Consider the following 144,179-nt stretch of genomic DNA (forward strand, 5'->3'; position numbering starts at 1 on the left):
GATAGCCTGGAGACTGGAGGCAGCCTGGTTAAGCTCTGGTCTGCTAACCGACAGATCCACAATTCGAGTACACTGGATGCTTTGCAGGGGGAAGGGGTGAGGGTGGGGGAAGAGAAAGATCTATTTACTGGCTCCCCAAAAATTTTACAGCAGAAAAAAGTTTTTGGGTCAGTTCAACTCTGTCCTGTAAAGCCTCTGTGGGTCTTTATCAACTCCAGGGCACCTAACAAACGCAACTGAAGTAAGGGAAGATTAGAGAAGACAAGGGTTCCGGAGTAGAGTTTGAAGAGAGGGTTTGTGGTATGCTCAGAGCCAGAATGTAGTTCTCCTTGTCTTTCTTCTTCCTTTTTATGTTTGGGTTTTGAGTGTAGTTTCAGTATCAAACATTTATCTTAGATTTGTTTGACATGTTTTTAAAATCAAAGTTTAGATCTCTGGAATATCATAACCTTATCTAATGCTTTTGCTGAAATGTGTTTGCGACTGCGCCAGAATGAGTTTGTTAAAAATTGTAAGCACAGATACAACTGAATTCTAAGGACTAGGCTTTTAGGATTTAAATGCAACCCAGAGAATTTGGCCAGTGCCAGCCGTCTCGTTATTTGCTATGCTGGCCAGCCCAATAGTAATCTATCTTATGGGTATAGGTAGTCCCCAACCTACAACATGTTTGAGTGATGAGGAACTATACTTATGGCCATCTGCTTTTGTGGGGTTTTTTGCTGGTTTCCCCCATCTTATTGTTTGTGGTAAATGTATGGATAATGTTAAAATATATCTGTAAATGTACTGTTTCCGATCCCCATGGACAAATAGCAAGCAGATTTATAAAGATGCTGATAATAAAATGGGAACACCAAAAATAAAAAATAGTATCCAACTTACAACTTATGATGGAGTTCATTGAATCATTGAATAATGTAAATAATAATTCATAGCTAACCTTTCTATCCAAATATAAATCATTATGCCTCCCTGTCTCAAAACAAAATTAGGAAAAGTTTTAACTAACAATACTATTTCCTAAAACTAAATTCTCTCTCTCACTGTGCTGCCATCAAAGCAATGCTGACTCTTGTGGGTTTCTGAGACTGTAACTGTTTAGGGAAGTAGAAAATCCAGCCATTTTCCCTTGGAGCTGCTGATGGTTTAAATTGCCAACCATACGTATCTCAGCCCAACACAGAACCCCAACACCACCAGTGCTCTATAAAACTAAGTTATGGTGACATGATGGGTTTTGATCGGATAGGTAGGGAACTGCACATGGAAGATGTGATCCAAGAACTTTCCTCCTGGCACCAATAGAGCTCAATAGGAGAGCAAACTGGGCAGGGGAGCAATTGATGGGCTGTGGTCCACGGTGAATCTGTGCTCAAATGCATTCTTCGTGCTGAGAGTGTCCAGAGTGCTGGGTCCTTGGGAAAATTGATGTCATCCATGCAATCACCGTATAGCCCTAGGGGATGATTGACAAGGTTGTAATTTTTAGCGTATGTGGGGGTTTGTTTCCCTGCCTTTTGTTTGTTTTGTTTTTTCTCTCATTCTGTTTGGTTGTTTATTTCCTGGTTGGTTGCCGGTGCTATGTCTTGTCATAAGACAACCACAAAGGAAGCCTCAGTTGTGCATATTCCAAGGACAAGCAGATGGATTCGGGGGGGTCCTACTTATCTCTAGGTCCAATCCAGAGGAGTTCGTTCTGACAAAAAGGCCCTGCTTGATACTTGCATTCACGAAATGGTCACGGAAGATGCGGGTGCTGGAGTCAACTAAATCCACATGGAAGAAGCACACCAGCCTGGGTGATGCAAAAACGACAACAACAAATGCAAATATGATGACGGGGAAAGTATCAGAGCTGAAACTATGAACACACAATTTGTGGAAGACTATGGAGGAGAACCCATCTGCAGAGTGTCTAGTCCCATTAAGTCGCTAGCAGATCCCTTCTAGGCACAGGCAAAGGTCTAGAACAGGCTTATTATCAAACACAGATCATTGTAACCCTGGTTAAGCTAGAACAAACTTGATACTTGGTCGGTTGACCACCCTCTAGACGCGACCTGAATTTGTTCTCGGTACAAGGATCTTTTGCTTGTTCCATGGCAAAAATTCCATGCCGGCCTAATATTGATGGAGGTCTTGTCTTCCTTGCCTATTGTTAGTATTTTTATCTTTATGTTAATATTGCTTTATCCTTACCACCTCAAAAAAAGAAGAAAAAACTAAGTTTAATTACCATAAATGAGCCAAAGCAAACTCATTGCCATTAAGTTGAGGCCAATTCATGGCCACCCTAGGACAGGAAAGTCTCTGTGAGACCTATACCTATTTAGTGGCTAAATAATGTTCACCTTTTATCTATGATGAAAGCTCTTTAAAGCCTGTTTAGTACAGTTTGAAAGCATACACACAGCAAATAACTCACCATGTTTAAGACAAAGGAAAGGTGTCTGAGTGGTGTAGTGAGTGAGCACTTCTCGGCCAACCAAAAGAACAATGGTTAAAGTCGACCAACTGCTCTGCGGGAGAGCGAGGCCAAGTCTGCTTCAGGGAGCCTTAAAGCCTTGGAAACACCATGGGCCAGTTCTGCAACCTTGCCTGATAGGATGGCTGAGTGGGAATCCACCTGAGGGCAGTCAATGCAGGGTCTTTGGGAAAGGAAGTCAATCATAGTGGGAATCCTGTGGGTGAAAAAAAAGAAAAAGAAGAAGTGGGACCAGGGTTAGGAGTTAAACGGCACAGCAGGGCTTTAAAAAGTTCCTAGGAAGATGGAATCGAACAACATCGTCATTTTTCCTTGAACTTTTTGAAGTCCCTCATATAATAGGGGGAATAGACACATTTAATAAGGCAGAATTGCCTTTTCTGTTGTTAAAGCAAAAAAGCATAATAAGCAAAACCAGAAATTGACTGAAGTTTATTTAATATACAGTTTTCAAATTAGGATAGCATTTCAATGAGGGATTGGAAATTATTCCAAAGATTAAAGAACTTGAAAACATTGTTATTCCACATGCTATGGACCAAACCCACACTCACTGCCATTTAGTTGATGCCGACTCCTAGCAAACCTACAGGGCAGAGTACGCAGCCCGCGCTTCAGGCCTCTGACACTGTCACTCGTTCCAGGAAGAGAAGGCCATGTTTTCCCCGTGACATGATAAGGACAGTGCTACACAAGCCGGACCAGAAGAGAACACCATTTAAGTAATAACAATGTGCCCTGAAACACAGCTTCTAGTTGGACCTTGGAGATTCTGTTTCTGCAGACTGACTGTGCAACCCAATACTCAGAGAACATGGCTTAACTAAGCCACTCCTCAGGCACTTCTTTGACTTTGACTGACGTTAAGCAGATCGTTTTCTCAAGGCTCAAGGCTCAAGGGTCAAAGGCAGATCTCAGGGCAGCAGCCTGGGTGGGTCACCCTAACTTCATAGACCCCAAAAATGTGGATTCTAGGAGTATTAAAGGCCATTCCTCACAGTGAAGAAAAGCGAGTGACAAAACAAAAACGATGCAGGATATCATCCGAATTCCAGTCTGATTAATCTGCATCGCAGACGATTAGAATCTAGGAAAGATTCTTTCATAGGCCCCCCCAAAAAAAATCCCAAAGGAAATTGTTACTAAGCCAGCACTGAAGGTATAACTACTTGTATTGTTTCTATCCAGGGTCTGGGTGTTAGCAGCACATGGGACGAAGCCAAAGAGTTGAGGTGTTAGTTTCTCGGCAGTGTAATTTCACCACTGGCTAAATGAAGAGGAAATGATAGATGAGGCTGCCATCTGTGTTATGTCTATTCAGAACCTCTGTGACATAGTGGGCTATGCATAGACTTGCTAATCACAAGGTCAGCTGTTAGACTCCACCAGTAATTTGGCAGATGAAAAATGAGGCTTAAAATTTTATAGCGTGGGACTCCTGCAGAGGCGCTTACTTCTATTCTGCCCAAAGGGCCACTATGAGTCAAAACTGACTGGCAGTGAGTTTGGTTTGGGGTTCTGAATGACGTTAAAAAGTCCCTTCAGGGAGCTTCTCCCTCCACTGTAATTTGGGGAAAGAGCTGTATAATGTCGTCTCTAGCTCAGTGTCTTGATGTAGTTCTTATTTCATGTCAGCCTAAATATCTGCTTCATTTGCTGGTTGCTATCCTGATGTCCCACAAACCAGTCATTCAAATATGTGTTTGTATTAGAACTAAATGATGGTTTGGATATAAATCAAGGGTCCATGTTTCAAGACAACCTAGTAGTCTATTGACACAGAAAGGGTTCTGAGAACTTAGATGAAGCAGTTCGATTCTTTCCTTTTTAATCTGTGATTTGTGTAACATGCAATTAGACTTAATACTCACCAAAGTCCAATCATCCCCCAAATTTTATGACTATAAGGAATTTTTTTAAAGTTCATGGAAAATGGAATTAAAAATAACAGAATTATTGCACAAGTTGTTAAAAACTTCTTTGTATGTCCACTTCCACTTAACAGACACATAAAGAAAAATTACAATAGAAACCCTAACTTGGTCCCAGGCTGGGAAGAGATGCAATGTTTAAAGGAACCGTGCCTAAAAATGTGATTTAAAAAATATATATGCTAGTTTCAGCCTGACATTTCTAAGTTTAGTCTGAGTAATCAAAGAATTCGCAGATTTGAAGAGAGAACCATCAAACAATGAAGCTATGTACAAATAGTCCCCAACTTCAGACAGTTTCATTCCAAGTTAGTTCTGTTGTAGGTCAAATTTTTTTTTTAGCTTTTAATGTTATTGCCTTTAATGATCAGTATCTTTATGAATCTGATCTTCCTATTTGTCTTTGGGCATTGGACACACTACAGATATAAACTTACAGGTGTGACTTAATGTGTATATATATTGAAAATATGAAGATCATAAAATACACTCCATCAAAGAAGAGTTGGACCATGTCAACATTTTATCAGCTATAGTAATAATCACGTGTGGAAGGTTCTGGAACATCTTTAACCTTATTACCCCTGGTAATATGGATAGGATTTTTAGTAAGAATTAGTAAGAACTGACTGTATGGTCCTTTTATTTATTTATTTTTCATATATTTCGAGGTAACATTTCACTGCTTCTAGGACCCGACTCTCAACCCTTTGAGTGGAATTTTGAGTGGAACAATAGTACGTTCAAACAACAGTAACCCCTAATTAAGTTTAGAAAAACCTCCTATTCCCGCCCACCCTAGGCGGTGGCTATAAGACACAATTGAATTAACAGCACACAACAGCAACTCAATCACTGTAAACATTATTGACCACTTTTCTCATTTCTCTTCCTCATTCTTTTTCTTCTTCATCATTTTCTTTCTTTTCCAAACCCACTAAGTCCTTGTCATTGTGGTCTATGAACTGTTTTGTGTCAGCAATAGCAGGCTCTAAATCCACGTGCTCTTGCCACGTGGACGCTCTCCCCACCGACCTCTTCCATCGCATGCTACTCAAATGCGTGGAGTGCATTCAGGTAACTCAGCAGTTTTTCCCATAAGCTTTGCATATATTGTCTCATAACTTTCTCCCAGAAGATGCAATGTTTCACATTTACTGATGGCCGTAAGATTCATCATAACTGAAAGCATTGTAAGCTATGGATTAACTGTCCTTAATCTTTCTCCATTGTCTAAAATCGCAGTACATAAATCAGAGATATTCTACTATGAGGCAAACAAACTAACTGCCATTGTGTCAGTTTTGACTCACAGTGACTCTATAGGACGGGGTAGAACTGCCCCTGTGAATTTCCAGAACAGTAGTTCTTTACCAGAGTAGAAAGCCTTATCTTTCTCTCTTGCAGTGACTGGTGGCTTTGAACTGCTGACCTTGTGGTTTGCAGCCCAATGTGTAATCACTAAGCCACCAGGGCTCCTTGAGATAAGCATTAGTACTATGAAAATATCACACATAATTAATTTCTTTTAGAAGAATTGCAAAAGCAGTTCTTTCTCTTTTTTTCCCCGATAATTTTATTAGGGGCTCATACAACTCTGATCACAATCCATACATACATCAATTGTGTAAAGCACATTTGTATATTCATTGCCCTCATCATTCTCAAAACATTTGCTCTCCACCTAAGCCCCTGGCATCAGGTCCTCATTTTCCCCTCCCTCCCTGCTCCCCTCTCCCTCATGAACACTTGATAATTTAGAAATTATTATTTTGTCATATCTTACACTGTCCAATGTCTCCCTTCACCCACTCTTCCGTTGTCCTTCCCCCAGGGAGGAGGTTATATGTGGATCCTTATAGTCGGTTCCCTTTTTCCACCCTACCCTCCTGGTATCCCCTCTCTCACCACTGGTCCTGAAGGGATAGTCTGCCCTGTTTTCCTGTGTTTCCAGTTCCTATCTGTACCAGTGTATATCCTCTGGTCTAGCCGGATTTATAAGGTAGAACTGGGATCGTGATAGTGGATGTGGAGGAAGCATTTAGGATCTAGAAGAAAGTTGTATGTTTCATCGTTGCTATACTGCATCCTGACTGGCTTGTCTTCTCCCCATGACCCTTCTTTAAGAGCATGTCCAGTTTCCTACAGATGGTCTTTGAGTCTCCACTCCGCACTCCCCCTCATTCACAATGATATTATGTTTTGTTCTTCGATGCCTGATAACTGACCCCTTCGGCACCTCATGATCACACAGGCTACTGTGCTTCTACCATGTGGGATTTGTTGCTTCTGAGCTAGATGGCCGCTTGCTTACTTTCAAGGCTTTAAGACCCCAGATGCTATATCTTTTGATAGCAGGGCACCATCATCTGTTTTCACCACATTTGAAAAGCAGCTCTTAAAGTTATAAAATACCGAGATTGAAAGACCAGATGATAATTTCTCTTTGTACATTTTCATGTGACGCATTGTGCTTTTCATGAACCACAATAACAACAAAAGAATAGAATGTATTTTAAACATACTGTGTTAGGCCAGGGTGACTAGAGAAACAAATTCAAAGACGCGCCTACGTGTGTGAGAGAGAACTTTATATCAAAGAGCAATTGCATATTGATAAACATCCCAGCCCAGTCCAGATCAAGTCCATAAGTTCGATGTTCACCATATGTCCAATACTAGTCCATAAATTCCTCTTTAGACTCACACAGCACATGCAATGGTGCCAAATGCAGGGATATCACAGGCCGGTGGGTGCAAAGTCTTGTGGATCCAGTGACGGTGGAGGTATCTCAATGCTGACGTGGGTTTCATATGGCTCCTCCAGCACTCTGGATGTGGTTCTTCACAAGAAAGTGAACCACAGCAAGAGAGGCTCTCTCGAGGTTCTTGGAGGGCTCAGCAAGCCTCTGTGTAGCTTGTCAACAGAAAGAAGACAGAGAGATAGAGGAAGTTCTCAGAATCCTCATGAGAAGGCCTTACCTACAAGGAGGCTTCATTGCGCTATGACCTAGTTGACAGGGAAGATTCCACCCCTACACTTATTTATCAAGTCGACATAATATTATATCATCACCACATATATGGTCTACTTCATCCCCCTTTTCTTTTCCAAAAGTGAATTCTTTAATAATTCCAGATATTTATTTTTCCACGTTCTCTCCTGAGGACTGCATACTCAGATGCCTACAATGGCTCGGCAAGCAACCTCAATGAGGTCATTGGGTTCAGTGCAGACTGTGAGGAGAGAAAGAATGGGCACATGCCTTGGTAAACGGAGTAGAGACTGCTCACTTCCAGCCAGTTGTCTGTCTGGCAAACATTTATTGTTCATAAGCTGTCTTCCTTTATTCCTGACCAAGTGGCCAGCATATATTGCTCAGGCTTACTGTCACTAGGAGAGAGATGTGACTAACCTATTGGTTCAGGAATCCTGAGTGGAACTGACAATCACCATGTTAGGCCTAGGTCATAAAACCCATCATCGTGTGCTAGTGATGATCTTTCCTCGAACCTCGGTCAGTTATAGAGGACTCCAAGAAGCTGGAGAGGGTGACGTCCTAACATGATGTCCTTACGTACGTTATCATTTGGAGAATCTGAAAGGGCTCAAATCAGGAACACCCTTGCTAAACTACTGTTTGGGGGAAGAACTAAATACGTATTGTGGTAAACTCCAGAATTTTTGCGGGTGTTAATTACACTATTTGGCCTAGCCTGGGTAATTTATATTGCCATGCTGAAAGATATGCTCAGAGTTTCCATATCAGTCTTTCAAGACAAGCCAGGAGTTTAAAATGTAATGTAAACCCTTCCAGTTATTAAATATTAACCAATAACACAAACATTTTTTTAAAAACTGTCTCGGGCTAAGTAAAACCTGTTACAAGCTAGATACAATCTTTAAACTGTTAGTTTAGACTTGCTGTACTCATTCATGGCCGCTCACCATACTCTGAACATCCATTCTCTCCTGACTCAGACCTGCACTCATGTGTTTCCCTTAGCTTGAAATATCTGTCCTCACCTCGCTCTTTCGTGAAGTCACCTTTGAGTTTTTAGCTTGTATACAAAGTTAAAACTTTACAACACTTGATACAGAAATGACATCTATTTGATATATATGTACATATAAATAATGTCTTTGACATATAAATTAAAGAAGTACAGATGCATAGTAAGCATGAGATGGTTTACCACGCTTATAAATTCTCCATAGGGTAGTATTTTGACAACTCTTGAAATAGGTGAACAGTAGAAAGAGACAGAGGTGTGGTGAAATGAAATTTCTTAATATAATTTCTCTACCCACATCTTTAACTCCCACAAAATGATGAGATGGGACTATGCTCATAAGGCACGTGTCCCACAAATAGAAGGGATTGGTTTCTATCCCACAACCCTCCACCTTCCTGACCCTAGTGCCATGAACAAAAGCAGAGAGAAAAACCTAAGCAGGACCATGGAAAGAGCATGTTCCAAAATCTGTGTCTGAAGTGGTGGAGGCCAAGTTCAGAAGCACCAGAGACTAAGGCACAGTAAATGTAGGCAATTCAACTCTCAATTTGAAAAGAATATGCATATTGTGGCATTTTAAAATTATTTTTTATTGTGGTAAAAATATACATAGTAAAAACCCAAACCTGTCAATTTTGACTCATATTGACACTACTGAACATAGAATCGTCCCACGGAGTTTCCAAGGCTATAAATATACACAGAAGCAGCTCGCTGCTTTCTCCTCTGAACAGCTGGTGGATCCAAATGGTCAACCTCTCAGTTAGGCCAAGTGCTTTTACCAGTGTGCACCAGGACCCCTTGTAAACAAAAATCATCCACTAAATCAACCATGCCTACATGTTCAGGGGCTTTGGTTATATTCTTAGGGTTGGACACCCACACACACTATCTTTTTCCCAATTAGTCCACCATTAACATCAACTCACTGCTCCCTAAGCCCAAATTACCCGTCCTACCTCCCTCCGACTTCTAGTAACCACTCTTCATTTTTAGTGTCTATACACCCGATAGTTTATGTTTTAAAGAATAAGTATCCAACCAGTTTGCATATGGACATGGTTAATATATTAGCCTCAGTCCACATGCTATAAAATTACCTAGGCTAGAGTAACTCAAAATAAAAAACACCAAACAAACAAGCTCACTGCTACTCAGTTGATTCCAACTCAGAGCAACTCTCGTGTATTTCCAAGACTGTACATTTTTAAGGAAGAAGCCTCATCTATCTCCCACAAAGGCACTAAGGCTAAAATAAAGCAGGCTCTAATAAAAATCTTATTTTTTACTAAAAGTTCCATCAGTGCTGCAGTAAAAGAGAATTAGTAGTTCAGAACAAAAGAGAACCACTCTATTTGCTTTGTCTTGTTTTTGTGCATGTTATTATCTCTGCAGGTCTGTCTAAGTAACATAGGCTGGATGAACAATCTAGAGGAGAAAACAACGGGACTGACAGTTCCAGGGGAACATGGCAGAGGGGGAAGTGGAGGAAAGGAAGTGGTGTTAACAAACCCAGGGACAAGGGAACAACAAGTGATCAAAATTGGTGGTTTGGAGGGTGTAGGAGGCCTGGTAGGGCGTGATCAAGGGTAATGTAACCAAGAGGAATTACTGAAACCCAAATGAAGGCTGAGCATGATAGTGGGACAAAAGGAAAGTAAAAGGAATTAGAGGAAAGAGCTAGGAGGCAAAGGGTATTTATAGAGGTCTAAATACAAGCATGTACATATGTAAATATATTTATATATGATGATGGGGAAATAGATATTTATAGGTTTAGTATTAAGGTAGCAGATGGACATAGGGCCTCCACACAAGTACTCCCTCAATGCAAGAATACGTTGTTCTATTAAACTGGCATTCCATGATGCTCACCTTCCTGACACGATCTCTGAAGACAAAGCGGGTGCATTAAAAATGTGGGGAAGGAAGCTGATGGTGCCCGGCTATCATAAGATATAGCATCTAGGGTCTTAAAGGCTTGAAGGTAAACAAGTGTCCATCTAGCTAAGAAGCACTAAAAAGCAATAAAGCCCACGTGGAAGAAGCACACCAGCCTGTGTGATCACGAGGTGCTGAAGCGATCAGGTATCAGGCAACAAAGAACAAAAAATCATATCATTGTGTGCTCAGCTCCCTGATACAACCACTGAAGACAAATGGGTGCATAAGTAAATTTGGGGAAGACAGCTGATGGTGCCCAGCTATCAAAAGATATAGCCTCGGGGGTCTAAAAGGCTTGAAGGTAAACAAGTGACCATCTAGCTCAGAAGCAACAAAGCCTACATGGAAGAAGCACACTAGCCTGTGTGATCACGAGGTGTCGAAGGGACGAGATATCAGGCATTATCAGAACAAAAAATCATATCATTGTGAGTGAAGGGGTGTGCAGAGTGGGGACCCAAAGCCCATCTGTAGGCAACTGAACATCCCCTTATGGAAGGGTCTTGGAGAGGAGATGGGCCAGTCAGGGTACAGAGTAGCAATGATGAAACATACAACTTTCCTCTAGTTCCTAAATGCTTCTTCCCCCAACTATCATGATCCGATTTCTAGACCAGAGTATGTACACTGGTGCAGATAGGAACTGGAAACACAGGGAATCCAGGACCGATGATCCCTGCAGGACCAGTGGTGAGAGTGCCGATACCAGGAGGGTGGAGTAGAGAGGGGGAACCGATTACAAGCATCTACATATAACCTCCTCCCTGGGGGATGGACAACAGAAAAGTGGGTGAAGGGAGACATCGGACAGTGAAAGATATGAAAAATATTAATTTCTAAATTATCAAGGGTTCATGAGGGAGGGGGAGGTCTTATAAAGGGGGAAAACGAGGAGCTGATGCCAGGGTTTACATGGAGAGCAAATGTTTTGAGAATGATGAGGGTAACAGATGTACAAATGTGCTTTGTACAATTGATGTATGTATAGATTGTGATAAGAGTTGTATGAACCCCCAATAAAGTGATAAAAATAGAACCACTCTCATTTACATAAATACAAATCAATTCATAGAAGTAATTGTATGAAAATGGTCCATAATTATTCTTTTTTCTAAGTGCACATGATACTTCTTTCTTCAAGACCCAAATCCTGTATTCCATCCAGCTCTTGATCGATCACTTTATGACTTACTTTAACTGAACGTAGGAGAAGTGTTTAACCACATCTAATTATGACACTTAAAAGACCTAGCAAAGACTTTGTAGAAGTAGAGCTTTTGCTTTCATGTGCCTAGAAGCAAGCTATGGTGTCAATAACTATGGACTATTTATATTGAAAGAAAAAGACCCCGTAAAAGAAAACCAAAATTCCATGCAGACAGAGAGTCTTGACAACAGACCCATAAAAGAAAGGCCCGTCCATCTTAGCTTGTCTCTAATCATTCCAGCAACTCTGTTGAGGTGTTAAGTGTAGTCATTGTCACCTATGATGGGTTTAATGTACCCATGTGGTCAATAGAGACATGTGGGATTAACGAGGTCACAATTTTATTGGAGAACAAAGAGATAAAGGGTCTGCAAGGTCTGCCCCCATCTCTCTTGCTCTCTGGTGATTGGACCAGAGTGCTGCTGCTTAGCTCGTTCTCTGCCTCAACCTGTGTGCTCCACTACCTGTGGGCCAAACCAACCCATGGATGGTGTTGCTAGAGCTTGAGGTTCCTTCGAAACCAGCTTCACCATGCTGCTGTAGATTGCTTGAACTTGAGGTTAGTGAATCCTGCTGCCTTGCATTACTTGAGTTCAATATCCTATCTTGGCCTGCCTCACTAAGCTCCCAAGGTACTGACAGTTGCTGACCCATCCTGCTGTTTGCTGCCTGTGGCCAGACTCTGCCTGCCTTACCCAAGGGAGGATTCCACTGTCTGCTTCCTTCACCTAGGACCTGGTAGCCCACCTGAGCTGAAGGACTTCCAGTATATTAACTGTTCCACGTAAGTGAGTTGAACTGAGCCCTCTGTAATGCTGTGTGGACTAATTAGCTATTATATTCTTTCTCACTGTATAAACCTATCCTCAGAAAGAATGAAACAATATATATGATCATATATATACATATATATGATCATATGATGATACTTATGATCATATATACATATATATGTATATGTCTATGTATATATGATCATAAGTATCATGGTTTTGTAGCTCTAGAGAACCCTGCCGAACACATCAATTGAGAACACTCAAGCCTGTTCAATTTTTCTTTGCTATCACACATAAAGCATAGAAGAGTTAAACCTGACCAATGTCCATTGCCATGAGAAAATGATGGTAATTATTTTAAATACTAAGTTTAGAGAGTCTGTTATGCAGTAACAGATAAATATTACAAAGGGCTATGGAATCAGTATTTATTCAAAATAAAACGTAACAAATCTTACTATGCTCTCGTTTACAGGATGTTTTAGAAGCATTCATCTAGATGTGACAATTGCTGAACAACACTCCTTGTGCATGACCTTTCCCAAATGTATTACTTTAGTGATAAAACTTGCAGAGTGACACGCTAGAAATGTTTAAGATTTAGATTCAAAAAACAACCTAAATCCCTTCAACTGTATCTTTCTGCTGAGGTCAGAATGGGTTCAGAGAGTTAAGAAGGAGCATAAACTCAGACTGGTGCTGAGGTTAAGAGGGACATGACAGAACCTACCAGGAGAGTTGAAATGGTCATGTATTTAGCTCAAGAATTATTTTCATAGCCTCAGGCTGAAAATGAATAGGAATTACAGTTCAGAGGTACTTTGAAACGGGTACTTCAAGAGTGATACCGTTTTCAGAAAATTACTTTATATTTGAATAAATAGGCAAAGAATAAATTTACGTTTTATACATCTTAATCTAGTGTTTTTTTAAAATGGAGCCCTGGTAGCTCAGTGGTTAAGCTCTTAGCTGCTACCCTAAAGGTCGGCAGTTCAAACCCACAAACAGCTCTGAGGGAAAATGGCCCGGCGATGTGCTTCTATAAAGATTACTGCCTGGTAATCCCTCTTGGGCAGTCCCTCTCTGTCACACGGTGTCATGATGTGCTGGATGGAATTAACTCCATGCAAATGAGTTGCTTGGTTTTTTAATTGTAAGATACAGATACAAAATTTAATTTTATACAGATATAAAATTTAATTGTAAGATACAGATATAAAAGACTGTGTTTAATCACAATTTTCTCAAAGTACTAAAATCTATCTGTTCTGCATGACAAAGATATTTGCAGACTTCAGAGCATCTCTGTGAGGAAATCCTCAAATGTCCATATGTGTGCTATTAAGATTTTTCCCCTAGATTTTTCTACAATTAGCTCTCCAAATGCTATGCTGACTGGTTGTGGAAACCATGTGGTTGGCATATGTCCTTAAAGTTCTCCCATGTGCTTTGTTTGATAGCACAAACACTATGTTGAAGGGGGAAAAGATTACTAAACATTTTAAATCAACATCCAAGTAAGTCACCGACTGTAATGGCAATAGCAATTTGTTGGTTATGGTGATTGAGCATCCATGGTACGCTTAACAGCGAATTCCAGCATCCTGGTCCAAGCATTATCATGATGTTGGAAAGGAACTTAGCTCACTAGTTCATTAGGAAGAAAAATAAAGGTCAAAATTTTCATTATGTCTAGAATTTTATTTTTTACCCAGGAGTCTTTAAGCTTCCTGCATCCTGTTGTTATAATAGAGGAGGGTAAGGTATAAAAGGAGTAGTGGTTTCTTGGTAGAGAAATCAGAAAGGAGATTTGGTCTGGGCAGTTTCCACAAAATCAAAAGAACTCACCACCAAAAAGGCTCTCGTGACCTAGGGAGCTGGTAACAAACAACGTCGTCTGCCTCTGCTGCCCGCCTTAGGCTTTCTTTCCCTTTCCCTTCGGTCATTTCGCAACCTTTGGCAAAGCAAGTAGAACGAGGCTGGGCCGAGGGCTCCCTCCGTGGTCCGAGGCATCAGAAAGAATGGCAATTCTTAATCTGCACAGTGCAGTCTGGACGACGTCTGACTGCTGCCCGTCTCTTTAAATACGATGGTAAAGGAGATCGCCCGGAAACTGCGCCATCCTTGATATTTGCAGCTACTTACTGTCAGCCTCTACGACAAAAAGCTCAGATAGTCTTCGAAATCTCCCTTTCAATTCTGTGAATAAGAAATGTGAGCTTAGCAGAGAGACTGTGGTACTTATATAATTGTCAATTTCAGGATTTAGCATGTAGGGGTGGAGTCTTAGCCTGCCAATCAGGTCATAGCCACTGAGGCTTCTGTGTGGGCATAGCCTTCCCCTAAGGATTCTGGGAATTCCAGTATTTCCTCCTTGGAGGTGGGAGACTCTCTGCTGATACCCCGGGAGACATAGCAGCTGACAAGACACATGGACCCACCCTAATGCAGCTCTGGGTGCTGGAGAAGCCATGCAGAGACCCCTGCCAGCGCTGAGACATTTCCAATGCCACTGGATCCAAAGACTTTCTACTCACTGACCTGTGATCTTCTATATTTGGCGTCATTGCATGTGTTTCATGAGTCTGAAGAGGACTTTATAGGTTTGTATCAGACACATGGGCTAATCTCAGACTTATGGACTTGATCTGGGCTAGGCTGGGATGTTTTCTCAATGTTCAATTGCTCTTGTATATAAATCTCTTTCTTATATACATATGTGTGTCCATGGATTTGTTTCTCTAGTCTACCCAGACTAACACATAGACTATTAAGAATACTACCCAAGTCTGAAAGCTAGATTATAATTTTACTTGACTCAGAGCTGGCAGGTGGTCCATCGCAGCATAGCGCCAGCATGAAAGAGAACCCTTCTCCACAATCTTAGCCTGTTAGCACCTTAAAAAGATTCTATGAAAAAAAGTGTTAAAAGAAGAAAGACTCTGAGAGCAGAATTTCTTGCGTCTTCAGCTTCTTCTACCTGTGAGCACACATGTTTCTGAATATTGGCCTTCCATTCTTCAGGCTACAGGTTTAGGGATCATCAACAATTGTGTGTCAGAGAGATGTTTTTGTTTATTCATTCTTCATTTAGACAAAAATATTTTTGAGGTATGGCTCAATGGTCAAGACAAGCATAGTACCTACCCTCAGGATGCTTAAAGTCCAGAAGTAAAGCCAGTAAACCTAAAGAAAAAATATGAAAATTGGCATTTAATAAGAATTCTATGATCTGTTCTGAATATAAAGCCCTGGGAGGTGTCATCAGAGTAGAGAACTGGAGGGTCGATGTTAGTTCCAAGATTAGAGCAGGTCTCTACAGAAATGGCTGTTAGTCCCCCTGAGGTCAGAAAGAGGACTAAAAGTCAACCAGACATGGACAGGTCAGGATAGGAAGTGAATGCTTCTAGTCCCAAGTATTGACTTTAGTCAGATGCGGTCATTTTCTTTTATTGTCATATCTAAACAAGAACTCTCAAAAGCTACAATGTTACTTATAAACAAGGCCTTTCAGGAAGCCTTACTGTTTGTAGTAGCAGAGATATGTACAAAGAGAATAAACTATGGAAGAGCTAAAGAATGTTGAAATTGGAACAAGAAAAATACATTAAATGTTTTGAAAGATTGTAATAGCAACATGTGTTTAATTTTAGTTAAATACAGAACCAAGGTAAACGTTTGTATTGTCTTATCAACAGGAAGTGGTGTAGACTAATGGGAATTGGTATTAATATAGAAATGCTATCGTTGAATCAATGTGAACCAATCCTGTAAACTTTTCTAACCTGCAACAGTGAAAATATCTCCATCATGATCCTTTGCCTGCTTCTGTAGGCCCACCTGCTAAGCTTTGCTGCTAATTAGAGTTTTGTCGCAATTTTATTTCCCCCCCATCAACTATAGAAGTAGCCACGTGTCCTTGAATCATGTGAACTCCGTTAGGGCTCCATGCTGATGGTCTCCCTCATGCCGATCACTTGCTTTTATCTCTATCATTGTCCTTGTTCTATTTGAGACTCAATTAAAGAGTCCCTAAAAACTAAATTTGAATTGGGGATCTCTTTTCCAGGAGAATGTTAACATAATAATAAATTCATATGATGTAAACAACTGAGAAAGAGGCCCAATGTGTTCCATTTCATAATATAAAACCTCTTGATTAATTAGGAAATCCCTAAGAAATAGAGTGACTGAGCCAAACTTCAGCCTGCCAAACTTCAGCCTGCCACACAAAGCCATGTGGGACTCAGCATGTTTCTGCTATCGTCCAGGCTGCGTTTCTGAATGGTGGGTGAGTACTGGACTTTAATTCCAACCTGTCTGAGAAAGTTACTTATAGCTGATCAGATATCTGAGGGTATATCAAGAAAGTTCTAAAGACTCCCAAAATGGTCACTGTGACCTAGGGCACATGAGTCATCCCCCTTTAAACATCCTAAGAGGTCTACCCATAAGTTTCCTTTATCCTGGTGTCTCCAAACCCAATAAATGGAACAAATGATTTGAGACACTCAAAAGCATCCACTGGGAGAAGGATTCGGCTGTGTTTGCCTTTTGGAAACCTCAAAGCTTTGGCAGACGCAAACAAAGAAGGGTGGGGAACCCTGCTACAGCCTGCAGAGGGAGAGCCTGGAAGAGTAGTGCTCAGTAGCAATGAGAGCCAAATTGTAAGGTCATGGGGAGAAAGAGCTGGATGTGACTTAGAAGAAACTGTACGAGGGCCAGTGGTGTATTCAGCAAATGGCCTTGGGTGCCCCTTGTAGCCATTTGCAAGGGAGAGCCTCTCCCCTTTAATCTAGTATATTTAAATACATTGAAATCACCTAGAATCAAGATTTTGTAAGAGATGCCCTTCTTTTCAGAGATGCCTTTATTTTTTTTCTCTCTTTAATTTTGCAACAACCTAAAGCAGGGTTCTACAAACCCTTTCACCCTAAAAGAAAGATGCGCCCCTCAGGTTTTAAAGTTTTAAATATTTCTTATTTATCAACCTAGATAAATTCTAGAAGTTTCTAGGTTCAACAGCAAACAAATTCAATGTACATCAAGTGGCTGAGTCGGTCAGGTACAGAGATATCATTTTAGAAATCTAGTCTCCATAAATGTGTAATATATTAATCTTAATAATATCCAATATTTATATGATAGATTTTTACAACACTTTTTTCATTTATGCCATTTATTCATAGCAACCAGTGAGGCAAGTGGAACAGGAATTATTGGTCCACATTTTACAAATGAGGAAACTGAAATGAAGAAAGAGTGATGTGGCCAAAGCAATGCCAAAACTAGAAGCCCAGATTCGAAGTTTATTCTTTTTCCATTACCCAATACTGACTCTTTCTCCATTTTGCAGGGGTCATCCAGACTGATTTATTTTGAAAAAAGAAAAATAAGATAGATATTCAAGAAATGACTTTAAAATGTGAAGAAGGAAAAAAAGACAGACACTAGCGTTTATCATTATACAGAGAGGGAGTGTTTGGCTCGAAAATATGCATATAATCTAATGCTTGGGACTGCTTAAATGAAGGGAACCTGGCAAAGACAAATACTTCACGCTCTTTTATATACTGTGTGCCACCCACGAGATTTCAATAATTCCCTTTTTGTTGAAAACAACTTTTTTGATATCAAAGGAACTATATTCTATCCCATTTCCAATGAGACTATTCTAACTCATAGTTACCATCTACTGTGTTCCCAGGCTGTACATTTTTATCAGAGCAGAGCCTTTTTCTCCTGAAGAGTAGTTTGCAGGTTTGAGCTACCAACATTGTAGTTAACCGTCCGATGCTTAACTGTCTGCCACCTGTCAAAATTATACCCATATGAGAAAATTCAAATAGCCTGCCATATAATTGCCTCATCATATAATACAGTTCCCACCTCTCACTTTCAAAATTTAATAAAAATGCCTGGTTGTTTTTAATAACTTATTTTTTATTAACAGATTTCCCCCCCTTAAAGATAGAGTTGACAGTGATTAGCAAACTAAAGTGGAAAAAAATTGAACAAAGAGGCAATAAAATTTTGATCATCTTGTTCCAAAGATGATGATAAACTTTTTAAAAAACAATGTTATTGGCATAAAATTCACATATTTTATAATTCAATAGTTCAGTCATACTTAAAAGGTCATTTATTATTGAACAAGGAACTTCCCTCTATCAGACAAGTAATTACATAACTCTTTGGACCGTAAATAAGGCTTTCAAAATGAACACCTTTACTGGTGTACATCCATCATCACAATCAATCAATTTTGGAATACTTTCTTCTCTTTTGTACACGCTGTTGCTCGCTCCCCACTCTCCCCCAACTTCCTTTGCCATGTCCCTAGGAAACTGTTCATCTATTTACTGTCTCTATAGATTTACCTACTTTGACTTCCACATATAGAAAAATATACAAAACATAAAACAAGACATGACATCAACAACAAAACAACCAAGAGCAGTGATTAAATAAGACAGACACTTCCATTGAAAAGTCAGCAGAAAATATTAAAAACTGGAACAAATATACAGTGGGTCAACAGAGAGATCAAACGACAAGGTGTCACATTTTAACCTAACTCCATCTGCAGTCTTCCACCCCACAATGCCTTCTGTCTGATAATAAGGCCATCCACACCCCTGGTCCCTACTGAGTGGGGATTCCTAGGAACTTAATCCATGTGGGGACTCTTGTAAGTGGATTGAGGGCTTTCACTGTCATCCAAAGCTTACTGTGAAAATGTGTGTTTGGAAATAAGGTCTGATACTATTCCCTCCTCTGGATTTTGATTTTATCATTAACAATCCTTGGCTCACATAAACTGGTGTGCTTCACCTATGTGGAATTAGTTGATGCCTCACTTAGATGGTTGCTTGCTTTAAAAGCAATAAAAACTGTCCTTGTTACAGTTCACAATTTGTTAGGTGAGTATGCAGTGACAAAAATGCAAATTACTGTGTATTTGTTTAGAGAAAATCCACTAATTAAAATAAATTCATGAGCTTGACTCTTTAGTAGTCTAAATACCAAAGATCAAATACATCTATCAGATTGCAATTTGATTCAAGATTCTAAGCTTTCTTATTTTCTTTATGAACAGAAAAATGACTTTGTCCTAGTAATGAATAAAAATCAACTCTATAATCCATTAAGGTTAATGAGCTACATCTGAAGATAGCCCTATTAACTGTGTAAATAAGCAGCTCCCTAGGAAGTTCAATCAAATATGGAATTGCAGAATTGGAATTTTTACTCACTTCCTTGACTTTGACTGTAACACCAAATAGCCTGAAAAGAAACTGAAAATCTCAAGAGTTTTATAGAAGGATGCTTTTCTAATACGGCAGAGGACAACAGCGAGGTAATTTATGATTGAAACCAGGAACTTCCTCTGTCAGACGAAAAATTACATAACTCTTTGGAATGTAAATCAGACTTTCAAAATGAACAACTTTTTTTCCTCCTAAAAAGTAAAGTTTGCTAAAATATTAAGCTAGTTTAAGACCATATTAATGTCTTAGATGCAGAGAATAAGTACACTTGTGGAGCTATTAGCACTTGACCAAGGACCGTAGGTTTAAAAAATTTATGCGTTAAAAAAACCAAAAAAAACTTTATATTAATTTGAGTGAAGATTTGAAGGACAGACCAGTCAGTTTTCCATCCAACAATTCATGTACACTTCGTTTTATCTCATTGATCCCAATCCCCACAATGTAATATCATTTATTCCCCCTCCTTCCTGTGTTTACTGTCTCTCTTCCACTTGGTTTCCTCATCCTGCTTAACTATGTCTCCAAAAATGGGGCCTTTTGGAATCACGAATGTTTGATCATTCTAAAAGGTGCACACCTCCCTGGGATTATCGCTCCCCCTTATAGATGCCTATTGTTGGCTGACAATTGAGCCATAGAAGTCTTTTTAGGAATTTGAGGTAGGTTCACTGACCTACACACCCAGGTTGAGGCTTACAGGGGAGTGGTATGTCCTTTATACTTTTATTAGCAGCCCTGAAAGACTTTGTAACTTGTGCAATTGAACAATTCTATCCTGAGCATTTCTTACCTGCAGTGCAACTTGTTCACTTCCCTCATCATGAATATTGCCTGTGGAGTTCTATGGTGGCCTTGCAACGAATGGATCGTAGAATGGAATAGCTGGAAAGAAAGGAGCATTGTGGGAGACAAAAATAGTAGATAGTGGTGTGTGTATTTAACTCTAGCACTCCTTCCAGTGTCTTCCCTGCGTTGATCTTTTTTTTTTTTTTGCCAATGTCCCTCTTGCTGCCTTCCCCTTCACGCACGTTAACACAGTTTATCTTCAGTGTCTTGCAATATTTTTTATTGAAATGACAAATGGAAAAGTTCACAGGGGTAGAGCATGGAAACTGATGAATTGTACAAGGTAGCCACTGTCTTCCAGTTGCTTATGCCTCATAATGACCCCCTAGGACAGAGTGGATCTGCCCCAGAGGGTTTCCTAGGCCATAAACCTTCACAGTAGCAGACTACCAGAACTTTCTCCCCTGTAGTCAGGGGTGGGTTCAAACTACAGACCTTGCAAGTTAACAGCCTCAAGCTATTCACCCACCAGGAGTCCTTAAAGACATTCTCAGTGCTTCCTCTTTTGTCCCCAGCAATTTTCTTTTTTCCTCCTTGAAAATAACCACTATTCTGCCTCTTTACAACACCAAGGATTACTTTTGCTTCTTTTATATTTTGTATAAAATGATTCAGCCTGTATTATTTTGGGTCCATTTTCATAATTCGATTTTTAATTGTGAGATTAATTCATACAGTTGCTTATTCATATTGTTGCATGTAACAGTCGTTTGTTCATTATCTATGCTAATTTTATTATTATAGTATGTATTTATGCCCAATTCAATTATACGTTCTATACCTTCTATTTTTGGTAGGCATTTAAATTATGCCTGGCTTGGCTATTATGAATAATGCTGCAAACATTGCTGTATATGGTATTGTGCTTTACTTTTTGGCATATCCCTAAGAGAATGTCTTAAGTCACAGCAAATGCACAAAGTGATACCAGTTCATTCTATCATCCGCAGTGTCTATAGTTCCAATTGTTTCACATCTTTTCACCACTAGGAATTGTCACTTTGAAATTTTTGTGGTTTCCATTTGCATTTTCCCTAACAAGTTGAGACCTTTCCCACACTTTTGTCAGCTATTTGGGATTTTTTTAAGCATGCTTCTATTTTCCACTTCATTAAATTGGATTTGTCTTTGTTTGGGTGCTTTGCAGGGATTTTTTACTTTCCCTTAGGATTTATTCTTTAACCTCTGGTCAAGAACAGCAGTTAGTATATGATTATTAGCGTTTTTCCAACTAGCTCTCTTTTAGCATTTCTAATTTAATTCCATTGTGGTTGGAGAACATACTGTGAATGATTTCTAACGTGTTAAGTTATTCTAAGGTGTGTTTTATGGTTGATCAGGCAAATGTCCCCTGAGACATTGGGAAGAATATGTACTGTATTCTTGTCCAATGAAATATTCTTTAAACACCAGTTCCATCAATTTGACTGTTGGAGCTGCTTAGTTTACTATGTGCTTATTGATTTTCATTCCACTTGGTTTCTCAATTATTGATAGAGGGTGTTGAAGTCTGCACTATAATTATGAATCTGACTATTTTGGATTTCAGTTCTGTTTTGGCCTTGCATACGTTCATACTCATTCCTTATGTATAGATATAGGATTAATAACCTTTCTGAGAAAAATGACCCCTTGATCATTATGTAATGGTCTTTAGCACCATCTTTTTGCCTGAGGTTGGCTTTGTTTAAAATCAACATAACCACTCCAGTGTTCTTCTGATTCCTATTGCGGTTGTTAACTGCCATGGCGTCAGCCTTACTCCCTTCTCTGGAGACAAGTCTCCGTCTATTTCCTTAATTTTTTTTTTTTTTACTTTTACCATTCCTTTGGTGAATCAGGAAGTCTAGTGCGAGCTGGAGTAGGAAATGTCCTAACGCAACGCAATTAAGGATCCAGGTGTCTCAGTGCTAAGCCCTCAGTTGCTAGCCCCAAAGTCAGTAATAGGAACCCTCCTGCGTGTCCATAGGAGAGGTCCGAACCTGTGAAGATGTGAAGCCTTAGAAACGCTGTGCAGTTCAGTAGGGTCAGAACAGACTTGAAGCAAACAATGATGGGATTGCTAACTGAAAGGTCCGTGTTCTAACTCACCAGCTGCTCCGCTGGAGAAAAGACCTGGCCATCTTCTCTCATAGAGACCACAGATCACAAATGGCCCTGGCAGTCTCTGGTCTCTGGGCTTGATGGGAGTCTGAAAGGTCTGACTCCCTGGGGCACAGCAAGCCTTGAACTAGGCTCTGACAGTGCGCTCTTCTCAGCACAGTTTGCATTTCTTAGGAACAAAGCCCTGAGTGAATTTTGAATACTTATTCGTATTCTCTTTCCAGGCCACAAGGGATAGATCATTGTCAGATGTGTAAAGTGAGAACTTGGTGAGGTTCCTGGGGGGTAAACCCCACAAAATGGTGTCCATTTCCCCCCAAGATTGAAGTCCACAAAACGCTGCCATTCTTTTCCATACTCCCTCGCCAACGGTTCATTGAGGTGTTTCTGCCGGTTTTTGACTCCCACGATTCTGCGCCAAGTAACTACGTCTCAGTCCTGACTGTGAATTGCTTTTGTTTACAGGTTTTTGAACCGTCATTTTACCTCGTTTCCCTTGTGGCCTCTGTTTTATGATGGGTAAAAAAAATGTTATCCGGTTTTCCAGTTTTCACTTACAAAGAAATGAGTGGCAATTGCTAAGCGTTTTACACATCAGAGCTGAAACTAGAAGTTCAATGTATTTTTAGGTGTTCGTTTTATCTTCTCTAAATATGTTCCTTGCTGATAGTTTATACTAAAAATATGTCTTTCCATTCCCATTTATGATATATTAATGATGTTTTGGGTAAAGGGAGGTTATTTTATTATGTTGTTTTCATGCAGTATAATAAATCAATACTTTGTTTTTGTTGTTAATATTTTTGTGTCCTGTTTAATGTGGCATTTTGTGTCCTGTTTAATGTAATGGCATTCCTTTGTAATTCCATCTCATGCTCACTGATTTCCTTTTCATGTTTAGATTTATGTCTAATATGAGATAAGAATCAAGATTATTTTTCCCATATGGATATCTAGCCAACTGAGCATTGTTGTTGAAAACATGGCTCTGTCCCCACTGGCCTCATCTTATGCCAATTGTCCACTTACATGTGGATCTCTTTTGGAATACTATGACTTGATTGGTGGGTTTACTTTTCTATCTGTGTTTGTCTCTGCCATAGTTCTAGCTACTTTAACTTTAAAACAAGTCTTGATATTGAGTATTGTAAGTGTCCCATGCCAACAGTCACCAAAGTTATTCTGTAGAGGCAGAGAGTAAATAGCTTTCATTGTGTGGGTACTATGATATCTGTTGCAAGTATTCAATTTGGCTGTTGTATCTCAAATGTAGTCATCGACAATGTGGGAAATGATGGCTGTGACTGTAGTCTGTAAAACTCATTTATAATAAAAGGCAACAGACTCAAATTTGGCTAGAGGCATAATTACAGAGCTCTGGGGTAGGGGTGGTGTTGGACAATGAAAAATGTCTAGGCTGAAACAATTTAGGCAGAAAGGCCTGGCAAAGCACTCCTGAAAAAAACAGGCAATGTGAAACTGATCATGCAGACGGTGCAGTACCAGGAAGCATTTCATTCTCTTGTGAACAATATAGTTATGAGTCAACATGCCAACTCAACAGCCAACCCCATTTTGCAGTTGATATACCTGTTTATATATTCATGGCATGGATATATTATATAATATAGTCTTATTTTAAATTATTACTGGAATCAGATTTTTTTTAACATAACCATTGAAAACGCCAGAAACTTACACTCAACATTTCATAAAAAATAATACATCATGTTACCTTTAAAAATTATTTATGGAGCTGGGGTTTATGCTTTCTACTGAGACAACATTATTGCTTATTCCAAGACAAACTGAAATCTGAATTATAACAAAATTTTCCCAAGTTTGATTTCAATCTCCCATAGTTTTAACAACAACAAAAAAATCTCCTAATATCTCCACTCGATGCTTGGCCAGGCTGTAACCAGGGTTGCTGAGAAATATGGCTGCATAGATCCTCATCTGCTTCCCCAACTCCTTACAACTTTGCAACGTTTGGAGTTGAAATTAGCCACTTACTGCTTAATTTAGTACTTTTCTAAGACTTTTTGTTGAAAGATTTGTACATATGGGATTGAGATCACAACCTGACTTTATTGATTTCTCAGGGAAGCAATTCAGTCTACTAACTCAAGACACATGAAAATGTGGCTAAGGTATAAATACAGCAGCAGTTGATTTCATAACTGTTACATGGAGAAGGAAATACACCTCAGCTTTCAGAAAACACACAGAGTAGACACAGCCAATGTCTCTCTAGATCCTCTTAGAATCTATTATTTCAATCAAGAAGGAAAAAACACAGCAATAATATTTTAGCACTAAAAAGTCACCTTTCATTATCTGGCCCATCTAGATATAAGAACAAAAAATCTATTTTTCCCTTTTATACTTTTAACAACCAAATAAACTTTAGAGGTAAAATATGAAATGCAGTTAGTTTTTTTGTAATGATTCATATAGCAAAAACTCCTAAGTAAAGCAGAATGTACTTCAGTTTATAGTAAAACTAAAATATGCATTATGGTAGCTACAGCATGTTTTCTACAAGTTGAATTGGGTCAACACGCCATTAAATTATGAAAATGGAAAACAAAAATCAAATCATTCCTAGCTAGTAACATGCTGTACTTTCACTTCACTAGAAATCTATTATATAAACTAAGACTGAGTTATGTCCATTTACACATTGGGTAGATCTAAACATGCAACCAATATCTTTCACTGGAGTGAAAATAAGAATACATGTGTACTTCTTCCTTATGAACACTGTGATTGTTATGGAAAATACATTTGGAAAAAGATACTATGTGTGACTTTCATATAAGGAAATTTAATATAAAAATTCTACTAAATATTTTCATGCTAATTTTGTATCCAGATCATTATTCCTGTACTCCTTGAAATTTGAGACACAGTCAACTTACAATGATCACAATTTTCCTTTTGTTGTGTCTACCATTTTATGAGCACCTGAATCCTGATCTTTAATAATGGTTTTGATACTGAACTCAACTTCCTTTCTTTTCCATCATCTTGATTGACTTAAACATCCAAACATCTCATCTTTTCATTTTTGTACCTTCCTTTTTCTATTTTAATAACTCTGTTTCATAGCTATATATTAGATTTTATCTTTCTTTGGAACCAATTTCCTCTGAAATAGTAAAATTAGCTCACATTGTGTGAGCATTCATTACAATTTCACAAGTTCTATCTGCTCTGCACTGTCAGTCCAATTACCCTGGATCATCAATTTCACAGGGAAGTTTTTCAGTAAACTCTGTTTTCCATGTCATCAATTCCTCTCTTATATTTACATTCTCTGGTTTAATTTCATTACCTTCTAATTGCTTTACCTTCTTAGAATATTATAGCTTGCTTGTTCCCTCACATATTTTGAAGTGTCCTGTGGGACAATTTTGAATGTATCCCTCTTAATACCAACATTTGAGCATGCAACCCCTTTTTTTTTAAATACAATTTTTTTTAAGTTGAAAAATCCTTTGTTTTAAATCAATATTTAGTGAGTATAATGCATAGCAGAGTCCTATGAGGTGGCATCACTGACTCAATGGCAGGGCGTTTGGTTTGGGGAAGATCTAGTAAATACTTCAAATAATGTGCTCTTCTTTATAATAACAGTTTAAAAACAAAACAAAAAAGTGTCTTGCTTATTAGTATGTTCTAAGCAATATTACTTAATTGTCTAATTAGCAGTGTTGGCAATCACTAAGTAACTTAGGTCAACACTAACGATAAATCTTTTCAGCAAGTGCAAACAAAAGAAATTTCTCACCTTTGTCTTCCCTAGAATCAAGAAACAAAAAAAATGATTTGGATTCTCGTTAAACATAACTGAATTGCTGTCACACTGTGTATGTGTCAACACTTTAAATAGCCTGGTCTGAAGAAGGCTGGACAAACAGGGGCATACATTTATACCTCCCTTATTTAAAAGGATGTTGGTAACATTATTGGCATGCTATTAGCACCATAGTCTTGAGACTTTTCTATTAGATGGTGAGGAAGGATTCCTAGTTGTAGAGATGAGCCAATCATAGAACCACGACGCCTCAGATTTGAATAAAGGAAACCAACCTTCCTTTTGTATTTTTTCTAATTTCTCCTGAAACATCCAGGAAGAAAAATTACATTAAGAGTGAGTATTATTAGAAATATACTCAACAATCTTTTCACTCTGTGCATTCTGATGGTATTTTCAATCACCACATATGAATAAGAAGACTGGAGGAAGCATTTAGGAACTAGAGGAAAGCTGTATTCTTCATCGGTGCTACATCGCGCGCTGACTGACTTATCTCCTCCATCTGTTTTAGGTATCGCCAGATTGATTTCCATAGTGGCTGTACATACTTACAGGTCCACCAGCAGTGGATGAGAGTTTCTGTCTCCCCACAGCCCCTCCAACACTTGTTACTTTCTGATTTTTTGAATGGGCTACTTTTGAGGGTATTAGGTGGTACCTCATTGTTGTTTTAATTTGCATTTCTCTTATGGCTAAAGATCGGGAACATTTTCTCATGTGTTTGTTAGCCATTCGGATTTCTGCCCCTGTGAAACTTCTGTTCAAGTCCTTTGCCCATCTCTTAAGTGGGCAATTCATTTTTTTTTTTCCTTTTGGAAGCTAGCAGAGACCAGAGAATGTACACTGGTGCAGATAGGAGGTAGAGGCACAGGGAATCCAGGGCAGATGATACCTTCAACACCAGGGGTGTGAGTGGCGATACTGGGAGGGGAGAGGGAGAGTAGGTTGGAAAGAGAGACCTGATTTCAAGGATCTACATGTGACCTCCTCCCTGGGGGATGGACAACAGAAAAGGGGGTGAAGGGAGATGTTGGACAGGGCAAGATATGACAAAATAATAATTTATCAAGGGCTCATGAGGGAGTGGGGAGTGGGGAAGGAGGAGAAAAAAAGAGGACCTGATGCCAAGGGCTTAAGTGAAGAGCAAATGCTTTGAAAATGATGAGGGCAATGAATGTACAGATGTGCTTTACACAATTGACATATGTATGAATTATGATGAGTTGTATGAGCCCCTGATAAAACATTTAAAAATTAATAAATAAATTTTTTTTAAAAAGAAGACTGGAGAAGAATTGATGTGCTTGCATCACTGAGAGAAGAATATTGATAGTACTGTGGTCTGCCAAGAAGAACAAACAAATCAGTCTGCAGAGAAGTACAGCCAGAATGCTCCACAGGAATGAGGATGGGGAGACTTCCTGTTCATGTGCTTCGGAAATGTTATCAGGAGAGACTCGTTTCTGGGAAAGGATATCATGCTTGATCAAGTGGAAGGTGGGCAATGAAGAGGAAGCTCCTTGGTGAAATGGATGGGCATCCTGACCATCAGGAGGGGCTCAAGCACAGTGGTGAATGTGAGGATGACACAGGACGACACGTGTTTTCTACACTGAGTCTCTGAGACTTATGACCAACTTGACAGTACCTAACAACAGGGATGGCATGCATTCTCAGGTGTCACGCTACCAGTAATTGTTAAGGCGATAAATCACAGATAATAGGCTTACATTCAAACTAAGATATCCATATTTTTATGGAAGATTCAATTTAGTTAGCATTTTAATATGTTATTTATACCATCTAGTTTCCACACCATCTTAGCATTTTTCATAATCAGGTGTTAATACTAGAATATAAGAAAGTTTGTGGAACCGATGAGGTATTATTCTTAATATCTCGATGCTAGTCAAGTGCTTGAATTATAGTAGAGGGACTCCTAAATGCTAATTTTAAAAATAGATCCTGTTATAATTCAGTTGCTGTTATTTTTCTTGATTCTGAAAGTAAATGGGTTCATGTCTTGAACCCATATATGCTATATAGAACTTACTTATTTTTAATCCAAATGTTGGAAAAAAAGCCTATAATCATGGGAATAGAATTTGGTTTCCTGATTGAGATGATTAGTCTATGTCTATATCTCATTAGGCACCCTTATTGGAAGTGGTTAAACTCGTGACTGCTTACCAAAAGATCAGCAGTTCCACCCCATCAGCTGCTCTTGAGAAGGTGTTGGAGTCTGCTACTCTAAAGATCGACGGGCTCCCACACCAGGAGGGGAAGGAGAAGGTGGGAGAGATAAGGGGAAACGATCACAGTGATTTACCTATAACCCCCTCCATAGGGGATGGACAACAGAAAAGAGGTTGAGATGAGACATCGGTCAGTGTAAGGCATGAAAAAATAATAATTTATAAATTATTGAGGGCTCATGACGGAGGGAGGGAGGAAGGGTGGAAGAGGAGGGGGAAAATGAGGAGCTGATATCAAGGGCTCAAGTAGAAAGAAAATGTTTTGAAAATGATGATGGCAACAAATGTACAAATGTCCTTTACACAATGGCTGGATGTATGGATTGTGATAAGAGTTGTGCACTCCCCCAATAAAATGTTTTAAAAATGTATATTTTCAGGCTTGGAAACTCTGTGGGGCAGGTCTATTCTATTCTATGGACTTGTAAAGAGTCAGAATCAACTTGACAACAGTGAGCTTGTTTATATATCTCAAGTTTTACTTCAAATGCAGAATTGACTACAGTCAAAACAAGATAAAAAGTCACTCTATATGAAATGATTCTTCATCCATTATTTAATAAATTTAATATTTCATTACTAATATCTATGTCCTATGAAAACTACAAGGTAAGTACATGTCCAATCATCTCAATACATTTTTTTAGACTTTTGAAGACAACTGGATAGTGTCAAATGGGACACATTTAGAGTTTCGGCTTTATTTTCCCCCTTCCCTATTGTGTACACTCCATGGTACACACTGTGCTTTGATCCACCAGCTGCTGTGAAGGAGAAAGGTGTGGCGATCTGTTTTTGTAAGCTGACAGCCAAGGAAACCCTGTGGGACAGTTCTGCCCTGTCCCACGGCATCCCGATGCTTCGGTCCCAACATGACAGTACAACAATATCATGCACACGTCATCATAGTTAGGAAGTGAGGGAAAACAGGGATTTTGTGGCCACAGAAATCAGTCCTCTTGAACTGAACAAAGAAACCCATGTATTCGAAATCATTCATGTCCCATCACAGCATGTGGAATGTGTTTTGAGTCCCTGTAGGTCACTTCTGTGGTCATCATGGCACAGTGCTCAAGAGGTGTTGGCTGCAATACATGACTGACTGATTGGCTATTTTTGTGGCTATCCACAAAAATAAGATGCCTCTAGTCATTTCGCTTTCTGAATAATCATGATATTATTGTGGTAGATCATCTACGGACAAAGAGAAATTTTACAATAATTGCTAGCGGTAAATTGTTAAGCTGTCAAATGTATAAAACATTAATAAATAAATATAATGCATTGTAATATTTAAATCTATGTTATACATGGATCTCTTCATTTCTGACACTAATGAATCAAAATTTAACAATTCCAGATTATCATATATACATTCAGAATTAAAGTATGGAAATGATTTGTTTTTACAGTGACTCACACAAGACAAAATAATCTAAAATATTTTGAGAAAGTATTTGTAATTTTATTTTAATATAAAGCTAATGCAATTCTTATAAGAATGTTGTCTTATAATTTGGCCATAATTATGACTTTTGATATAATATGTGAAAATGGAGAATCAATAGGTATCATTTTATCTGCTTGCTCTTCCCATTAAATCAATGAATCAGAATTTGTGGAGATGGAGATTTTTCAAAGGATGCCTGACCTAGCTATTATCCTCTTAATTCTAATTTATAAAGTTTGAGATTAATTTATGCATGAATATTTGTTATGTGCCCAAGTCTACATTCATGAATTAGGCAGTGTTTTGTTTACAGTCGGAGTGCTAGAGAGATGAAATAATATGACAAAGCTATAGATATGAATTTGTAAAGTACTTAATCACCTTACTTAATCACATTTTTAAAATGGAAAAATATGTCAGTGATGTAAACCTCATATCCTAAAGACTATTTGTAATCTTATTAAATGTGTGAGAAGAGCCGCAGGTTCATAAGAATTATAGTAAATGCTCTATATAGTAAAAAACAAGTGCTTTTCCTTTAGGTCAATTCGGACTCATAGCAACTATATGTGGCTGAGTACAGCTACCCTATAGTGTTTCCACACTATACTGTTTACAAAAGTAAGCTGCCACATCATTCTCCGGGGGACCTGCTAGTGACGTCAAGCCATGGACTTTTACTTAGCACTGAACACTGAACTGCTAAGCCATCGATGCTCCTGCAAGTGTTCTATAGTTTCCCCACATTTCATTTGAAGAATGGTTCCTACTTTGGTAGTGTTTATTTGACTTCTAAGTAGAATATTCTGCTTCTTACTAAGTTAGAAAGACTCCTTTTAACGTGATGTATGAACTCATGAATGAGTATGGTCAGATCTAAAATGAAAAACAAAGGATTGAAAGAAAGAATTGAGCAGCATCACACGGGAGAGCTGTCAATGACTAAAGACAGTGATGTTCGTTGCCTTTTACATTTGCATTCTTTGATGTTTGGATTGCTCTCATCCCCACGTCCTGCTGCCCTCTGACATAGACCTTCACCTTTGCACGCAGCTTTACTTGAGGAAGTGCAGAAGCGCACAGGAGCAAGTGCCCTCATTTGTCTGTGTGACTTTAAATTCCGTTGAGGGTTTCAAAGTCTTTACAATCCCCTTGGGCTCTATATAGTCTATGATTTTACTTATTTAAACTAAATTATTCACTATCATTATTCATTATCTCCAAATGCTAAAGAAACAAATAAGTAGGTGAATCAATCGTAAAATGTAGTAAATATTGCAATTTGGTGCCGCTCTGTAGCAGAATAGCTAGATTTCATCTGAATGAAGCATAGATATATAAAACAATCAATCTGTTTTCTTTACTGAAATAAACTCACTGCCATTGGATTGATGTTGACTCATAGCAACCCTCCAGAACAGGGTAGACTTGCCCCTGTGGGTTTCTGAGACAGTAACTCTTTATGACAGCAGAAAGCCTCATCTTTCTCCCACAGAGCCACTGGTGGTTTTGAACTGCTGACCTTCTATAGATAATGTCATTGAGCTGTGACATCCTTTGAAATTGCTGAACCAATTTTGTCAAATCTGATTATCAATCAGAATTATAGCAGTCTTTTGAATAATTTTAAATATGCTTAGAGGTTAGTAATAGTTTAAATTTTGGGGGATCTGAACATGAAAGGAAACCAGATATTAGCTTTTAAAAAGCAAAGCTGAATGGAAAACAACAAAATCTCCGTATTGTACTACACTAATCAGTTGTACTAGATAAATTTAATTATTAATTCTTAGATCTAAGTTTTCAGTTTATGCCATTCCCTTGATATAGAACCATAGGTTCTGTTAACTTCTAAAGCTTTCAATAATTACAGGACAAACAAAAATTGCTTTGAAAACTCACGCTTATTCTGGTCTTTTATTAATAAAATATAGTATTCTTTTTTTAGTTAAACATGTGTTCATGTAAATGAGTAAATTTTCCTATTCCAATTATTCCTTTTTCAATCATTTCTTAGACTATAAGGAGGGAGATCAGACTTCCATGTCTTCTATCAAGTTTTCTTTTGGTAAAAGGATATAAACTTGTTGTAAAACATATATTCAGCTTGTATCAGTATTACTGCCTCTACATAATTTATTTGATGTTTTTACTTTTCAAACCTAATAGTCACTAAGAACTAAACGGGAGAAGCTGACTTTAACAAAGGTATCTCTGTGATACAGTGAATTACTCGATATGGCTCTTCTGGCCATAGTCTTTCTAACTCTCACTGAATGACTGGGTAGAAGCATGTAAATATGGTGTATAGTACTCTAACCTGGGGATTGGTCAATTTAACACCCTCCTGGTATCAAATCAGCCATCTCAGAAGCAGGAACAGGAAGTGACACACATATTTTGGACCCTGAAATCCCTGCCCTGAACCTTTTAGATCCAGGAAATAGAGCACTATAACATTAAGGAGTGGAGACGTAGTGGAGAAATGGAAGCAATAGAGGCAGCAGAACCAAGAGTACACAACAGGGCAGGGTGCTGGGCTCCCTAACCTGTGGAGCAAAAAAAGCAGAGTGTCTTAAGGCAGGAGGATGGCTTATACTGTGAGGTGCCTCCGGGCTCTTAAATGGTAGTTTAGTTTGCTGAGGCACAGAGGTGTAACCGAGAGCCTTCAGACTGAGGTTTATGGTCAGGGGTGGTTAGACCATCTGGGCACTTAACAGCAGCACAAAAGGAGTGTTGTAACACCTGCCCAAGCAGCGCAGAGTCCCAGGGGCCAGATAAGCGAGAGGTCAGGGACCAGAAAGCAGTCTGCCTGCCAACATGGCTGAGGAGAGGTACTCCTGATCAGAAGAGCTGTATCCTGAGCATTACTGATGCTGAACTTTACAAAGTTAATCCCCATAATAAGCCCCATAATCATGAGCTTTGTCTATGAGTTCTGTATGGCTATTTAATGAGTTATCAAACACAGCAGAGAAGTAGAAAGTCCTGTGGGAGGTATGGTTAGTATCAGAATTGCTAAAAAGAAAAACAAAAAAAGATCAGAGGATAGAGGCATGTCTGACCTAACCTCACAGGAATCAGTCAAGGGTTACTACCCTTGATCTTAGCAAAAAGGCTGAGAAGCGATAGGAATCAGTCAAGGCTTGATGCTGATTGTGAGTCTCTTGTGAAGTCAGAAGAGATCAGACATGGTCCCAAGTCCATTATTAAAATCTCAAATGGTAAGTGGAATGTAAAACATGGAATAAGTATTCGTTAAATTTAAAGCAAATGCATCTTATTTGTTTTATTCACCTTTATTGTTGCTTCTGATTCATAGTGGCTCGATGTGACAGAGCAGGGCTGCTCCATAGAGTTTCCACGTCGGTAAGTCTTCACAGGAGCATGTGCCCTCATCTTTGCCCGACAGAGTAGCTGGGGGATTTGAACATTACCCGTCCAGTTCTTAATCCAATGTGCCACCAGGAATACTTGTTGTATTCATTATATATTACGAACCACACACACACACATGTCTTATCTACCTGGGTGTACATGCTTAAAACTCACTGCCATCGAGTCAATGCTGACCCATCTCGCCCTGACAGTGCAGAGGAGAACTGGCCCTGTGGGCTTCTGAGACTCTCCCTCTACAGCAGCAGAAAGTCTCCTCTTGATCCCCTGGAGCAGCTGCTGGTTTCAAACTGCTGGCCTTGTGGTTAGCAGCTCAATGACATAGCCCACTAGGTCATCAGCCCTCATGTGCATACCTACAATGGGGCTATCTAAAAGAACCTGGGTGTGATATGAGGGGACTGGTGAATTGAGAGTCCATTCCACCAGGTCAGACTGTGAATCAAGCTTTCTATTTGGAGGTTCTGAAAAGATTGCATAACAGTGAGCGACCAAAAAGGCCTGATTTGTGGCAGAAGGAGGACTGATTTTGCCACCACAAAAATGCACCTGCTCACGCAGCCATCTCAGTGAGCCAGTTTTTGGCAAAACACAGCATGCCCCTCTTGCCCCATGCACCTTACTCACCCGACCTCGCTCCATGCGACTTCTTTTTGTTTCCACGAAGGAAGAGGGACATGAAAGGACAACAATTTGAAGACATAAAAGAGGTGAAGAAAAAAGAAAAGAGGGAGGAGCTGTCAACTATCCAAAGAAATGAGCATGCAAAAGGTCTCCACGAATGGAATTGCAGATTTGACAAATGGATTAAGTGGAATGGAGAGTGCTTTGAAGATGATAAGGTCATTTTGTAAAAAACATTAAATACATAACTTTGGGGGGAAGAGTCTATGTTTTTTTCGGGGGAGTACCCCATTGTATAGCTTGCTAAAAAAATAATCTCATGCATGTGTGAACATTAAAAATTTGCATTAGGGTGAGGTAAAAGTATTGGTACTTGAGTTACAGTTCATATATGCATGGGTTTATTAGAATGTTCAAATATGTCTCTGCAATCAGCCTATGGCAGTGGACAATTTCTCTCAGTAATATACTTCATCTCTTTAGCGTAACTACAGACAGTTAAAATCACAGTGGCTTCAAGGGGCTCGACTTGGTCAGTAAGTTCAAGGCAGAGAAGTCAACTCAAGAGGTTATGGGGACAGTTTTTCAGGATTCCAATAGGATAATTTTAATATATTTTCTTAAATGACACAAGATCATAGAGAGCTATTAGGGGAAAGTTTGAGGAACATTTAAAACTTCATTAATGAGGAAAAGTATGGGAAAAATGTCAAGAGGAATTTTTCTAATCACAACAGTGTACCTGCTCATTATTCAAGTGTAGCAAAGGTTACCATGAAAATCTGGTTGGGAAATCTTGCCCCATCCACCCTACAGGCCTGCTCCTGCTCTGTCAGGCTTCTTTTTCTTCCCTAAACTCAAAAAATATTTAAAAGGAACTTGATTCGAGCTCCGTTAGGATGTCTAAACTTCCATTCTGGTGGTGTAAGTTGTAGCATCTAGAATTCTTTGTGGAAGAGTATAGAACTAGACGGAGGACATGTCCAGAAGCAATAGCCTTATATTTTGATAATGTTCTTTAATGACCCTATAATTTTTAATCTATGGAAATTCTATAATTTATAAATACTTTTAACTTACCTTTGTGCTATAAAACTAAAAACCCTAACCCACTGCTCTTAAGGTGATTCTGACTTACAGTGACCTCAAGTACAAAGTAGAATCGGTCCATAGGACTTCAAGGGCTGTAAACCTTTATGAAATCCCATGGTCTCATCATTCTCCTGCTGGGCAGCTGAGGGCTTTTCAACCATTTGGTTACCAACCGGTGCTTCACCCACTATGCCAGCAGGGTTCCTAAGGTATGCATATACGTTTATAAATCAAATATATTTCTACTTCAATACACTTGCAGTCTTACATAGAGCAAGCAGTGTGTGGCAGTTAGGTTTTATGTCCACTTGGCTGGGCCAGGAGTCTTAGTGGTTTGGCAGTTGAGACCCCATCATGTGACCTAAGACAATATAATCTACTCCATGATGGGATCTGCTGTGAGCCAAGTGGTTACATAGCCCTGATGATCCCTCCCTGGAAGCCTGGCCTGTTCGAGACTTCACTAAGGAGCTGTGGACTGCTCCCATCTTCTTACTTGCCTGGATCTCCCCCATCCGTGGCAACAATCTTCGGTTCTTGAGCTGGCAGCCCAACTTACTGCCTGCTGACCCTCGGAACCAGCCAAGCCTGCCAATCTTGGATTCATTGGACTCTTCCAGCGACAGGCCTGGCCTGCTGACCTCCGTCGACGTTGTGTTTTCCTGCTTTGTCTTCCTGTGTCCTGGAACACCGGCCCCAGAGCTGCGTGCTTTAACAAGATCCTCCAGCTAACATCTGACCCAGAGCCCCGAACTGGGTGGGACGCAGGCAGTCCTACAATGGCGGGAGCCATTTCTCTCCATACGTACTTCCCCCTTTATTTACCTGTGTGAGTCACTGCTGTCGCTTCTCTCGAGAACCCAGACTAACACACCGGGTCCCTCAGTATGCCATATACTTATATCAAATTTTAAAATCCCCATTTAAATATGTTTAGTGCCTTAAAATACAGTCCGTAGGGTAGTTTTTTTTTCTTTCTTTCAGTGTTTTCCCCCTTCAGCACTTCAATTTCTGTCTGGATTTTATTATACATAACAACCAATCCCTGCTTTGTCTAGCCTATCCAACATGATGAACGGTGCTCCCTCTAGTAATGATGTCATTGCAGGCTCAAATTCAGAGACATGTTGTCGACTTCGGCTTTTTAAATCACTAAAACAAAAATATACTAGGTCGTATTTAAACACAGCCGTGGTGAAAAATCCTATTAGGTCAGAAAGCAGGAAAAGGTGGCTTAATGCTAAATGTACCAGTTGGCCCTACAAAGCCCCAAGAATGTTTCGTGACTTCTGCACATCCCAGGTTCAACAAAGTCTAACTGAGAGCCATTGGAGCATACGCTTCCTGTCTCACTTGAGTCAGTGTTGGATCAGACCACAGAGCTCTTTCCAGACTGGCCAGAAATAGGCCTCATTTCACCAACACATTCCTTGCCTGATGCCCTGAGTTAGGAGAACTGAAGGCGTCTGGGTTGTTTAGTCAATCTCAAGTCTGCTGGAGTCAGAAATAAGCCCTTTTCTGCACCTGGGTCTGAACCGCATGTCCATGATGCCTGAATGTGAGCAACATTCTGTTTCAGGCCACTTTTGTTTTACCGAGTTCTGCAGAAACATTAATTACATATGAAATGTTTCTCTGGGAAAAATTGGTTTTCCAAAATCTTGCTGTAAAAATTCAAGCCAAATTGGAGCTTAGTCACTGGGAATGAGGGAGGGCATTTCAACAGTTAGGAAAATTCTCCTCAGAAAATTATGATTCCCCACAGAGATTTTGAAAAACACATGTTAGCCACTTACTTGCCATGGTAAAATGGATCTGAAACTTAATCTAATTTCTGTAAAGAGACGAGCTAGAAAAATGATTAAATAAGGAGATGCTTCATCAAGATCACCAAGTTAGTCATCAAAATATTTTCCTGTCTATGCTAAAACAATGTGGTTTAAAATTGTCTAGTAACAGTTATATGGCTTTCAGGGGATGTCTTTGTTCATCAAACCCAACACAAAAAGCTTCTTAAAGCCTATTTCATTCACATGGACATATAGTCTAAAATTAGAGAAATTCACCATGGCATGAGTGAGAACTTAGCATTCTTTTAGGGAAAAAAAGAACCTTGAAAAAGAAAAAAGCATATTATACATTCTTCTACTTAGCAGCTACTTAAAGTCTTATTAACGGAGCTCTTTAATTGTGGATAAAAAAAGAGCTACATCATCTTCTGCTTTACTTTTCCTTTGTTTGTTTCCGCCAAGACCCAGGAGGAGAAAAACAATTAGACAGGTAAAGGACACTTGTCTTTGCCAATAAGGTTGGCAAAGGCTCTTGATGGTCAAGTTATCGGGCAATGAACGTGCTGCTGCTGCTGCTCAGGTTGTTGTCAGGGAATCTGTGGTGACTCCTGAGGGCCCTAGGAACGCAGAGTAGACTGCTTAGACAGTTCAAAGCCGGGGCTATTCAGAACCAGATCCCCAGGCTTGGATTCTTAGGTGCCCGTAGGAATTTGAATTCAATGCCCTTTTTGTCCATAGGCCTTCACAGTAGATTCCAGGAGGGCATGAGCTTCGTATTGCTCCTTTCCTATGGAAGATTCTTCACAACTTCCATCTAAGATCTGCTAAGGGATTCATTAAGAATTTATGGGCGAACCTTGGCCATCTTGACAAGGACTACATTACTATCCCTCTCGATAATATGGATTTTAGTCATTTAGAAAGCAAATAGTATCACAATAGTTCGAGTAAACTCCAAGGAGGCAAAGCTTTAAGAGCTTGTTTTGTAGGATTGTGTTTTATTTAATGAAGTCACCAAGGTCATAAGATAATCATAACTAGACCTGTGTTACCCATCTCAAAGAGATCCTCCCTTGCTTCTGTTGGCGTTGAGGCCATCCGGTGCGCTGCCCTTTTGCTTTGGGATGTTACACGTGAGGGTAAGTGCATGGAGACTGGGGCAATTGTGAAGAAGGCCCGGTGTGGGTCTTCCGGGTCTGTACTGTTTCCTTCCTCGGGAAGAGGCCCTCCACCCCATCAAAGTGCCGACTCTTTCCCCGTTGTGACCTTGATTTAAATACGAGTGAGTCTAAGAGCAGTTTTTTCACAATAATCACCGGTTAGCTGCTGGATTGTATTTTAATATGGGTGGGAAACATAAAGTTAGAAGAGAGAGGGCATTATGTCTTTTTGGAGATTAAAATCATTCTAATGTATATTTAAAGGTCTTTTCATTTAACAGATATTACTTTCTACCTTATGAAATTCTAGAATTAATCGTATCTGTTATAGGTTTCTGTTCATGTCTCTAGTAACGTGTTAGGCTTCTTTTTCTTCTGTAAGGTTCCAGGTCATGCTTTCTGTAACATTTCATGGAACATTATACTTAACGGAATATTTTATTCAAACAAACTTTATATGTTTCTAAACTTTTGCTTCTAAATTTAATTATTTTTAAATTCCTTAGAGTAGTTGAAATAAATAAAGATAGATTAGAAGAAATGACTCTACTAGGTTATTTTTCTATTATTTTATTTTTATATCTTGATTTCAATGTTAGATTCCCCTTTCGAGACTTAAGGAAATTCAGAGCCTGAAATTGGACTGGATTGAAGACTTTAGAGTTACTGGCTAACAAAAAGCAAACAAAAGAAATTAACTCAGTTGATAAAAAAGGCAATTGAGCCTGACTCAGGTCCTAGACCAAGGCTGGCATTCCTTCCAACCTGATCCCTAAAGTATCAAAGTCAGAGAAACCAAGGATAAAGTAACAGGGACAAACACGGGGACCAGAATAGGGTTTTACTTCTAGGAAATGTAATCACACTGATTATGCATGTGACATCCTTAACTTAGTAGCACAAGTGAGCTTGAAACCTTCCTCTTTTGCTCCATTTCATTCTTTCTTTGTCTTCAAACAGCACTTCAGCTAGTTCCCAGACTTCATGTAGGTGTAGTCTTATCTTCATGGGCTCTCTCGAGTTTTCCAATAACTCCTATCATGGCCTGTGACAGTTCCAGGTGCCCGCTGTTCCACGGGTTAAGCATTTTGCTGCCAACTGCAAGATCAGTGATAAAGAGGAGGCGGTCTACTCCTGGTGGATTTACAGTCTCCAAACCCCTGGGGAGTGTTCTACTCTGTCATGGGGTTTGCTATGAGTTAGAATGGACGCAATGCTAAGGGGCTTTCTTTTTTCATTTTGGTATGGCAGTTCAACAGGTGTTCCAGGAAACACCCGAAATGCTACTCTCCAAATTATCATGATTAAGCACCTTGACAAAATTCTATTCTCCTACATCCCCCACCTCCCCGCCTCGCTCTCAAGCCAAAGAGGAGACAGAAATAGTCAGACTTTACTCTCAGTTTCCAATTAATTGTAATAGCCCTATTCTTAATATCTGTTAACCAATAGAACATACAACGATAAAAAGTGAAAGCAAAAGATCATGTGAGTAATTATAGTATTTTGAAGTATAATTCCTATTTTCATCCTAGACCTATGAATCCTGACTTAAGGAGAAATATATATATATATATATATATATATATATATATATATATATATATATATATCATACCAGACCTCTCAATTTTTGTCTCCCTGGTAGAGAATAACTGAATCCTTTCTTTTTGTAACTTCCCTTAAGACCACTTGGGGATAGAGTGCATGGTCGTTAAATGCAGTTATCACTCAGACATGTTCTGTGCAATATCACAAAGCTGACTACAACCATCAGGACACATATCGATGGACATCCTAGAAGAAACCTGAAAAGAGAGACGGGAGAAGGAAACAAACTCGCAGAGGGCTGTAGATGATATACAATCTACTGTGGTGAAGGCACAGTCTCTCTCAGTGACAGATCTGTGATGAGCTATTTGGCTGTGCATTGGCTGGAATTGAACCCATCTCTTGCATGGGCGATGAAAATTCGATAATTGAACTATCACTTCCCCTACCACCCAATGCTATAATCAAGGCTAAGAATGATTCATTGCACACAAAAAGCTGATAGTCAATTCCACCTTGCTCAGAGAAAGCCGTGTGGTTGAAGCCATGCATAAATTCTACCCTTGCCATCACGAGCCATAGTGACAGGGCTTAAGGGGGGGAGTACAAAGGCTGTTCAGGGTGAAGGGAGACATTGGACAGGACAAGATATGACAAAATAATAATTTATAAATTATCAAGGGCTCATGAGGGAGGGGCAATGGGGAGGGGGAAAATGAGGACATAATACCAGGGGCTTAAATGGAGAGCAAACGTTTTGAGAATGATGAGGGCACTGAATGTACAAATGTGCTTTACACAATTGATATATGCATGGATTGTGATAAGAGTTGTATGAATCCTAATAAAGTGATTTAAAAAAACTGTTCCGCATTAAGATGACCTTTCTATTCTTCTATTTGAATATTAAGACCCTTATCCACAATGAAAGTGCTTTCATATTCTAAGTCCTTGTAAGATTCATAAATTATAGATCATCCTTTCTTTGTTGTCAGTGAGCTCATGCAAATTGTGGAGCATCTCAGTCAAATGAAATAGGCATCCCACTCAAATTTTGGCTGAAGGGAAAATTTCTGGTTTCATTGTTCTCTAGAACTCCACAAAATAGAGTAGGTTTTTTTGTTGTTGTTTTTACCACCAAATTGAACTTCTAGCTGCTATATGCCTGTGGCAGAGAGCCATAAAACAAACCAAAATATTTTTCTCTTTAATCAGCTGGTCATAAGACATTCCCTGGGAGGCCATTTGTGGCATTGATGTAGGATGAGAAAGTGGTGGAACTGGAATCAGAAGAGGCCCTTGGGAATGTGAACCACCAGCTCGTGGAAATTATTTGTGCTTCCAGCACTTCACTGGCCTCTTCCATGCATTCAACTTATGCGGGTGCATACCAGACTGGGTGGCTGCATCAGAGACTGCATACTTCACCAGATCCAGAACTACGATCTCTTGATGGTCTCATCGGCAGTCACCTCGTTGTTTGGTTTTAACTTTTAATCATTATAACTTTCAAATATATACAAAAGTAAGATAACAGGGTAATAAATTTCCCAGTTCCCAGGACTCCAAGCTATTCAACCATAAATAAGCAAACTTATTTATGTCTCCTAGCCTCACCTCTGACTAGATTGTTTTAAACAAACTGGTGTCTATTTCTTTGACATGACCCACTAGTCTTTGTTCATGTTCTTGGATTCTGCAATAAGATATCCTAGGCTCAGCTTGTATTGGGTCCAACTCCCACCTTTCCTGCATCAGACCTGGATCCAACCTTTTCTCCAAAGAACTGCAGTTTGGTTTAGGTAAAAAAAAAAAAAAAAAAAAAGTGTATTTTGAGAGCACAAACTCTTAGTTAATGTGCCTTACCAGTTCATTTTTATATTAGCTTTTAGTATTTAAGTTGGGAATAATTCGATTGAGTATAACCAAATAATACAAATAAGGAAAAATGTGTTGAGTATATAAATTTAGGAAATCGCATGCATTGATTTATCATCATACAAGTATTATAATACCATCAAGTTTAAAACATAGGAAAACAAGCTTAAGTGTTCATTGAGAAGAAAGACATTTCATTTATTCTCCTCAGTTAATACACAGAAGCCTCAAGTTCCCACTTTTCTAAGACACACGAGTTGTTCCAGCTGCTGCTCATGTTACACAGCTGTGTTCAGAATTTTCCATTTTCTATAGTCGACCACTAAACAAACATCCCCGACAGTTCCATTGTTCATGACTCCCCAGTGAATACACAAACATCCAACAAATGGCGTGATCGAGCACATTGCAAACACATGGATGAAATCACTAACCAAGGAACTGTTATTTCCTGACTCGCTCTTTGTTAGTAATTTATCACCAGAGACAAATGTAGGTCAACATTTGCATGAAGAGCAATTAAAGGTAAAGTGACATGCACATTTAAGTAAAATATGTGTGAGAAAGAAGATATTTCTGAATATGACTCAAAGTGGTATGTGCTCCTGGTTTAAATATTTAAGGAAGATTAGCCACATTTTAGAATGGCATACCATCTATATTTATTTATTCCTTAATTGTGAGCTAGCATGGGGTTCTTTAGAAGATTAAGCCTTGAGAAGTTACCCTTTAAGTAGATTAATTACATATTAATTTATGGCTAGCCAATGAGCTTGTGTCCAAGCACTATCATGCAGAAATTATGTGCCCATTGTCAGAGACCATCATTGAGAGAGAAAATGGTGCAAAGAATAAAGATGTTACTTAAAAAATAAGTAATAGTTCCTATTTATTAGTCACTTAATATGGCTTAGTCTTAAATGTCTTAATATGTCTTAATATTAAATACTGAGCATTTAATACACTTTAAATTTATTTAAAGTTTATTTATTTAAAATTAAATATGTCTTAATATTAAATACTGAGCATTTAATACACTTAAGATCATTTTTTTCTCATAAGAATCAATTAAGTAGAACCAAATCAAATGCCATTGAGTAGATTTCTGCGCATAGCGACCCATAGATAGGTAAGAGAAGAACCATTCCTTACCATTTCTGTACATCTTTACGGGGGCAGACTCACGCCCTGCCATCAGGTTCATTTTGACACATGACCACCTTAGAGGGCTGAGTAGAATGGTGTCTGCTGGTTTCGGAGACTGTAAATATTTATAGGGGTAGAAAACCTCTTTTTTTCCCTCCCTAGACTTTAGGGCAGTATAAAGCCTCCTTATGCCCCACTGGTAACCCTGCCTCATCTTTCTCCTACAAAATAGCAGGTGAGTTTGAACCAGAGCCTTGCAGTTCAAAGCCCCACTCTTACCCCACTGGGTCATCTCAGCTTTATCACCTCACTTCCATTGGGTCGCTGCGGACTCATAGTGACCCTGCAGTAGAGTGGAACTGCCTCGTGAGTGGCTGGACTGCAACTCCTCTTCATCCTGTGTTCAGGCTGATGGTTTTGAACTGCTGACTTTGGCTGGGTTAGCGACTCCGACAAATTGAGTTTTAGAGATTTTGAGCCCTTTGCCAAATAGTGAGGGACAGAAACTCTGACAGTCTTGTTGCAAGAAGTCAGGTTCTTGCCTTACCAAGAGAAAGATTTACTATTGGAAGACTTATGGTTTCACAAGGGAATTTTGTTTAGAGACTCCTGGGAGGAAGCAAACCTTGTCAGTCAGCATGTACCCAGTGTCTTTTGCCCTGCTTCCCTAGATTCCCATGCTTACCGGAGATTCTGAGAATTTCCATCAGGGTAGCGAGGTGTTCTGGGAAACATAATCCAAAGACATTGTCATGGATCCAAACATACTCTACCCAGTCTCCATGTTGGCTCCCTCAGTCTGATTTCACAAGCTGTATCATTAGCTGTGATACACTAAACATCTTCAAGGAGACCTAGTGCAGAGTGTTAGCAATGGGAGAGAATTGGGAAAAGGTGCTTCTGGCAGTTACAGATGCACAGGAGAGCAAGTGGTTCCATTAGATTTTATTGGACCAATTTACTGGAAGCAACATCAGAATATTGTGCAGGTGTGTATGCCTTGTAAGTCATAACACTGAAGAAATATCTAGAAATTTACAGGTCAATATAGGAACCGAGTTCAAGAGTAAAAATGGCATATTTCTCAGGATAATTTTGGTAAATAATATCTTAGTTCAGTTATTTAATATATATGTATTACTTTCTATGTTCTAGACTCGGGATGGATTGGTGAATAAGGCAAACGACAACATTCCTATCAGGGAATTTATCGTCTACTGGGTTTTTCCAAGAGAAAAAAATCAATGGAAAATATAGCTACTCATATTTCATTTATGCAACCAATATTTACCGAACACCTTCTGTGCTGTAGGAATGATTAGAGGTGATTAGGAATCAATTCATACAAATAAGAAAATCAGAGCAAGCATGGTTGACAACAATTTCCCTTCATCATGTATGCGTACCTGTGTCCTGAGTAGGTAGATAGGTAGATTCCTAAACCAAGTCCACTGCCATCGAGTTGACTCTGACACAAAGCAACCGTACATAGGGTTTCTGAGATTGCACGTTTTTATGGGACCAGGCAGCCTTGACTTTCTCTGGGCTTGGAAGGAAAGATTTTCTTTGTGGATGCCATCTGTCCAACTAAACTTTAGGTTCTACTAGCCAGAGGTGGTTTTCTTATCCTGGAACATCAAATGAGTAAGAAGTACGATAAGAGGTGGATAAATTCTCAAGGCTTCCCATTTTGGTTAGCAGCGTCACCACAGGAAGAGCAAATAATTGAATCAATATCAAATCCCACTTAGTGATTTGCTAGATGTTGAAATATCTAGCATACAAAAAGGATGTGGTTGTGGATAAAAATGTAGTCTTAGGTTATAGATGAGTATTTTTTACCCTATGCTATACCTGCCCCCAAATGCTTCTGTTGGTACTAGGTGCCATCGAGTCAGGTACCATAGCAACCCTGTGGACAATAGAACACTGCCCGATCCTGTGCCATCCCAGCAGTTGTCATGCTGGCACCACTGTTGCAATCACTGGCTCCTTCCATCCTCGTGAGACTCTCTCTTTTTCACCGGCCTTCCACTTCCTTTTTCATGTCTTTTTCTGATAGCATCCAAATTATGTGAAAGTCTCACTATCCTCCATTCCAAATACCTTCAAATGCTAACAACAGCAATGCAATTGATCTCCAGTATGATAGCCTCATATAATGTCACTCTCACAATCCCTGTTTGTCCTTTAAATTTAGGGGGCCTGGTGGCTCAATGGCTAAAGTGCTCGGCTTGGAACATAAACGATGCTGATGATTTGAGCCCCCAGCTGTGCATCCTGGTAGCGCAGGAACATTTCTACTTTGGAAATCCTACGGGACATTTCTACTTTGGAAATCCTTTGGGACATTTCTACTTTGGAAATCCTACGGGACATTTCTACTTTGTCCTAGAAAGGTACTAGGAGTTGCAACTGATGCAACCGCAAAGGTTTGGGGTCTTTTGTTTGTCTTTGAATTTAAAGAAGTTATTTTCTGCATCATAATTTCAATTCGCTTATTAACTTCCACGCCAGTTTCAAGCAAAACTGTATAAATGTGTGAACAGTATTGCTCAGAAATTCCAATTGCATTGCCATATCTTTACTTAAATAACCTATGCTTTCTACATTTGTTCACCAAAGCACAACTCCCTCCCTTGAGGGAGGTACTTTTGTAAGTGTCACTATGTCAATTATATTGTATATGTTACTGTCAAGAAGAATAACTCAACTTGTTTACAAAAATGCCTCTTAGGAGGAGGGGGAAGTTAGCAAACAAGTGCAAAACTTGCCTGTTGTTTGACTAAAAAATGTCACAATACACATAAGAGAGTTTACACAGTAATATTCTTTTGAGAATATAGTTACTTTGTGGCAGGCTATCTCATGAGTCTTGCGGAACCAAGTCACAAACATTTGATATGTCAAGTTTTGCTCTGGCGATATTCATCATTTGTTTCTTCATTTTGGTGAGACTCTCCTGGAGGAGAATGCTGCATGTTAGGTCACTACAGCAGACTTGCAGTTGGAGTCCAAAACAGCGTGTCCCCACTACTCAGCTGTAGCGATTGTCTTTCAAGTTTGCACCTTGCTCTTGTAGCAGTAATCTATGTGGGGCTTTTGTTCGCTTGTTTGCTTTTACTGTATAGATGATTAAAATAATTACATAAACTCTCTCCCCTTTCCTTTCGATTATGAAATGCATTCTGTGTCTATCCAGCTGTGCTGGCTGTAGGTCAGTAATGTGAGTCATGTTGCCCAATGTTCTGCACACACGAAGAGGAGCTAAGACAAAGAGAATAAGAGACACTGCTCTTGGACTTGGGTTCCCAGGCCAGCACTGTGGAAAAAACTGATCGTGTGACTTTCAGTGAAGTGGGATGAGCCATAAGACTTTGTTTGTGAGTGGCATTGCTATTGGTGATTAGTTGTTGGGGATCAAAAAAAGTTGAATTGCGATAAAAAGGAAAATAGGCTTCAGAGACATCTCCTAATTTATGGTAGGCGGACATCGCCGAGTGTCAGTTCGCTTTTTCGCTGGAATGCCACGAAGCAAACTGTTGGTGACAGAGTGCAGCATGATGGTGGGTTGTTCAATCCGTGAAATCTGGCAGCAGCCAAACTGTTGATAACACGAGGGTGCAGCCTGTTTGTCCGACAGCACCCTTCAGTCCCTGATTAAGATGGCAGAACGGAACAAAATTTTAGAAATAGTTCAAGCCAGTGTTGAGAGATAAGAAAATCCAGTTCTGGTCATCTTAAAAGACAGCCCCATGCTGATAAATCTTATCTGAAGCAGGCCTAGCATTGAATGTCAGGTCCTGGTTTAAAGTGATTTCCAGTACGCTTCCTCCATTCCTCTCCCTCCCTCCCTCGCTGTATTAATCATTCACGGAAATAGCTCAGTGATGGTTGATATTCACTCCCATGTTACCTGACAATTAGGTAACATATCAGATGACCCGTGTCACCAACTGGCACTTAAATTGGTGAGGGTTAAACACCTAGGTTGAACATTATAACGGGCCACAGACGGTTCTAATTAAAAACCAGTTATGCTTCTCAGAAGAGAGGCAGATTCACAAACATGTTCTCATGCCTTGCAGATGAGGAAGCTTTCACAATCAAGCCAATTGGCTGAAAATGCACTCGCCCTCCCCTCTCTCCCTTTCCCTTGTCTCTCCCTAAGGAGGAGAAGGAGTCCAAGGGCAACAGTGAATCTGAGGATGAACACATGCCACGTTGCTTCTCAGGGAAATCATAAAAAATCAGTCTAGAAAAGTCTTCCAGAAAAGCAATGAGGACCTAAATCCTACATTGATAAAAGTTCAAGGAATTGCATTATCTAAGAAATGCTCTCCAAAAGATAAATCACTTTACTTTGATTACCTTATCAACCTATTTCTTTATTCAGAATACTGTCATTCAAGAATGAGGGCAGTGTTCATAGGAGAGCTCGAACCGGAAGGAGCCTCTCCATCGAGTCCCTTCCACCTCACAGACACCCTACTGATGAGACAGACCTGCCCCTGCGGCTTTCTGAGATTAGCACCTTTTTTTAAATTTAAAGATCATTTTATTGGGGGCTCTTACAGCTCTTATAACAATCCATACATCAATTGTATCAAGCATATTTGTACCTAAGTTGCCATCATCATTTTCTAAACATTTACTTTCTATTGAGCCTTTGGTATCATCTCCTCTTTTTTGCCCTCCCTCCTTACCCCCACCCTCATGACCCCTTGGAAAATTATGAATTATTATTATTTACATATCTTACATTGACTGCTGCTATCTCCTTTCCCCTGCAGTTTCTGTTGTACGTCCCCCTGGAGGGGTGTGTGTGTGTGTGTGTGTGTGTGTGTGTGTGTGTGTGTACGTGTGTGTGTGTGTGTGTTGATCATTGTGATTGGTTCCCCCGTACTCCCTGCCTTCCCCTTCCCCTTCCGGTATCACTATTCCAATTCCTGTTCATGGATTCCATGTGTCATGAGCTCTTACGTCTTCTCCACACTGTGTACTTGCTCCGGTCTAGTACAAGGCAGTACTGGGCTCATGGCAGTGGGGGGTGAGGAAGCCTGCAGTAATTAGAGGAGTATTGTGTGTTCCATCTGTGCTTTACTGCACCTTGGTTGACTCATCCCTGTGACCCCTCTGTGCGGGGAAGCGCATTGTTGACTGATGGGCTTTGAATATCTGTTCCAACACCCCTCTTTCTCAACAATATAGTGTTTTGTTTCCTTATTTGTTTGTTTGGGCCTTCGGATGTCTGTTACCGGGTCCAGTGACACCTCATAATCACAAAGACTGGTGTGCTTTTTCCACGTGGGCTTGTTGCTTCTCTGCTAGATGGCCGCTTGTTTAACTTCACACCTTTAAGACCCCAAATGCTATATTTTTTGATAGCTGGGCACCATCATCTTTCTTCACCACCTTTGCTTTGCACCCATTTTGTCTGAAACTAACACTTTACAAAAGTAGAAAGTGGCTTCTTTCTTGCTGGTGGGTTCGAACTATTAACCTTGATTTTAAAAGCCCAACATATAATTACTATACCACCAGGACTCCTGAGGGCCATGTAGTTTAACAAATATTTACATGATGTTTGGTTTGTGTAATAATAATTTAATTCACTGTAAAGTCCTTCTTTGAGCACTCGATACTTGTGAAAGGCACAAAGACCAAACAGCCTGATCTAAGGCCAGTTTTTCCAACAACATTATATAGGGAAGTGAGAGTTGGATTGATTATCTAGGGAGAAATGGGAAGAGGCAGGAAGCAAAACTAGAGGAATGTGTAAAGACCAGGGAAGGGGCAGGGATTTTAAAACCCCAAATGGTTTCAGTATTATAGCTATTTGATCTGAAGTGGCATTAATGACTTTTGATTGGGAGGTAACTGTATTGGAAAAGGATGAAGTTGGCACCCAGAGGCAGACAAAGGTATATGACTGCAGATGGCTTATTTTAGCTCTTTGCACAAGGGCAAGAGATGAATGCATTTGAGGAAACATTGAAATATATGTCTCAAGTCTAGTTCAATGATAGATGTGCTTAAGGCTCTCGGTCCAATATAAAATTCTTATTTTTATCCTGTAATCACACAATACCTGCTCCTACCCAGCCAGTTGGCCAGTTTCAAATGACTCACTTTTCTTTCAGATGATGTTTCCTACCATCCTTTCTTAGAAACAACTAACCAAGATTTAAAAAAAAAATTAAATTTGGAGATATGGGTCTCTTAGGAAAAAATAGAGAAAGATATTACAAAATGCAAAGCCATTTGAAGAGAGGAGAAACAATGCTATTAAGAAACAGCAGAGGCTTGAAGATAAGCAAGTGGCCATCTAGCTCAGAAGCAACAAAGCCCATATAGAAGAAACACACCAGCCTGTGTGATCACGAGGTGTCGACAGGATCAGGTATCAATCATCAAAGAACAAAAAATCATATCACTGTAAATGTGGGTGAGTGCAGAGTGGAGACTCAAAGCCCATCGGTAGCCAACCGGACACCCCTTACTGAGGGGTTGTGGGAAGGAGTAAGGGAGGCAGGGTGCAGGGTAGCAACGATGAAACACATAACTTTCCTCTAGTTACTAAATACTTCCCCCCACCCCCCACTATCATGATCCCAATTCTACCTTACAAATCTGGCTAGACCAGAGGATGTACTTTGGTACAGATAGCAACTGGAAACGCAAGGAATTCAGGACAGATGATCCCTTCAGGACAGATGGTGAGAGTGGTGATTCCTGGAGGGTGGAGGGAAAGTGGGGTAGAAAGGGGGAACTGATTACAGGAATCTACATATAGCCTCCTCCCTGGGGAAAGGACAGCAGAGTAGAGGGCAGGGGGAGATGTCAGACAGTGTAATATATGACAAAATAATAATTTATGAATTATGAAGGGTTCATGAGGGAGGGAGAAGTGGGGGAGGGAGTGGGGAAAATGAGCAGCCGATATTAAAGGCTCAAGAAGAAGGCAAATGTTTTGAGAATGATGATGGCAATAAAAGTACATATGTGCTTGACACAATGGATGTATGGATGGATGGATTGTGATAAGAATTGTACGAGTCCCCCCCAAAATGAGTAAAACAAAAAGAAACAGTACAGCCCTCTTTGCATAATACCTTCCATCTTAATAAAGCATACTGGAGAGACATGGCTATCTTAATTTAGGAAATGTGTTTCACTGGGTCAGAACTGACTTGAAGGCAGTGGGTTTGGTGTTTGGTTTGGGTTCAACCAGGGCTGTTATTGAGAGAGGAGCCCTGGTGGGGCAGTAAGTGGGGAACTGGACTGCTTTGTGAAGTGAACTTTCTTAATGAGGCCCTTCTACTCTTGGCCAATGATTGAGTGGACCTATGAATATAGGGCATGTGGAAAATTAATAGAGGGGAATGGTCAGTTTAGTTTTAATTCCTCTGGCTCTATGATAATTTCTCAGAAACAGGACCAGAGAGAATTCCCAGATCCCTTAAGGTGGAAGAGGCCCAGAGGAAAAAATTCAAGATCTCTGTCTGGAGTGCCAGAGGCCAAGATAAGAGGCACAAGATGCTACAGCATTGGAGACCATGGGACAGAGCAAAGGAGCCAAGCCACTGCATCTGGTGTGCCTTTCATACCATGAGACAATGAGGTGGAATGATAGCCAAACTTCCTGGTCCACAGAGGCAGAGGCGGAGGCACCAAGTGAGAGACTGAGACAAAGATATAACTGCTGGCTGAGGAAAGGCACTGTTGTGGACAAAAGTCTATATATCCTTAATGTTTTCTCAGCGTTCCTTGTAGTAACCTTGAACTTCCCTAATAAACTCCAATTGTTTGTGAGTTCTGTGCGTCCTTGCAACCGATAATTGAGCGCAGCAGAGAGGGCGAGTGTTAGGAAAGGAACTGCTCTGTCAGAGTCAGATAAAGAAGGACGCAGGATTCAGGGGCTTGTCTACCCTCTGCCTCGCGGTCATAGGCTTGGGTTGTGGAGGAGTTGGACTCTGCTCTCTTGTGTAGCCAGAGGAGGTCAGATAAAGATTTACGGTCTTAGGAACCTACGTAGACAGTTCTGTTCTATCCTAGGAGGTCACTATGACTCAATTGATTGGAGTTTGGTTTTTATTTTAAGAGTGGATATTGAGGAGTTCAGAAAACACAGAGCTATGTCTCCTCTGGAGAGAGGCTGTCTTGTTTTTGTTTGTTTGATTAGTAGTTGGCATCGATGCACGTGCATTGCAGCACAGGCTTAGTAGGATGGCCCGTAGGTGAGGGCGGAAGGGACCTTGCTGTTCTGAGGAGCAGGTCAGACACCAGAGCAGACGTCTAAAGAGAAGGGTGTGTATAAGAGAGGACACTTTCATGGAAATGACTCAACATTTTAAGAAGTTTGACATCTCCTTCTAGTTGTGAAAGGTTCTCTGGTGTGTAGTGTGTGAAGAGTTGGGTAACTAACCACAAGGTCAGCACTTCAAAGCCACCAGCGGCTCCACAGGAGAAAAATGAGGCTTTCTCTTATCATAAGAATTTAGCGTCAGAAACCCAAAGGGGACAGCTGTACTCTGTCCTATCGGGTTGCTGCAAGTTGAGCTCAACTCAATGGCAGTGAATTTTAGTGAGCTTCTGTTTGTTGTTTCCTTTTTAATGTAATCTGCACAGCATCAATGTAGTCTGAAACACACAGTATGATTGTTGAAACCTGTCAAGTTGGTCCGTGATATGTGGCAGCCAATGTTTCCTGGAGTGTCTTAGTTGTAGATATCGCCGGGCCTTTATTCTGAGAAGACACTTAAAATGAACACTCACTGCCATTTAATCCGTGCTGACTCATAATGTCCCTTTGTGGGTTCCTGAAACAGTAACTGTTTAGGAGAGTAGACAACCCAGTCTTTATCCCATGGAGCTTCTGGTGGTTTACAACTGCCGACCCTGTGGATCACAGCCCAATCGTCACCCAGTATACCACCACGACTCCATGACGAAACACTGGGTGGGTTCACATGGTTAACATTTCAGAGAGTAGCAGATCACACATCACTTCAGCCACCCGGATTCTTTATCCACGTAAGGCTAGCTTGTGCCAAGGAGACAAGTTTGACTCCCAGGGACCCTCTAGGACAGGGTAGAGTTAGTCCTGTGGCTTTCAGAGACTAGAGATTAGAACTCTTTGTGAGAGGAGAAAGCCTCATCTTTCTTTCTCAGAAAGGCTGGCGGTTCTGAACTGCTGCCCTTGTGGTTTGCAGCCCAATGTATAACCACTATGCCACCAGGGCTGCTCGAAAGGGGATGTAGGGAGTGATTTATGTTCCCATTTATGGTCATTTACCAAGTGGCATGGAGGGAGAACGGCAACTGGCATTATTCAGTGAAGAGTGAGCAGAGAGGCAATAATAACCAAAGGGATTCACAATCGGAGACAAAGGGGGGAAATCCCTGTCCCCCAGCAATCTCCAGAAATAGGACAGAAGCATCTGGACATGATATAGTCACATTAGACGAAGACTAAAGGATTTGGGGACATCAGAGTTACCCGGGAAATATGGTGCTATCCGGTTATTTTAGAATGACAGTAAAATGAAATGAGAATTTCTGAACTTCTACAGATCTTTCTATAAAGCAACGTATTTCCAAACTTTAAATAGCTGACCGTTTTAATCTAGGAGTCCCCAGAGGCTAGATGAAGCCAGAAGGTGACCAAAGGGAGAAGAGCGTCCCGTAGCACACCTCATGTCGACGTTGTATGGATGATAGGCTTCTAGTGGGAGAAATAAAGTCTGGACTCTGTCTGCCTCCAAATTTGATCCATGCACTCCGTCATCTCATGGTGATATGTTTGTTTCTCCTCTCCACCTTCCAACTCCAAAGGTCACAATGAAAGAACTATACATATTCATATTCTTTACCTACTCATGAGTAACGCGTGTATATTAAACATATAACTCTTATGCTTTAATTAAAAAAACAATCATAATCAAATTGTATGAAACTTTACCTGCTACTACAACTATAAGAAATGCATTATCACTTTACATGTGTGATGGTTAGTGTGTATGTCAACCAGACGGTCTTGAGTAAGGGTAGGGGTGGAGCTCAACTGATCAAATTCATCACAGCTGGATGACACCTGCTTGATGTGATAAGCCTTTTTTCTAAAGAAAGAGATTAAGCAGAGTCAAATCATCTTTGGTCCTTCACCTTCTGCCAGTGCTGGATCTTGTGTCTGACTCCTTGAACTCTTCTTTCAGCACCAGCTGGTCCCAGGAATACTCTATGGACCCCAGGAACCGTCAGAAGACCTCTAATGGTGGATTCATTCAACCGAATTTGTACCTCTGCTTCCACCAGCCTGCCCCCCGCCCCCCTGTCTCTGCTTCGTCTTCCTGGCCGGGTTCTAGATCTCTGTGGCATTGCCTGCCAACACTAGGCACTCTCAGCAGATGACCAGTGATAGGTTCATGTGGCTGCTTTCGGACCTCTGCATCCACCATCCTACACCTCCCACTGTCTCCGCTTCAACCTCCTTCTCCTGTTCATCAATTTCAGTGACTCAGGAGTGAACTTCCGTATCTCTACAAGTGTATAAGAAAATCCTTGCTACGAATCTCTTCTGCAGATCACACACACAAGCATCACTGGTTTTGGTTCTCTAGGGAACACGACCAACACAATCTGCGTTTCTGTTCTTTAATTCTCTCTGGAACTCAGTTTAACAACAGATCTGTTTCCTCCGTAATCTCTATGTAAAGTAAAATTTCTGAAATATGTTTACTACATCTGAGTGAGAATTCTGATTTTAACGTTTTTTTTTTCTGCTGTGCAAGACCTCTTCCCCCCCCCCAGCATTTTTAATGACATATAACTCACATATCATACAACTCAATAGTTCAATCATAAATCTTTTACAGTCATTCCCACAATCAATTTTACGACATTTTATTCATTCTTGTACTCATCATCATTAGTTACCTGTTTCCTCCTGTGTTAGTCTGGGTACTTTAGAGACCTTCTATCCTTCTTTATCCTATTTTCACACCAGCCTTCCTTCTACAGCGCTAAATCTATGCTGATTTCAAGAAGTCGTTGCAATGGCTACAGAGAACTCCCAGGCAAGACTCAAAATTAAGGGGAGTTATTAGAGAAGCTAATAGGTTACCACAAGTCGGGACCAGTAGAAAGTAAGGATACAGCTATTGGTTCACCAGCCAAATCTCTCTCTGATCCTCATCCGCTCAGCCATCAGGTCCCTTGGGATTTGCCCATATGGGCCAGGAAGCCAGCTTGCCCTCTACCTTGCTGTCCATCAGTGTTAGTGCTGGTGTTCTTGCCCTGTCCCATAGTATCTATGACCACAGTCTGGCGCATGTGGTCTCTACAGCCATCACTTCTTCAGGCAGAGTTCTTGGGTGTGCTCTTCCAGTGGTCCCCTGGGTTCGCTTTGTGTCTCAGGTGGCTGTTATACACAGAGGAATGGCTTTGATCAAGGTGTCTTTCTGCTTTTTTGCTGACTTTACCTTCAAGGCAAATGAAGGATCATGTCTTAAGTCACACCCTCTAGGTTAAAGATGTCCCCAAGGAAACAAAGAGCAGTTTGGGCATCCTCAGAGGACTAAAATTGAGTTACTTTTAAATTTTCTTTGCATATGGAATCATATTTAAACAAAGAGAAGTCTGGGGACAAGACTGGGGCTGTAAGGTGGATGGAATACGGTTTCTCAACCAAATTCTCGTAGAACAACCCTTGCTACCTTTGAAAAATGACCAAGTGCATTGTTGTGATAGAAATGTGTGTGTGTGTGTGTGTGTGTGTGTAAGTTTCCTGGATGTGCAAATCACCAATATACTTCTTAATTTTCTTAAAGCCCTTTCCAATAACTCTCCATTATCATCCTACATCCAATAAGAAAGTTGATGAAGATTACTAGTTTGGATATACAGCACCACCTCCTATTCCTGACGGGGGATGAATAACAGAAATGTGGATGAATGGCGACAGCAGATGGTGTAAGATATGAAAGAACAACAATAATATATCATTTATCAAGGATTCATGAGGGTGGGGGCGGGGGAGAGGAGCTAATACCAAGGACTCAAGGAGAAAGAAAATATTTTAGAAATATTGATGGCAACATGTGTAAAAGTGTGCTTAATACAACTGAATGATGGATTATTATAGGATTTGTAAGAGCCCTAATAAAATGATTAATGATTTTTAAAAATCATAAACCTGCCCTAATGCATATTCATGAACATTCCTGGACATCAGTTACATATTCATAGTCATCTCAGTCTACTTCCTGGTATTTACATATAAACCTTCAAATTCTTTTTTTCTCAATAGTTTGCTTTGGTAATTCTAGTCCTAGCCTGCTCCTTGCTTGATCAACCAAAATAGAGTTTCCCCCTTCAATTTCATCCACTCTGTCTTTGTTAACCATACTTAGTAACAAGTATCTCTTTGACCCTCTATTTTGACTAAGTCAATCACGCAGGTACTTATCCCTGTTTAGGACTGAATACTAAAATTCAACTTACCATCGAGTTGACTTTGACTTTTGACAATCCCATGGGTGTCAAAGTAAAACTATATTCTGGGGAGTTCTTAATGTCTGTGACCCTTCACAAGCAGATCATCAGGCCTTTTACTGACTTGCCTCCAAGTGGACTCAGTTTCCAGTGGAGTAGGTTAACTATTGGCATCATACAGAGACTCTGAGATTATTTTACTTTGTTGAGATGGTTGCTGTTGGGTTGGTTTTAAGGGTTAACCCCTATTTACAATACCTGATTCTGGTTTTCCTTTATAGCATTGCTTTAAAGTTTTCTTTGAAAATATTTTGACTCAGTTTTGTCTAAAAGAGTGAAATTTTAAAACCTTATATATAAATGATTTAACTTAAGCAACCCACTGCATCGAGTCATTTCTGTTTCATATTACCCTTAAATAGGGTTTCAGAGACTGTAAATCTTTAGGAGAGAGGACAGCCTCCACTGTCTCCCACAGAGAGATTCGGGGCTTTGAGTTGCTGACCTTGCGGCTTGTAGTCCAAGGGTTACCTGACAGTCACAGATGTGAAATATCTGGAAGGTGTTGTTTGAAGGGAAAACAGTCATCTAGACCAAGCCCATAGTCACTGTTTGAATGCCCACCACCTTACTTCTCTAGAACACACACACACACACACGCACACGCACACGCACACACACACGCACACGTGCACAAACACTTCTGCTATTTGCCTGTCTAGTCTCTTGTTGTTTTTTTTTAATAACAGTGAACAAACATCCTTGGTAATCCAGTCAGTTATTAAAAATAAAGTGATATGACTCATTTGTTGTCTCTAACTACCACCCTCAGCCACCAGTGGCTTTCTCTTGTTCCTTGTTCAATGGAAGGGAGTTGGCCTCCTTTGCTGTGACACTACCCTCCTACCCATAAACGTTGATGAGTTCTCCTCCTCTAGGGGGTCTAGGGTACCAAATAAAATTTCCAAATTAAACAAAAGATTGCTACTTTGAATCTCAGAAAAACAATCACGTAACCTTCAGAGCTGACCTCTCTGCCTTTACTGGACCGGGCCCCAGAGATTGCCTCAGAAGCCACTGTTGGGATTAGAAGTTGCTCTTCAGATTGTGTTGATGATCTAAGACATCCCCATTAACTATACATTTCATAAAATTGTCTGTATTAGCTTTGATCATACTTAAAATATTGATGGGAAAACCAGATCCTTTTCAGAATGCTTTTGGAATCCATTGAGTTGAAAGACTGCTTGAGATGATTGGTTAAGATCGAAAGTGCTGAGCCATGTGAACCAGCAGCTCCGATAGTCTGGCATCAGTGGCAATTCAACCATCATCTGCCACACGTCTCTAGGCTTCAGACGGTTTCTTCTTTGGGGCTGACAATCTTCCTCTCTTGGCTCATCTTTGAGGTCTCCCTGACCTTCCTTAAAACACTCGATCCTTATAAAAATGGGTTGCCTTATGTGGGGTATCATGCCAATAAACATGTTGCAAGACCTCCATGATTTAGGAAGATGTCCGCTTGAGTTTTGCTAAAAGTTTGCCAGTCCTGACCTCAAATCTGATTTGTCCCATTGCACAAAACGTATCGTTAAGAAAGTCTTTTGAGCCTCCATAAGATCAGTATGAGATAAAAGCATGACTGAGAACTTGTCAGAACGATCCACTCATCACAAGGCCACATTTGAACATGTTTCGTTAAAAAAATAAACCTGGGGCTGAAAAGGGGGAAGCGATCACAAGGATCTACATGTGACCTCCTCCCTGGTGGACGGACAACAGAAAAGTGGGTGAAGGGAGACATCAGACAGTGTAAGATATGACCAAATAACAATTTATAAATTATCAAGGGTTCATGAGGGAGAGAGGAACGGGCAGGGAGGGGAAAAAATGCGGAGCTGATGCCAGGGGCTTAAGTGGAGAATAAATGTTTTGAGAATGATGAAGGCAATGAATGTATAAATGTTCTTTACACAATTGATATATGTATGGATTGTGATAAGAGTTGTATGTGCCCCTACGAAAATGATTAAAAAGAGAAAATGATGGTGGCAACATACGTACAAATGTGCTTGACAAAATGTACGTGTGTATGGATCGTGATATAAGCTGTGTGAACCCCCAATAAAATGATTTTTAAAAAGAAAGTAACTGTCTCGAAAAGAATGATGGCAACATATGTAAAAATACGCTTGATACAATTGATGTATGAATTTTTTAATAAGAGTTGTAAGATTCCCCTCAAAAAGATCTGTTAATAAAAAAAAACAGAAAAAATAAAGCTCCACATGTGTGAACTGGAATCTTAGTAGCATCGCTTATTTTACTTACTTCCTATCAAGGAACACTTGAACTATCCAGCTGCCCCATAATCTAGACTCTGCTGGTCGGGTTTGAACAAGCAGCCAGTTGCTATCAAGCTGATTTCAACTGCTATTAACACTATGTGCACCAGAACAGAACTGTGCCCTACTGGATTTCCGATAACTGGTTTAGGGAGGAGGGCCAATATTGCCAGTTCTCTCTATGCAGACACAAATGGGCAGACTAGCACTTTCAGACTTCTGGCTATTAATTCTTACATTAATCATTTGCAACACCCAAAGACTCATGCCATGTTTTATAGTCCATTAAGAATGATATGTGTTTGGTGTCTTGCTGAATATCCTCTCCCTCTGGCGGTGTGCACACGGCAGGGTATAAGAACCCAAAGTCCTTCCCCCTTCTCTCTTACCGCTTGTATTTGCTATACTATTGTCCTCTCTTAGTTTCAATCTGCTAAGCTCTACCTCACTCTCTTTTCTTTCTATAGGCAATACCCTGGGTTACAAAACCAGATTTATGGACAAACATTACCCACACTTTAATGTCATGTAAATTTGTCCACCTTATGAAAGGATTGAACCAACTCTTATCACAAAAAAAATCTTCATCGCATCCACTTTCCCTTGCTACATACTTAGCTTTTTACTGAAGCAAGGCCTAATCAAACCCATATGCACCCCTTCTGACTCACCTGCAAAGTCTACTAAAGAAATATATCTTATTCATAACCTGGGCATTGCTTGTACCTCATTTCTTTATTCCTGAGATGAAGGGCAAAGAAGATAATAAAGTTAAGAAAATATCTCGTTTCCTCAATACATCCTGTGAAAGGCAGGAATGTATCTTTTCAGTTTCAAATTTAATCATTTAACTACGCAGCTCAAAATCATGCTGTGCCTCTCAATTTATTTCAAATAATATTCAGTCTTGAATGTGGTACACCAGACTCTTCATGTATAATAATAATATGTTCACCTATCTGTATTCTTGCCTAAGTTGAGAGTATCACAGGACAGAAACTGCATAGGGCAGTGGTTCTCCACCTTCCTAATGCTGCGGCCCTTGAGTACACTTCCTCATGTGGTGGTGACCCCCCAACCATAACATTATTTTTGTTGCTACTTCATAACTGTCATTTTGCTACTGTTATGAATCATCATGTAAATATCTGATATGCAGGATGTATTTTCATTGTTACAATTTGAACATAGTGATTAATCACAAAGCAATATGTAATTATATATTGTGAGATATTTATTTATAAGTACAAATAAATGAAATTTTGTCTTTAAGCAAGATGTAGCATGGGTAACAGTCTTCACTCTGGGTACTCATATGTGGGCGTATCTGCATGTGGGAGGACCCATCTGGAGATGGAGAGAGGAGCCATGTCTAGGTTCCTAAGACCATCGGAAATATGTGTTTTCCAATGGTCTTAGGCGACCCCCGTGAAAGGGTCTTTTGACCCCCAAAGAGGTCGCGATCCACAGGTTGAGAACCGCTGGCATAGTATGTTCTTTTATTCTCAATTCCCACAGAGCTTAATTTTATGTCAGGCACAAAGAATACTCATATTAAACAATTGTTGATAAAACACTTGCTAAAAAAGTATCTCTCTCTTTTTAGTAGTACGTTCTCCAAGCGGTAAAGCTGGCAAGTTCAGTGGTTCCCAGATGCAGTGAAGATTAACAAGTTAACAGTACAAAATTCAAGAGAATGGTTTTGAGTAACAACAACTTCCTGTGTATAGTGAGGAGAATTTAGTTTAGTAAAATGCTCTTAAAAGTCGGAGGCCAAGCCAACAGTCTTATGAAATCTTAAAAGGATGTATACTTCATGGGTGGGTTTTGCTTAATATTAAATTAAGAGCTAACTATGAATGTGTATATAATTAGATCTTTTAATCTAGAAAGGTCTCCCTGGATAATAAAATTTTGTCGTGTTCAATTCTTTTTCCATCTTTCCATGTAACAATTAGACTTGTTTATATCGATGGTCTTTCCCCCGCACACACACACACATAATGCACAGTAAATATGTTCTACAATTTAAAACTATTTTATAATATATAAATTACCTCCTGTTTTAGCTTTGCCATAATATATTTTCTTCATTTTCAAAGTGTAGAACTCTCCAGAGGAGGCAAAAGGGCAGCTATCACCCACAACTGACTTTTCCATGACCTGCCCTTCACACCACTCCTCCAGGACACGCTGTGAAGGTAGTGCTTACTCTGAATTGTTTTAGAAGATTTTTTTGAGATTGTAAAAGATAAACACTGATCGGTATTCTTAGTGATTCCAATCACAAACAAAAGTAGGATGGGGAAATTTAAAAATACAACAAATGTTCTCCATTGGAAATGATTTTACTGATATAGGCAGCACATGCAGTACAAAAGGCAATTATCAGTTACTTCCTGGACACTGTAGGGCGCACCAGCAACAGCTGAATGGACACATCTGTAAGCCATCAGCAGAGGATCCGTCCTCCCCTCTTCTCCAGTTCACAGTTCAAAGTCTTCCCCTGCCAAACCCTGTGCAGTAATAGAGACCAGGTTTGTTTTAATTACGTGGTTTGATAATGGAACACTTGTTCCAAGTATTTTTATCCTCAAATTAATAATTTACAGGAGTTTTAGAGCTATATTTTTCTGGTAAAACCACATGAAGTATAAGTCTGGGTAATTTAGTATCAAAAAGATATTTCAGAAAGCCAGTGGGGATACAAAGAAGAATACATTAAGAATCAATATGTTTTGTAAAAATCTGGCCTGGACACATTCAAACAGATGAAAAGAACTGCATCATCTCGGCTAGGCCAACTGATGAGTAACAGGGAGGAGAGCTCAACGAATTAGAGGTTCTGTACAAAAACCTGGACAGCAAACGGTTGGGCTCTGCGAATCCTCACTGGGTGAAACAGCAGCATGCAGGGCAGATGCTGGTTCTAATAAAATGATACTTAAACCAGAACAATTGTCACTGGACAAAAAATTCATTGCTTACATGATTTAAAGTTAACCGATTGGAAATGCCAAATATGTTAGCAGCTGGTAGGCAATGTAACAAGGCCGTGTGAGGGTTTGATGGTTAGGTGAATCAAACCCAAAATTTTCTCAGGCACCTTTCCCCATACCATTAAGTCTTAACTCAAAGATGCTGACAATGTTATCATATCTGATTGCATGTTTAATTCTGTCCAGATGTTTCTAACATGAGCCACATGTTTTCCCTTTGCGAACCTGACAACATTAAAGGATACAGGCCAAGACTTCTCAACTGCTTGTGCAATAACCCACCATGTGCAAAATGGTCTCCTACTTGTCATAGAAATCTCAAATCCCACTATGTCTTAGACATTGTTAAGAATAGAGTAGATCTTCGTTCATTTTCTTTTTTTTTTAATTACAAGTATGTGGAAGACGTTATTTTTTTTTAGAAAAAGTGTGTATGACAAAATGAAACTTAATCCACAAGCAGTTCAAGAATCAGTTTTAGGCAATGCATGACCACTGAAAAGGAGACTGACTATTCATGGTGCGAAATCTCCCAATAATTTGGTTCAAAGTTAGCCAATTTGCAGAAAGGAGACTTTCATATTCCTGGTGATATTGGAACATTATTTTGCTTTATTCATTTTTTATTCCTTCTAAGTACTAAATATAGGGATTTGCTATGTCTTCAAATTGGAATCAAATTTTAGCATTTGACAATGCCACAGAATAGAAGGGGAATGAATGGAAAATTGGACCATTTCAAGGATGGATTAATAACATAGCAGTACTAATCCAACCAACTTTTAAGCATATAATATTTAGTTCTTAAAATAGCAACCCAGAAAACACAGCCTTGGCAAACAAGGCATGTTGTATATCAGTTTAAAATAAGTTTGCTATGAGAAGATCCAATGCTGAACAGAGAAAGCAATGCAAAGAAAACAAAACCATCCTTGTTAGAGAAGAGTTCATCAAACACTGAGAAAAATTAAACCTGTGCACACATTGTGATAAAGAACTAAAAGTCACATGACTGACATAAATAAGGACTCAGTATTCACAGGAGGCAGGTCAAGTCATCCTAGAGACTGCGCAACATTCAACCTACAGAAATGCAGGGTGGGGGCACTGCAGGTGCAGAGAACGGGGTCAAATCTTCCAAGCTTGTGAGCAGTTGACCGAGAAGTTTTAGAGTTCAGCGTGGCTAAGACACAGCCAGTGCCCCCACTGTGAGGAACGTTAAAAGCTATGTTGATCATTCTGTATTTATACAGTAGGGAAGTGAGTGCATTTTCTAGGTAGTGGCTCCATTAACTAGGCGCTTCGTTTTGCAGAGATCTGCAGAAATAGTTGAAGTGGGTAATGGCAGTAGACATGAAAATCCGTTAGGAAGTCACCATGTAATGACTTCAAGAGAGAGCAATAAGATACCAGAATATAATGGCCCCAGTGAATATGAAAAAACAGATGGGAATCAATTGAAGGAAAGAGGAAAAACTTAAAAAATGATACAACAATATGCTTCTGGGATTTAAACCAACAATATTTTAATACTAATTTACCATATTAGGGATATACTAATATAAACATCATTAATTAAATTAGTTATTTTATTTAGAAGCAAAACATAAAAACAAGATTCATTCCTTTTTTTCCATAGTTTGAGTGGTACAGTGAATGGCTCATTATGAATTTCCTAGACAGAGCCCTCCATGCTGGCTGTATTATGAATCCTAGCCACTCTGCATGGAACTCTGGTCCCAGGGGGCGAGCTGTCTGTTACTGTAAGGAAGTGAGATGCATTTGCGTCCACACTGCGATGGAGGGTAAGGCTCCACTCACTGCCTTTGATTTCCTTTACAGTGTTGTCAGCTTTCAATATATAGGAATATCTTAGAGGTCCGCCAATTGTCTGCCATATTTGATATCTGTCTTAAAACAAGAACACATTTCATGTTTTAAGCAATTTCCTTACTAGACAACCGCCAGCTTCCAGAGAAACAAAAGCCTGGGGCTGCCATGCTGGCTAAGACTACATGCGGTCACCGAACGTACAGCAAAGGCAATATGCCCCCAGCCCAGCCTTTTGCTGCTCAAGGATGAACATGCAACCTTCATCAACACTCGGGGACATCCCTTCTCGAGTGAGGGTACACTGGTTCATGTGTGGAATCTTCCTGACGAACCCCAATCAGAGCCCAGTTATTTCCACAGAAGACGAGAAGAGCCAGTTTGGTAACATGAATCCAGCACTTATTTGCTGGGTCAACCAAATAAAAGCTCCAGTAATTTTAGCCATTTTTGTCTCTTTAGTTGTACCTAGTGGAATCTAGGAAACTGTGCTACTTATATAATTTCATGACAATTTTTATAAATAATATACTGGTGGCGTCTAGCCTGTCAATCAGGTCATAGCCTGATGATGCTTCAAGGTGGGCATGGCCTTCTCTTGAGGATTCTGGGAACTTCTTCTCTCTCACTGCTCTACCTTCCTGTGGTTGAGACACTTGGAGAGCTGGAGGAGCCATGTGGAAGTTCGCACCAGAGCTGAGATGCTTCCACTGCCACTGATCCACAAGACTTTGTACCCACTGACCTATGATCTTTCTACATTTTGCATCATTGTATGTGCTGTATGAGTCTAAAGAGGGATTTATCAACTAGCATTGGACTTTGGGGGGGGGCTAATGTTGGACTAATAAACTTGGTTTGGACTGGGGTGTTTTCTGAATATACAATTACTCTTTGATATAACGTTCTCCCTTATACATACTATCTAAGTGTCCCTGGTTTATCTGTTCTTTTCTTTAGTCAACCCCGTTTAACACAGAGACCATAATAAGAGTGTGGCACGGTTCATTGTTGCTCTGGGTCATGCATCTACTTCCTCTCTGTCTGATCTCAGGTACTTGGACTATATTCACTGGCTTTGTGCTTGACCTGATTTGCCTGCTTCCTCTCCCTTGAGAGTAGGCAGCCTGCTGCTGACCTGCCAATGTGCCGTGTCAGCCTTTGCAATCATGGAAGGAGAACACTCAATCTGAAACTGGAATGTGGAGCTTGCTCACCTCTACCACCTTGTGAGCCATTTCCTTAATGGCTCTTGAGTTGTGAAAAATGACAGTCCATTACAAAACTCTAAAATGTGAGGGAAGGGGTACTAATTGATATGAGATGATAGCCTGGTACAGCATTTTGGAAACGTTGAAGATTTTGGACAGCTTTAATTTCTGTCTCTGAGAGACCAGCCCTATGCTGAGACATTGTATTAGTCTGGATACTTTAGAGAAACAGATCCACAGAAACTCATGTATAAGAGAGAGTTTTATATAAAGGTTAAGTGCACATCAAGAAAACATACCAACCCAGTGCTGCCCAAGCGCACAAGTCCAACATTAACCCATATGTCTGATACCAATCCACAAAATCTTCCTCCATCTCACAAAACACATGCAATGATGCCAACTGCAGGAGGAAAGCCGAGTCAGTGAATGTGTAAGCATCTCAGCGCTGGCAGGAGTCTCCACATGGCTGCTCCAGCACCCAGGGCTGCATCGGGGTAGGTCTATGTGGCTTCTCCTCAGGGCTGTCTTGCAGGAAGTGAGCCTTGCCAGCTGAAGCTGGGAAGTGACTAAGGCAGCTGCACCCTGGTCTGACCATCAGAAAGGAAAAGAACTGAGAACTAGAAAGGAGAGGCTCACCAAGCCATTTACCCCTCCACCCTTCAATTAACCCCACATGAGTTTATTGGCCAGCATGGCACAATAAACTACCTCAGACATCTATAGAAATTATTCTTACAAATAAAAATTATCAACTTGTTTTATATCTAATGGGAGTTGTATAATTCAAAGGATCCCTGGTAATGCAGTGGGTAAAACCTTAGGCTGCTAATTGCAAAGTTGGTGGTTCAAACCCACAAGCTGCTCTCTGAGGGAGACATGAGCCTGTCTTCTCGTATGAAGGTTTACAGCCTAGGAGACCTTGCAGCACTGTTCTTCTCTGACCTGTAGGATCACTAGGAGTTCAACCACCAATGGAATAATATTTTATATATATATGCCAATAATATAATATAATATAATATAATATAATATAATATAATATAATATAATATAATATAATATAATATAATATAATATAATATAATATAATATAATATAATATAATATAATATAATATAATATAATATAATATAATATAATATAATATAATATAATATAATATAATATAATATAATATAATATAATATAATATAATATAATATAATATAATATAATATAATATATGCCAATAATATATATATGCCAATGTTTATTTTTTAAGTTGTGAGTGATTTTTAAGGTTGACTATAAATATTCATTTCTATCAAGTCATTCTGACTCAGCAACTCTGAAGGCCAGGATAGGTTGCTTCCTGGAGTTTCTAAGTGTAATCTTTTGGGAAGCTGACTGCCAGATCATTTTCCTAGGGTGTACTTAGTGGGTTCAAATGCTGGCATCCTGACTAGCACTCGAGATGAGACCATGACTGCTCTCACACACTAGCCCTCCCATTATTAGAATAAATCGCTGCCATCTTAAAATTCTACCAAGCCCAAGAGTCAGTTTTGCTGATATTGTGCATTCAATGTCATTGTTGGATTTGCATTTCTGTGTGTGGTGCTCATCATAGCTGATAAAGAGGAATACCTTCTCTGGCCACCAGACGTTCTCCTGGTGTATTTTAACTTTTTCCTCATTAGACTTTGGCATCATATTGCATACAATAAGTAAGTAGTTGGATTAATTGAGAAACTTGAAGAATATTCATTTTGTGCCAAAATTAGACCTAAGTTCCATATACTTCATTTACTACTTAATAAAATCAGGGAGTGAATTAACTTTATCTTATTGTTGTTATCACTTTTATGCTAGATTTTTAAAAACAAGTCAGTCTTGGTGATTGAATACTGACAGAGCTGTGCCTAGCAATCAGGTCCCTTGATGCTCCATCTGGTTTCTTTTACATCAACTTTGAATTCAGAAAGGAGAAACACTTCCTTTCTTAGATTTTGTTACTTCAGTTAAGAAAGAAATAGATCATGCTTACATGGAAACCTTTAAAATGTACCTATAAAGTTAATGGTAAGTCTGAAATAATGAATTTTGCTCTGGACAAAGCTTGTTAATTTCTTGTGGAGATCAAGGTAATGACCCTGATCTCAAGAAAGGAGTACCTGAGTGGCACAAATAGTTAAGCTCTTGGCTAGTCACTGAACCCACCCAGGGGCACCTGAAAAGAAACATATGCTTTTCTCCTTTTGAGGCACCTCAGTGGAAAGACGTGGAAATCTGTTTCCCCAAAGTCATCTGTTTAAAATACTTTAGAGCTACTTCCTCTCCGACACACCTGGCTTCCCATGAGTCAGAGCCAACTTAATGTTACTTTGAAAAATTCTCATCCCCTCCATGAGACCGTTAGATCTAACCAACAGTTTTTATGACAATGTGAATATTAAAATTATATCAAATATTAATATGCTTTTGACATGTAGGTTCCAAAGCAAGCATTAGCAGTTATTGGAATGTTATTAAAATGTCCTATCGACTCACTTTTCAAACATCTTTCTGACTAAAATGTAAATGTTGAGAAGTAAATGTACTAACTTTCATATTAAGCTTCCAAAGTGAAATGATATCACTTGGTGTGACTCCTCTATGCAGACCTTTGTAGTGCCCACCATGGAACTAGGCTGCGCGAAACATTTCTACAGAGGATTTGTCAGTTGTGCTGTTCTGCTGGGTCTACAAATGAGCCATCACCGAAGCAGAAAGAGAAAATCCACGGCCACCAAGAAGAGTCACCAGAGCACATGCAAGACCCTATCTGAAGTGTCAAAGACGACAGAGGCACCAGCAGCCACAGCAATGAGCTAAGGAGACAAAGCTGAGACCGTGACACAGAGCAGAGGAGCAACACCAAGACCATCAGGCAGAGCAGAGAAGTGGCAGAGAAGTGGGCATCCTGCTACAGAATGAGACGGACGTGAAGGTACTGATGTGGCTGAAAAGAGGCACAGTGGACAAAAGAATGGCATCCTTACTCAACTCCACAGTCCTGAGTCTTGCCTGTGAGCTCTGGGCGGCTAGGGCAATGACTTGTTGAGTCCAGCAGGGAAGTGGAGTACTGTGGGTGGTGTCAGACAGGTTAAAGAAGGATCGAGTGGGCTGCAGGCCTGTTTGACTTCTGTCTGTGGCAGTTGGCCTGGGTCTGGTGTACATTAGATTCTCGAGCCCTGCCTCCACCGCCCCCCCCATCCCTCGTCCCACCACACACACACCCATCAAACGTGACACATCATTTTCTCAGTTCCTTTAAAGTGTTTATTTTTCTTTCTATATTTTTGGAGAAGGTCCAAATTTCCCCATTTAATCTGAATATATACTTACTATGTTTTTATAGGAGCTGCAAAGCGCAAGGTCGATGGTTCAAATCCACTTGCCACTCTACAGAAGTGTGAAACTGTCTGCTCCCAACACGGTTTACAGAATGAGAAATCTATTAGAACACTGTTACTTTGCCCACAAGAGTTCTGAAGGTATCATCCGCCCTGGATTCCCTGTGCCTCCAGCTTCTATCTGCAGCAGTGTACATCTTCTGCTCTATCCAGACTTGCGAGGTAGAATTCGGATCATGATAGTTGGGGGGTGGGTGGGTAAGAGGAAGCATTTAGGAACTAGAGGAAAGCTGTATTCTTCATCTGTGCTACATCGCACCCTGACTGACTCATCTCCTCCCCTAGACCCCTCTGCAAGGGGATCTCCAGTGGCTGACAAATGGGCTTTGGGTCTCCATTCTGCACTTCCCCCTTCATTCACTATGGTAAGATTTCTTTTTTTTCTGATGATGCCTTATACATGATCCCTTTGACACCTCGTGATCGCACAGGCTGGTGTGCTTCTTCCATGTGGGCTTTGTTGCTTCTGAGCTAGATGGCCACTTGTTTATCTTCAAGCCTTTAAGATCCCAGGTGCTATCTCTTTTGATAGCCGGGCACCATCAGCTTTCTTCGCCACATTTGCTTATGTACCCATTTGTCTTCAGAGATCGTATCCTGGATGTGTGCACCGAATGATATGATTTTTTGTTCTTTGATGCCTGATAACTGATCCCTTCAGAACCACGTGATCACACAAGCTGGTGTGTTCTTCCATGTAGGCTTTGTTGCTTCTCAGCTAGATGGCCCCTTGTTTATCTTCAAGCCTTTAAGACCCCAGATGCTATATCTTTTGATAGCCGGGCACCATCAGTTTTCTTCACCACATTTGCTTGTTTACCTGCTTTGTCTTCAGTTGTTGTATCAGGAGGGTGAGCATCACAGAATGCCAATTTAATAGAAGAAAGTATTCTTGCATTGAGGGAGTACTTGAGTGAAGGCCCAATGTCCTTTTGCAACCTTAATACTAAACCTATAAATATAGGCACATAGATCTATTTCCCTAATCTCATATATATATTTGCATTTTATATGTCTTTGTCTAGACCTCTATAAATGCCATTTGCCTCCCAGCTCTTTCCTCAATTTCCCTTGACTTTCCTCCTGTGCCACCATCAAGCTCCATCTCCACCTGGGATTCAGCTATACCTCTTCATTACCTTACCCTTGATCATGCCCTACCATGCCTGCCACACCCACCTCACCACCAATTTGGATCACTTGTTGTTCCCTTGTCCCTGGGTATTTTACTTTCTGTGTTAATTTCTACTCAACATGTTTGTTGAAGATTCTTATCATAACGATATTTTAAGCACTGATTACTTTCCCTTATTGGATGCAAAGGAGAATTTTGATCTCTTAAATTTCCCAAGTTACACTGTGTTCTTTCCTGATGATCTCATAGCTATTAAAGTACATGTTAATGTATGTACAGATGATGCTGAGTTCTTGATTGCTCATGCCAATTGCAAAAACAAATTCTTTCTAAAATAGCATATTTATTTGCATTTCACAAGCAGGTTACTTAGTAACATATCTCAGAAGCTGCACAATTTTATACTATACCTAAAACTCAAGATGGCCTCTGGAAATTTCATAGACTCAGAAAGTTAAATGATCTATATGGCATTAATTTAGACTAAACAACAAGTCAATTCTGACTCACAGCGAGTGGCCTGTTAGACTGTAATATCTTCACTGGAGCAGGCAGTCTCATCTTCTCACACAGAGTGAATAGTAGACTCGAACCACTGTCCTTGCAAGTAAGCAAATCAATGCCTAACTCACAGTGCTACCAGAACTTCTTAGTGTTAGAATAGTGAAGACATTTTTTTCATTCTTATATTGTAATTTTATTTTGATAGACAATGTTACACCAAATATTAGACATGTGTTCAAAACCTATAAAAGGATTATATATTTAATGAGAAATATTTTAAATGCATATTTAATCATCAAATTAATGTTGACTGTGCACTCAGTAACCTAGAAAGGTGAATCTGTACTTGATAGAGTCCTGAATTCAGGCAATCGTTCCTGTCCATTGTAGTTTAAGTCTGAATCATTCCCTCAGACATCTTTTCATTTGTATGCCACACGTTTAAAATCACGTGCTTGGTTTAACAAAGTCTACACAAACTGCAATTTCACTTTCTGCTTGCACTTGCCAAGTTTACTCAAAGTGTTGAAGTGTACCTCATTTAGGCAGTGCAGATTTGAAAGGTTTTCAATGTATACTATTTTATATTTTCTTGGTTTTGTGTTTTAATTGAAAACTCCCTCTCCACAAAGACAAAGAACATTATAATCCTATTGCCTCGCACTGATGTACTTGCCAATATAACTTGCTTATAACATTGAACCAAGTTTTTGACAAGCTGGAAATTGTTACCCTGGAGAATCCTCTTTTTCTAGGGTTACAACCACCTCGCACATCCGAAAGATGCACTGACTTCTAAACAAGGAAGTGAAGAATCTCTTCAGTACAACTGGAAGGGCAAGACCTATTTGTCACTAAATTCCATGAACATTAACCTGACATAGATATATTGTTGTTCAACCTTCGGCCCATTTTTTAGTTATTAGCATATTAGCATAGCTAAACAGAAGTTATCCCTTTGACATTGAACTCTTTTAGTACCAAATCTGTAGCTGAATTTCAATGACAGGTTGTATATAAAAAGCAGTATTTAGTCCAGCATAATAAAGCAGGAATGTTAAGATCATTATTTTTCAAAAGTATACCGAGCCAGTTTTAGATCATCCTTATAACTTAAGCCTGTTTTGGTGTGAAGAAGGGTATGTATTGTGCTTCCAGGAGACTGACAAAACTTTCTTAAGCTCCACAATTCTCTCCTTCAGCATTCTTGTTCTAATTCTTTTCAAAACCAAGAGAAAGGTTATAACTTTATTTTAGTAATTGTCAATAGGCTTTTCCAGTATTGAAATAAGTCACAGAGGATGAGAATTAACTCAGTTTACTTGTTGATTCATTCATTCATATATTGGTGAACATAACGAAAGTCATCAACATTGATTCTTTTTTAATTTTTTCCTGATTTTTAAAGAGGTACTTTGTAGCAGCAGGGGAAACGGGTGTGCTTTTCAGCGTGTGCTCACCATAAAAGCAAACACCTGAGGGCTGTGTATGACTCTGGAAGCCCACGATCCACTTCAAGGTCCACACATGGATTCAGCCAATGGTGAATCCTTTCTGACCATGGTGAAGGTGTGTGAAAGGGCTTGTTATCTGACAGAGAACATTGCAAAGTCGTTTGTGGTGGATGTAGTTAGATGAAAATGTAATATGCTTTAAACTCCCTTTTGACCCATTTTTTATTAATCATTTTAATTGGGGGGTACTTAAAGATAACATGCAGTTCTTACATTACAATTGTGGATGCTCATAAGCCACAGTGAATACCTGCCAGTACAGGTTTGAAACAGTGCAACCTTGAGAACACTGGAAGTCAACTGTAATCCTCGTGCGATCACACCAAACTCACTGACATTGAGTCAAAGCCAACCTATAGCAACTACCCTGCGGGTTTCTGTGGCTGTAACTATTGACAGAGTAGAAAGCCCAGTCTTTCTCCCACGGGGGTTTTGAACTGTTAACCATGCAGATCGCGGCCCAAGTCATAACCACTACACCATCAGGGCTCCTTGTGCTATAACAGACATAAGGCAATCATGAGGGGCTGATTCTCAAAAGTTAATATACTACCACTGCAGGTTCCTGAGATTCAACACCAGAAATTCTGATCTAGTCATTTGGAATTGAGTCAAGGACCCTGAAGTTTTATAACCAATGGTGAAGTGTATGATGGAGGTGATTCTCTGACCATATTTGTACAATGTGACATAGATTATTATTGTTGTCAGGCGCTGCTGAGTCATTTCTAAAGCAGAGAGAGCCCATCTATAACTTACTAAAATGACTCCTGGTCCGGCACCATTCTAACAATCATTGCTGTGTGTGAGCCCATTGTTGCCGCCACTGTGTCAGTCCATCTCTCTGAGGATCTTTCTATTTACTTTATCTACTATTATGTCCATTCCCAGAAGGAAGTCCCTTTTGATAACATGTCAAAACCTTTGAGAAGATGTTTGGTATCCTTGTTTATAAGGGACTTCAGTCTGTACTTCTCCCAAGTCAAGCTATTTTGTTTGGGCAGCTAATAAAACTTCATTATTCTCTGTCAATACCATAATTCAAATGTGTCAACTCTTCTTTGGTCTTCCTTATTCATTGTCTAGTTTCCCATGTATATGAGGTGACTGAAAATACCGTGATAGGTCAGGCCCACCTTAGTCCTCAAAGTGACGTCTTTGTTTTCCAAAGAGTTAAAGAGATCTTTTTCAGAATGGCCACCTATGGCAATATGTTTTTTGCATTCTTGACTACTGTATCCATCCATGTTGATTATAGGTCCAAGTAAAATGAAATCCTTGACAATGTAAACCCTTTCATAATTTATCATAACATTGTTTACCGGTCAAATTTACAGAATGATTGTTTTCTTCATGTGCAGGTGTAATCCATATGGAAATCTGTAGTATTGAACTTCATCTTAAATGCTTAACTCCAGTCTTAGCATGGTACATCATCTATTATTTAGTATGTTACAAATTATTGCCTGTGTTATAAATTTATTGTTGGTGTCAAGTTTGATTATTGATTGCTTTTCTGGATCTCACTAGATCCAGATATAGTATGAGTGGATTACATTATAATGTTTTAAACATAATAAAGAAAGATAAAAAGAACAACAATATGAGCTTACTAACTTTCCAAATGTGAAACGCATTGTTTATCCCAATTCCTCTGAGAATGTTATGCAGCTAATTACTTAATCTGGTCTTTCCGATCATAGTTACTCACTTTGCGATACCACGTAAATTATAACTTCTAAACTGTGCTTAAGGAGCTTGGTAGCATAGTGTTCTCTGAATTGTTTTGCTAATCACAAAGTCAGGGGTTTGAACCTGCAGTGAGAAATGAATCTGTTTGCTTCCATAAAGATTAAAGTATCAAACACCTGAATGGGCAGGGCAGCTCTCCTCTATCCTCTAGAGTTTATGAGTCAGAATCAACTTGATGGCAATGATTTTATACCTGTGGTTATAATTTTCACTTTTTTTTTTCAAAAGTGTTGAAAAGCAAAGATGTTACTTTGAAAACTAAGATGTGCCTGACCTTGTATTCTCATGCCTGTAAAGATTCGACATTGATTGAGGGAGTCTGAAAAAGAATGGAAGCATTTCCACCATGTGGCTGGTGAAGCTAGTGAGTGCAATGGACTGCCAAAAGGACAAGCAACTCCATCTCGGAAAAAGTGCACCCAGTGTGGCAGTCCGATTTTTTGTCCACTTGACCCTGTAGGAAAGTGTGAGGGTGGAGTTCAACCTTTCAATCAGGTCACAAACTGATAAAGCTTGTTGCCTTTTCTGTAAGAAAGACAGTGATAAATCCTCTTTCTGGCTCTCCACCATCCTCCTCACTGGGACTCCGTACTTACTTTCAGGGGTGGTCCCATGTGGGCCTGATGCAAAAGGTACTGGGGATACCACAAGAAATGAAGGATGAGGGTTGAAAGTAGGACTACAAATGGAAGACTATTATTGAAAAAACATACTTTACAGGTTAGTTTTATTCTAAATGTACTGAGCAGCCATAGAACCATAAAAGGGGAAGTACAGTTCTTATCCTTTAGAATTATGATCCTAATCAATAAATAAAGGAATGAGTCCGGATGTGAAGGGATCAGATAGAAAATTACTCTCCTGAGTGCCAATAAATTTTTGTAAAAGTAAAAGCTTAAGAGTTACTAGAGCTTCAATTATTTAACCTTGTCTAAAAGGTACACAAATTTTAAAGACACTAAATAAAGGGTTCACAAGTATCTATCCTTGAATAAATTGTAGTTATCGGTACTTCTCTGGGAAAATTAATTATTTAATAAATAACACAACTGAGTGGCTATGTAAAATAAAGTTTGACTTTATTGCCTACTTTAAAACCAAAATAAAATAAATTTTAATTTAAATATGAAAAATTAAGCCATAGAACGTCAATATGAGGAACTTCATTCTAACTACATGGAAATGATAAAAATAATTTCAAAAGTGGATAAATACAATTTAATTAAAAGTATAAAGTGTTCGAAATGTAGAAGCAACAACGAAGCAAAGACAAATGCCCAAATAAGCATCTATGGCAGAAAAAGGCCAATTTTATTCATACTAAGAAGTTCCTAAAATTCAAGGAGGCTAATCTAACTGCCCAATCAAAGTTAGACAAAATGACAGTAATAGAAAGCATAGAATGAAAAACAATGACTTTACACACATTAAAAGTGACATAAGCTCACTTGAAATGAAACAAGTGAAAAAAGTTATACATTTTTGAAGCAATGATGTGGAAGCCATGACTGACCTCCTCGGGGCACAGAAAAAAAAAAAAAGAGTACTCCAACTCCATGTCTGTCCAAGGATCGTTCCAATAGCAGTCACACCTTAACTCCACCTCCCTCCCCCTGGTCTGACACCACCCAGGTCTCACATGACACTGTACTTCTCTGTTGGTTTGGCACTCTGTTACAGTGGTTATACAGCGCTAATTGTATAGTGGTTTATAAGAGAAGTTCGGAGGTCACATCAAGTATGGAGTCATAAAACATTAAGAATATAATGCTTCAATCTGAAGCACCTCCTCTTGGCCATGCCGCATGCCATCTCTCTAGCTGGTCTTCAGGCATGCTGCCCTTGTGCCACTCCCCTAACTCAGGAATCATGTTACAGAGATCCTTTCACACTAGGACATGCTCAAAGGTCGCCCCGCTCTGCAAGCCAGGCTCCCACCTGAAGTGTCAGAAGCCAGCAACTCTCTCTCATGCTCTCCGGAAGCCAGAAACACTGTCCCACGCTCCCTGCAGCTGTCATCCGTTCCTTTTCATGATCTCCCGACAAGCCCTTCTCCTTCCCAGTACCCAAGGTAACCCCAGATCCTCCTGCTGCTTGTCATGTGATGAAGCTCATCCTGCTTCTGAGCCACAGTGATGGCAGCAATGGGCTCAACATGACAATGGCGAGGTCGGCACAGACCAGGCAGTGATTCATGCTGTTGTCCACAGGTAACAAAGAGTTGGGAATGCCCTGGTAAGTACATAACAACAACAACAACCAAGTCATTTAGTGGGAGTTAAGAAAAGAACCATGATCTGTAATGGCACTTCATTTAACTTATTTTTCACCATTCACATTGGTTGTAGTTAAAAAAAATAAGTTATGTTCAATATTAGGAGGGAGGAAAAACAAGTAATCTCACATATCGATGGGGTGAACACAAATTATAACTTCTTAGGGGATCAGTAAGCATCTCATTGCCAGCAAGAGCCAAGAGTGGAATGTATCTTGAAGTTAAGGTGTGATAGTCCCATTTTTAATGCTCAAATTATAGAGCAATATCATCAATATCACTTGCAAGTACTGGTTTCTCCATCATCTCTTCCCACAGATGAAGTCTAACCAGTCATACTGAGGGAAGAGGTTCAGGTCCACTCAAAGCATTAGCCAAAAACAAGACCCAAGAAATCAATGGAATACCAATGAAAATGTTTCAACAAGTGATGAAGCACTGGAAGCACTTAGTTGTAGATACCAAGAAATTTGGAAGACAGCTGCATGGCCAACTGACTGGAAGAGATCCATATTTGTACCCATCCCAAAGAAGGGTGACCCGACAGAATGCTCAAATTACAGAAGAATATCATTAATATCACATGCAAGTAAAATTTTGCTGAAGATCATTCAGCAACAGTTGTAGCAGGACACTGACAGAGAGCTGCCAGAGGTCCAGGCCAGATTTGCAAGAAGACTTGAACAAGTGATATCAGATGAAGCTTGGCTGAAAACAAAGAATGCCTGAAAGATTTTCACTGGTGTTGTATTGACTATGATAAGGCATTCGAATGTGTGAACTACAACGAACTATGGATCGCCTTGAGAAGAATTGGAATTCCAGAACACTTCATTGTGCTCCTATGGAAAGTATACCTGGATCAAGAGGCTACTGTGTGAACAAAACAAGAGAATAGTGCATGGTTCAAAATCAGAAAAGGTGTGTGCCAAGGTTTAATCCTCTCGCCGTACTTATTCAGTCTGCATTCTGATCAACTCCTCGGAGAATCTGGATGATCTGAAGAGCGCAGCATCAGGATTAGAGGAAGGCTTATGAACAACCTGTGATATGCAGATGACATAACATTGCCATTCAAAGTGAGCAGAACTTGAAGCACTTCCTGGTGAAGATCAGAATTGCAACTTTCTGTATGGATTGCCATTCAGTGTAAAGAATACCAAAATCTTTACCAATCGACCGATAAGTAACATCATGATAAGTAGAGCAAACGAAGTTGTGAAGAATTTTATCTTGCTAGGCTCCACAATCCATTCTCTTGGAAGTGTCAGTGAAGAGATCTAAAGCCACTTTGCATTGGGTAAATCTGCTGCATAAGATCTCTTAAATGTTTTGAAAAGCAAGGTGGTTCTCTTGAGGACTAAGGTGCACCTGACCCAAGCCGCCAAGTCAATTCGGACTCACAACGACCCTATAGGACAGGTTGGAGCTATCTGTATGGGTTTGTAAGATGGTAACACTTTTTCTTCCCCAGTCATTTTATTGGGGGCTCGTACAACTCTTATCACAATCCATGCATACATCCATTGTGTCGAGTACATTTGTACATTCAGTGCCCTCATCTTTCTCAAAACATTTGTTTTCTTCTTGAGCCCTTGATATCAGCTCATTTCCCTCCTCCCTCTCCACTTCCCCTCCCTCATGAACCCTTGATAATTTATAAATTATTATTATATCTTACCCACTCCCTTTACCCACTTTTCTGTTGTCCATCCCCTAGAAAGGAGGGTAGATGTAGATCCTTTTAATCGGTTCCCCCTTTCCACCCAACCCTCCCAGTATCACCACTCTCAGCACTGGTCCTGAAGGGATCATCTGTCCTGCATTCCCTGTGTTTCCAGCTCCTATCTGTACCAGTGTACATCCTCTGGTTTAGCTGGATTTGTAATATAGAATTGGAATCATGAGCGTGGGGGCGGTGGATGGGGAGGAAGCATTTAGAGCTAGAGGAAAGTTGTATGTTTCATTGTTGTTACACTGTACCCTGACTGGCTCATCTCTTCCCTATAACCCTTCCCTAAGGGGATGTCCAGTTGCCTACAGAGGGGCTTTGGGTCCCCACTCCACACTCCCCCTCATTCACAATGATATGAGTTTTTGTTCTTAGATGCCTGTTACCTGATACCTTCAACAACTCATGATCACACAGGCTAGTGTGCTTCTTCCATGTTGGCTTTGTTGCTTCTGAGCTAGATGGCCGCTTGTTCACCTTCAAGCCTTAAAGACCCCAGACACTGTCTCTTTTGATAGCCGGGCACCATCAGCTTTCTTCACCACATTTGCTTATGTACCCGATTTGTTTTCAGCAATTGTGTCAGGAAGGTGAGCATCATGGAATGCCAATTTATTCTTGCATTGAGGGAGTACTTGAGTGGAGGCCCTCGATCCATCTACTACCTTAATGCTGAACCTATAAATATATGCACATAGATCTATTTCCCCATCGTCATATATAAATATATTTACAATTGTACGTGGCTTTATTTAGAGCTCTACAAATGCCCTTTGCCTCCCAGCTCTTTCCTCTGTTTCCTTTTAAGACTGTGACTCTTTACAGAGGAAATCCTCATCTTTCTCCTGCAGAGCAGCTGGGGTTCTCTAACTGCTGATCGTGCTGCTTGTACCCCAATGTGTAAGCCCACTCCCCACCAGGGCCCAATGTATTGAGGAATGTCTAATATGTAATGTGCCACTTACATCATGGTCATCCAAAAGGATACATGCGGCCATTAGAAACCATATTTGTTGCAAAGGAATGATCATTAACATAAAGTCTCATGTGAAATATATAAATTGGAGGACACTACTGAAAATATGCTACATATATACACTATATAGCTTTTAATCCTATAAAGTAATATATTTATGTATGTGCATGTAATATTTTGGTAGAATGCACAGGTAAATGATATGAATATTTAATCATGAAGAAAAGCCAGGCTTGGGAGAAGTATTGAGGATACAAACTTATTTTACTTTGTATAAGAGACAATATTTCCAAAGCATAGACCATATGAATGAGTGTCTTTAATCTTGGTCCCACAGACCAGCTCTCTATTCCCATAATGTTACAATGTCGAAAACCCACAGGGGCAGCTGTACCCTGTCCTATAGGACGGCCCCATAGAGTCACTCAGAGTTGGCATTGACTCGACGTCAGTGAGTTTTTCAGGAATGATAAAGTGTTACAAACTTATTCATCTTAGACACTCTAGGAACTTCATTTACTTTCCTCAGTTACCATTTTCTAAAGTTTCATCCGTTTGAATTACAATAAACAAATATCAATATTTGCTTTCGAACTGTGGAAAGCATTATTCATTTGGAATCAGTAGACCAAGAAATGGCTGAAGGCCCCCTGTGTTAGATTATCTCAGTTTTGGCTATTAAGGAGAATGAGGCGCCCTGGAGTAGACTCCTCAACAAAATGCTTATTCATTTTGTTAGGAAGATTTTGTTAATGAATCCATCACTTTTTGAGATGTTCCTCATTACAAAGAATATTACAAAATAGATTCAAATCCAGAAAATAGCACAAGTAGCTAAATGTTATTCCCTTTAAATACAAGAATTTTATAAAGCCAAAGTAGAGACTACTTCTACTTTACCATCTGCTTTAAATGACAACAGCTACCCATCTGTCTATCCTGCCACATGCCCCCTCACAGAGGGTCAGAAATGCGTGATGGATGGTCTGTGTTCCTTCTGTTTGGGCATGCTGAAATCCACTTTTCCAATTTGGCAAATACTTTTTTCTTTCTTTCTGTTTCCACGTTTGACTATTTTTAATTCATTAGTTTGGCAGACTAGAGTAATAAGTAATATGGAACATATTCTATACCTTAAGGACTGGCCATAAAATTGCAGACATAGAGTACATTTCTAAAACAGTCTCTGCAGTGGAGCGAAGCCAAGTGTGACTCAATTGGTTAAGGACTTTCAGCAGAAACCTTTACTTTTATTTTCTGACTTCTCATCTCCTTTCAGCGTTTCATTTTACCAGCTAATAAAATGTGTACGCAATTTCTGTTATTCAGTTATTTGATAATAGTAGATGTAACTTTTATTCAATTGAGTTTTGGCTGAAAAGATGTATAGTAATGGTTTAATTAAGTCAGATCTTTAAGAAAAACTGAAATTTAATTTTTAGCATTGTAAATGATGATTTATTCTTTGTAAAAATTTAAGTCATTATGCAGTGAATTCCTCTTGAATATTGTAAAACAAAGGGGTATGATACTAATTTTAGCTCATGTTGAATAGTATTACAAATCTATAACTTTTATTATGTTGCTTATGATCAGCAAAGATTCTGTTGAATTTCCCAAATATAAATAAAAAAGAACACAGAGAGAGTCATTATCTCAAAAGGTGAAAAACTTATAACCCTTTTTCTTTAGAAGTTTACCTAATTCCAGCATAAAATTTGTGAGCTATATTTTTTCCTATAATGTAAACAAAAAATAAAGTAAACTGTTTCTTGCTAAAATATAAAATTATGTATTAAATTTCCATAAGTATAATAGTACTTATAAAAGAGAATTATCCTTAAAAATTATATTTATTTTCACAGGAATAAGGAAGTACGTGTAAGAGCGTGTGGTGTTCTAGAGACATAGTGGGTACGCACTGGGCTGCTAACTCCAAGGTCAGCACTTTGACTCTGCCCGTGACTCCTGGGAGGAAGATGTGGTTTTCTGCTCTAATAAACAGTTCCAGCCTTGGAAACCCACCAAGCCACTTCCACCCTGTCCTACAAGGTCCTTATGATCAAATGCATCGACTAGCTGGCAGTGTTTGATTTGGTTTAGTTAGTATGCTGTAAAATTCCGAGTGTCAGGGCATTTAGACTCTCTGATTACAAGACATGATATACGTTTAAAGGTGGTAACGAGTTGTCACATGTTTCTCCCAGAGAGTGGCTGCTAGGTTTGGACCACCCTCCTTTCGGTTAACAGTGAACTCTTAACAACGGTGCCATTACCTGCTGTGGTTGTTAGGTGCTGTCGGTCCTGTGCCATCCTTGTCATTTTTAATAAGCTTAAGTCCAGTGTGGCAGTTCCGGTGTCAAGTTTTTCCGTTAAAGGTTTGTCACTGCCCTTTCTCATCTACCAAACATGATGTCTTCCCCCTGGGACAAGTCTCCCTGGATAATGTCTCCAAAGGACATGAGAGAAGTTTCGCCATCCTTGCTTCTAAAAACAGTCTGGCTGTTCATCTAAGACGGTCCTCTTTGTGCTTTTGGCAGTTCCTGGGACTCTCCATTTCCTTTGTCAGCACCATAATTCCATTGCACAGATTCCTCTTCCATCTTCCCTAGTCAGTATCTTCAAGGCACCTTCAAATTTTCATATACAATATCAGATAAAATATGTTTTGAAAGTATAATTTATCAACTAGTCATAATACAATGAGCTAAGCTAATATCTAAAATTAACAATATGTTATCAGGAAGCACTCTTTAGAATTGGGTTTGTACACTGATCTCGATTGTAGTTCATGTTTATTCGAGCTGCTAACCAAAAGACTATGGTTCCAAATCCACCTGCCTCTCCGGAGAAAGTGCAAGCTGTTTGCTCCTGTACGCATGAGCAGTCATGCAAACCCCCGACAGGGTCATTATGAGCCCAAATAGGCCCCCTGACAGTAGGTTTGGGGTAATTGCTTCATCCTAGAGATTAATGGGTAACTCACAGGATAGGGGGCTAAGGAGTATCTCACAAAGGAGGTTATCTTTGAAATGGTTGTTAAAGGAAAAGTATGTTCTTATTAGAAAGGAGGGCAGTGAATGTTGTCCATCAGAAGAACATAGATAACATTATCAAAATGGTATTAGAGAAAATAATGAAAAAGCCTTCAAAGAGTAAGTAGGACACAGAAAGGGTGTGAGGTGAAATGCTGTGGTCGGAGTAGATCGTGATGCTTGGTAGTTCACATGGCCTTCTGCAGCCCTCATGAGTCATGGCGACAGTTTAAAGAGAGTCAGAAGAGGCCATGTGCATTTTATAAAACATCTCTGGCAGCCACAAAGAGGACATGGCTTACATGCTACAATACTTGAAAAGGGACTTTTCCTCGTAAAGTTCAAAAGAAATCTAGACTCTGTTTGGACAAAAGATGCCAATTACTTCAGCACCAAAAGATTTAATAAATTACAGTGCACACCCAAAACGAAGATGGAATAGTTATAAAGTATTCTTTGAGATGCAGTTTTAAAAGAAGGATTATGTTAAAATTAAATTTCTTTTTGAAATGCAAAAAGTACTTTGGGCATAGAAATTTGTAAACTATGATTCTCTTCAGAATTAGATTTTAATTACGTTATTTTTCATTATTTATTCTCACTACACAGATTTTTAAAATCTGCTTCATAGAATCTTGAAAATACCTGATATTTTAAACTACTATTCTTATTCATTTTAATAAGAAACATCGACATTGAAAATCACATATATATTAATCATAATATTTTCATTATTCCTTATTTTCCATACTATTTTAGATTATGTTATAGAGTCTCAAAGTATAATAGTTTGATTATGTTTCCACTGTTGTGGAAAGCTTGAGGGATTTCCCTTGAAATTTATTTGGGGTAAAATTTTGAAATATTTTGGAAATATTTCAGGCTTTTAAAAAATATTGTAAACAACCTTACAAAATATTTTAATGCTAAAGTGTACATGTTTTTCCAACTTACAATAAACTTCAAGAATAGTTATTAAACCCAGGAATGATGGACCTATAGAGACAGCAAGAAGAATCGGGGGTTCGGGGGAAGGAGGGGCGCAGAGGTGTCAGGGTAAAAGTGAGATGATGTCAAGGAGTCCATATAGAAAAGATGTCTGGATAGTGATTGTGGTAGCAATTAAACATTCTACTTGATGTGATTAAAATGTGGAATCGTATGATATATGTATCAACTCCCAACTAATAATAAAAAATACTTATAGCCTCAGGAGTAGGGGAGAATAGAATAATGCATAATAATTTTTTCTCTAATTTCTTAGAAAAAGAAAATGACGTTGCAGTTCTAAATTAAGAGGAGTCATGTGTCAGGCAGGGCTGGAGTCAGTAGTCATGGTTTTAATTGTGTGTCTGCCATTAACTTCACGTGGGACATACGAACTAAACTCACCCACAACTTTTTTTAGGGAAGAGATGATTTTCTCTTCGGGGGTAGTGAGAACATACATACAAACCTTAAATTGTGTAGCCATTGGCCACCATAATGAAGAATTCCATAAGGGTAAAGGCAAAAAATAATAAGAGATAGAGATGAGATAATCATTGGAAATACAGCTACACCCTTGATGAACTCAAACCAAAGTAACTGCTGTCAAGGTGATGCTGACTCATGACAACTCTATAGGACAAGCCAGAACTGCGCCGATGGGTTTCCAAGACTGTAACTCTTCATGGAAGTAAAACGTCTCCCATGGAGGTGCTGGTGGTTTTGAACTGCCAACCTTGTGGTTAGCAACCCAATGCATAACGACCAAGCCACTAGGGATTAGGCCTTGATACAATCATACTTCTAAATGTTTCACTTCCCTAGGAATTGGCACAAACTCATCATTATTTACGCAAATTTTAATTGGATTCTATGGTACTAGCACATGAAAACAATATAACTGACATTTGAAAGTGAAAACGATATCAATATAATTAACTATATCAATATAATTTTCTGTTTTATTTTTTAAATTAATATGGAGTCAAGAGGCAAATAATAGATAATATTGTGATGAATTACAAAAATATTGAACTTATCAAGGATTTTGTCTTGCATGAGTCCATAATCAAGGCACAAAGAATTAGCGGTCAAGAGATCAAAAGATCCACTGCATTAGGTAAATCTGCTGCACAAGTCCTCTTTAGAGTTTTGAAAAGCAAGGATGTTCTTTTGAGTACTATGGTGCACCTGACCCAAGCCAGGGTATTTCCCATTGCCTCATAGGTGTGTGAGTCAGCATCTACTCAATGGCAATGAGTTTAGCTTTTGCATATGCAGGTGAAAGTTGGACATTGAGTAAGAAAAAATGGGAGAAGAATCGATGTATTTGATTTGTGGTACTGGAGAAGAATATTGAAAGTACCATGGAGTCCTAACAGGACAAACGATCTCTCTTGAAAGAAATACATCAAGAGTGCCCCTTAGAGGCAAGTATGGCAAGATTTCATCTTACATGCTTTGAATATGTAGTCAGGAGAGACCAGATGCTGAAGAAGGACATCGTGCTTGGTAAGGTGGAAGGGCACCAAAGAGAGGGATCCCTGGAGAGAGGGACTGTCGTAGTGGCTGCAACAAGGAACTGAAACAGAAGAACAGTGAGGATGGAGCAGGACCATGCGGGTTTCGTTCTGTTGTGCATGGCATCGCTGTGATCGCTGTGGGTTGAACCAAGTCCATGCCACCTCACCACCACAATGAGACAACTCAAGGCATGTGTCTTTAATATAGTTTGCACAGTGCTCTGGACAAGTGTACTAAACTAGATATAGAGAACTGAATCTAGCCCACCTCAAAAATGTGGAGTACCAAAGGAGGGAACAGGCAAGTAACTAGTTTCCTGAAAGAATGTGTGTATGCACACATAGGTGCACGTGTATATGCACAAATGTTAAGGATATTCGAAGAAAAGGGACATAGAGCACAAATTCTGAGAGTTCCTAAAAGCACAACTCAGCAAGGTGAAGAGAGCAAGACACACTACCACGTGAAGAAAATCGCAATATCATGAAACAGCTCATGGTTATTAGGCGAGGGAGTGTGTTAAAAGCAAAGGTAAGTCAGGATTATGAAGAGGTAAGATTTGAAGAGCTAGATCATAGCAAATTGATACATACTCTTCTGGAAGATGGGATTTTTAGAGTGCACATTGGGAAGCTGTGGGAGTTTAAATATAGGACATCTGGAGTGGCGAAGCAGAGGGGCAGGGACAGAGAGGAAGGCCCTCAAGGAATGGATAGACACTGTCACTCCAACCCTGAGCTCAAACAAGAGCCCAGGAAGCATTTTGTTCTGTTATGCAGAGGACATTATGAGTGGAAACCAACTTAATGGCCCCTGACAACCACAACTGAGAGTTACCAACATCGACAACCCAAATGGAATATGCTGCGTCGGGCAACCACTTAAAGAAACTCTGTATGTCCAGTAAGAAAATATTATTTTAAATAAATTTTAAATGTAAACTAAATAATCACAGCAATATGTACATCGAAGAGAATTAGAAAACTATTTACTTAAAGTTTTATTTAAATTTGGAGGAAAGGATGTTGTTTGACAGGATAAAGAATGATGCTATTTCAAGGTGCAGAGGGAGATATCAACATAACAAGTCATAACATATAAGGAAAGTCAATCCTCATACACGTGATAGAGAATGGATAGAAAGTGGATAATTCGCACTGACTCGGCAGATAAGATCATGTGGGATGAGTGAGAGCACATGAGTAAAGAAAGGTTAAACATTTTCTATCCATTGAACTCCTGATGAATGTAGTCTCTAATCATCAGGTTAAGAAAATTAAGTTAGATATGTGCCTCCAACATAGTAAAGGTTATTACCAGTTACTATTGTTTTATCTTAGACCTGCCCAGTGAGTCATAGGAAACACATCCGAACTTTTCCAGAAACAACATGATTTATCCAGTATTATACTGAGTCTCTTTCAATATTCTTTACTGTTCCATTATCTTCTTGGCTACAGAAATCCTTAGCTTCAAACTGGGGATTAAAGAGATTTCTCTGGCTCTCACTCTCAGAATTCACTTCTGGATTCCATCAGTATTTGGCCTCTGACTCCTGGCATACATGCTGCTGTCGTCTTGCCCTGAAGAAGTCATAATAGCCCACAGTGGGAGGGCATCATTTATATTCAGTCTGCCTATGTATTAAGTTTATAAATCACAAATTCCATTTTCATTGGTAAGAAACTGTCTCTGGAATATGTCAATGTTGAGGTCATTAGAACTCTCTTTTTAATAGATTAGTAACCTTAACCAACTTCAAAAAAATTATATTCTTTTATAGACATGATCACATAACCACTGAGAGCTTTGTAAACACTAGACGCCCAATGACAGTCAGGCAGGTATGGTTTAGCACCCACTGCAACTTGGGTGTGAGCACTGGAAAGAATTCATTTTCCTCCTCGTGCTGACACACTCCTAAGCTATTCCAAGCGCTCTGACTAAATGCACGAGCTATGACCACGGGCAGATGCCGGGACACTTCTCGCAGGGATGCAATCAAAGCTGAACGCATTCGGTCATTCTCCACGCTGCTAACACAACCAGTGGTCAATTCTTTTGTGCTCGGACAACTGGATTTATAATATTTTTAAAAATAACAATTACTGACTTTAACTTTATCCCAAAGCTACGACTGTGAATAACTTAATTATTTCATAGCACAGGGCCAATGATGAGACTTTCCTGTTTTCCAGTAATAAACTTCTGAGAGATAAATGTAGTGTGCTTACAAAGATCTGGGAGAATTAAGCTCCACATCGATTCTTAAAAGATTCAGAAGCGTAATGTACTATAGGCTCAGGGAATAGCTCTGTTTTTTATATTGTAGATGACATGTACGTCCTTCCTTTTAATTTGTTCAAGAGCAAGATGTGAGTTGATTATTGAGTCTACCCAGAAGGGAAAAGAAGAGACTGTAAAGATCACTGGTTGAAAATTGATCAAATGAAGTAAACAAAATAAATGACAAGAAATAGATAACAAGGAGACATATTAGTCACACACACAAGGTCATGTATGTGCACATAACTATGAATCCTAAGAAAACAGATATTCAGAGAGCTCTGCTAGATATCCTTAGATAAATATAAATGACCCCATCATTTATTCCTCTTGACATAAAACGCGTAGTAATTTATTTTGTGACTGAGTTCCTGGTTTATATTACAACTCCAGGATCAGTCCTTTTGGTGTTATTGGACTTTGATTTCAGGTTTAGCTGACCTCTTTAGAGGATTGAAGAGCAAGAATGTTTCTTTGAGGACTAAGGTGCACCTGCTCCCCTGAGCCAAGCCATGGTGCTCTCTAGTGCATCGTATCCATGTGAAACTTGAACATTCAATAAGGAAGACGAAAAACAAATGGATGCAGTTGAATTGTGGTGCTGGAGAAGAATACTGATAGTACCGTGGCCTGCTAAAAGGGCAAACCCACCTGTACTGGAAGAAGTAAGATCAGAGTGCTCCTTGGAAGCAAGGATGGCAAGCCTTCATCTTACATTCTTTAGTCATACTGTCAGGAGAGAGCAGTCCCTGGAGAAGGACATCATGTTTGGTAAAATGGGAGGGGGCTTCAGCGAGGAAGGTCCTCCACGAGGTGGATGACACAGTGGCTGCCCAATGGGCTCGGGCAGAGGAAATGTGCGGATGGCATGGGGCCGTCCAGTGTTTCTTTGTGCATAGGGTCGCTGTGGGTCACAGCTGACTCGATGGTACCTAACAACACCAACAGGAGGAAAGAATAAAAATAAATAAGCTTCTGTTCTTTAAACCCTCTGGTTGTTGTGTTTTTTATCACTGATAAGGAAGCTTTGATAAAGGACCAACTAAAACCCTCTAAGAAATGAACACATGTTTTAGGGGAAAGAAAAAAAGATTGGGGAGAAGAGAGAGATTATAGCAGAAAGTTGGGACCTGATGAAAAAGTACTTTCCTAACGTTGAGTTGGCCTTTAAAGGGTATCAAACACAAAACCAAGCTCACTGCTATAGAGTCAATTCCTACTCATAACAATCCCGAAGGAAAGATTAGAACTACTCCAGTGGGTTTTAGAGGCAGATCTTTAAGAGAACATAAAGTTTCATCTTTCTGCAGCAGAACAGCTGGTGGTTTCAAACTGCTGACCTTGCGGTTAACGGCCCAATGTGTAGCCCACTACACCACCAGAATTCCAGGGCTTCTTAATTTTAGAATGAAATATTTTAAATGGTGAATCACCATCTGATGTGAATAACTGAGCATGGGGGGTAATGAAATATTTGGCAAAGGTAAAATGTTTCTGAATGCACAAGGATTAAAACTGAATTCAAAATCAAACGTTATGAATCCAAGGTGTTTGTGGCCGCGCTTGTCCATGTTACAAATTGCCTGGGCAACAAGGGGTCAAGAGTGGGAGCAGTTTAAGAAGCTCTTCCTTTAAGGGGTCGGTGTAACTAAATTTCAATGATGCACAGATGAAGGCAAGTAAAAAAGTATTGCCAGAAAATCACAGAAAACTTGATCATGCAAAATTATCAAAACGTGAAGTTAGTTTCTCCACATGCCCTCCATCTATGTCTGTGCACCTCCGAGGCAGGGCTTCCACATCTCCTACCCTTCCCCGAAGGACTTGGTATTCTTAGGTTCCCATTATGTCACCATGACAGTTAGCGTCCTGGAAGGACTCGACCTTATGCTCCTTATTCAAGTTCTTTGAGACTGTGGACAAACAGAAGTCTGAATGGGCAGACCAAGTCCAAGATGCATCCTTAATAATGAGTGTGTAGAATGTACAAAGATAATTCTAGAAAAATCTTACATCATCAAAAGTGAAATAGAGCAAACACATGAAAGTTGTTATCTTAGGCAGTTGTGAGCTGAAATGGGCCAGTGTTTGCCCTTTTAATCAGGCGATCATATGATCTACACCACTAGTCGTGTGACAAACTGAAGAAATATGCCATCATAACTATAAAAATCGAATGGTGGAGGTGTCTGTCATCTTCTAAGTTACAAGGAGGAAAGAGGATCACGATCTGATTCCTATGAAGAAGAAGTCAGACATCTTTCCACTCTCCATTGTTTTACCAAGTCTGACATCAACTCTCTACGCCTCTGCTGGGTTTGGTAGTTCATTACAATTGCCACATAGAAAATACTCCTTCTTATGAGATTTATAAGGAAGCAAGTTGTCATTCAGGACCAGAGACAACTTAAAATACAGTTCTTTAAGCAGGACAGTACCTACAGGTACACGTCTCTATGGAAACAGGCTCTCAGACATGTGACTCCCTGGGCCTCTGCTTTGATTACAAACTGCACGTATTACAAACATCCCTTGACTCTGTCATTAATTGCCCAGAGGTACCCACTCTATCCGTAAACCTTGACCCAAAGTTACTGAGCTTTAGCTCCATGGGTTAGCAAACGTAACTCACACAAGAGCCAAGAGGGACCCCTCCTCACGAGCAAGACTCCTGCCTAACAGTGCTTTCTTCCCCCATGGCCTGGCAGCACAGTGTCATCTGACTGATCTCTTGCAGGTCTCCTGGTCCTGCTGCTGCTGTTTCTCTGGCATGGCATTGTAAACTACAGCGCCATCTGAGAACATTTCAGCAAGGCTGATGGGAAGTCCCAGTGTGAAATGGCCTATTACAGCATCTCACTGGATTGGGTTTGAATTTCTGTCTTGTTCAGTCTCATTGGTTGGGAGTGGTCCCTGGGAAGTGTGGCATCTGTGCATACGCAGCAATTAATCTCAAAGTATAGTACTTAAGATCATTAGTCAAGGATGTTCCCTGCAGTCGAGAGCTGAGATTTGAGAGAAGTATATTTTGTAACATTGCAATAAACTACTTTTTTTAACATTCATGTAAAGTCTTTTTCTGAACCTTCATCATATTCAGATTCTAAAATAGCTTATGATTACTTTTGAATACTTAAATATATAGGATGTATTAACAAAGTTCTAAAGAAATTTTTATATGGAAAGATACTTTTGATATCTAAATAACACTACTATATATTCCTTTACAATGAAATAAAAATAATATCTAGGCATTTGTTAAATATTTAGAAAGAATGTTATATTTTATTGTTCAATTCATGTTTTCTTCCATCTACTTATTTCCCCTCGCCCACTTCATCTGCCTCAGTTCTAAGAATTCATTCTTCTTAAATCAAAGAATATCCTCTTAAATAATAAGAAAAGTAATTTCTTACAATGTAACTTAAAGCTATATATATTTCTTAATATACTTTAAGGAAGCAAATATGAAGATAATTTTTCAGTGTTTATCAGTTAAATTTATAACAAATTAATAAATATAACTTAAAAATAATAGTAGATTTGTCATACCCCCATATTCATCAGCATTTTATTGATTGGCCTGTTAGACTGAATTATCTGCATTAGCAGAACATTGCTTGCTTGATATAATAATTTCTTTAGTTACTAGTGTTAATTAAAGCAAGTTCACCATTGTCAAGCTTGATTATGCAACTTTTCCCAGAGCAGTCATTCTTGTACAGGATGACATATAGCATTCTCCAACCAGATGTCTTTCTGATCCATTATGCTTTTCCTACAGTAATGGGCAGCGTGTTGCTAAACATAATGACATCCTATTTTGTGTCACTGGCATGTAGCCTGATCTGACTCCAAACTTACACAAATAGACAGAGCTCCTTTTTACTATTCACTGTAAAAGAATTTGGAAAGAATTTTATAAAATCGACCACATTAAAAAGACAAATGAATTGATTATATTCTTAGAAATAAAAGAATATTTTGTAATTTGAAATATTTAGAACATAAGTTTTACAGGTCATCATGTTTCATCAGATGCCACCCAACATTTTATGATAATTTCCATTATTTTATGCCAATCATGAAAATAAAGTATTTGTAAAGTGTTTATTATGCTTTGTGGAAGATCATTTAAGATATCCTATTTCTATAACCCACTATCATCTTACTTATTATGGATTACACAAGTACCAAAAATAGCCAAAAGAGGAAATACAAAATAAGCACTATATCATTAATTGATAATAAAAATTTGTATCAACATTCCATACTCATAAATTAATAATGGACATTTATTGGGTGCATACTAGATGTCAAATAGTTGCATTATGTGGACTAAGTCTTGCAGAATTTGGGCGATTTGAACAGTTTGGCCAACCAAATGGTGAACTTGTATTCACTTGAGTCTGACTATTATCCACATCACCTCTTTTGTTGTTTCTCTATCTTGAGTTTCATGTGAAAAAAATAATAATTTGCCAATAAGTTGGATCAACTTTACCAAGTTAGAAGATACAGTGTTCATAATGATTCAGATTTTTTAGAGGCTACCTTGCTGATAACTGATAATTAGGAGCCATTTTTACCGCCAACACCAATCCCAGTGCAAAGCACGAACACTTTTTTAACCAACCTGTCAATTTCTATATTTTAGAAATAGGCTTAAATGTTTTGGCAGTTGTTAAAGTGGCATTATATAAGGCAATCACAGTCGATTACAAAGTACTAAACTTTGGGGGGGAAATAAAGTAAATCAAATGCATAATTATTTATAAGATGCCTTCTAAAAATTCATGGAAAAATGAAATTAACAGATAATAGATATTTCCCTGATATTTTGAGCACCCAGTATATATTAATTGTTGGAATGTCAAAGACTTAAAAGTATGTATACACACACACACACACACACACATATATATATATACACATGTACATAAAAACACATACCATAATGTAGAATCTCCACCTAGTGTACACATATGTCATGGTTTTAAACATGAATCCCTTATGGTATTAGAATCCAGGGTGAGAAGTAGTCAATGAATTATTGAAATGTCCCTTTCTAACATGTATATAACCTTATTAAATTGTAATTGGCAAGGTAGGTTGTGGTGTTGTTCTTAGGTGCTATTCAGTCTGTTCTCACTCACGGTTGAAGCCATTGTGTCCATCCACATCACTGAGGGTCTTACACCTTGATCCAGTGTAATGTCCTTCTCCATGGATGGATCCCCCCTGACAACTTGTCTCAAATACATCAGTCTCGCCATCCTTAACTCCAAGGAGCATTCTGGATTTATTTATTCCAAGACAGATTTGTTTGTACTTTAGACACACCATGGTATTGTCAATACTCTCGTGTTCTGAGGAGTCCATTCCTCACAGGTATTATTTTGCTACTTGGCTGGAAGGTGATCCTTGTGTGTGTGAGCTCAGTTCCTGGGGAGTGTCTAAGGACCATCATGCAGGCGTCCCCCAGTCTCTATCAGACCAGTAAGTCTGGTCTTTGTGATGACTTTGAATTGTGCTCTACATTTCTCTCCACTGTGGCCCAGGACCTTCGATTATGATCCTGATCACCGTGGTCAGTGTGGCAGCCTGGGAACCTCTGGTTCTCTTTGTCTACTGCGATATGTGACTTGAGACCTCCAGTAGTCCTTCAAACTGTTAGTCTTTGGTTTTCTTCACTTTTCTTTGCTCTGGCGAGTGTGCAGTGCTCACAGGTCTACACCGGTGAACTGGTCATGCTGAAGAATAGCACCTGCCATCGGGAGTTTTGCAGGCTTCGTGGCCCAGATCCTCTTCTTTGTCAAGTGTGGTCAGCGCTTGCCATTGGCGATTAGACCTCACATCAATGACACCGCAAGCTGGTCTTGGGTGGCACCAGACCAGTGCCACACCAGCACCCTGCTTCTTGCTTTTTCACACTCTAAAAAGGTCTTTTGCAGCAGTTTTGCCCAATGCAATGTGTCATTTGATCTCAACTGCTGCTTCCATGAGCATTGATTGTGGATCCAAGAGAGAGGAAATTCTTGACAACTTCAATCCTTTCTTTATTTATCATGATGTTACTCATTGGTCCAGGAGAGAGGATTTGGGTCTTGTTTACCCTGAGTTGTAATCCACACTGAAGGCTGCAATCCTAGATCTTCAACAGCAAGTGCTTCAACATCTCATTTTCATCAAGCAAAGATGTGTCTGCTATCGCAGGTTGTTAATAAGCATTCCCCCCATCTGGGTGCCACATTCTTCTACATAATCATCTTCTCTGATTATTTTCTCAGCATACAGATTGAATAAGTATGGTGAAAGGATACAACCTGAAACATTCCTTTTCTGGGTTTTAAACCTTCATATTTTCTTGTCTGTTCACACGATTGCCCCTTGAACTGTGTACAGGTTCTGCAGGAGCACAATGAAGTGTGCTGACATTCCAATTCAACTATCCATAGTTTGCTGTGATTCACAAAGTTGAATCCCTTTGAAAAGTCAAAAAAAAATCACATGTAAGCATCTTTCTAGTATTCTCAGTATTTAATCAAGATCCATTTGATATCAGCAATGATACCCTTTTTCAAGTCCTCTTCTGCATTTGGCCTGAATTTCTGGCCGCTCCTTGTCAATGGTTTGCTGCAACCATTGCTAGATGATCTTCAGCAAAATTGTACTTGAATGTGATCAATGATATTGTCCTATAATTTGAGCACTGTGGTGGATCACCTTGCTTTGGAATTAATACAAATATGGATCTCTTCCAATCCGTTGTCCAACTATCTGACTTCCAAATATCCTGGCACAGACTAGTGAGTGCTTCCAGTGTTCCATCAGCTTGTTGAAACATTCCAATTGGTATTCCATCAATTCCTGGAGTCTTATTTTTGGCTGATGCTTTCAATGCAGCTTCAACTTCTTTCAATACTACTGTCTCTTGCTCATATGCTACCTCCTGAAATGGAGGAATGTTGACTAGTGTTTTTTTTTCAATACAGGGATATTATCTATCTTTCCATCATCTTTTGATGCTTTCTGCATCACTCAATATTGGTCCCATAGAATCTCTCAATATTTCAAGTTGAGGCTTGACATTTTCTTGAGTTCTATCAGTTTATTATCCTGAATGTGTCTTTCCATTCTGGTTTTCTCACAGTGTTTGCATATTTCATTATATTTTACTTTATCTTCTTGAGCTTCCCTTTGAAATTTTCTGTTCATCTCTTTTGCTCCATCATTTCTTTTGTTTGCCTTAACTACTCTACAATTAAGACCAAGCTTTAGAGTCTGTTCTGATATCCACTTTGATCTTTTCTTTCTTTCCTGACTTTTCAAATGGTCTTTTGCTATCTTCATGAATGATATTCTTAATGTCCTCTCAGAGCTCATCAAGGATTTCCGTCATTAATGTTCAATGTAGTTTATCTGTTCTTGAATTTCATGTGCAATAGACTCAAGGTCATATTTTGGATCTCACGAAATCATTTAATTTATTTAACTTTAACCTGAACTTACATATGAGCAATTGGTGGTCCGTTCCACAGTCAGCCCCAGACCTGATTTTAGCTGCTGGTGTTGAACTTTTCCATCATCTCTTCTCACACATGTAGTCAATTTGATTTCGGTATATTCCATCTAGAGAAGTCCACATATATAGTTGCCTCTTATGTTGTTTGAAATGGGCATTTCCTATGGACAAGTCTTTGTTCTTGCAAAGTTCTATGTTGTGATCCCCAACTTAATTTCTGTCACCAAGACTGTTATCGAACTACTGCTCCTTTCTCTTTGGTTCCAACTTTTGCATTCCAATAGACAATAATTATCAATGTATTTTGGTTGCGTATTTAATCAATGTCATGCTAAAAGCATGTGTAGAATTCATATTCTTCCTCACTGATTTTAGTAGTTTGTGCATACATTTGAATAATAGTTGCATTGACTGAATTTCCTTAAAGAGGAATCAATATAATACCATCACAGGTAGCACTGAATTTTAAGATGAACCTTGAAATATCGTTTTTGACAAAGAATGCAATGTCATTCCTCTTGGTTTCGCCATTCTTGGCATACTACACCATACAATTTTCTAATTCAAAATGGCCAATAGCAGTCCATTTCCGTTCACTAAGACCCTTTGTGCATTTCGTTTCATTTTTGACAAATTATCATTTTTCTAGATTCATACTACCAACATTCCAGGTTCCAATTATTGGTAGGTTTCTGAAGCTGTTTCTTCTCACCTTGGGTCATTCCCCATCAGAAGGTAAGGGCCCAGAAGGCTCCACTTGCACAGGCTTTACTCCATTCATGTCGTCCTGGTCAACTCTACTTTGAGAAAAATAGAGTCACAGTTCCGTGCCTTGCAGCCCGAGGAGCCCGACCTCTGGTACTATATCTGACCCTGCTCTGCTGTCCTTTATTATGCTTCACCAGCGGACAATTGATTGAACCCGTGCATAACGGTCTCAGTGGCTCCTTCCTCTGAAGTGGGCAGCCAGTACCTTGGTTGTCTGTCCTTGGGTTGGAAGCTCCACTGAAACCTGTTCACTTTGGGTGACCTTGCTGGCATTTGAAATGCCAATCAAGTCGCTTCCAGCATCACAACCACCACAGGGTGACATCTGACAGACAAGTTATCGAGAGTAGCCAAGGCAAATGAAGCCAAGGAGATAAACAGAACATTTCAAAAGGCAGCGTGAGAATGCAAAGGAAAATATTGCAGTGAAATATGCACAAAGACCTAGAGAAGTTTGAAATCATCAAGGATTTTGTTTTGTTTTGATCCACAGTCCCAGCAGTCAAGAGATCAAACATGCATTGTTTTAGGTAAATCTGTGGCACAGACCTCTGTAAAGCTTTGAAAAGCAAGAATTCACCTTGAGGACCCAAGCCGTGCTATGTCCAATTGTTCCATATGCATGGGGAAGTTGGACATTGATAAGGAAGATCAAAGAAGAATCAATGTATTTGAATTGTGGTGCTAGGTAAGAATGTTGAAAGTACCATGGAATGCCAAACGGACAAACCAATCCATCTTGGAAGAAGTACAGTCAAAGTATTCCTTAGCGGCAAAGGTGACAGGACTTCATCTCACGTACTTTGGACATGTTTTCAGCAAGAACACGTCCTTGGAGAAGGCCATTGTGTTTGGTAAAGCTGAGAGGCAGTGAAATAGGAAGAATCTCAACAAGATGGATTGACACAGTCGTTGCAACAATCGACTCAAGTAAAGAGATAACTGTGAGGATGGTGCAGGGCTATGGAGGGTTTCTCGCTGTCGCGCATACGTTACAGAACCAGTTTCATGGCACCTGACAACACCAACTCTACGATTAAGAGCAAGTTTTAAGGTCTCTTCTGATATCCCCTTCAATCTTTTCTTTTTTTCCCGGACTTTTTAATGACCTTTTGCTTTCCTCATGGAAGACATTCTTGCTGTCCTCATACAACTTACCAGGTCTTCTGTCATTAGTATTCAATGCTTCAAATTTGTTCTTAGTATGTTTTCAAAATTCAGGTGGGAGGCACCCAAGGTCATATTCTTGAGCTTCAAATGGAATTTACATTTGAGCAATCAGTGGTCTGTTCCACAGTCAGCCCCCGCGTAGTTTTAGTTGCTGATGTTGAGGCTTTAGAAAGATTACCTCATTTTAACCTCACAATGAATTTTGATGTAGGGATAATAAGTAACCTTTCCATGTTTTGGCAAATGACAATATGCAAATTTACAGAGGTTTAAAGAATTGCAAGAGTCACATAAGTAGGAAACTATAGAGTTAGGATTTAGTCTGTCCCATAGTAATGATTAAAGCTTCTCTTTGAGGGCACAAATATAACTAAATCTTAATTTAGATTTGTAATTTATGAATTGAGCCAAGTTAGGTATTATGCCAAGTATGATGATATCATGTATCTGTAAGAAAAATATCATTGAGGCTGTAATTCTATAAAACAAAACCTTCTAAATATACCAAAACTACACTATCTCTTTTTGTAGTAAATACAATTTATATATTATAGGTGACCTCTTACACATGCTATTAAACAATATAAGCATCTAATTATGACACATACTTTAGTATTTCATAGATATCAAGTTATATAAAAGAAATATTTTATGACCTGAAGACAAAAGGTTTGAGGGGGGCAGGGATTTTACTTAAGTTTACAAAGAAATCATTCTCTAAACTTAAGAAAATATACTGAATATGCTTGGAAAGTAAACTAAAACTACATGGATCAATACAAGGTATTATTATTTTGTTTCATGATTTTTCTTCTTATAGTTTGATCCTAATCTACATTTGCCCCCTTTGGGGATGTTAGCCAAAAATATAGTCATAAACTTTAACTTCATTCAAAATAGATGACATTAATTTTAAGATTAGGTAATAGCCATAGTATATTTATTTTCAACAGAGAAATCAAATGGAATGGATTTCGTTGGCATATCCAGTAATTTTGGTCTTCACACATGCAGGGAAACAGCATGGCTACCTACCTTGGCAAATGCCTGAGGCTTGCATGCATGCAGCCTGCAAGTATTACATTGCCTACCACAAAGGCCTGTTTTCTGTTACTTGCCACCCAGCAGTGCCCTCACCATGTGTGCACGGATCCAGAGTGCTTAAACTTTTGCTCTTGTTGCAAAATCTAGGCAGCCCATCATCTTGGGCATAAAATTTTTCTAGTCTTAATTGAATACTGTGAGGCTAGCAACATGTCCCAAATGATTTAGAAAAATAACAAAAATTGAAGCAATCAAGCCTTGCCCTTTTTCTAACACCCCAAGACTGCACACAGTGTCAACTTCCTTTAATGTCCCAACATGTTCTTATCCTTTGAGCCAATCAGTACTTTTCCCTTATCTCAGATATAGTGTTTCTTTTTTGTCATCCATAACTATTCTGGAATTATTTTAAGAGGGAAAATATGTAGTACATAGTAACTCATTTAAAGATGATTTGGATACCTTTTGTTTTTTAAAAAATAGAAATTTAAGCCAATATCTTAAAACATCCAAGAACTAAAAATAAAATTTTGTTACATTAAAAATTTAAACATGAAAAAATGTAAAAGTATGAAATGCAGAACTGAGTAATAGAATCATACTTCTGAGAGATAAAACTTGAAGTTATATCAAATATACTCAAAATGAGCCCCAAGAAATAAGATAAGAACATTTGCCTACATTTAAAATTTTAAAATATCTGAAAGACACTAATATTTGTAAAAAATGACAATATGTAAGGAAGGAATTAAAAGACAAGCGAGTAGGCCAAGTAAAATTTTCCAATATTTTAGTAAAAGGTATACATTATATTTTTGAAAATAAAATAATCGAGGAAAGGAAACTGTCATAACATGAGAAGACAATTCACAAAAGACACAATAATGATCAATAATCATGTAAGATAATGAGATGCTCAACTACACAAATCAAAAAGTAAATGTTACAATAAGGAGAGCTATATTTTCACTCATTTAAAAAGATTAAAGAAAAATATTTGATAATCACCATTTGTACAGGTGTCAGAAACTAGATTCTTTTCAATAATGGTGACATGAATTACAACTGGTCAGATTTTTAGTAAGAAAATTTGAATAAAAAATTTAGTTAAGAAGATTGGTTAACTAACATTCTGGGATGCTCACCTTCTCAACACCATCAATGAAGACAAAATGAGTGTGTAAGTAAATGTGAAGAAAGCTGATGGTGCCTGGCTATCAAATTGACCATCACAAAAAACAAGGATCCAATGAAGCTACTTTTACAAAAAAAATTCACTGTGAACAGAGAGAACTTTCCCAGGCGACACTACTGGGTGCACTAACTCAGAGTGAGTCACTTGATGCTTACCTAGTGGGGGGAAACACATACTATAAAAACTCCGCTCAGCACAGCCTTTTTCCCTGGTTTGGGGTGGATACCCCCTCGCATATGGCAGCTATCCAAAATGTTGGTAGTTAAAACCTGCTGGGAAACTTCCAGAGAGAAAGAGCTGGCGGATGATCTGCTCCTGAAAGATTATGGCCTATTTTTTGTATTTATTATTAGCTCCCTAGGTCCCACGAAACTCCCTTGCTACAAACCCAAGAAATGATTAATCCAGTCGCTATCGCTATAGATTTACCTGTCCTGGATTTCATGAGATGGAACAATGGATTTCGGGTGCACAGGGGAGTAAACTTAAGTGCCTTAGACAAGAGGGCTCCTTGTAAAATGGGGTGCCTCTAAGCACTTAATTGGAGAATTAAGTGGTGTGCAGAGTGGTGTGCTCCTTGAGAATTCTATAGCAGAGCTAGAGGAGCTCTGTAACACTGGCTGAGCAAGGCGCAGGTCAAGGGGCCAAGTGACTGGGGGCCAATGACCAGATGGAAGCATTCCTGTGGATGCAAACAGGAAGCTGTCCTAACTGGAAGAATAGGGTCTGAGCAATTCTGGTTACTTGTAACCTGCTAACTGCCCTAATAAACCAGAGTTGTGAATATTTTCTGTGTTCTGTGTGGCCATTCCAATGAATTATTAAATCCAATTGAGAAGTATAAAATGCTGCTGGAGATACAATTTGGGTCAGAATTGGCAAAAGAAGAAAGAGGGTGGAGGCATGTCCAACTTCTTCATTGGGATTGGGGTTGGATAAATTGTGAATTTGATACTCCTTCACCCCTGTGAATTCAGAAGAGGTCAGATTGCTTCTATGCTACTTTTACGTTTGTATTAATAAGTTTTCCTTGTTGGTCTATAGATACTATCATATCATGCACAATGTTGAACTTTAGGATAGTTTTTAAATGTTCTTTCTACTGATGAATATGACACCATTTCTCTTTATTTTGTCTTTATGGCATAATATACCATATAATTATCTGACTCAAATCGGTCAGTACCAGTCCTTTTCAGCTTATTAGTGCTTAAGATATTCATCTTTAAGGATTCTATTTCATTTATGGTAACTTCCAATTTTCTAGATTCAGAATTTGTTCATTCCACATTCTAATTCTTTATTGATGGTTACAGGTGTATCTTCTCATTTTGAGTCACGCCACAGCAGCAAATGAAGGTCCCAGAAGTTTCTTTCCATCCATAATATTAAAGTCTGCTCTACTTTAAGAAGCAGTCATATTTTGAGTGCTTAATAATTGAAACCATGTATATCTGGCCGTGGTATGTTGCTATTGTTAAAGTTTTCAATAGCTCCTTTCTTTCTAAGTCTACTGCCTCATCCTTCCTCCCACTCTCAGAGTTTGGAAGCTCGGCAGAAACCCATCCTTTCCAATATCCTTTGGTATTTGAAATGCTGATGGCAGAGTTTTTAATAGCATGAATGATGTAGCGGAGACATCAGCATAAGGACAGGGGTTGAACGCATCTTTTCTTTTCAGACCATATAATGCAAGTGTAAGTCGAGACTGAAGGAAATTCAAACGACATTCCAGTGCATTCTTGAGTATGTTCCACCCAAATTTAGAAGCCTTTTCAAGAACAGATTTGTTCCATTGAGCACCAGTCACTGAAGACCAGAGGCTATGTGGGAAAGACATCACGTACGTCACACATGAAGAAGCAAAGGTCATCGGAAACACAGGAAAGAGAGCAAGAGCCTAAATGGATGTCAGAGTAATGCTGAAACTAGCTCTGGGATGAAGGGAAGAGAAAGCCGAAGGAAGAAAGAGCTCTTCTGAAGACTCGAAGGTGGCCTTGAGAAGATAAACAAAATATTTTAATGAAATATTTTAAAAATCTATTGTTAGAAAACCAGAAAAGAAGAAACGTCTTGGTATATCTCAAGTTGAAAGAACTAAAGAAAAATTCCAAGCCTTGGGTTGCAGTATAGGAGATATCTCTAGGTGAAAGGAATGTGTGTGTGCATGTACACACACACACACACACACACAAACATACATCCACTGTGCAAAAAAGAAAAGAAAGATATTTGGTTGACTTTTAACTAAAGCAAGAGGCAGCACACAATTAAGGATAGGTTTTGTAAGAAAAAAAAAATCCAAGTATACATCACAGCTTTGATTTGGAGTCAACTCAACAGCACCTAACGAGGCGCTAAGTAAATGATCCAGTAAGTGAAATTATATGTAGAAAACAATACATATGGAAGGAAGAAAACAATGTGTCAGGATTGGACGATGAACCGTTAATAACTGCAATTGGTAGATAATACAACCTTACTTGTTGAAAACTAAGAGGACTTGAAGTACTTACTGATGAAGATTAAGGTCTATAGCTTTTATCATGGATTACATCTAAACATAAATGAAAAATAAACTATCATCACAAATGAGTTAATGGAGGCAAGAGATGTCATGATAAGCTGAGCAAATATCGAAGTTATCAAGAAGTTTTTACTTGGATCCATGAGCAATGTCCCCAGAAGCAGCAGGAAGTTAATCAATTGACACACTGCAGTGGGAAAACATGTTTCAAAAGATCCCCTCAAGGGTGTCACTTTGAAAAGTTCTAATTTTGAGGACTACGGCACTGCCCATCCAAGCAGGAGTATATTTCATTGTTTCCTATGCACACAAGAGCTAGATAATATGAAAGGAAGACTAAAGAAGAATTGATACTTTTGAATTATGGTGTCAGTGACGTATACTGAATATATCATGAACTGCCTGTAAAACTAACAAATCTCTCCTGGGAATAGTGCAGCCCAGATGCTCTTTAGAAGGTAAGTTGTCTTCTCACATACTTTGGGCATGTCACCATGCAGAACACATTCCTATAAAAGGACAATATGCTTGATGAAGTCCAGGGTCATTAACAAAGAGGAAAGTCCCTCAATAAGAGGGATTGACCCAGTGGCTGAAATACTGGGCTCAGACGTCGTTATGATGATGAAAACAATATTAGACCAGGCAGCAGCGTTTCCTCTTTCTGTTTCCAGAGGGCTGCTAGGAGCCAAACACAACTCCATGACACTCACCAACCACTTTCAGTTAGTAGCCAAACACGTAACCACAGCAACACCAGTTGTTTTCCTACACAAGCTAGTGGCTCCAACATGACAATCAGTTAAAAAGTATCACTAGACTAGTCCCACTTCACATATGCATGGGCTTATTCCAAGAAAGTCATGTTTAAACATGTCAGTGGATGGTTGCAGACACGATTTCTCAGTAATGGACTGTCTGAGTCTGTAGGGTACCACCAAAAAACAAGGTCTGATAGATAGAGTAGGATCCCTGGTGGCGTAGCAGTTTGAAACCACCAGCATCTCCTCGGAAGAAAGACTGGGCTTTCTACTCCCATCAACAGGTACAGTCTCAGAAACCCACGGAGGGTCGCTATGCGTCAGCGTTGACTCAACGGCAATGATTTTGTTGTTTAATGGAAATAGTGGCTTCTGAAGAAATCTTTTGCCTAGTTTTATTCAAGGTAGAGAAACCAGCTCAGAAAATTATGTCGACTGTTTGGGGTGACTCCAGAGAAGTAAGCTTGTCAGATCTTCTGTAGGGCATAGAATTAATGATGAAAAAATATTTTAAAAATTAAAAACCTTATTGGTGAGAAAGACACCAGAAAAGTATAATGTACCTGCTCATTCTTTGAGGACAACAAGGGCTGTTGTACAAGGATTTCATTGGAAAAATCTTCCACCTTCCAACCGACAGCCTTGATCTTGCCCCATCAGACTTCTTTTTGGCTCCCAACACTCAAAGAACATTTCAAAGTAACACAATTTGGCATTCTGAAAAGATGCCAAACTTTCTTTTGGACAAGGTGGAAATCAGAGAGAACAGAATTCTCCCAGACAGGGTTAGAGAGACGGGCACACTCTCTTCAAACGTGTACAGACTTAGATGGATGATATGTCATGAAGCAGTTGCTCCAGATTTGCCTTTTTGATGTTGTTAAATAAAGGTTTCTATGAATCTGCAATAATGTATTTGAGTTACTCTTGTACAAATGAACAGCAGAATGAATTTTAAATGCGGTTTAGTGAAAACAATTGCTTTTACTTGTTCTTTAAAAAATTTAACCAGTATGTTATAATGCGTGTCTATTTAAAATACCCAAGGAATGCACTTAACTACAGAACGTAGATAAAAGAAAACAGTGTTTATATAGTGGGGGGCGGGGGGGGGGGAGATTGTTCCTGAAAGTTAAAAGTTTCCATTTTTCTTCCAGCTAACCCCAGGGTTAACAGATTGCTTAAATTTTAAGATTCACGTCAGGTGTCCACACGTTTTTCTCTTGGTTAGCTAAGTTGCACCACAATGTCCCTCAGAACTCTGCAAGATTGTATGTCTCTAGATTTAATACCTTCTTACTCTATCAACCTTCCTATTGCATGTAAGAAATTCAGACCGTGGCTAAAAAAACAAGTAAACATAGCAATACTTATGCCTATCGAATCTTTCAAAATTGCAATTTGAGGCTTCAATCTGTTCTTGCGTTCATTCAGTTTCAGATATGCTGTGTCTTCCCTCCCGGATTTCCAATTCTAGGCCTTGTACACATAATATTGTCTTTGTCTACTCGAGCTGCCCTTTGAGATTTTCTATTCAGCTCCTTGACTTCATACTTTCTTCCATCTGCTTTAGCTGCTCTACTGTTAATAGTAAGTTTTAGTCTCTACTGATGTCCCCTTTGATCTTTTCTTTCTTTCCTGTCTTTTTAATGACTTTTATTTTCTTCCTGAATGATGTTCTTGATGTCCTCCCACAGCTCATCAAGTTTTCTGTCCTTAGTGTTCAATTTTGAGATGTTCTCAAAATTCAGGGGGATAGATTCAAGGTTGTATTTGACTCCTGTGGACTTGTTTCAATTCCCTTCAGCTTTATCCTGAACTTACAGATGAGCAACTGATTGTGTGTTCCACAATCGGCCCTGGTCTGGTTTCAGTTGCTGACCCTGAGCTTCTCTGTCATGCTTTCCCACAGATGTAGTCAATTTGATTTCTCTGCAGTCCATCTGGGAAAGTCCTTTTGTGTTTTTGAAAAAAAAGTATTTTTTATGACCCAGGCATTGGTTTTGTAAAATTCTATTATGTGATCTACAGCTTCTTTTCCAGCCCCAGGCCCATATTGTCCATCTATGGCCTATCCTCTTTGTTTCAAACTTTTGAATTCCAGTTACCAGTCACCATCAATGCACCTTGTTTGGGTTGATTAATTTCCAACAGTTCTTCAATTTATCACTAGCTTTTGTGGTTGGTGCATACATTTGAATAATGTATTGATTGGATTTCCTTGAAAGGGAAATGTGCTTTACACAATTGCTGTATATATGGATTGTGATAAGAATTGTATGAGCCCCTAATAAAATGATAACCCAAAAAAAAGAAAGGGAGTAGTAAAATCCAATCACTGTACTTCATGGTAGATTTAGCAAGGTCATTTCTAACAATGAATGTCTACTATTTCCTCATGATTTTATTATGCCTGACTACATAGTAAATCATATAGTTTTCTGATTCATAATGGCCAATACCAGTCCATTTCATTTCACTGATGCCTATAATGTTGATCTTCATGAATTCCATTTTCTTTTTGAACACTTCCAATTTTCCTAAGTTTATACTTTGCACATTGGAAGTTCCAATCAGTAGGTGATTTTTGTAGCTATTTCTCTTTACCTTGAGTCATGCCATCAATAAATGAAGACCCCAGAGACTCCACTTCCATAGCTGTACCCAACCCACCTCACCACGGTCAACTCTGCCACAAGAAATCATCCCCTACTGGGAGGGTGGAGGCAAGGTGGGGTAGAAAAGGGGAACCAATCACAATGATCTACATATAATTCCTCCGTTTGGGATGTACAACAGAAAAGTAGGTGAAGGGAGACGTCAAACAGTGTAAGATACGACAAAATAATAATAATTTATAAATTATCAAGGATTTATGAGAGAGGGGGAGTGGGGAGGGAGGGGGAAAATGAGGAGCTGATACCAAGGGCTCAAGTAGAAAGAAAATGTTTTGAGAATGATGATGGCAACATACATACAAATGTGCTTGACACAATGGGTGTACGTATGGATTGTGATAAGAGTTGTCGAGCCCCCAGTAAAATGATTTTATGAAAAAGATAAGAAGAAAAGAAAAAGAAAGAAATCATTTCCTCTTCAGTCACATTTCAACTGCCCTTGGACTTGAAAGACCCATCTGCTGGCAATATCTCCAACAATGTTCTGTTTTTGAGGTTTTCTGTATTGGGAAATGCTTTGAAGGTATGCATAAGGTTTGGGAGGGCTTCATCCAAAATGCAGAGCTGAGTCCTTTGTCATTGTCTACTCTTAGCCTGGAACCACTGCTGAAACCTGTTCACTCTGGGAGATCCTCCTGGCACTTGACATACTAGTGATGTAGATTTCAGCATCACACCAGCACACAGCACCATTGCCTGTCAGTTTGTGGCACTGCGGTGCCTTGTGTGTGACTGTGACATGCATATGAGGCAACTGTGAATATGAACTGTATTATGGCTTGGGTCTGGCACACTTTAGTTCTTAAAATAATATATTTGCTGTTCATACCTTCACCGAAGTCTTTTGCAGAAGATCTACTCAATGGTTTCTTCTACTGCTGCTTCCAGAGGCACTGATTGTATGTTCTAGTTAATAGAAATCCTTGACAACATTAATATCTGCTTATCTTACTGTGAGGTTTCTTGTTAGGCTAGGTGTCAGAGTGGTTTTCTTCTTTGACATATAATCTACACTGTATGCTATGATTCTGATCTTGACCAGTAGGTGCTTCAAATCTTCTTAGCTTCCAGCAAGCAAGATTTGTGTCATTTGCATATCACGAAGTGATAATTAGGCTTCTTTGAATTCTAATGCTGTTTTCATCTTCACTTAGTGCGGCTTCTCTGACTATTTTGTTCGCATCCATAACAACATCTCTACGGTGAAGGCACAACCTTGACCCACAACTTTCAAATTTACTTTGTCTTCCAGCATAGTGCTTTATTTTACTACATAACTATTCTCCAATTTAAAAATAAACTACTTTGATTCTGCAGGTGCGTTTCTCCTTTCCTCGGTAATAAAGAGGATTTCTGACCCTTATTAATTATCCAATAGAATGACGGTTCTTTGTTCTAAACTGTGCAGTGGGTTGCTATGAATCAGAATGGACTCAATGACAGTGCTTGATTTTTTGTTTTCTGTAAAAGCCTGAAATGTTTAGGTAGTAGATTTTAGATCTGTATCTGTGACTCCTTACGAACAGTGCTGTTTCCATTGTAATAAGAAATGCATATAACAACTCTGATTTGGTCATTTCAATCTGATTCCCATAATCACATATTAGGTAATCAAGTGAGACAATTCCTTGAGTTTCATACTTCCAAAAACCCAAAGCAAGATGATGGGGAATTTATCATTTGTAGGTGTAGTCATCTAAATAATTTAGAGTGCCAAAAATAGTGACTCTCTGGCTTCTGATAAACTATATTAATTTACACGAAATGCTTTGTAGTATTCCAGAACAAAAGAGTATTCACCTGAAAATTGAGGTATTAATTTTAGCAACAGATTTTAAATGATGACATACAGGCTGCTGGTTGTAAAAGACTGAATGTACTCAGCCATCTTATTTTACTATACTTTTTAATTTATCTGAAATTTTAGGGTTTTTTTTTTGCTTCATTCTAATTTTTTAAACATCTGCACACAGCAGGAGTGGAAGTATGATAATTAAGTTGAACATGATTTTTGTGGCTCTCACTTTGAAAGCCTTGGGAAAAGATCATCTTTCTTGATGTATTTGTGCTGGTACTTTGAAAGATTATAGATGAAATTATGATTATCAGAAAACATCCAGGAATTTAGAATAAGTCAAAATGCTCTTGTCAATCAGGTAAGACACCTCCCCCTCCTGAATATTTTTTATCTACAACATGACTTATAACAAATCCAAGCTTGCCATGTGGTCAGCCAATTAAAATTTAACTTGGAGAAAGAGAGAGAGCTGCTTCCATTAGAAGAAACACATTTATTTCGCATGATGAAGGATAATGATTGGTCTATATAAACAATATGAAAAAGAGCATATTATCTTGGTAGAATTGTTGTGACAGAAAAAATTTTCAATCTAGTAAACAAGATGGGATACAATTTCACTGCATAAATATCTGTTACACAAAGTAAGCCAATCAGGACTGGGAAGTTACAACAAGTGATTATGCTCAATTAACCTCCTGTAACTAAACAATGACGGGTCGGCACCAACTCCAGGGCAGTGAGTTTGCCTTTTGGTTTTGGCAACGAACCAACCAGTCCTGTAGCTAAACTAGGAGCTGGATCCGGACCGGAGTCTAGTCATAGACTGCAACTAACACCAACAACAACTAAACAACCCATGCAAACAATTGCCCCTCCTCACCATCTTATTCAAGAGTGTATGTGAAAAAAAGATTATATTTATACTCACATGCAACTGTGTTCTTGAAACATTTTTATGTGTCTGGCCTATACCAATTTCCTTTCTGGTTTTATGTTACTGGAAAATAATGCAGGGCAAACTGAGGATGAAGAAAATGGATTCACCAGAGACTTTCTCCTGACTTACGCTCTCCTGTTATTTCTTTACCCGACGTGCTTAAATTGATTCGCTCTTTTTCGTCTTCTTTCCCTTCTTTTTGTACAGATGTTACTAATGACATATAAATAGCTGGAACCAATGTGGAAAATATTTCACAAAAGAAATGATATCCTCTTAGTTTTGTTGCCAGGTATAAATTAATTCCATACAATCTGGCCTTAATTCTTGTTGATTTTATTTCTTCCAGCACAGAAAGGCTGGAAGATTTGCATGCAGATTTGCTGTTTTATGTTTTTCCTCACTAAATATGACATACAAAAGACAGAGAGAATTTTGTTCAATCAAGCTCTCAGAAAAATAAAAATAGAAACACCGTTAAGTCCTTCTTTTGCTTTATTTTTACCCTTATAACTCACTATTTTCAGGGGCTGATTATGATTTGACTTAAATATATAGTCTAAACTCTATCTTGATAATCATCAGTGTATTAAAGGTTTAGTCTTGTAAATTGTATAACTAGAATATGCTTTGGCACAAAGTTTTCTAGAAAACATTTCTTTTGATGAGCTTTCTCAAAATGTCTTTTCGATTGCAATGTGTTTTCCAGATATCTTGGTCCTTTAAACTGTAGCAATTATGTCTACTCCTTGAATGTTTTCACACAACTGGTTCTTTTCTAATGAGTCATATAACTAGACATATTGAAATATGAATCATTCTATCATTTTTAAATAATGATACACATTTTAATAATGTGTACATTTTGTTCTGGTTCATATCAACAGAGGAGAATAAACTAAGATTTTACTTTTTCACTGTGAATAAAGGACATGACAAATCACTATGCCTTCCTACAAATTTGAAAGGCAGATCCAAATATCTCACAGATTACCTTCTTCATATTATTTTATGCATAATGATACAGGCAATGTGTTAAAATATAATAAAAGTTGGAAAACCAAAGATTTCCAAAGCATCCCTTACATACCCAAAAGCATCTTTATTTTTCTGCACCCTTTGCCAGAATGTTTATTTATTTTTAATCCAAAACACATGGAAATACTTGTAAAAAGGTCACATAGCAAACACTAATGGGATACTTTAAAATAGTTACATCTTTTAGAATATTGTATTAAATCGGGCATTTTTCACTATATTGAGAAGTCAGTATAACAGTTAATTAAATACAGATTACATTTTTCAGTATTCAGATAGGATCATTTTACCTTATTTCTTTCCAAAAACACTATTTATTCTTGTACATCAAGACTAAAGATATAATAATTTGCAAGTAGTCATAACTTTTCAACTTTCACAGAAACAAAGTGAAGTTTCTTATATATTTTTAAATGATGAGGGTAATTTAACCGAAACAAAAGACATGAAAAGTATGATTTTATGTTATAAGAGCAACTCTTTCCTTCAAGGAATCTTGAAAGGATTATGAGGGGGTACCCCCCAAAATGGATGTGATATGAAGGGATAGTGAATTTGGAGTTTGTTCCACGAGGTCAGTCTGTTAATCCAGCTTCCTATTTAGAGATTCTGAAGATTACATACTAGTGTGCCACGCAAAAGGACTGCCTTGTGACAAAAAGCGACTGGTTTTGTCACTACAACAATGCACCTGCTCACACAGCCATCCTCTCTTGCGCCATGAACCTCACTCACCTGACCTCGCTTCATGTGACTTCTTTTTGTTTCTGCAAATGAAAAGCGATTTGATGACATAGGAGAGATGAAGAAAAAAAACGAGGGAGGTGCTGTCAGCTATCCAAACAGTTGAGTTTGAAAATGTTTCCAAGAATGGAATTGCAGCTTTGACAAGTGAATTAAATGCAATGGAGAGTACTTTGAAGGTGATAATGTTGTTTTTCAAAAAGAAAAAAAATACATAGCTTTGAAAAAAAAATCTGGCATTGTTGGGGTAACTCCTCATATACCTACATCTGCCTCAGTTATCTACTATCACTTAGCATGTCAATCAGTGAGGAGTAGTTGTTTTTGTTTTTTTGTTTTTCAATCGTTTTATTAGGGGCTCATACAACTCTTATCACAATCAAAAAAGGACTGCAAGCTGCATGGGCCAGGTATCGAACCCAGGTCTCCCGCTTGGCAAGCAAGAATTCTACCACTGAACCACCCATCCACTGAGGGGTGGTTGCATTATAGTAACATCTTCACTCTGAAGTTACTTAAATTGTTAGTGACAAATACTTAAAAACCCTCACTCAAACTCAATTGACATCAAGTCCATCCTGACGCACCGTGACCTTACACGACAGGAAAGTACTGCCCTGTGGGTTTCTGTGTTGGACAGGGTTCTCTAGAGAGACAAACCAGATTGCTAGTAATTATATATAAATATATTTATAAAGATAGATACATAAAATACAAGAAATGAACCATTAAATTATATACAGATAGATAATACAAGAAATTAAGAGTTAAATTATAAAGCAATGAGACACTAGCAGTCCTTTAAGGCTTGAAAGCCGCCAGTTGCCAGTCGCCTTCTCTAGAGAGAGCTGGGCTATATATCCAGGCAGCAAATAGCAAGGCAGGTCACCAACTGTCATCAACTGTCGGTCCCCAGCTCCAGAGACGAACATTCCAATTGTGTGGGCTTAAAGGGACCTCAACTCACAGCGACACAGTCCACAGGCTAGGCATCCCACAGGTAGTGTACCCCTTTAAACTGAGGCACAGAACAAGCAAGGGCGAGGCTCATCGAGCCATTTATCCCTCTGTCCTTCAGTTAATCCTACTTGTGTTTATCGGCCAGGCTGGCACAATAAACTATCACAGTTTCCAACACTATAAATCTTTATGGATATAGAAAGCCTCGATTTTCTTCCATGGACCTGCTGGGGGTATGGAACTATTGACCAGTGCATAACCCACTGTGCAACCAGGGTTTCCTATGATAGATGGTAGCAACTGAAGATGACAAGACTTTGTCAATGTTCTTTTCACACAATTGTAACTCAGAATCCAATCTCTGACGTTTGCTAGATTGAGTCACAATTGATAGAGTGACAACAGATTTGTCCTGGCATTTTGCTGTTGTTGGTGTTGTTGTTACAGAGAACAATCTGTCTACTAGGACTGACGATAGAGGTCTTTCTGATTCCTTCAGATACTGACCTGGCTCACCACCCGCACGTGCTAGTGGCCGCAATGGAGCTATTCCGGTGCTCACTTTTGAATTGACAGCCACGGTGGCTGGCAGTCAGAAAGCTCTGCTTTAGCCAGCCATTCTCATCACCTTTCCTTCCAAAACTAAAGAATAAAGAATAGTGTCTCTTTCCCAGTCCACCTGCATCATTTAATCACCTAAACTAGAAATAAGAGAATCCACATGGCAAGCCATTGTAGCCCATACCCTGCCGCTCCCTTTAACTGACACACCACCAGTAAGCAATATTTACATTTCTGTCATCTACATTTGTCTTGTTTTTGTGTTTTGTTTTGGTCTTAAACTATCATCAGAACTATTTCATTTAACACTGAATAATTATAATCGTCTCCAGTTGCTTTCCACCAGTTCTAGCTACTCTGTACCCCACTATCCAAGTCAAATTTTATCAATGAAAAACTATAGAATTTTGTGTATTCCTTCTCAAGAAGTGGTTTTCCCCTTCAGTCCAGTAATTTCTTGTATGCAATGCAGGACTCCTCACAAGTCGTTGCTTCCTTTTACACGCATCTCTGCAGCATACTCTTCATGTTGCCTCACACCAACATAACAGGGATCCACACTACAAACATTCAAATTCCTTCCAGAGTGCGTAGCTACTGTGGATATGATAAACCGAGAGATGAGAGGATTTCATAAAGACTCTCTGTGTCTGTGCTCTTATTTTAGCCACAAACTATCGTCTGGGCACGCAGATATCATTAAACTAATTGTACTAATGTGAAAACTAAGCATCGGAGTGGCTAATAATTTCAGCAAAATTAGAAAAGGCAGAAAACAAGACCTAAACTCCTATCTTCTGACTTCTAGTCCAAAAGTCTTTCCTCTAACACCAGCGGTTCTCAACCTGTGGGTCACAACCCATTTGGGGCTCAAATGACCCTTTTACAGGGGCCGCCCAATTCATAACACCAGCAAAATGACAGTGGTGAAGTAGCAACAAAAATTATTTTATGACCTGGTTATACCAGAGGATGTACAGCGGTGCAGTGGGGATCTGGAGGCACAGGGAATCTAGGACAGACGAACCCCTCAACACCAGCGGTGGGGGTGGCGACATCAGGAGGGAAGGGGGTGTAGAAAGGGAGAACCGATCTCGGAGATCTATGTGTAACCTCCTCTCTGGGAGATGGGCAATGGGGAGGCAGGGGAGGGGAGACGCCGGGGAGTGTAAGATAAGATATAATAATTATTTATAAACTATCAAGGGACCAGGAGTGGGATCAGGTAGGGAGGGGGACGGGGGGGGGGGGGAAGGGAAACCGAACTGATTCCAGGAACCCAAGTGGAAGGTGAATTATGAGAATGACGAGTGCAACGAATGTATAAGGGTGCTTTGCTCAATTGATGTATGTACAGACTGTGATAAGAGCCTTATGAGCCCCAATAAAAAGATTAAAAGAAAAAAAAGAAAGTTCATGGGAAAAAAATCATTTTATGGTTGGAGTTCACCACAACATGAGGAACTGTATAAAGGGTCGCAACATTAGGGAGGTTGAGAACCACTGATAAGACAACGTAGAATGGCCCTTCGGGGTTTCCGAGACTATGAAATTTTCCAGGAGCAGCAGGTCTTCTTCCCCTGTGGAATGGCTGCTGGGTTGAAACTGCTACGTTTCAGTTAGTGGCCCAGCTCTTAATCCTCTAGACCACAAGACCCCACAGGGAAACTTAACTGTAATGCTCACCATACAGACGCAATAAATACTGTCTAGCAACTCAGCAAACTGCTAACATCTTTCCATGGCTTCTGAAAAGAATCCAAATATATAATTCTCAACAACAGCTGTAATATCTCCTCTCAACGGCTAACCTCTGTTATAGCTAATAATTTCTCTTTCTCTGTCCCCAACAAACATTGCTTCTCTTACTCCCAATTCCTTTATTTGAGTTTTTGTTTTAAATGGGCTAATTTTTTCCAGAAAATTAGTCTATTTCACCTTCAGTAAGAAATAATCCTTACAATTTCTAGGGGAGGGGAAAGAGAAATATAAGATTACAATGATATAATCCTCTCTGAATATGGAATATCAGGGATAAAATCAAGCTAGCACATTTTTGGTTCTAATCACAGATTGTAGAACTCACACTAATTTAATAAATTTTAGGAAAACCAAGTAAGTGAAGAGGGTATTTTGAGAAGAAGTAAATCAATGTCATCTGTATTACTGCAAATATTTTCTTTTGTATCTCAATAGTCTTTAGGTCTAAGAACCATAATGAAAATAGTTACGCACTCAATTACTGTTTAAAAAGTTGATGGTTTCAACTAACCCACCGGTCTCTCAGAGAGGAAGAATGGTGATATTCTTTCTAAACATAACAACTACTGAGACCCTAGGAAGCTCTTCTACTGCTCACACAAGGGGGTATCAGGAGTCCGGAGTACTATCATGACAACAACAGCCTGTGGGTTTATGTCTTTTTAATGAAACAAACAAACAAAACCCCTTGAGATTCTTGTAATAAAGTCTCACACCTTAATAGTTTCTTGTGAATCTTTCAGAATTCTTTCTTGTGCACACAGCCATATTGCACGTCATGTATCCAAGAGTATCTGGTTTGTAACTCAGCCCTCAAGTCGCCCCCTGCTGACCAGACTCAAAATTCCTAGGGTTGCCCTTGCTCACTCTCTTAGTGTCTCACTCACTGAGTGTTTCCTTGCTCACTCTCTGAGTGTCTCACTCTCTGAGTGTTTCCTTGCTCACCCTCTGAGTGTGCCCTTGCTCACCCTCTGAGTGTGCCCTTGCTCACCCTCTGAGTGTGCCCTTGCTCACCCTCTGAGTGTGCCCTTGCTCACCCTCTGAGTGTGCCCTTGCTCACCCTCTGAGTGTGCCCTTGCTCACTCTCTCAGTGTTTCCTTGCTCACTCTCTCAGTGTGCTCTTGCTCACTCTCTGAGTGTTTCCTTGCTCACTCTCTGAGTGTCTCACTCTGAGTGTTTCCTTGCTCACTCTCTCAGTGTTTCCTTGCTCACTCTCTCAGTGTGCTCTTGCTCACTCTCTGAGTGTTTCCTTGCTCACCCTCTGAGTGTGCCCTTGCTTACTCTCTGAGTGTGCCCTTTCTCACCCTCTGAGTGTTCCCTTGCTCACCCTCTAAGTGTTTCCTTGCTCACTCTGAGTATGCCCTTGCTCACCCTCTGAGTGTTCCCTTGCTCACCCTCTGAGTGTGCCCTTGCTCACCCTCTGAGTGTTCCCATGCTTACTCTCTGTGTGTTCCCATGCTTACTCTCTGAGTGCTTCTTGCTCACTCCCTGAGTGTTTTTCTTTGTTTGCATGCATATGAAGGTCACACAGGTCATTACAATGGTTATGGTGATAAGATGGTGATGTTTAAAGACTTCAATGAAAAACTGAGAGTGATGCAACAATTAACTGCAGTTGGAATACCAACACAGGCTATGTAACCTGGAATTTACAAAAGTTCTATATTATGTAAGTTGTTCCAGCAGTTCATAAAGATTCGAAGAAAAATTAATTTATTTTAGAAACTCAAAGTAGTCTCAGATTGAGATGGATTACACATACATAGTGAAAAGTAGACCAAGAAGGAATTTTTGCCTGAGAGAGACCATGACAGAGTAACATAAAAAGACCGATTCCCTTTTGCCAGAGAGAAAGTGATTTTTTTCTTAATTGATCTAATAAGTAAATAATAAGAATATTGTACCTGCATTGCATCTCTTGACTTTAGGTTGTCACTTGCCCTTTTTAATGTTTGGACTGTCATGAAGCAATAGTTGGACATTTTGAAGCCATTCCATACGAGGTGACTTACATTTTAAACAGTAGTTCTCATGTTCAGACATCAGATGGCTCATCAGTCATCGTTTTGATGACATGGCCTCTGTTCAACATTTCTGTCTGCATTGAAATGAGACTACATGCAAGTTCACTGTATGTCATTAACAAGACACAGCTTTATGAGTTTTATACCTGTACATTTTATGTAATCCTGATGCATGTATAACAGATTATTTACTGAAATTGTGAAACTGTAGAGACATTGTGATAATAAAACTCATAGCCTGCAACATGAGCACAAAGTAGTGTAGAACAAGGATCCAAAATCTTCTTAAAATGACTTGGAGTATGTATAATTTTAAATTAATATAGGTAATACACATATTTTTAAACAATGAGACATAGCACTTTTTGATATTGATTCGGCTGATACCTTTCTCATATGAATTTCTTTCCAATTTTTGAATGTTATATATTCTCTTTTTCTGACTCTTTTCATGTACCCAATGAATGCTATTTTATAGATGAGATATGTCCCTATTCAAAGAGAGAAGCAAGTCACTCTGCTCATTTCTCAAACAAAAGTTACGGCTCATTGTTTTACAGCTGTGAAAACAGAGAAGAGAAAGTTGAAATTATTTCTTAACTTTGTTTTTAGTTCTAGTCATGGAATGAAGATTGTTTATAGTCTTTCATGCTGATTTGTCCCTTCAGGTATAGAATTAAACACTTTTCTTTCCATAGATTTTTCCTTTAATTATTTTTAAAGTATACTCAAAGCATGTATTATGAAAAGTAGCTACCCTATATGTAGGAGAAAAAAATTTAATGAAAATTCTACCTTTTAAAATTAAAAATTACTTTTCATTCTGACTTCTGACTGATTTTTCATTTCCATTAGTTATATATTCATTAGTTTTTATATCTTGAGTATTGAAATAACTCCATGTAATTGCTATATCTGTTAACAAATTTACTAAACACTTTAAAGTAAATTCATAAATAATTAGTTAGCTTAAATATACCATAAAATATATTTTATCTGGTTAAGGCCTAAAATGAAATAGAAGTATAGCTAAAAATTAATTATTTGTATCACTAAACTGAAAAATATACATTTTGTGTTTTTTAGCAGATACTGTGTGTTTGTTTAATTAGGAGGCATATGAGAAGGTAGCTAAAAAACAAAAAATGGGGCTTTTTTCAAAGCCATGTTTTTAACTTTTTTTATAAGACAACGTTATCACCTTCAAAGTACTCTCCTTTACACTTAACACATTTGTTGAATATGCTATGTCTTTCCTGGAAACATTTTCATCATCTCTTTAGATGGTTGACAGTATCTCCCTCAATTTTTTTCCCCTTCACCTCTTCTAAATCATCCAATTGCTGTTCTTTCATGTTCCTCTTCATTCGTGGAAACAAAAAGAAGTCACAGAGCAAGATCAGGTGAGTAAGATGCATGGGACAAGAGAGACATGCTGTTTTTTTTGCCAAAAACTGGCGCACTTTGATGGCTGCATGAGCAGGTGCATTGTCGTGGTGGCAAAACCAGTCCTGTTTATGCCAGAAATCAGGCTCTTTTATTGTGGTCGCACAGTTATATTTTTAGAACCTCTAAATAGAAAACGTGGTTAACAGTCTGATCCAGTGGAATAACCTCCAAGTGCACTATTCTCCTCACTTCAAAAAACAAATGAGCATTGTCTTGATCTTTGATTTCACTTGACACACTTTTGGCGGCGTGAGGTGACAGTTGAATCTTCCACTGGTTTGATTGATATTTGCTTTCAGGTTAAGAAACTAGAACCATGTCTCCTCACCAGTTATGTCCTTGGGAGGGAGGTAATGTCTGGATCACATCGGAGCTGTTCTTTCAAAACACAGCATGTTTCCATTTGAATGTTCCAACTAGTCTGTCAGAAGCCGAGGCACAAATTTGGCAGTGACCCTCCTCATTCCCAAATCTTCCATTAAAATTCACTGAGCAGAGCTCTAAGATAGTCCAGATAACGTACCCCTCTCTTCAACGGTCCACCATCAGGCTTAATAGTGCAAGTACATGAAGTTTGTTTACATTTTCAGCCATTCAGGAAGTTGACAGACATCCAAAAAGAGGTTTGTCATCCATCAACATTTCACCATTTTTGAATGAGAAAACCACTCGTACACTTGCGTTTTCCCCAGAGCTGTGTTCAATATCACAACCGTTTCTGTGGCATTTTTCCCTAGCAGGAAACAGAATTTCACAGCCACGCACTGTGCTCTTAAATCAGGCATCACAAAAAATGAAGTTGGAGTGAAACTGCTTGTAAGAGAAAATTGACCAGAGAACCTTCCCAGGATATGCCACTGGGTGCACTGACTCAGAGTGAGTTGTTGGATACTTGAAGAGGCTGGTGGCTTTGAACTGCTGAACTTGGGGTGAGAAGTCAGTGGTGTAACCCACTACACCAGGAGGGTTCTTACACTGTTAGCTATTATATCAACCATTCCTATCAGTGAAATTTATAACATTAAGAAAGAAGGCAAGTAAATGTTTAAAAATACTGGAATGAGCAAGATGATGGATGCCCAGAGTTTAATTATGCTTAAGTAAAATCATTTTTTCTCAAAAAATACTGGAATGATCATATACTTTATAAAGCATATGGAAGATTATGAAACTCCCAAAGAACACAGTTCTTTACATAAGGAAATGTCACTGAAGATAACATTAAGGAAATAAAGCAAGTTTGACAAGTTTCTAAAATGAGGATTCATCTAGGCCTAAGAGACTATAAATAGTCCAAAGTGTACAGGAAGCAATGACATCTAGTGGATTATGTGTGACTCATTTTATATTTACTAATTTCTAAAATTTTGTATCAGGAAAAATTAATGAGCTACACATATTAACTTTAAAAAAATCTGGATAACATCCTTTCAATTTGTACTTATTAATTTAATAAACAGAAATTCATGGTTTAAAAATATGAAGGCACACACACACACAAAACAAAGCTCTGCAGGGCAGAGCTTTCATAGTACACATTTTCCCCACTAGCAGTCTCTTCATGAAAAAACAATTAAGCTTTCCACTCCCACAAAGAGTTCCAATCTGGAAACCTACAGGGGCAGCTATACCCTGCTGTGGAGGATCCCCATAAATTGGAATAGACTCAGTGACAATTCGATTAGAGGGTTTGGTTGTTGTTGTTGTTGTGCTTGTTTTAAAACATTGTTTATATTTTTTTGAGAGACCCATGGTGATGTAGTGGCTATGAGTTAGGTTGATAACCTCAAGGTCAGCAATTCAAAATCAGCACCCATACGTGGGAGGAAGAAGTGTTTTACTTCTGTAAAGAATTACAATGTCGGGAACGTACAGGGGCAGTTGCGTCCTTCCCTGTAGAACTGACACGATTTGACATCAATTAAATGGCAATGAGTTAGATTTGGGTTATCTTTATTCTGAGACCCGTTTTATATTGATTCATTTAATTCCCATAATTATTCTCACTATACCAATATAAAGAGTACTTTCTGTCTAATGGATTTCATGTCGCAGTAACTCACATGTGCTGCCCTCTGTACGATTTCCATGGCTGTGACCTTTCAGAAGGAGATTGCTAGACCTGTCTTCTCGAGAGCCACTGGCTGAGTTCAAATTTCCAACCTCAGTTAGGATGCTGCACCTTCCTTATTCTGCTTACCACTGAGTGTCTGTGATGATGGTTTGTTAGGTTCGTTCATGGGGTAGTTAGGCGTTAACTGCCAAACTGCTTGGAATCCTGGCCCAGCCTACTTGACACAAAACATTACATATCAAAAACAAAACCCAAACAAAAACTATTAACTGTATATCATACAAAACTAAATACTGTCTGTGGAATCCAGCCCTCATCTGGAAAGGTCCTCTGGGATGGTCGTATAATTGAAGGGAAGAAATTAAGGAACAGGTACAAGTTTTGGGGTGCTCATCTCTGCCTGGCTTCAGGAACCAGGTCCAGGGGGGGTGGGTGTATTCTTACATCAATTTATATAGTCTCAGGGCTTGCAAGGCCCCTTAATTACAGGTGACCACATGCTTAATAAAGTGGCCAGTACCTTAACACTAGTGGTCCCTGAATTCATTAGAGGAGTAACCTAACACCAGTGCTGGGGGCAGGTAAGGGGGAGTGACTCTCCCCTGAGCAGAGAGAGAAACTGGAACATGTCTGCTCCTATAGATAAAGCTGCCAGCCAGATAGCAATCAGCCATGTGCTTGTAAGAGGAAACTTTAAGGTAGTACGATTATGGGAGATATTATGGGAATTAATCTTAATTAGGAGAACACAATTGGGACTCATCTCTACTCACAAGTATGAACGTGCCCCTTCTACCCAGAACCCTGCCCTCTCAGGCTTTTTAAATATAAGAATAAAGAGTTTGTTCACTTATACTCTCTTCTCAGTCCTCAGTTTCCCATAATTATAAATCCAAATTATAAATTTAGTGAATAATACTAAATTTCAGAAATAGATAATGCACTGGAGGGACAATGGAGTAGAAATGAATCAATAGATGACAGAATCAGCAAATTTGAAGACAAATCTCTACCAGTTTAATAGAGGAATGATGATACAAAAAAAATTAAAACAAATGCAGAAAGCTTAAGATTTATTTGGGACAAGAAGAACATGTGTGTCTAGAATTCTAGCCTGGGAAGAAATCCAAGATAAAGCACAGAGAACATTTTCAAAGATTTGATAGCGGTGTAATAGTTATGCATTGGGCTGCTAACCTCAAGATCAGCAGTTTAAAGCCACCATCTGCTCCACCAGAGAAAGACAAAGCTTTCTACTCCTATAAGAGTTACAGTTTCAAAAACCCACTGAGGCAGTTCGAACCTGGCCTATAGGATTGCTATGAGTTGAAATTGTTTCCATGGCGGTGAGAAATTGAGAATATAATGAGTGATGAGAAGATATGCATTTAAGAAGCTCAGTGAATCCTGAACAGAATAAACTACAACAGAACATATAACAGCTTAAACCAGGAAGGTGTATCATAATCAAATTTTCTAAGACCAAAGACAGAAACAATCCTGAAAGCAGCTCAGGAAACACAAAAAGCTACATATAAAGAAGAACCAAGTAGTCAACCTGTGGTTTCTTGGCTGAAAGCATGAAGGCAAAGTAATGGGTTAATGTATATAAATCCTAATTTTTTTTAAAGAAGAAGGAAAGAAAGAAAATAGCAACCAAGAAGAACATATGAGCAAAAATGCCCCTCAAGAAGAAGGGTAATAAAAAAAAAAGAAGAAGGGTAAAATGAGAACTTTCTCAGATAAACAAAAATTAAAGGAACTTGTAAAAATCAGACCAATTTTACTAAAAAATAAAAATCACAGCTATCAAATTTATTCTCACTTTTAACAATACATTTAGAGCAGAGGAAAATGCTCCTGTGGTTGCTGAGACAGTAAATCTTTATGGGAGTAGAAACCTCATCTTTCTCGTGAAGAATAGCTAGTAGGTTAGAACTACTGATCTTGGGACTAGCAGCACACCTCCTAACTCATTTTGCCACCAAGGAGCCTCTAAAATCTTTATGGGATCAGACAGCCTCATCTTATGCCTTCAGAGTAGCTGATGGGTTTAAACTGCCAACCTTCTGGTTAGGAGCACAACACATAATCTACTGTGCCACCAAGTCCCCTAACTTTACTAAAGGGCATCCCTCAGACAGAAATGGAGGCCAATAAGTCAAGATTAAGAGTCCAACTCACCTGGAAACCAGCTAAAGTAAGCCTGTGAGACTGACAAAAGGGAACCAGAGATGTCAATTTTAAAATAATAGTTGCAAAGCAAAAAGGCAACAACTAATATTTTTATGGAACATCCAAATGAAGCAAAGCCATGAAATATCAAGATAGAATGAATTATTTGAACATCGAAGAATAATAAAGTAGAGGCTAATGTCAAAGAAAACTAATAAGCAGTTTCTCTGCCACCCCGAGTGTGGTGGTGCTCCGACTTCACCATGTCATCTCATAAGACTTTCAGGATCAAGAGATTCCTGGCCAAGACACAGAAGCAGAATCGGCCCATTCCCCAATGGATTCGAATGAAAACCGGTAATAAAATCAGGTACAACTCCAAGAGAAGACATTGGAGAAGAACCAAGCTGGGTCTGTAAGGAGCCCCATGACGGGTGGCACGCATGGCCGCATTTTCCCAGGCTCAAATCATGGATTAAGACTTTTGTCCCCATCAGATGACTTGAACTTCTATTGGCAAATAATCTGGTTTATTCCTTGGTTTTTTGCTTCCTAATCAAGTTTAACAATAAATAATGTAAGGCTGTTAAAACAAAGAAAGAAAATTAATAAATCTCATAAAAAGAAAATTATAAAGACATTGTGAACACTAAAACAATAGTAAGTATTAAAGTGATAAGAAAATCTGTAAAGTAAATAAACCCAGCATAGAAAAATATGTTAAACAAAGAAATCATCAACGCCACCAAAAAATCCACAGCAAAATGACAATACATAGTACTTCGTGCTAATTACAATGAAAGTATATGAGCTACACCTACTCGTCAAGAAACACTGAATAGTAGCAGAATGAATAAGCAAGCACGGCTCATCAATATGCTACCTACAAGACACAAACTTGGACCACAAGCACTAACATAAGCTAAAACTCAAAGATGGAAACCAAGGCAGAGAAAAGACCACTCGAAAGACAAAGAATAGCAATATTAATTGATGATAAAATGGACTTTAAAGCCAGAACCGCCAAGAAAGAGACAAGGAAGGATATTCTATAGTGATTGAAGGGCCATCCCTGTAGTACAAACCCAGGCTCTCAATGAAAAAATAAACAGAGACAGGAAATCTGAAAGAGGAGGAGGATGTGGAAAGAGTGCTGCTACATTGTGGGGATTGCGATCGATGTTACAAAACAAAATGTGTATGAATTGTTGAATGAAAAACTAATTTTCCCTGTAAACATTCACCTAAATCACCTACACACACACACACGACAAAAAAGGGGGTCGTTTGTATTTGAACACGCTTAGTGTCCAATTAAAAACAAAAGTCCAACTCACAGAGACACAGGAGGGCAGAGTAGAAGTGCCCCTGTGGATTTCCAAGATGTTAAATCTCTGTCTAAACGTCTGCTACAGCTATTTTGAGTGCCAAGAACGTCTTTTGTAGCTTGCATTTTATATAGTTCCATCTTACTAACCATCTGATTATGAGAAATAAGGGAGTAAGATTGTGATGCTATCGCTCATTCTACAGAACCCATACAACCGTTGCTGGAGACGAGGTTTGCGGAAGCTCTGGCAATCCCCGCTCACATGGTGCCACGAAGAAAGGCAGCTCCAACCACCACATTAGCAGTCAGTTAAAAGGTTTGACCAGCATGGCCCACGGATGATGGTATAAGTATCCAAATAGCTGCTGGCAGAAGAAAAAAAGATTCCCCATCCCGCTAGAGTTTTCTTAGCTATGATCTTCGCAGAGCAGTTTGCTAGCTGAACCGCCAACCTTTATGTTAGCAACCTATTCCAGATGGCGTGTACCATCTAGCCTTCTGTAAGAACAGTCATTTCCAACATTTTCCTAAGTTTTGGAGAAGTCATTCCTTTCGTGTATGTCTTCGTCTTTTGTTTGTCTCTTTCTTTATTTGGTGGTTTTATGCATTGAAAATGGACTTATTTATGATTAAAGTCCACCAGTGTACAAGAGCTGGCTTCCCACCCAAAAGCGTGTGAGGAGAGGCAGTTTTAAAGCAAAGCTGTCTTGAGCTAAGTTTCCAGAGCACCAAAGACACACTGCTGACAAGTTGGCTTGGCAACTTAGGGTGGCTTCACGTGGCCCAGAGCGGCACTGCCCACGGAGTCTCTCAGGTTCGTCTTGACCAGAGCACATCGCTCAGCCTTACTTTTCATAGCACCTCTAACTGGGTCCAAACGGCCAGGCTTCAGGCTAATAGTTGAGTGCGAAACGTGGGTGCTACCTAGAGATCATTACTAGAACATAACTTTACCAGAACTATTTGATTTAATTATACTAAAATTCTTAGTACATCTTTATACTAGGCTCACAAATGTCCTCACGTGTTGCTGGGACTACGGGGCTCACAACATTTCTGCTTGCATTTGACGACACTCGCAAGTCTCTTTGAGCTAGAGAGACAAATCCCAAACACAAGAAGGTAATTAGCTTGACATCTTTTGGCATCCCTCCTAAACTCTCCACATTTCCTGATATCCTCCAGAATTCCACGGCCAATCTAAAGCTAGCTCCCATCCCGCGGACATCACGTAACTGAAAGAAGTCTCCAGGTAAGGAAGCATCCGTTCCTTTAGGGCTCTAGTTCTGTTTCTTTTCTACTTGGGCTCACTCTTCTGCCATGCATCACCCTGACTAAGGCGATAATAGGAATGATATCATTCCAGGCTTTTTATTCATATTCAGTTCCATGTAAAGAAAGTGAATGATCTCTCTCTTATTGACTATGTCTTAATAATAAGCAAGTACCTTTAAAGAATCACCTTTTTTACTTTCCCAAGGATTTTACAGCACCTAGGTGGGAAATTCAGGGGTGTGCTACCTGAGGTTTAATGTAGGACCTTCTAACTCACAGCCATCAAATTAATGTAATGGGTAGCAACCCTACAGGCCAGGGTAGAGCTGCCCCTGTGCGTTTCCTAGACTGACACTCTTCATGGAGCTACATCTTTCAACCACAGAGCAGGCTGGTGGTTTCGAAACGCGTTAGCAGCCCAATGCGCCATCACCAATAGCACAGAAAGTGGAAAATTAAATGAACATTTTGAACAAATTAACCTTTGAGCAGTAGGAATCACCTACTCCAAAAGGTAGAGACAGCTTCCTTTCAAGCACAATGGAAGCCTAAATGCAGGCTAGGTTGCTGAAAGATAAGGTTTTCACTGTAAAAATGGTAAATAGATAACCAATCAACAATGCAATGAGAGTTTTCATTAACATTATTCTTTTAGACATACTTTTTACAAAATTTGGCCATGGACATGGTACGTCTTTCCTGCTGTTCATCTTCTGAAACATTAACGATAACCCTTCTTACTATTGTGTCTTCATAAATATTACTGTTAGAGTCACTTCAGTAGTAGAAATGAAACTAATTTCTAAGACTTGCTACTACTTACTCTGTGCTAACCAGTGCTAATTCTCTTTTTGAGACACACATACTATCTCCTATAATGCTCACAAGCACCTATGGATTGTGGGTGGTGGCGATTCTCACCTATAGTGATCTCATACACAACCGAATGAGACTGCCTGCCATCTGTCTGCACCGCTGATATTATGCTTGAACCCTGTGTCCTCTTTTTTTGCTGGCCCTCTACTTTACCAAGCATGATGCCCTTCTCCCGGAACTGACTGAGGAAACATCTATGAGTTAGGTGTTCTTATTAACCCCATTCCAGATGAATTACTTAGTGTACAGAGCAATTGCATGATTTGCCCATTCTCAAAACTTGTATGCAGTTTGAAGCCAGGTGGTCTGGCTTCAGGGCGCGCTTTGTCTCACTAGCTGGTATAGTTCAATAAAGTCTATTGTTTCTTTCCTTCTCTGGTGCCCACTGATCAAGTCTCATTCTTGGTCTGACCATTAAAGTTGGAGACTATGATGCAACACATGTCTTAATAGATCCACTGCATCTTCTTGACTTTTCGATAAAGGAGATGAAGGGGGAAAATATTTAATTATATATATATGAATTATGATCCAGTTTCTTTTTGAATATAACGTTGGCCTGAATTTCATTTAAATTAAGCAAAATAAACACCGTCAGATATCCATTAGGTAATCATGATAAATTATTAGCTTGAGTAATGCACACTTGCATCTAAGACTTGGGTGCACTTATTATATCTTCTCTCCTGTGGGGAGTTAATAAAGCAAATAGCCAAAGGCAGTTTTGGATTTTCATGTTTTTCATGGCCAAAAAAGGTCATGGATCATTTAGATAGAAACGTTTTAATGGAAATAAAATGATGTATTGGTCTTTGTTGCTATAAACTCTATTATTGACTTAGTAAATGGTAAATTGTACAGGTTGGAAAGATTTAAGTTCAATTTCAACTTTTGTCAAAATGCCTATAAATGAAACTTTTCATTTTTTAAAAAAGGTAATGACCACTGAAGTGACTAAGATCGATCTATCTGATCATTGTAAACTATGGAAGAAGGTGAAATCCAATACCCGGGCTGTCAACAACTCATGAAGCTGCAAAAATTCTGGGACCAAGTTTCTGGGGCATTTGGACTAGAATCACCACAATTAAAATGGTTTAAGACGATGGCTTCACCATCAAAGAGTTTAGAACATGAGGTGGTTGTAACTCTGACTCAACACTCCTGAAAAATGTAGACTTAGAGAAAAATTACCAGATGTACAAATAGCTACTTAATATATACTTTTCTCCCCATTCAATTAGTGAAATGTATTACAGTCCTTATAAGTTCCAGACACTTTTACAAGTTGCTGGGAAAACAGACAAAGCTGTCCTGATAAAAAGACATGTGGGATGGTTTGAAGAAATGTAACCGAAGAGTGGAGTGGAGCCATGGACTGCTGGAATAAACCAATGGTGGAGAAATAGTCTGGTATATAACAATGAAAAATGGCAAAATCTCCTTTGAAAAAAGATCTTGAGAAACACATGAATCTGAGTCAGCGCTACAAAAGTAAGCCAAAGTTACACATCAAAGGACGTTTTTATAGTTCCGCACATTCATTTTTTCATTATCTCAATTACCATAAGTAATGTGTCAACATTCTTACCTCCCATTTCTACTATGTTCAACAAACCCCCTACTGTTTCCTGTTTATTCACAAAGGTACTGATACTAGTAACTTGATATTTAAATTTCAAATATAAAGCCAGTGTATATAAATGTTTTGAGCCAGTAAGAGTCTAAAAGCCATAATTTTCTACCACTATATATCCAAATTACTAGGCTCAAAGTCTGGTAGAACAACCATGCCAACAACAAGAATGTGTGAGTCAGGTTTTTCATGTGACCCCTACATAAGCATTATCTGGTAGAATGAATAAGGATCTTTGCCTGCTCATGTGATTGTATCCTATCATTAAAGGAGTTGCCTGCTGCAAATATTCTCATTGAAAACTGATGGGCTGAGTTTTAAAAAATGAAATCTAAAGATGATTCTACATTAGGTGGATGTCCCTATTTGCTTTTCCTTAAGAAGTTTCAAATGTCTTTCTCTGTGCTCATTCATTGGAGGCTTAGAAGAAGCTTTAAAAATGTAAAATCTAGCTTGTCAGAAGACACAAGGAAAGAAAACTATACACAGAATATTCTCTTCCCAGATTATTTTTCTCCTTATGACAACAGATGAGAAGAGCAAACTGCATGCATCATATGATACATAAACTGAGTCTCGTGCTTCAATATTTTTGTGCTTCACTTCCAAGTAGCTTATTCTCATTGATTTTGTTAAGATGAAGGTTATGATTCAGTATTTCTTGTGGGAAAATAGAAGTTGTAAGCAGGGAGTAAAACTGGAATGAACTTGTTCAAAGCCCTGACCACACAATGCTTAAGAATTAACAGTCACCATCATATTCAGAATAGAGGTCTGATGCCTATGCAGAATACAGGGAAGACTTCTATCATCTAGCTGTTACATCAACATAGTTATTCAGTAAGAAGTATGAATGGCACTAGTCTCATAAGATCTTTAAGAAAAGACAAGATCAGGTAAAAGAATAATCAACAGAAACAAACAGTTGATCAGAGACCTCAAAATGATTAAGAAAATTTAAAATATATTAAAATATTATTGTACATTCATAATATATTCCATGGGAAATGACATAATTGGTATAAACTGGAAAAATTAAGGGAACAAATATTTTGGAATGGAATTTTTCTTTTTTATTATTTTAAATAAATAATTTTATTGGGGACTCTTACAGCTCTTATAACAATCCATACATCAGTTGTATCAAGCACCTTTGTACATATATTTGCCACCATAATTTTCAAAACGTTTTCTTTAAACTTGAGTCCTTGGAGGAATGAAATTTTTAAACTCAGTGGAAAGATGAAATTACAGAAGTAACACTGTGCACCACACTGGCCTGGCAGTTTGTCCTACTGTGGTGGCTTCTGTGTTGCTGTGTTGTTGAACTCTGTCACTGGTGTTTCAAATACCAGTTGGGTCATCCAAAACGAACAGGTTTCAGGGATTTCCAGACTAACTGCCTACTACGAAGGACGTGACTGTTCACTTCAGACGAATTATGAACTGAAAACTTTATGGACACTATCCAAACATGATCAGATATTGAACACTTCATTAATATCAGCAAAACATTGTCAGAGACGGTGCCAGAATATGAGAGCCTTGGGCCAGAAGGCAATGACAGCATGAATAAGGAGAGCAGTCTCTTCAACATAGAGTCGCCCAGAATGATGAGGACAGAGTAGAGCCTGTGGGACTAAAGGCCGGGGACTTTCATATGTGGAAGTGGCAGGGCTCACAATGAGAAGAAACAGCCACAAGCATCAATTATCAGAACATGGATGGTACAAAATATGAATCTAGGACAATTATAAGTTGTAAAAAATGAAATCACTAGGCACTAGCGATATACAATGGACTTGTGTGAACCATTTTGAATCAGAGCATCATATGGTTGACGATTCCAGGAATGACAGATTCCAGAGGAATGGTCAGGTTCAGAGAGGACTTTTCAAATCTACTTGGGCAGATAATCAGACCAAATAGAAACACATACACTGAACCCCGCCTCCTACAGACTAGGCTTTAAAGAAGTGAAGTATCCTGATAATCTTTTGGTTAGTTTGATCTGCCTGTTACATGATGAGCATTTACTTCCCACCCATCACCCCTGCCCCCCCCCCAGAATATAGGCTTTTTATTGCAGAGATGCTGGGTAATCACTGGGTTTGATTATCTGAGAGCGGCTGTTTGTAGGTGAAGTAATAAGCCCCTCCTGCCCAGCCAGAGTGCCTTTGCCGAGGACTGGACTCCCAGCCCAGCCCATTAAACTCCCCAAGTTCTCCCAGATGATCTGCAGTATCTGGTACCTACAGAGACTTTCATCTTTGCCTCCAAATGCATGAACGTAAAATGTCAGCGTGGAAAATCGATGTGGAATGAATTTGGGGCTTGCCTTGTCCATTCACACATCCAATTCAGCCTTTATACAAGAGGGACATTCATTTCCATTCATAGTTTACTTACAATGTACTCACATCCCACGGTTCTTCCTACTCCCTCAAACGGTCACAGGCTGGAAGCCTACCAAATACACCACCATTGAGTCAATACAGACTCAAAGCAAGCCCTCATGGGTTCATGGTTGATAAAATTAACAATACTAGGTGGAATAATTCCCTCTCGAAAACAAAACAAAAAACCCAAAGGTCTCGTTTTCCTTGGATGTCTTAGTATGTACCCCACAAGCCAAGTGCTGTAAACTCTGGAAACGGGACCAGGACCAGGTCGCGGTGGACCATGCAGAACCCACAGCACCTAGGAGCTGAGAGCCTGGAAGGAGGCCCTGGGCCCTTTGTGAGCCAAGCTGGTACTATGTCACCTGGGGCCACACTGGGCCTTGGGCTGCTCTAGACCTCTGGTTGCAGGCAGGGGTCCCAGCCATTGAGCCCTGTGGCAGCAGTTCCCGCTCCTGGCTCTAACAAGCAGCAGGTCTTAGCCTGCCGCTTCTGAAGGGATCACAGTCGTCCTCCTCAGGAATCTTCATCTCTAGGAACCAATGGTTCAGGTCTCTGCTAACCGGCACCTTTAAGTGAGCACAGCATGCACCGCTCCAGTGCCCAAGGCTCAGCCTCTATCTGGCGTGGCCATATGGTGGACAGCCCTGCACCGCTAAGACTCTAATCCCAACATCCTACTAAAACTTCTGGGTGCTGTTGTGCCCCACCCCAATAGCTGCTGGAGTGCCTTTGTACCCAACTGCTCTTCTGTGTTATCCATTGGTAAGATGTTTATACCTCGAAGCTCTGACACACTGAGTGTACAGGACATTGGATGGTCATGACAGAGCCCTTTGGGTGATGGCCCTGGACCCTGAGGTGTCTGTGATATTTTCCAGGTCTCCCATTCTAAGTTCTCCCTTCTCCACACCAGAATTTCTCTGGACACTGCCAACGTGTATGTCTCCTGCTGAGGTAAATACCACTGAACCCTAGTGCCTCTGTTAACTGGATACTTTTGAGGTTGTTGGAACATGAGTCTCTAAGCCAACTCTAGACCCTGGTGTATTTCAGAATCCCGGGCTTGAGTTCCCCTTAAATCTCCTTCTCTCTTCTCTTCTTCCTTACCCTTACCCTTTCCTTGTAGAAATCAATCTCCTTTACTAATTCTGTCAATCAATTCAAAAGCCTCAAAAATGCTTTATGACCTTACTGAATTATTGATGTACTTACCATGTGTCATGATCAGTGTCTGTTCACACAACAATTCAAGGTGGTCAAAGGTTAAAGAAAAAAAAAGTATTTTTCAAGATATCTCTTGAAGTACAATGCTATCTGTGATAGGAAAATGTTGGTTCCAATAAAAGGACATCAAGTCAATATAACCATTTTTCAAATTTACTCACCAACCACTAAAGCTAGTGGTGTAGAAATTAAAGATCTCTACCCATAGCGTCAGTTAGAAACTGATCAAATGCACAATCAAGATGTATTGATAATGATTGGTGCTTGGAAGGCCAAATCTGCAAACAAATAGAAGGCATAGTAGATGGAAAAATATGGTTTGATGACAGAAAAAAGTTGGAGATTTCATGATAGAATTTTGAAAAGCCATGGAAAATATCTTTCTCTTCACAGAAAATACCTTTTTCTTAACAATACAATGATTATTATACATGTGGACTTCTCCGGAGAGAAGACATAGACATCAATTTCTACATCTGTGGGAAGAGAAGATGGAGAAGCTCAATATCGGCAGCTAAAAAACAGGCCAGGAACAGACAATCAATCACTCATAGGTAAACGAAAAGATTGAAGCTGAAAAAAATTAAAACAAATATTACCATGAATTTATCCCACCTGAATATTGAGAACATTTTAAAACAAACTTGGTACAAGAGCACTCACTATGAGAGAAGAGGTGATGAGCTATGGGATGACATCATGAACTCATGCATGAAGAAAGCAAAAGGTCCTTTAAAGAACAAGAAATAAAGAAAAGATCAAAGTGGATGCCAGAAGAGCTTCTATAGCTTGCTCTCATCGCAGAGTAGCTATGGAAGAAATAGTGAAATCAATGACTTGAGTAGAAAATTTCAATGGGCAGTGAAAAAAGATAGTCAAATATAATGACATGAGTTAGAAATATATATTTTTCCAACTATTGTTCTTTTTTTGTTTACAACCTTTGTATTCCAATCTGGTGAAGACAACATATTATAATTCAATGTGCGAATATCTACAGTTAGAAAAACAAAAGGAAGGAACACACTCAGCAGCTTTTAAACTGAAAGAACTCGAGAAATAATTGAAACGTGGAGTTGCAATATTGAAAGATTCTATAGGGAAAATGTTCAATGATGCGGGAAGCACAAAAAGATGGAAAGAACACACAAAGTAACTATACCAAGAACTAATCAGCATTCCACCATTTCAGGAGATAGTATATGAACAAGAACCAATGGTACTGGAGAAAGAAATTCAAGCTACACTTAAAGCATTACTCAAAAACAAGAATCCAGGAATTGAAAATACTTTTTTTTTTTTTTTTTACAACATAGTGACTACATATGGCCATAGGTAAACAGAAGATACAGGAACCAAATTAACTAGCTTGATGATGGAGTAGCTTAATATCATAAGCAAAAACAAGGTCAGGAGGCTTTATGAAACAGATCACCAATTGCTCAAATGCAAGTTCAGGTTGAAACTGAAGAAAATTGAACCAGGCAACTTGTACCAAAATTCAACTTTGAATATATCCCCCATGAATTTAAAGACACTCACAAGAGCATATTTGAACCATTAAATACTGATGATGAAAGAACAAGTTAGTTTTAGTATAGCATCAAGAAGTAGAAGGTGATTAAAGACAGAAAGAAAGCAAAGACAAAAGTGGATGTCAAATAATTCTGAACCTCAATTGGACATCCCATCACAGAAGGGTCACAAGGAAGGGGTGAGCCAGCCAGGGGTCAGTATAGAATTGATGAAAACTACAACATTATTCTAGTTCTTTAATGCTTTCTTACTCTACCCCACTCCCCACTAACATAACCCCAATTCTACCTTACAAATCTGGCTGGGCCAGAGCATGTACATTGGTACAGATAAAAGCTCTCAACACAGCGATCCAGGACAAATAAACCCCTCGGGAACAATAATGGAAGTAGTGATCCCATGAGGGCAGGGGAAGGTGAGGGGAGAAAGGGGAAACCAATCACAAAGATTGACGTATAACCTCCCCCCACCACCCAAGGGGCATGAACAACAGAAACATGGGTGAAGGGAGACAGCGGACTGTGTAAGATATGAACATAATAATAATTTATAAATTATAAAGGGATCATGAGGGTGGGATGGTGAGGGAGGGAGGAAAAAAGGAGCTGATACTAAGGGGTCAAATAGAAAGAAAATATTTTGAAAAGGATGATGGCAACATGTACAAATGTGCTTGACAGGATAGATGTATGAAATGTTGTAAGAGCTATAAGAGACAGGAGTAAAATGGTATTATTTAATTCTGTACCTATAAATATTACAAAAGAAAGAATTATGGAGAAAATATTCTATGGAAGAAATGTTCAAAATGAAACAGAGCTAAATAAATTAAAATAAGGAATTGTAGGCAATCGTTGCTCTAAAGGTAAAATAAACAGAAAATAAGAGTAGAGGGAACAGAGAAGATAATAACTACTCGAAGAGAGAAGTTATTGAACTGTTCAAAAAATACAGCAAGCTACCTTGCAATTGAAAAGAAAGCCATATAAAACAAAAAAATCTACAAATAAAAATTTAAAACTTCAACAAGACAAACAAGAGGAAAACTGTGGAAGCAAGACACACAGTAAAATAAAAACAAAGAAAGCAAAGAGAGTAACATAAAGACAACAAGATCAACAAAAATCCACAGGCTACAATATGAAAAATCATCATGAAACCTAATCCCAGTAACATAAAAAATATCTATAACAAAAATGACATCAACAAAGCTGTAGTTATCCATGACAATAGTGAATTTATGGACTGAAATAGAAATGGACCCTTAAAAGTAAAAGACACAGTGGCTACAACAATGGGCTCAAGCCAGCGATGGGATTCAAATGATTTAACAACTGGTTCATTGCCTTAACGACTGTTTTTAGTATAACAAAAGATATACTGAAAGGAAGTTTATTAAATAAAATCAAAAATAGAGGTACAAAAACTATATTTTGTTATAAGAGTTTTAAAACATTAATGAAAAAGTATTAAATAATATCTGGTAAAAACACCAATATTGGATGTAGGTCAAGATGGCATCCAAGTAGAATCACCTGCTGTGGTAGTTATACAATCTGATATCAATTTGGGACTTGAGAGGATTACGAGTGAAGGGGTGGAGTCTCATCTGTCAATTGGGACATAGCCATTGAGGTCTCTGTGTGCACATGGCCTTCTCCTGAGAATTCTGGGAAATCTGATATTTCTTCCTTGGGGGTGGGAGGCACCCTCTCTCTCAGTTCACTCCCTTGGAGACTCTACTGACAAGGCTGACTTCCTGCAAGACATCCCTGAGGAGAAGCCACATGCACCTACCCTGATGCAGCCCTGGGTGCTGGAAAAGCCACGTGGAGATCCCTGCAAGCACTGAGATGCTTACAATGCCAATTAACCCAGAAGACTTCCAAGCCACTGGCTTGTGGTCTTCCTGCATTCAGCATCCTTATATGTGTTTCATGAGCCAGAAGAGGACTTTATAGATTAGTATCAGACAAATGGGCTAGTATCAGACTTACGGCTTGAACTGGACTGGGTTGGGATGCTTTCTTAACGCACAATTACCCTTTATATAAAACTCTCTCTTATACACATACACATGTTTGTGAATTTGTTTCTCTAGTCTACCCAGAATAGCACACCCACCCAGTGCTCCTGTTGTTAGATCATAAAATCAAGAGATAAGGAGGCCATTATTGGGAGGCTGGGTGCTAAAAAAATAGAATCAGTGTTCAGACCTCCAGTGAGATTTTCACTCATGGAGCAATTTGAGAACTTGTTGAAATGCTCTTAAGTTCACCAAGTCTGCCAACAGGCTCAGCTAATCACTCACCAGACCCCGTGGGACAGTATCCACCACCCTTTCCTACGCACAGATACAAGACTCACAGCAATCTTGTATTACATGCAGTAATTTCCCCAGGGTACTGTATAAAGGTGATCATAATTCCAGTCTCTTGGAGAGGCTCAAAGAACTGGACACGAGACCTCACACCAGAGTTTCCCTGTCTGCTATCCACCCCACTCTTGGCTTCTCCGGCTTTGCATCCTCCCTCTGCAGCCAGGAATGGAGCGACTACATTGGCCATCAACTTTCCCCATCTGCCCAGCTCTGCTCCTGCCAGCATGAATAACAATAGATAATTAGTCACTAATTTGAGACAATATTTACCTGTGGCATAGCTGTACAGGAAAGCCAGGAGTGACAAAGGAGTACATCCAGGGGAGAATTCAGATCCAGTAGGCCCCCCAACCACTCAGTTAATCTCTCTTCCCTGGGGGACACAGCACAGCCCAATATTAGGGTACCCCACAGCTCATTATAAAAATAAATAACAATTTTAAAAATATTTCAATTCCATGCTGTATTCCTTTGCATAATTTTTAATGTAAGCCCCCAGAAGCCACATCCTGGTCTATTAGCATAATATTACTATAACAATACAGGCAGACCTCTAATACCCAGAGCACAGCCTAGGATTTTAACACAACAAAACAGGAAAAGTCAGGGACTGAAAGCCACAGACCAAGCCAAAAACTGACTTTACCAGGTTGGGACTCCACAGAGTCTTTAAAAGACAGAAAGCTGTGATGAGATAGTCTAGACCAGACCCATGCCTATACTGCAGGTCTGTTCCAACCCAGCCCAGTGACACAGATACAGTCACCTGATTCAGCACTCTGTCCAATGCCTCGATACATCGCTTCGATATATCGCCTACACAGTAGTCCAACCCACCATCATCATAGGCCACAGGTAGTCCCTGATCACTCTTAGTAGTCACACAGAGAAAGAGCTCAGGGCCCCTTTCTCTCCCAGGAATATAGTACCCAGTTCTTCTAAAACAAGACACAGAGAGCAACATACCTCAACAAGAAAACAAGAAAAACAAAACTCAACAGCAAAATAAATTCTAAACCTAACAACGCTCATAGAAGAAACAGACATTGATCTGAAGCAGAAAGAAATCTTCAGAATGCTTCTTGAAGTAATGCAGGATATGAGAAAAGCAACACAGAATAAGGATGCAATGAAAGAGGAGATGAAGTCCACTATAGAGAGGATGAAGTCTACGGTAGAGGGGATGAAGCCTAGACATAAAAAGAGAAATATAAGAACAAATTGATGAGGTTTCAGCAGCAAAACACAAGATCACAGACCTCACCAACAGACTAGAAGAGGCAGAGAACCTCACCAACAATCTGGAGTATAATCAGGCAGACTTCAAAAACAGGAAATACAGTCAAATAAAATAATCAAAAAGGCAGAAGAAAACCTGAGCACAATGACAAATGCTGTATATAGGAGCGATATTCAAATAATTGATCTTCCAGATCAAGACAAAATGAAATAGTCTATAGCTAAATTAGTGACAGAATTCCTGGAAGCAAACTCCCCACCTTAATGAATGAAAATCAGACATTCATACAGGAAGCATAGAGGACACTATTTAGACTAACCCCCAGGAAGAACTCACCAAGACAAATAGTGAAATTATCCAAATTCAAGGAAAAAGGGAAATTTTTAAGAGCAGCAAGAGAAGAAAAGACAGTCACAAACAATGTTGCTCAGGTAAGAATATGCTCAGATCTATTAGCAGATATCCTGAGGAGGAAGAGAGAGAAGAGTAACATCTTCTGAAAACTGAAACAAAAAAACACCAACTCAAGAATCCTCTAACCTGCCAAACTATCTATTAAGGTAGACGGTGAGGGAAGAGTCTTCCTGGACAAGGAAAAACTCACAGAATACACACCATAAGACAACCAGCCCTGTGGAAAATCCTTACTGACTTACTGTGGTCAGAAGATCAGCATCTACCAAGTACAAGCAGGAGACTGCTATACTACTCAACACCATCTAGTAGTCAATGCACTGAAAACAATTACCAAGATAATATTGCCTCAGGGTGAAAAGAAGGCAAGAATGACGCCCCTTACCTAAACACAGCACACTGATATGAAGTGAGATAGGAAATGACCCAACACACAATGTATGTGATCACAGCAATGAATCCACAGATGGTAGTAATAACTCTCACTGTCAATGGCCCATTAGAACTTGCCCATTAAAAGACAAAGGTTAGTGGACTGGGTCAGAAACATAACCCACTATCTGTTGCCTACAAGAGATTCAACTTAAACTCGCAACAAAAACAGAGTGGGAATAAAAAGCTAGTGGAAAATATGCCAGGCAATGACAATTTAAGAAAAGCAGTGGTTGCAATCCTAATCCTTGACAAAATTGACCTGAGGGTACAATCCATAACAAGAGACAAGGATGGGCACTATATAATGCTCAAAGAATCAGTAGATCAGGAACCAGTAAGCATAATAAACATATGTGCTTAATGAAAGACCCTTGAAATTCATCTAACATTCTGGGACACAAGTTGAGTCTGAGTAAAACCAAACACACAAAGATCACTCAGACGTCCCTCTCAGACCACCACACCATAAAGTTGGAGATCAACAAAAGGGCAACCAGTACAACAAGGGCAAACAACGGAAGGATGAACAATGATCTTCTGTGACACTGGCCTAGATTAGTGAGGAAATTAAGAAGTTTCTAGAAACTAATGAGAATACAATGTACTAAAACCTATGGGACACAGCAAAAGCAGTTATCAGAAGACATTTGTTAGAGATTAATGCATATATGAAAAATGAAGAGAGAGTTATGCTTGATATGCTACCACAAAACTACCACCAATTAGAACAGAGTCAACAGAACTGTCCCTCCAACAGAAAATGAAAAGAATTAATAAAAATCAGGGTATAGTTAAATGAGTGGGAAGACAAGAGAATAGTGCAAAAAATTCAATGCAGCAAAAAGCTGGTTCTTTGAAAGGATCAACAGAATGGACAGACGCCTGGCAACATAACCAAGGACAGGAAGGAGCAAACATCAATAACCAGGATGAGGGATGAAATTGGGGAAATCACTAGGGACCCCAATGAGATTAAAAGGATAATCATAAAGTACTATGAAAGTTTGTATTCTAATGAATTTAACAACATGGAAGACATGGACAAATACCTGGAAAAACAATCCCTCCCTAGATTATCCCAGATAGAGGTCAAGGACCTCACAAACACATAGGAAAATAAGAAATACTTACACCCAGAACAAATTTAATTCGTGTATACAGGGGTGGTCAACTGGACAAGTGTCAAGTAGCAACCAGCATAAACAGGATTACCATGGTCTCTGCCTGGTAGTAAGGTGCTCTGCTCTTGGTCCAGATGTCTTCTTCTACCTCGGGCCCTATGTGCTTTCTGACTTAGGTCCTCATGTTACAAATGTGTCTGGGGTGGAGTCCAGTTCCCCAGTGGAGTTCCCATTTGGGGTCTTACTGATGCAGCCTCTGGAGCATACAGTCCACCCTGAAGATGTGTCCCAGTGTCCTACAGCACCAGCCTGAATACCCCCAGAATAGGTAGGTCAATTCTGCCCTCCCACTGCACACTACTGAAGCCCCTCCCCACCTAATGATTCCAAGAACATCCTCCTGGTGGTCAGCCTTCCCTCCCCAGTCCCCAAGAGACATGCACCTATATTTGTGAAAACGGCCATTTCCTCTCCTCTCTCCTGCACTGCCCCTCTAACAGGACCTCCTCCCTCTTCTGGCAACCTCACCCCATGTCTGCATGGCTACCATTCAGCAAACAGCATCCCCTTCCTCTCCCCTTCTTCCCCAACTATTTGATCTCAGCTGTTGTGAGGTACCCTGTGATCAAGTGACCTGCACTATAATTACCTGGAGCAGATGATGTGTGGTTCATTGGCACTGGCCCGGTTCTTTGCCAGCCCGTCTGGTCCCAGTCAGAAGACTGGATGCCCTACAAGCTTGAGCTTGTGCCCACTCTGCTGCTTGTTTCTACTGCATTGAACTCATATAGTATTTGTCCTTTTGTGATTGACTAACTTCTCCCAGCGTGTCTTCCAGATCCCTCCATGAGTTGAGGTGTTTCATCACTGGTTTCTTTTTTTTTCAGAATGCATGTTATTCCAGAGGTTGTTTTTTTATCCAATCTTCTACTGATGGGAATTTAGGCTGTTTCCAGCTTCTTGCTATTGTGAACTGTGCTATGATTAATATGGGGGAGCAAATGTCTGTTTGTGATCTGTTTCTTATTTCTTTGGGGTATATGCCCAGTAATGGTATTGCTAGGTCATATGGCAGTTCAGTTTCCATCTGTTTTAAGTATTATCATGTCACCTTCCATAGTGGCTGTATATATTTACAAGTCCACCAGCAATGGATAAGAGCTCCTACCCTTTGCAACACTTGTTGTTCTCAGTTGTTGTTGTTTTTTAATTATCTACAGTGATGATTTGCATTTCCAGGATGGCTACTGACCTGGAACACTTCCTCATGTGTTTACTAGCTGCTCAAGTGACGTGCTGTGCAAATTGTCAGTTCAGGTCTTTGCCCATCTTCTCAGAGTGTTATTCGTTTCTTTTTCTTAGAAGCTTGTAAAATTCTGTAGATCTTAGTAATTAGTCCTTTGTCTGTTGAATGTCATAATGTCGTTACTAAATATCTTTTCCCGGTCTGTGGGCTCGCTTTTTATTCTTTTAATAAAGTCTTTTGATGTACAGTGTTTTATTTTCAATAGGTCCCATTGATCTATTTTATCTTCTGCAGAGTATATTTGCTTTGCTAATTCTGCTAACCCATGTATTCCCTTCACTAGGGCTCTGAGCTTTGTCCCAATTTTCTCACTGATGATCCTGATCACTTTGAATTTTACATCTAGGTCATTAATCCACCTTGAGCTTGTTTTTGTGCACGGGTTATATATGGGTCTTGTTTCATTCTTCTGCTCAATCTTTATGATTTTCCAATACCATTTATTGTAGAGGCATCTGCTTCCCATTTAATGTTTTTAGGACCTTTGTCTGTAGATGTTTTTATTTCTGGGTCTTCTGTCCTGATTTATTGGAGTATCTATCACTATACCAGTACCAGACTGACAGTTTTAGCTGTTCAACAGGTTTGAGGTCAGGTAGTGCAAGGCCAACTACTTTTTTTCCCCTTTTCTTTCTTAAGGAACTCTTTGCCTATCCTGGGCTTCTTCCTTTTCCATGTGAAGTTGGTAATCCGTTTTTCCATTTCTTTGAAGAATGATGCTGGACTTTGGATTGAGAGTGCATTGGATTCATAGATTGCTTTAGGCAGTATTGACATTTTCACTATATTGGGTCTTCCGATCCGTGAATATGGAATATGTTCCCATTTGTGTAGATCCCTTTTGGTCTCCTATGGTAATGTTCTGAAATTTTCTTCATACAGGTCTTTTCTTAGGTTTGGGGGTTTTGTTGCTGTTAGGTTTATTCCTGGGTATTTCAGCTTTTGCATGGCTATTATGAGTAGAACTGATATCTTTTTCTGAGTTCTCATTTCTGGTATCTCGGAATCCAATTGATATCTGCTTGTTAAACTTGCATCCTGCTACTCAACTAAACTCCTCTGTTGTTTCCAGAAATCCTATTGTGGATCCTTTAGGATTCTCAATATATAAGATCAAACTGTCTGCAAATAGCAAAAGCTTCGGTTCCTCTTTACGCAATCGTGATATCTTGCCGTTGTCTTATAGCATTGGCTAGAACTTACAGCAGAATGTCGAATAAAAGTGGGGATAAAGGGGATCCTTATAGGTCCCTTGTTCAGCAGAAATGTTTTCAGCTTTTCTTCATTTAGTGTGCTATTAACTATTGGTTTTTCCTATGTGGAGTTTATTGTATTGAGGATTTTCCCTTCAAATTCTATCTTGTTGAGAGTTTTAATAGGAAGGGGTGTTGGATGTGATCAAATGCTTTTTCTGCATCTATTGATATGGTCAGATGGCAGGAATGCTGGGTTCTGTTTCTACAGCAGGGTGAGAATCTTGTGATTCCTTTCTGAAAACAAAATAGAAACTCCTCCACTGACTTCCTAAAACCGGCTCATGGCGGATTCTACCCAAGTGCTCCTCTGTTTCCCCAGTGGGGAGACTCTTTCCAACTGGCTGAATCTATTTGTCTGCAGGAGGGAGCGGGGCCTTGGGAGCTCTCGTCCTTCTGTCCCATCTCCAGATGGGCCTGAGGGAGTCCCTGGGAAGCCCCTGAGGTCTGAAGAGTCCCTGCCACTTCCCCAAACTGGCAAGCCACCATGGGAGGGTTGAGGGGACAGGGCAAAAGAAGGGAAAACAGAAAGAAAGAAGGAAAAACAAAAATGAAGAAAGAAGCGGGGGTCGCCTCTGCACCAACAAGGGTGTTGTGAACAAAGACACGCGCAGGATGCTACTTCACCCGCGAATCTGGCGATCCCACAGGGAGCTTTGCGCACAGGCGCATCTTCCGGGAACACTCTATATCGCTTCCTGACTGGTGTCCTCACATGCATATTCCTCACTTTTATCAGAGCGTCACTGGGTGGGTGAAGGCCCCGCAACCGTCTTTTCGCTGTAAGAGCAGGGTCCCATTCCTTCAGCGCTAGGCCAATTCAACAATTACTGCGCTCCATGTATTAGGGACTGGCAACCTCTCTCCTCTGGGTATACTCTGCTGATCTTTGAAAAACCCCTTTCTGCTTCGGCGGAACTTGCAGCAATGTGGGTCAATAGTTTTGGATCTTTGAACACATCTCGCAATTACATAATTCACTCATAATATTTCTCGGGAATTTGGGGCATTACATAAGCTGAAATGAATGACAACGTGTCACCCTCTGGCTGTTTGGCATCTTTCCTCTTTAGTCATAGGTTTGTTTACTGAAGTGACAAATGCAAAGAAATACAAGTGCATTTCATGAAAAGTAGAATGAAATTCATGAAATGAAATGTAGAAATAAATATTGCGAGCATAATTCCATCTAATTTTTTATACCTGTGGAAAGAATGAACATTACTATGGGTGCTTAGAACATGCTGTTGTACAGATGAATGGTAAAAAAAACAATAAGGGATGTAAATTTGTGATTTCCATGTTGGGAAGTTTCCCAGCCAACCACCTTAGAGGGAACGCTGATTACAGTGCCATTTTAACAAATGGGTCACCCAAGACAACACGAAACATAGGTATCAGCTCTGCCAAGGCTGTGCACGCCAGCCAAATCCCGTCACTGCTGGAGCACAGGAACAATGGTGAGGGTGGTGCAGCCCGTGCGTGTTTCCTTCTGGCGTGCACAGGGCCACTAGGGGGTGCAACTGATTGATTGGCACCTACCAACAAGAGCAACACCCAGATTTAGACTCCACTGAATCTCATCTGTTCATTAAGAATGGCGCTAAGTCTGCCCCAACAGAGTGTGTTGGGAGGGGGATTACTTTGAGCTTTTCCAGTCCATTCTGGGAGGGGAAATCTCGTAAGGACTTGCCTGGGTGTGCCACTGATGGACGTCATCGACTGAGGACAGTGCTAGTGTTGCATAGTCATGACTCATGCTCTAAGTTTTCCTGGCTGCTGTGGCTGAAGGCCCTGCACCAGCCCTGTGACTGCTAACATAATGCGCACATCCCGGGCATGGTCCTGTCCCCAATTTTGTAGTCTCATCTGTACCTTTGATGTATTCATTAGCCACCATCGTGAATTTATGACAATCTCCTTTGTTCCATGAATTATTTAACTAGTATCCTGGCTGACTCCTTGGATGACATTGTAAGCTTGTGCTAATAGCCTCCCTCATTGGGATGATGTTTCTGTGTCTTTGTGCTGTCTTGCTCTCTTTTACAGTTTAATGAATGTTCTCCATAAATTATAATTGAAATTGGGGTCTCTTTGTACCCGAACCCAGATTTGAGCACTTTCCACCAAAAAATGAAATGTGTATAGAAGATTCATTACCATCCTTTAAAATTTTTGGTGTTTATTGAAGACAAGGCAAGGCATAAAATAGGACTAGAGTGTCCCTAAAGAGATATATGTGCCTGGGGACCTTACCATATTTGTTATGCCAAAATAATTGCATCTCTTTTACTGTTATTGTAGTTGGGAATTTATCGCAGGAAGTTTTGCTTTTGCTTTTAGATTTTAAGTCATACCCTTCAAGAAGTAAACATAAATTTGTTGGGTAAAAATAGTTAGAAGTGATCTAGTTAATCTCTTAGATTTATACGACATGTGAAGAATGTGAATGCAGAGTGTGGTACCAGTAGAAATTCTTCCAAGATTTTCACCCACTTAGTTTCAAAAGGGCACTGCTTATCACTCAGCCACTACACAAATCAAATACTAATGGCAAAATTTGCCTTGCTCGGTTTCCAAGTAGTTCTCAATGTGATAATGATCATTCCACTTACTTTCAACCAAGTTACCATTCTTACCTTTGGGAGTCTATTAACAATTTCAAAAGGACTGCCGCCCCAGGATTTAACAGCATGAATTATAGTTCAAGAAAGATTTTGGAAAGCCAAGTCAGTCTGTTTAAAAACAAAAACAAAACAATTGGTGGGACAACTATAGCCAAAGAGGCTATGAGAAAACATTTAGCAGCGTGTGTGTTTGTGTGTGTGTTTCTATTAAGTATTAAAAGCTAAAATGCACACTTGGATGGTATTTGTGATCAAAATAAATGTCTAATATCATAAAAAGAAAAAATACATATGTGCTTCGAAGATGAAGGACCAAAGATGAAACGTGATCATTATCAGTTCCTTGAGTACTTCTTTGCCCATTTTATTGTTTTGCTATTCAAAAAATAAAAGGAAATTCCTGAAATTATCTCTTATCTTTTAAGATAAGTTATAGGTTCTAACTGTCATTCAGGAATACTTCAAATAATGGAAAGTTCATTTAAAATAGAAGGTCTTATGTTAGCACCTCATCTCTTGAAGTGAATTGTACATAAGAATTATGGTGAATTATCATGATTCACCCCACAGTAAAATTCTTTACAGATGAAGTATGTGTAAAAATGTTTATCCTTTGCTTAGAAAGTAGAATATGCTATGTCTTGAATTTTTAGAATTTTGGCTACAAGGCTTTCGTGCCTTTAAGGTGTCTAGGTCCTGATGATGGATCCTTCTGGGTGAGAATTATTGATGCTGCTGGGGCTACTGTTGGGATTAGAGAGTTGGGGTGTTGATCACATGCTTGAAAATAAAGCAAGGTTGTTGTAATAGGAAAACAAGAAATAAATAATATAGTATCTACATATCAGAGGAAAACTCACAAAACCCAACCTCATGATTTATAATGAATATCTGTAAATGATATCTACAATAGCCCCTTTAAGATCTTTGTCTTCTCTGCGGATTAGAAATAGCAAAAGCAACTAAAACTATGCCAACAGTTGCCAATAGAGTAGCTGCAAGAGGTAGAAAGTGACTGTCAGAGACAAGAGAAAGACTAAATACACCTGGGAAATAAGAAAAACGATGTAATATTTAGTGACCCCTAAAATAGGCTCATCAACATGTGAAAACTGAATAATGAAGACTAAAGAAGAATCAACGCGCATTTGAAATGTGATGCTGGAATATTGATGTTACCATGGACTACCAAAAAAACAAACAAATCTGTCTTGGAAGAAATAAACAGCCAGAGTGCTCCTTAGAAGCAAGAGTGGCGAGACTTCATCTCACATACTTTGGGCATGTTATCGGGAGCCCAGTCCCTGGGGAAGGACCTCACACTTGGTGCAAACAAAGCACTGTGTGAAAGAGGAAGCCCCGACAAGCTCACAGACAAAGAACAATGGTGCAGAGGATGGTGCAAGATCGGGCAGCATTCCCTTCTGCTGTGCACAGGGTCGCTGTAGGTCAGAGCCTACTCAACAGGCAACTGAGAACCAAACAAAGGCAGCTTCTGGGGTGAGGCCTACCGGAAGAGCCTGGCCCCCCTTGTCATAAGATCACATCAGACTAGCTCTCATCCACTCTGCAGACAGGCACATTTTAAGGGAAATAAACCAGGTAACATGCTCAGCAGAACCACTGGCACAGAACAGGCCTCTCTCGATTAGCATTTATTATTATTATTGGATTCGTGAATGTTTTAAAACACATTTAGAAACTACGCTTTGATACGACCTAAATTCTCTGCTTAATGAAAGCAGGGAACAAAGACATTTACAAAGATCAAAAATATGTAATAGGGCGAGAGTTTTTGTATTTGGAAGAGTATATTTTGTTTACTTGGGAAATCTGTTCGGGTAGGATATATTCTTTCCCAAAGACAGTAGAAAGAAACAAGGAATATCTCGTTTGCAATTCACAATAAATTCCCATCAGACTTGATTATGTTGAAAAATTAATCTTTGATTCTTTGCAGTTGTCATTGTCTTAAAAATTAAATAAATTTTGGTCTTACCAATTTTGTTAAACATGTGGTGAATTGGCTCAAACAAACGTGAAAACTGACCAGGAATTTGGACGTTTCTTTTTCGTGTTGTCAGAAACAAAGAGCTTTTTATTTATTCTTTTTTTCTCCCTCAAGCCACTCAGTTACTTTGCAGCCACTCCTCTTGGCTTCTAACAACAAGAATATGTCATAATTCCCAAAGAGGCAGCTGCATGTAGTTACATTTTATACACGCACACATCTCAAGTCCACACCTAATTAAATACTAAACAGTGTGTGCGTGTGTCTGTGTGTCTGTGCGAGTGTGTGTCCAGTCTCTGTGTATTTTGGAAGAGACAAAAAATAAAATGACCATCATCCAAGCCTATAAGACATACTCATGAAGGGGCAAATGAAGGTTTGACATCAAAATGATCCTTTGAACGCGCACAGGGAAGAACTTCCCAGATTCCGTCAGCCCATGAGTCACTAAAGGGTAATTGGTAAACAACCAGAAAATACTTTAAACATTTTTTCTGATGATGCTAAATATTTAGACAGTCTTGCTTGGGATCCACATATCCCTAACAGCTTAGTTTTCTTTTCTGCTGGAACAACACAATGCAAGTATATTACATAAAAATGACAACAAAGCATCATGAGGAAAAGAAGGTAGACTAGGATTTGTGTCAAGGGCTATGCAAAGCAGTCTATGTCTTACCAGGTATACACTTTTTCACAAAATAAATTTTAAAAGCATCAAAATGACTATTATGTATTTAAGATATATTAGTATCGAGTAACAGTTTACAGTTCTGTCATTTTTATGCAGGCACATTTTTATTCTATGATATTTTAATATAACATCATTTGTTATTTGACATTTACCATGAATTGCTTATCTTTAGTGGAATTTATCACTGGTTGCTTTGTCTATTTTCTGGTTCTTTTTTAGAAATATTTAGTTATAAAAGCAAGGGCAAGTCAAAATTCATTCTTATGTTTGTCCTCATTTCACATGTGAAATGCACTAGCCACAGAGGAGTAAGAAGTTTAGAAAGTTAGTGCGACTGCAATTATTTCATGTTGAACACCTTGATCGCAGAGCAGATTTTAACGTTATCTTTTTCCCAGGCAGACTAGAAATGCAAAATTATCTTTATGGATCCCAGATGTGTTGTCAAATAAAAAAGCATCTCTAGGACTGTTTGAAGAATTATAACTTGTTTCCACATTTGCCATGCGGGGCAAAACGTGACCTCGTAGTATGTAAGATGACTTCTTTGAAACTTCGAAACCAAGAGTGTCACTGTTCCCTCTGTGAATTCTTGACTCATAAGTTGACACAGACAGACATATATCAACAGTGAAGACTCACAGGCTGTCTTTAAGCACATCAGTGCAGGCCTTTCAAGATAAGCTCTCTTGTGTAGTAGTGTGAAGCTTCAGCTATGCAATTAAATTAAGGCAGAGATACCTACACTTTAATTTAACTTTAGTGCAGATAGGACCTGAATTTGATGCATGAATGTGTTAACACAACACTGTTTATAATTCAATGGTCAAAGCCAGTCTGTGTCAGTACTTCTTTCTTATTTTTGTATGTCACTTCAATTAAGATAAGGTTTAATTATCTTAGGAAAAGAATGTAAACTATTTATTAAGTTTTCCAAATATTAAAATCCATTGCAAAAAATAGAAACATGTTAAAGGAAAGTATGTTGTTTTTTCCTTCTTTTAAAAGCATTTCTGTGCATGCCTTACATTAGCAGGCTGAGTGGTGCAAACACTTCATATCAAAGCCTGGGAAATAAAATCTTAACTCACTTAATTTCACACTCATAAAAATAATTTTTATGGACAATACACATGAGAACGTTATTTTTAAATGGTTAAACACCAGTGAACGAAGCATACGTGGCTTACACCCAGGACTGAATTTGGTTTAAATCACCACTTATTCTGCTACATGTCATATTTTCTTTTTGATGATTTGCTTTTCCTTTCCCCTTTTTTTAACCACAGAGATGGAGATGCTGGTAAGAAATTTCTCTTATAGTCTCCTTTATTATGTAGCTAAAGTCAATTTTACTTACCGGTATATTAAATGAATCGTAAAGTCAGTAAGATACACCTTGCATAGTTTCCTTCCAAAACACATAAATAAAATATTATCTGTACATTAATAAAATCAAAACTATAATCAGTCACCACATCATACCCAGTAGAGTAGTTATAGTTAAAAGACACAACAAGAAGAAGAAGAATTAAGTGGTGGTGGTGTTAGGTACCCTCAAGTCAGTGCCAACCCCTGGTTACCTTGCCCTGTGTCATCCTTACGAGCGGTCCTCAGTTTAAGCCCAATGTTGCAGCCACAGCGTCAACGCCTCTCTCTCCTTGAGGGCATGCTTCTTTTTTACTGCCCCTTCGCTTACCAAACAGTGCACTTTACTAAAACATCATGTCTTCTTCAAGGACGCCCCTGACAACATGCCAAAGTGTTGGTGAGGATGTGGTCATTAGAACTGTCTTACATTGTTGTACAAATTTTTAAGTTAAATGTAAAAATTTTAAATGTAAAAGCCATATAACTTTCATTGGTACAGCTCATGGTAAACATAGAATTATTATATGGCCAAACAACCCCACTGGTAGATCTATGGTATAACCATCGAATTGAAATTGGGAGTTCAAACAGGATTATAGGTCAACAGGTATACTGGGTGGTGTAAGATATAGAAATAAATAAGGATCGTGGGGGCAGGATGGAAACTGATATCAGGAGTTCAAGAAGAAGAAAAAATTATTCTGGAACTGATTGTGGTGCTAGCAATTATGCAATACTGCTTGATGTGATTGAACTATGGAATGTTATGATATCTGTAAGAGTTTCCAATAAAATTATTTTTAAAAAAGAAATTGGATGTTCAAATGAACAAGCAAGCCAAAAAACAAGTACATAGTGTTCATAGCAGCTTTATTCATAACTATAAAAAGTTGGAAACAACCAAAATGTCCCACAGATGATGGTGGGTACAGAAATCGTGGTTTATCTATCAAAGCAATATTCACCAGCCATAAAAAAGAATGCTGCAAAACACTTGGCTACTATGTTAAGTGAAATAAAGTTGATGTCAAGGTCACATTTTTATACTTTCGTATAAAAAAACTC

The sequence above is a fragment of the Tenrec ecaudatus genome, chromosome 13 (genome assembly GCF_050624435.1).
Source record: "Tenrec ecaudatus isolate mTenEca1 chromosome 13, mTenEca1.hap1, whole genome shotgun sequence".
NCBI classification, from domain to species: Eukaryota; Metazoa; Chordata; class Mammalia; order Afrosoricida; family Tenrecidae; genus Tenrec; species Tenrec ecaudatus.